Consider the following 113,201-nt stretch of genomic DNA (forward strand, 5'->3'; position numbering starts at 1 on the left):
GTCCATGGGGAGGAAGGGACATTTTCTGAGCAGTGAGCTACCAGAAGTTTATCTGTTATTATTTATTTTTCCTGACATATTTACTGCATTTACTACAGCAGCATTTCTGTATTGTACAAGGGGAAAACCAGATTTACTCATTTAATTGCACTTTTTTATTATAATCAGTTGGATTAAATATGTTAAACATCTTTACCCTGACAAAAAAAGGAGTTTTGCTTGTTCTGCATACTTAAAATCAAAGTGAGCTGTATGTAGCCCATATTGTAAAATGAGTTTTAAATCCCTGACCTAATCCATTAAAGATGCTTATTTCAAATTTGTTTATATAAAAATAATGGAAAAACTCAATCATAGATGTACTGCTGCAGGAATAAACCAGATCCTGCAAATTAAATGTGGAACAAAGAGTGAAAGGAGTTTAATAAATATATTTTATTTGATTAAGACCTTCCATACCCCTGCAATAATCAAATACAGTGAGCATAAAGGGAAGCTAAAGTTCAGTAACCCAGTCATTCCAGTAACAAAAACTGCTGTTGCTGGTTTTTCTAATAGCCATTTGGTTTCCTCAACCTCAACCTCAGTCTGCGACTGGGGAGAGTGCCCGCCCTATGGAAGACATCCTGCATCGTCCCGGTCCCCAAAAAGAACCGGCCCAATGAGCTGAAGGACTTCCGACCGGTGGCACTGACGTCACATCTTATGAAGACTCTAGAGCGGCTCTTCCTCAACTTCCTCCGACCACAGGTACAACATGCCCAGGACCCACTACAGTTTGCATACAAGGCGGGTGTCGGAGTGGAGGATGCCATCCTGTACCTCCTACACAGAGCCCACTCACACCTGGATGGGGGAAAAGGCACGGTCAGGATACTGTTTCTTGACTTTTCCAGTGCCTTTAATACCATCCGGCCCTGTATGCTTCAGGAAAAACTGAACAGGATGGAGGTGGACCCCTGCCTGGTGGCTTGGATCTCCGACTACCTCACCGACAGACCACAGTACGTCAGGCTGAAGGACATCACGTCTGACACTGTGGTCAGCAGCACAGGAGCACCACAGGGAACTGTGCTGTCCCCTCTTCTCTTCACCCTGTACACCTCTGACTTCTGCTACAACTCTGAATTATGCCATATTCAGAAGTTTGCAGATGACACGGCCATCATGGGGTGTATCTGGGATGATCAGGAAGAGGAGTACAGAAGTCTGGTGAGGAACTTTGTCGCATGGAGTCACACAAACCACCTGCAACTCAACACCTCAAAGACTAAGGAACTGGTTGTGGACTTCGGGAGGTCCAGAGAAGGTCCACTGCCGGTTCAGATAGAGGGGGAGGAGGTGGAGGTGGTCAACAAGTACAAGTACCTCGGGCTGTGGGTGGACAATAAACTGGACTGGTCATGCAACACAGAGCACCTGTATAAAAAAGCCCAAAGCCGACTGTACTTCCTCAGGAGGCTGAGGTCTTTTAACATCTGCAGGAAGCTCCTGAGGATGTTTTACCAGTCGGTGGTTGCTGGAGTACTTTTCTATGCTGTGGTGTGCTGGGGGAGCAGCACAGCAAAGAAGGACTCATCCAGGCTGGAGAAACTGATCAGGAGGGCTAGCTCTGTGGTCGGCATGAAGCTGGACACTCTGGTGACAGTGGCAGAGAAAAGGACATTAAAGAAACTGATGGACATTATGGACAATGCTGGGCATCCTCTGCACACGGCCATTAACAACCAGAAGAGTCTGTTCAGTGACAGGTTGCTTCTCCCAAAGACAAGAACTAACAGACTTAAAAACTCCTTTGTCCCACACGCCATCAAACTGTTTAACTCCTCTCTGGAGGGGAGAGGGAGGGGAAACAGGAGGACAAAGGAGGGGGGAACAACTAAGCTGTAGTGCCTCTTCACCTCACTGTACAATACCTTGTGCAATACTTTTGTTAATAGTCAACAGTGCAATAGACTCAATACTTGAAATGTGCAATTCACTTGTATTTTTATTTTTTATTCCTATTTATTCTATTTATCCCCTTTGTATATTTTATTTATATTTGTCTCTGTATTTATATATGTGTGTGTGTGTGTGTGTGTGTGTGTGTGTGTGTGTGTGTGTGTGTGTGTGTATTTATATATATATATAACAATTCTGTAACTGTAACTTCGGTCGTTGCTGTGCTTTTTGGAAGTCGAATTTCCCAGAGGAACCCACCCGAGGGATTAATAAAGTTCTATCTTATCTTATCTTATCTTATCTTATCTTATCTTTCCTCCATCAACTGGCTCATCTCTTTTTGATCCACAGGTTTCTTGCATTATTTAAGAGAAAAAACAGACAAAATGATAAGCTCAGCGAGTAATCCTCCACCAGGTTCAATCAGTTGTTAAAAGTTTATAATGTCGCTGAAGTTCCTTTTATTTGCTGCAATTTTCATCATAATTCGCAGAAAACAGCTGTTAAATTGACATTCAAAGTGTTCACTGACTCAGGACTGAAGCTCCTGCATTAAGTAACTTCAATAAAAGAAAAAAAAAAACACCCCACCTTTCAAACTGCACGTAGCTGCCGGTGTCAACATTAATGAGTACAAATAAAATGCTTTTATTTCAACCATTTTTTCATTTAGAGGAATAATTAGGAATAGTGTTGCTTTTTTCACATGGACACTTTATTTTATCCAGTGGTCACTGACCTGTATCTCACTCATCTGCTAAGGCTTTTCTTTCTTCCTGTTTGATATAAAACAGAGTAAATAAGAAATCCTCAGATATGTTTTCTTTTGATCTGCTTCCACGCTATTAAATTTACTGCATTATGCTCTTTATGGACATTCGGCACTGCTTATATCTATTTCAAATTAAAAGCCTTTAGTCTTTTACTGCACAGAAACACTTCATTTCTTAACTAGGCTCTGCATCAGGCTAGATCAACAGTTGAAAAAAAGAAGTGCCAGCATGGCTGCAAAGGCTCAACTATGTGCATGGAAGTGGGTGAACATGTGATCACACATAGCACTACATACCTGGACTTGATGTACAAAATGTGTGTGTTGTAATGAAGTGACATCTACTGAAGCAGAGCTGGAGCCAGGCTGTACTTTCATGCAATTCCACCCCGCACCACAAGATGGTGCAGTGAGATTTTTATTTTTGTATTTTTCTTAAACAGGCATGACATTATGACCATATTCGTATTTACAATAACAGCCCAGGAGCAGGAAGCATATAACTGAAAACATCTAAACACACATACTGGTAAAATTCTGCCTCCTGCTGGTGACAGCTTTAGTTACGGTCTGCAGAGAGTAATTAGAGAAAGTACCTATAATGAAATGAATGAAAATTGCCCTATGAAGTAATATCTTTTCACAGTTGCTCAGATATTGTAAAGGAAGGCGTGGAAAGAAACACAGACACATGTATTTTTTTTTAATTTTTTGAAAATATATTTATTTATTTAACAGGGGCGGTGCATGGTAATAAACATGAGTATAAAAATATAATGTAAACGTGCCAGATTGTTGCAAAATTAATTGTTTGCAGCTGTAGCCCCTGAGCAGGTCACAGAAAACTTTAAATTATTCAAGTCACAGTCTAGAAATATATAATCCAAATGCATGTATTATCAGCACACTGGGTTTTTTTCCCCTTATGCACTCGCAGACATTGTTGTTGCTGTTTAATGTTGCAGTTTTCTTCAGTCCCTATGTTGTTCTGTTTCACACCTACCTGAATAAAATACACTCACCACATATCTTCTCAAAACCCTCACTCCAGAATCTCCGTATCTCTCTGAGCACCAGTTCCCCGACTCCTGGATTTTCCCTCAAAACAATTTAAACATTCACTCTTTTCTGGGGCCCGGCCAGAGTACAGGTTGGAAGAAATTCAAGCAAACAGAGGGCTGCATACTTTCCTGCACAACTCTTTGCCTAGCAGAGAGAGCGGCCTTGTTGAGGGGGCCCGTTTCAAAGGAGACATTTGGCAAGGAGTCCCTGCTCCGGCTCCCGGCCTCAACTGTTTTCTGTCACTTTTTAAAAAAAAAGAAACATCAGTATTTTTGTTGTCTCCCATCCATCGTCTCTGGAACAAATATTATCCAGGAAGCCAGAGCATAAGCAGCCCGGACTATAATTTTTCTGGTTACACCTACAGTATGTTTTCTCTTCTTTATTAATGAAACAGTTGCAAGTGTCACTGATGCAATAGTTCCATAGATTGTGTCATTTCAGGTCATTTTAATTTCAACTAAAATTCATAGAAAAAAAAGAGAGAAGCAGCATGTTTGCTGAGCTGAAATGAAACCCTCGGCACCTTCTTGTGACTTGGAAGCCCTCTGGCATGTTTGTTGGTTTCAGCCCCTTATCAGATCTGCACGATCACTCCCTCCCTGCACTGAGAAGCAGTCGATATCGCCCCAGGCGCCCCATCCCACCTCTCACATACGTCTTACTCCCCTCTCTCCCTCCTGCTCTTCTTCATCACTCACATCTCTCAGTATTTCAGAGTTTAAAAGATGTCCTGGACGTATGCAACCCTCTTGGCTCTCCTCACTGTGCTTTTTGCACTTTCATGTGAGTATGATGCAGGAGTGAGATTTTTTACCAAAAAAAATTGTCTTATTAGTTGGTTGCAGGCATGAGAAAAACTGGAGTCCTTTTGAATTTAGACCTTTCATGTTTTGTGCTTCGACACAGGGTCTCCGGAGGCCAGCTCTGCAGCTGTGCCCGGTAGCACAGGCAGCACCAAAGATCCTCAAGGTCAGGGGCTGCATCAGCTGCGTTTCTTTCCCTGCGTATCGCCCTGTGTATCACTTTACACTGTGAACTAAACTCCCTCCCGCTTCCACTGCAGGTCCACTGAAAAGGGTCTTCATGAAGCAGGCCGATGCCTCAAACTTCTTCAGAAGACGCAGCAGACGTGGTGTGAAGTCCCAGGATGAGCTGGACGGTGAGTTCACTTTGAGTCAGTTTGCAGTCATTTGGAGTCTGACATGGTCAGCCAGACTGTGTTTGCACGGTGAAGTCTGTTTGTGGTCAATTCTGGCATAAAATGCTAGAAAATGCTAGCTTTTACCTGTAAAAACAAGAAAAAATTACTTCTGCTAATGTTCTGCTAAATGTGCTTTAGGGCTGTACCTTTAATACCCACACACAATTCAAGATGTGACAGAAATAAGCTACAGTGTCATATGCTGTAATCAGATCTAAGAGGACGTGGACAGACAAATTACCGGCATCAACAGGTCCTTAAAGACTCTCAGAAGAGCTGTTTATGTGTTATGTCATGATTTAAAATCACGTTGGAACTTCTCAGAGAAGTTTAAATCTAGATGTGAGGGACCAAGCAGTGAAGGCATAGAGGACACAGGAAATACAACCTGAAGGTGGGTTCTATTTTATTTTACCCCAATAAAAGAGCTAAACTAAATATGATTCTACTCAAAAAATGACTTACAGAAAATTCACTAGGCAAAAAAAGTATACACAACTTAAACACAAAGACACAAGAGGGTAACTTGGATAGTGGTTTGGCCAAACCGTTAACATACAATAAGGGAAACAGAAATAAACACTAACTAAGCACAAAATAACCTAACTAGCCCTAAAACACCCCCTTGCTGACACGCACATAGTTGGTCCTGCTGAGCTGGCGTTGTACTTTCAAAGTCATGCCTTTTGCTTAGGCAGGAAACAGCCAAACCAGGTTGAACAAAAGAAAGAGAACCATGATATAATATACATTTAATTTGACAAAATACATTTTAGAAACCACACAGCGCTACTATGTGCGGACTTCATAATATCACTGTTAGGTTTAAGTGAAGAAATGAATGAATGACATTACTGAAATACATTTTTAACTGCAAAACCAAACCAATGAGGTGAGTGGACTGGTTTTTTACCAATGTGTGGCTGAGGCCATCACACCAGGTGTGACTGTAGTTGGTTATAAACAGAAAAATGAGCCTAGAAATGGGCTTTTTGTAAAGCTTTGAATATCTGATTGTTTAAAAGATGGTTTAATTGTCAAAAAGACAGCATGGGTGAAGTACAGGAACATGCAGAAGACTAAAAAGAGCAGGAGGAAATCTTCACTGTTACTTGAAGATTTATTTATTTATTTTTGGCACTGAAAGAAAGCCTGATACGTCAGGCAGATAAAATATCTCTGAGATCCACAAGCCTCAACATTCATCATGTGCAGAAGTGAAAAATGTAGTGGTGCCGAGGCAAAGATAATAACGTTTTACACATTTGTCATCCTCATCCTGAACATAAAGATGTTTGATACTGTGATGGGAACAAGTGTCAGAGTAAGATAAGATAAGATAAGATAAGATAACCTTTATTAGTCCCACACGTGGGAAATTTGTTTTGTCACAGCAGGAAGTGGACAGTGCAAAAGTTATGAGGCAAAAATTAGAATACAATAAGAATAAATACAGTACACAACTGTACAGAATAGAATAAAATAAAATACTATGTACAGTAGAATAAAATAAAATAAATATACAATAAGATAAAAATAGAATACAAATACAAATACTATATACAACTGAGTAAAAATACAACGATGACAGAAAGGATTATTGCACTTAGTATTATTGCATATGTATGGATGTGTGTGCTTGATCAGTTAAAGTCTTTATTATGGAGTCTGACAGCAGTGGGGAGGAAAGAGTATTGCTGAACCCCAGTGATGAATGTATTGAAATAGTTTTATTGTATTACTTGTTTTATTAAAAATGCACTTCTGGTGTCTGTATTAATGATGAGATGACTCATAGAGATGCAGCCCTTTTGTTTCCTGACTCTGCTGTGAGGGAACATGTTTATGGCAGCCTGAAAGATTTTATAGTCATGGCAGCCAGCAGCTGTTAACCTTATTGTGGACCTGGCATGAACTTAGACCATCCCAGACCTCAGTTTCCTGTCCTGGCGCTGCAGCAGGACACACGGGGCGGGACACACCAGTTTGCTCCTGTCAACGTATTCGCATTTCTGAACAATGTGTGGCATTCTTGAGCGTTTTACCGCCGGCTGTTATGCACAGTTTTACCAGCAGGAAGGTGAGAGCGCACAACAATGCTGCTGTTCTGAACTGCAGTTGCATAATGTGCCGTACGTGTGATAACAGCGAGACACTTTGTGCAAAAAACCCCAGAAAAAACAGGAGGAATAAAATGAGCACAAAGCAGAGAACAGACTGAAAAGACAGAGATGGATGAGTGAGTGGGTGAGTGGTTGTGAGTTGAATGTGGAATGTGCCAACACACAGGCAGAAAGGGGTCAGAGGGGAAAAAAGCAAGTACCAAGTGAGAAAAACAAGCTGCTCACTTTGAAGAGCGTCTCGTGCTGCATTAAGGCATTTACCTGTCCTGCAGTTGGATGAAATTTTGAAGGGAAGTATTTGATAGAGGCAGCTGTTTCAGCTGGCAGATATGATGACATATAGTTTCTAGTCAGAGTTTTAATATCCAAAGATGGACATCGCAGTCCAACAAATGATGCTGTTTGGCTTTTGTGGGAGTAGGTCAGCAGTAATGTGCAGGGTGGATAAAATGATGGATGATTAGCTCTGCTGTGCAATTTCAATGGGGCGATCGTGGCTCAAGAGTTGGCAGTTCGTCTTCTAATCGGAAGGTTGCCGGTTTGAGCCCCGGCTTGGTCAGCAGAGATGGGCAGTAACGCGTTACTGTAATCTGATTACTTTTTTCAGGTAACGAGTAAAGTAAGGGATTACTATTGCAAAAACGGTAATTAGATTACCGTTACTTTCCCGTAGGAACGCTGCATTACTGCGTTACTAAAACCGTGATTTTTTTTGCGAGAATGTTTCATGACAGTGACGTAAGCGAGTGCGCCGTTAGTGACAACAGCTGTGTGCAGATCAACAATGGATCACATATCGATTGTGGGAGAGAGTATGAGCGTGCAGCGTTTAAAGCGTGGAAGTACTGACCTTACTTTGAGTTTGATTCCATAAAAAGTGACAAAAACATTAGCGTCCGTTGTGCGTGGGAAGAAAACTTCTTTTTACAGCGAAAAAAACCCTAAACAAGCACCGAGTGCGCAACGACGTAATGGAAAACTCACAGAGAAACTTGTGGATTCTTCCACTGACCGCTGCGGCACACCTGCACCAGGGTAAACCTCCGCCTACCGTAGTCCTGCTTTACAGGTGAAAATAGAGCAACAGGACCGCTGAGTCTTTGACTTTATTTATTTTCTGCTGTGTTTTACTTGCATCTATTTGAAAGACTGAGTGTAAACACAAAAATATTTTATGTGCTGGAATGTGCAGAAAATAGGTTTAAATATTAAACAAATTTCTTCCAGTCAGAGAATGTTGCATATAATTAAATTTTTGCTTGATGCATAAAATTAAAAGGTTAAAACTAATAAAACAAGTTTAAAAAATTTGAATTTGATTACATTTTGTATGATGGATTATGCAGAAAAAGTAGAATTGGGCTGAAAGATCTATTGCTTTATTACCTAAGGTTGTAAATCGTGTTTTTAAAAAGTAACTAAGTAACTAAGTAATTAATTACTTTTGAAAATAAGTAATCAGTAAAGTAACGGGATTACTTTTTTAGGGAAGTAATTGGTAATTAGTTACTGATTACTTTTTTCAAGTAACTTGACCAACACTGTTGGTCAGTCTCGGTTGTTGTGTCCTTGGGCAAGACACTTCACCCATTGCCTACTGGTGGTGGTCAGAGGGCCCTGTGGCGCCAGTGTCCGGCAGCCTCGCCTCTGTCAGTGCGCCCCATGGTGGCTGTGGCTACAACGTAGCTTGCCATCACCAGTGTGTGAATGGGTGGATGACTGGATGTATAAAGCGCTTTGAGGTCCTTAGGGACTAGTAAAAGCACTATACAAATACAGGCCATTTACCATTCTGAAAGAGATAAAATATAAAACTAAAGTCAGATGACCTCAGTACTAACTGTGCTGAATAAACTTTCACATGCTGGTGACAGATACTGCTCTGTAAGTTAATCTCTAAATCTTTTTCAGTTTGGTAATTTACAACTTGAATTCCAAGCAGCCGCACGTGTGCATGCCAACTTAAGCTGGGAATTCTGATGAAAGGTGAAAGGCTGTTCAACTTTTCCAGTGTGAGTGGTTCGTCTTTGCTGAAATTGTGGTTAGGGTGTGGTCATTTGTTTGTTGTCTGTCTACTTGCAGCGAGCAGACAGCTGTCGATGGAAACGGCGTACAAAGTATGCGGTATAACCGGTCTGACAATAGACGTCACAGCTAACTCTGCTGTCACCCCTTGTGGTTCAAAGTGGTATTACATGCAGGTCAGGCCATAGTTCTACTTCAGCTGATACCTCTTTAACACAATACCTAGATATTTTTGGACATAACGTCTTATTACAGCTCGCTTATCAACCAATCAGCTTTCAGCCAACACACAGTATCATCCACGTCCAGCAACATGCAGTTGTGATTGTGCAGGACTGCACAGAAATATGTCTGCGTTGGGTGAAAACCCTCCTCCTCTCTGAAGCCTTGCTTTGAGTGCTCAAGCAGGGCAGAAAAGCACTATAAAAGAAAGAACCAGTCCATTTACACTGTCTGCAGGAAAATACATACAATATGTCAACAGACACAGTCGTGGTATAAAATCCACATTACTTGCCCTACAGGAGTGTTTTCTTCATTGTCTACCTGCTGATCAAGGATCCAAGGAGGATCTCTTTGTATACTATTAGGAGACGTCAGTGAAAGTTTTAATTCTTCTAACTATCCATCTATTGTCTTCGACTTATACAATTCATACACAGTGTTTGCCTCACACCCCATACGGAAAAGAAATAGTAAAAACTTATATGTGATTACTCATGAAAGTGGCCACTTTCATGAGTAAATCATATAAGGCTTACATGATTTACTCATGAAAGTGGCCACTTTCATGAGTAAATCATATAAGGCTTACATGATTTACTCATGAAAGTGGCCACTTTCATGAGTAAATCATATAAGGCTTACATGATTTACTCATGAAAGTGGCCACTTTCGCATTACTTTCATACATTGTTTTAGTAAGTATCCAAAACATACAAGTTTCATTATATAATTTTTCAAGGGATCTTATATCTGTTTTCACTCTTATATGCTTTTCATACAAGTTTCACACAAGACAGATACAAACTTTATAAGATTTATATATATCTTTTCCATATGGGACTTCACAGGTCCTAGCTTCAAACACAGGCGTTTGACCTTTTCTGTGTGGACTTTGCATTTTCTCTTTCTTGTGCTTGATTTCTCCTGTTTGTCCTTCCATTAAAACACAATAGGTTAAAGGTACTTATTAGGTAATTATACTTGTCAGAATTTCAAGCGGTTCTTTTGTGGTTACGCATTTGTCTAACAAGTGGAAGATCCTTGTTTAGTCCCAAAAGGAGACACATATCTCTTTAGGGCATGCACAATCACACTGGATGGAAGGCCATCCAGTGTAAAAAATCCACCAAAGCAAACATGTGGAGCTATCTGCTGTGACAACCCTTGTAAATAAGGGAGCAGTTGAAAGTAACATTCAGTACTTGGCAGAATTTCACTAAAACATTTACCAGTAGGGGGCAGCATTTTACCCACAAAAGGGGTGTTTTGTTTTGTTTTCTTCTGATATGCACTGATATATATTTTTTTTATTATTCTCATTTATTTTCTGATTTGTTTTAGCTACACCTAGGGTGCTTTCTGAAGGTAACTCCTATCTCCTATTCCTAACCTCTTTTCCTTGACTTGACTATAAACATCATCGAGATCAAGGGAAAGTGGGTAAGAGAACTGCTAAGGACTTAGGAAAAGAGAAACACCGTGAGAATTGGAACACTCTCACACTCGTCTCTCCTAACAATATGACATTGTGTTAAAACTACAATGTACAGAAGATGAACTACAAAACCCGCATCATATTTTGCCACAGTGTGTTCAAACGCTGTTGTTTTATGGGCGTCATATAAACGAGGACAGCCTGTGAAAAACAGGAGTGTTTTTGTGGTCTGCCTTATGGAATACGTATTTGTAAGAGGAGGAGAGAATATTCTCCTCATCACTTTCAGGAGGAGAATATTCAAATGTGTCACGCAAACGTGTCTGTGGCACACAATTTCTTGCAAATTGCACGCTGAAAAAAAATCCTGTCTTATGCCTGTTGTGGTTGTGATAGCTGCTACTAGGAGAGTTCATTTTTAGGAGGGCGAGATGTTATCAGAAGGAGTGTGTAATCGGCACTTTGCATGGATGGCTCAAAGCTCTTATCGCAGTGCCAAAATTTTGTCTCTGTCCTAAAACTCTTCACGCAGTCGTCACGCTGAGTGTTTAGAGGTGAACGCCACATATTGTGCCTCATGCAAATGCGCCTCATGCAAATGTACTGTTTATAAGATTGAGGAAACCTGCAGTCAGCTGAGACTGAATCACTTGGATGAGTGACAAAACGTTTTTCCCACGTAAAACGCTACGTCCAGATGAACAGAATCAACTTTTGGGGATTTACTTACCTGGATGATTGAGCATGCATCAAGACATATTGTGCTTCAGTCACATGGGATTTTACTGAAACTGAGCAGAAAATAGGTTCTTTTTCTTAGCACTGCACACACAGCGAACAAATTTCCTCTGCTGCATCTGTAAAGAATGAAAGTGTTAGTGTATTAGATTATTGTTTGAGGAATCAGTCAATGACACACCTGCACCATCTTGTGGTTCTAAGTGGTATTACGTGAAAGTACAGTAAGGCCACAGTTTTCCTTCAGTTGACATCTCTTCAGCACAGTACCTAGATCTTTGTGGACATAAAGTCTTGGGTGATGGTTTGCTCACGTTAAACTGATAGCTTATATAATTTTGGCTTGCTTGAAAAGATTTGCTGGTTAAACAAAGGTTAAAAATGATGATTTATATGCCCAAGTAGGTTAAAATGTAAAACTGAATCGCTGCCACAAATCTTCATCCCCTGGATGAAGGAACAGCCCATTCCTCAAGTGATGCCAGTGTGAGAGCAGGCGATCGCATTTCACAGTCTTTGTTACAGAAATCAAACACAGCAGTTACATTCCAAGTCTTATTATTATTATGAAATTTCCTCTTTGTGCTTTTTTTTCAAAGCTCAGCAGTGCAATGCAAACGCTTTCTTCCTCTTCTTCTTCTTCATCTTTCTTTTTTGGAACATTGTAATGTGTGAATAGCGAGTCAGCGTGAGACTTTTAGAAGTCAGTTGGGGGCCTGAAATACAATACAGAAGTCTTCTGTCTCCTCTTCAGTGCTTTAGGCGTCTATAGCTCGTCCGTGTTTTCAAAGTGTCCCTGGACGCAGTGATTCAGTTCTGTGGATTTGTTTGAGGGAGCAGTTTTGTGATGTTTAACAGCTTGTGTGAGTGCGTGTAAAAGTATGTGAGCATTAAATTTAAACTGGTTCTCTTTTGTAGCTGCTGTATTTTTCTGCACTTGTACGCAGTGTACAACTTCATGCCTCTACTCTTCTACTTCCTAGCAGCTCCATCTTTCCAGCTGATAGGAAGGCATTAGTGACTCAAATCACCACTTGTTACAACAAAGGTATGCAGAAGAACATCTCTGAACACACACTACACTGTAACTTGAAGCAGGTTACAAGCTACAGCAGCACAAGACCAAACCGAGTCTACAATTTACACATACTCATCAAAATTGGACAAAAGAAAATTGGAAAAAAAAATGTTCAGTCTTGATTTCTGCTGTGATGTTCATCAAACAACATGAAGACAGCCTACATGAGTGTGGCTGTTGACTGCCTCCATCCTTTTATGACCCAGTTTGGGCCGACTTTTGTTTTTGTTCTTTAATATCACAATAATCGTCTCACTAACCTGCAGATTCATTTCTTTATCCAACTAGATGACTGGTGAGACACAACTGGACTAAAGTACCTAAATAAAACCAGCTCAAACCTCGACAAACGACATCATGCATCAACTGGGATTATTGACTCTTCTCAAGAATAAATACTTGTCCTTCTGACATTTTTGTACTTTGAAGTCACGCATTAAATGCAGCTCGTATTTCAAAGGAAACAGTCCAGATAGTCACACTGAAAACTGGACTCAAGTAAATGAGTGCTTCAGTAATTTTCCTACCAATTAATCATTTCCTTTTACATCACCTTAAACAAGATTTTGGTGTTCGTGCTTCTTACGCCTTGAAAACCTGACCATTTCATACTTGCTGTGCTTGCAGCTGAGCAGAGGCAGATTTTGGCTGCAGATGAGCGGAAGAGAGAGTTTCACGAGGAGAAGCGGAACGAGTTTGAGAGCTACGCTGAGGAGGAACATGACGGTACGTGGAGCATTTTCATCGGACGCAGGTGAAAAAGAAGAGTTCGTTCACTGAAATTCTCCTCCTCTACTTTCAGAGCAAAACGAGAGGAGCAGAGAGAGCACCGAGCAGTGGAGGGAGTTCCACTATGACGGGATGCATCCTGCCTACGAGTACAACCGTCACTCCACCTAAGAGTGATAAGAGGAGACGTGCGACTGCTACATAGCGATGCTTTTCCACACAAAATGTGACCGCTAACATAGTAAAGGCAACGACTATGCAATGTATTTTTCATTTTTAACTAGATTAATTATTAATCGATTAATCACGTGGTGTAGAAAATGTTAGAGAAGTGTTTAAAAATGGTCTGACAAAGTGGACAATGAAAACCAGCATAACAAGTTAACATCAATCGAAATGAAGAGCTTTTGGAAACTCATTTACCCCAATTTACAGCTGAGATCTCCTAGATCAGGGATGTCCAACTCATTCTACATCTAACCCTAACCCTGAGTAGGCTGCACAAACTAAACTCCCTTTTCTGTCACTGTAAAAAAGTTTAACTACCATTTAATCCTCAAGATTTCTTAACACAGGAAAGAAAGGTGTGTGATCTCAACAGTGCATCTTAGTTTTTCTACATGATAAAGACATGCTCTTTTAGTAAACTAAAGAAATCTGTCATTGGGCTAAAATTGTAAGAAATAAATAAAATCCAGTTAAAAGCCCAAATGTTTATTCTTTACTTCGCATTTCCCAGACCTGTCCCATGGGCCACATTCCTACAGCCCTATTCTGGCCCCTGTGCCTTATGTTTGACACCCCTGTTTTACATAAATAAAATAAATGTGCTGTACTGTGAAGAAATGTGAAGTGTTTTATTCAAAGTGTTCAACTTTTCTGGATGCCCCGGACTCCTGGATTATAGATAATGCAGTTGGGGGGGGGGGGTATTTGCAGTATGCAATATAAACTGTACAGGCAATGGGTACAAAATCTAACTTAAAGAAAAATGACAACCACCACACATGCAAACAAGCTTCTTTTTAATGCACAAATCTCTACAACTCCAAAGCACATTTCAGTAATAATATGTAATACATGCATACTGAGGGACTTCCAGTGCTTTATAATTTGCTTTCTTTTGCCGATCCAGGAGAGGTGGTGGGAAATATAGGGAAGACCAAAATAAACACAACCCAAAGCTTGTTGAGATTTGTATTTACAGTAAGTAAAAGCTCAAAGTCCATTTTGATATTCACCACATTTTCTTCTCTTTTTTGGGGATAATTCAAGATTGCAAAACCCTCAAAACTGGAGATGCCGTCGTGAAGGGTTTCTTTCTTTTCTCCTTTCATATTGAGCTGGTAAAAATCCAGTGGTTATCACAGAGAAAAATACAAAGACAGATGCCTTCACTGCTCTGTGTGAAAGTCTGCAGAGAGCGAGCGGTAAGGGAGAGAAGGAGAAAGAGTCTTTCTGCTAAATTCAACAGGCTGGTATGAAAGCACAGTGATTAAACACAGAGTGAGTGAGCCGTTTTCAGACCAGCCACTTCACGAGCGGAAGCAGAGCACGATATTTCAACTACTCAACTGGACACCACTGATTGGATTGGTCTCGACTCCTGAATACATTCGCATTCATTTGTAATTTTTTTCATTTTTTTTAAAAACTACAGACATAAATTCACACGTCACTGGTCAACACTTTCTTTACATCCAAATATGATTCCAGGTTTTTAAAGGGAGAAAAAAAAAAAAAAACTATTTAGCAAGACTGCTTTAAAAGAAAGGAAACATCTCTGGCACATCAGAACAATATGCAGTATTTTAAAGGAATAACCTCACCATGTTCACCGAAACAGCAGAGCTTGATCACTTGGAGTTTGGTCAGCTTCACCTTCACGTCCCTGCAGATCCCTGAGAACTGGTCACAGAGCAACAACGTGTGGTCGCCCTCGTGTGGTTAAAGAGGACTTCACAGTCACGTCAATCAAGTCATCAAATAAAACAGCAATTACAAACTAACAACTAGTAGATACTGTATCGTACAATTCGGCAACTTCAGTTTGATTTAATAACACATTTACATGATTCTGCGACTGGTATTCTTACAAAAATTCATAACGTATTATAAGAAAATAAATATTCCAATACATTAGTGCAACGCAGTAGTCCCCTCAGCGATCGCCGCCATGATTGAAAACACACCGTCCTGCTTCACGTCCACTCACTGAAAAGCTAAAAAGGAACAACATCACTACCGTCAGGAGTTTACGATGCCGTGAGCCAGAAAAAAAACGAGAAAGTTCAGAGTGCAGATGATGTCACAATTAGTAACCACAGCTTGAAGCTTATATTTCACTTGCATAACACAACTCCACTCAGCAGCTCCAGGCAGGACATCGACACAAGGCATACAGTGGAAGGTCCCGTCCCAAAACAACAGAAAAGACAGCAGCTTCAATAAAGAGTTTCCTTTAGTGTGGCACTTCGAGACCAGACACTCTTTTATCTGCCAGGCAGCCCTGATCCAGGCTGAGCACGGCCTCCACACAGTAACACCTTCGGTCGAGAGGCTCCCTTCACCCCACCTCTGTGCTTCCAGGTCTAAATGACAATGTGAAGGGAAGCAGAGGGGGAAGCTGTGCTGATCCAAATGGAGCTGAGCCAGCGCTCCTTAAATTCCTCCCGTTTCTTGTTTTTCGTTTTGGCAGAAACTGATGGGAGGTGGCGGGACGGGCAAACTGGGTAACGACACTGAATCACGAGGCCTGGGATGGGTTTTTTTTCTTTCTTCTTTACCCACCCAAGTCTCAAAGCTCCGTGGTCTCCCAGCTCACCTCCCGCGGAACCTGGCGTCATTTAGTCCCCGTGTGGATGACGGTAACAGTGGAGGGTCGTGGCCTGGGTGGCTCGGCCGACGCTGGTGGCTCCTCTCGAGTGGGAGAGGGGGCATCTGAGTCCTGATGGTACGCTTTAGCAGCACATGGCAGAGGCTCTATAGGGTGACCTGTGGGAGAAAAAGATTTCCTTCAGCAATGAATCACATGCCATTAACTCTAAGATAAAGAAAGTTGCCAACAAATAATAATGAGCACGACCACAACTGCTTGCTAGATCTCCTGTAACAATTGAACCCTGTAGTTGTAAGTTAAACGAATAAATACTAAAATATTGTAAATACTGGATTATTTAGTCATCTATACATGTTAATCACAACCCACAGTGCAGCTGATTTTTGCGTAAACAGCCCTTGAAAAACAGATCTACAGATGCTTCAGAGAAACAGTGTTTGTGAGCCTCTCTGTACGCCAATAAGAACCCATCATTTTATTCAGCTTCTGCCTTTTTATGGCTACTTGAGCCTTTATTTGATCCTGGATCACATAAATGGTAAAACCATTGATAACACTTTCATGTTGTGCATTACAGCAGAGTGATTCAACTGACAGCGTTCCTGCTGGTTATTTTTATTAGCTTTTAATTTAAAAAATAAAATAAAATCCTCACATTTGAGAAGCCGCATTGATTTTTTTCCCCTTTGTCAAAGATGTGTTTTTGTAAAAGTGGATCATTTTTATAATAACATGCAAAAGTCTTAAGACAATCTGGATTTCTCTATAATTTTCTACTTTTGGTAGCCATCAGCCAGCTGGTGGTACAAGCTGGCTGGACGCTGAACCACTCTTCTTTGCACAATTTAGATCATTTAAATGGGTTGGTTTCCTTAGTCCACAAATTTTCAATATGATTGAGGTCGAGGATTCAGGAAAGCCATTCTAGAAGGTAAACATTAGCTGTCTTTATGCATTACTACACTAGTTTTGATGCGTGTTTAGGCTCATTGTCCTGTTGGAACACCCAGTTGTGTCTAAGTTTCAAATAACTAGCTGGTGATTTGAGGTGAAGTTGAAGAATTTGGAGGAACCATACTGTTGTACCTCTAATTACTGATGACCATTTGAACCAAAAATTTTAAATTTGGATTAATCTGACCTGTTGCCACTGATTTTCAGTCCAGTACTTGTATAATGTGGAATACATCAGCCTTTTCTGTCCGTTTCCCTCCCTTAGATATGGTTTCTTAACAGTCACTCTTCTACTGAGACCATTTCTGATGCTTCAGCGAGCACTGGGCTGATCAACCGAAGCTTTGGTGGATTTTTTTTTCAGTTTCTTAAGAACGTGCCTTTCAGACTGAGTAAAGAGCAGCCAATGTCCAAATAAAAACTCTGAAAGGCTTTCAGAAAGCCTGGAGAGCTAATGCTCACGACCACTTTCAAAATCACTCCTTGTTAGGAAAATAGAAAGAAATAGGGGGGTGGTGGCTCAAGACTTTTGCACAGTGTTGTAAGCGCTGACATCAAACTAAATTCAACAAAAAATTAAATTAGGACCACATTTCACATGTTAAACTCCATTTAGACTGTTTAATTTGAAAAAACTCACAGCTCGAGAGCTTGTTAAACAGTTGTCATTTAGCTTAATGAAGTGGGCAGGAGAGTGAAAAGGCTGCGCTGAGCGTGGCGCTAAAACTGAGACGTGGTCGTGTGTGAAATGTCACTCACAGTCCTTCAGGGAGAGCGGGGCGCAGTCCACAGACTGGCTCTTGGCTGGACCTCGGCTCTGAGAGCTGGACACGGAGCTGGAGCTGGAGATGCTGCTGCCAAAGCTGGTGCCCAGCTGCAGGCGTCTCATGTGGCGGATCACAGCGGTGGCGTTAAAGGCTTGCTGTGAAGAGATGTTGTAAACAGACAAGAGTAACCAAGACAGAGAAAATATTAGAATATAGTGTTTTTTTCTTTTGTGATATTGAACAACTGAGAAAAACGAAGTCTCACCCTCCATTTGCTTTTGGCAAAGTTTTTCCTCATCTGTCGACTCACTGACTCGTGTATGTTCTTACACAGAGCAGTGTCTCCAGCAATCCTGAAAACAAAACAAAAAAACAGATCAAATATAAAAGACAATACACACAAACCAAAACAGCATTACCCAGAGGACTTATATTTGTATGTGTAAAATCCTCATGCTGTTTTCCAATTTGCTGCCGTGATTTTTTTCCCCATTCAGCGAAAACGTCTTTGATTGATGGGGCGATGTTTCAGCAGGTGCTCGCACACCGTATCACGTTCTGCCTCATTCATCACAATATCTCGGCACGAAATATCGTCAATGAAAGTCATTTCTCTCAGTTACGACACCTGTTACCGGTGTCACAAGCCACATATTTATATCAGAGGGACCACCTGCCCGAAACCTCGAAAATATGCATCGCTGGCTAAAGGACTTATTGGCCACCTCAGCTGGAGACAGCAGCCCACGCCATTTTTCTCGTTAAGCTCTGATGCAGGCCTGGGAAGACATCCCAATTGTTCATCAGAGTCCACATTCTTCGAGGATCCTTCACGACACCAGCCACTAATTGGCAGCCATTTATTCAGCAGATTTCTCTCCGAGGGCCGGCGATGCAGAGCAGAGGTGGACTCGCGGCTCGAAGCCATGGTGACAGATGACAGTGGGAGGACGAGCACTCCGTGATAAATGCGTAAGCCCGGCAATCTGCGTAACACTGCTGTGTAATCGCACCGAGATGTGTGGTTCCCTGTGATTGTCTGGATGGGACGCAGTGTGGCGACGGTCAGTTTCTCACCAGGGGTGCTGAAGGGCCTGATCGCAAGTAAATCTCTTCTCTGGATCCTTCTCCATTAGGCAGCTGATGAAGTCTTTGGCTGAGGAGGGAATTAAAAAACAAAAAGTCAAAAGTTCATCCAGATGAGAAAAAAAACTATATCATTCAGTAACAGGCTCCCACTCCTCCTGCGACCCTGAACTGGATAAGTGAATTTATATGATATTAATACAATTCTAGACAAAACGCATGTAATTAAATAGATAAAGAGAAACCAAAACTGCACAATAAATTCAGAGTTGAAGTCTCCAATTAAGTATTATTATTAGTCGACAACCATTAGAGTATTAATAGCGAATTGGTCCCAAGCCTGCATTCTTTCTAATGCCCAGCAGGTGGCAGTGAAAAGAAGTCTAAATATATGGAGGTCTATAGGAAAAATGAACTTCTGTCTCACTTGGTTTATGACCTCAGTAAACACTACCCTCATCAGTCTATGGTCTCATTCAGTAGTTTTAAGTTTTACTGAACTCAACGTGATGTTCATTTAGTAAATAATGACCCACATTAGAGTCAAAAGAGATGATGATGCAAAGTATGCTTTAAGCCGGGCCGGCATGAACATGCAGTGTCTTTAGGTTTCTTAGTGATTTCTGCCCTTTGCTCAGCAGCCTCCTTTTTTTTCCTCATGATTTAAGCCCTCATTAAACGCTTTCCTAATGAGTCTCTTGTCTCAATCCCTACTTTCATGCCGTCCATAGAATCAGAATCAGAATCAGAATCAGAATGGGTTTATTGCCAGATGTTGAGGTTTACAACATTAGGAAATTGCTGCGGTGCTTCAGTGCAGACAATAAGAATTAAAGTGCTATGTAGAAAGAAAGATATGTGCATGAGATATACATGAGATATATACATGAGAATAAGAATTATGAGTGCTACGTAGAAAGATATATACATGAGTGCAGGTGGTGATCAGTGCCAAACATGAAATGATGCAGTGACACAGCGTAGGGTCATGTGTTAGTGGCGGGGACAATCATGTGGTTATTGTTCATGTGTCCAACAGCAGAGGGGAAGAAACTGTTCTTGTGGCGAGAGGTTCTGGTGCGAATGGACCGGAGCCTCCTGCCTGAGGGGAGCAGGTCAAACAGACTGTGTCCAGGGTGAGAAGGGTCAGCTGAGATCCGGGCTGCACGCCGCAGTGTCCTGGAGGTGTACAGGTCCTGCAAAGATGGGAGTCTGCAGCCAATCACCTTCTCAGCAGAGCGCACAACACGCTGCAGTCTCTGTTTGTCCCTGATAGTGGCTCCAGCGTACCACACGGTGATGGAGGAGGTGAGGATGGACTCGATGATTGCAGTGTAGAATTGCATCATCGTCCGTGTTGGCAGGTTGAATTTCTTCAGCTGCCTCAGGAAGTACATCCTCTGCTGATCATTTATGTCCCATTTAGAGTAAAATAAAGTAAACAATAACAAGCAGGGTATTCTTTATTATCTGGCTACCCAGATGGCTACCCCGTGGCTAACATGCTGCGACCATACGAGTGTGCAGCAATGTGGGTGTCTCTGTCAGATCCACATATTGCTTGTTCAGAGATAAGATGCAATAAGGTATGCAAGGGAAGCATTTCCAAAATTATGTGCCGTGGCCCCCTGGAGAGCTGTGAAGTTACTGCAAGGTGGCTGCAAGAAGTCACTTAATGACAAAAAGCTTTTAATTTGTTTTATACGTCTTCTCTATAGAGGAAGTAAAGCTTCTACAAATTTACAATGTACATGTACAAAGCAAAGTGTCTGTAGATTAAAGTGAATCAATGAAAACACAAAGATGGAGATCCTTCATAGTCTCACATGATGATCAGAGCTGGTATTATAGGTTTGGACAGATGGCAGAAGATTTTGAGAGATTTCAGTTCGGGAATGGGCCCATGAAAGTACAGTTCTTAGAGTAGATTCCTTTTTGTTCTAAGGCTGTCGCTAGCATCCCAGCTGATTTCACAAATACACCTTGGCAAGGAAACTAGCCAGCTTGTGCTAACATTAGCTAACAAGCTCAACACACCTTTCAAATTATCATTACACCCAGTTTCAACAGACAAAAATATCAAAACTGAAAACTCTGGACTTCAAAACACACACAGAACCTAAAGGTGGCCAATTTTGATACATACACTTAGTGGCCACTTTCTTAGGTATCTGGTTGGACGCCCTTTTGCCTTCAGAATTGCTTTAAGTCTTTGCAGCACAGATTCATCAAGGTGCTGGAGACATCTCTCAGAGATTTTGATTCATATTGACATGATAGCATCACACAGCTGCTCCAGATTGGTCAGCTGTACATCTATGATGTGAATCTATTCCACTGCACCCCAAACGTCCTCTGCTGCACATATATACAGTGACTGTGAAGACCGTTTGAGTACAGTGAACTCACTGTACTGTGCTTTGAGGGAAGGAAACAGCAACTGAAATGACCCGTTGTTACAACCAAGGTGCGCACAAGAGCATCTCTGAACTGAGCATCTTGTAGCAGATGAGCTACAGCAGCAGTAGACCACAGCAGTCAGCTAAGAACAGGAAACTGAGGTGATGCTATCATTTCTTCTATTTAGTGACACAATTTACATTTTTGGATTTGGCTAACCATGGTCTAGTTATTTCTTCTACATAAAATTTCTAAGTACAGAATTCATGAAATAGAAATGTTACCATATTTCCCTCCAACACAAAGACTGACAGCTAAAACTCACCAGAGTCAGATATGTCGTCCCAATACGGCGCGTCAAACTCATAGTCTGCCTTGAGGATCTGCTCAAACAGCTTCGAATCGTTCTCATCGTAGAAAGGAGGATAACCACAAAGCCTGAAAAGATGAAGAGGGTGCGATTACACAACGACGGCCAGTGTGAAAGCCATCATCAAACTTTAACCCAAATCTAAAAGGATTTGCTGTGGTCCAATCTCATTTACAAGCAGTTTGATTTTTCGCATAGCACGCAACAAGAGGCGCCTCCGAGGGATTATGGCGAGCACATGAATACAGAGAGAGAACAGTCAGAGGCACAGACGGTGCGGGCATTCAAATTACACATGTGCAACATGATTGGGAATTTTTGCATTATTATTATTATTATTATTACTAAACTTTTTTCTACAGCAAACATCAGGCAGAAGTGTCTTTTGTTAACATCAGAAACACTTAATGACCTTAAAATTCGCTGCACTTAAGGAAAAGATCATTACACCAGGGATCGACACCACTTTGCATAATTAGGTTGGCGGCTTTGTGTAACACTTTCTACTGAAAGCCTTCCAGGCTTTGAATTATAGGAAGAGCAGCTGTTTAGACTGCTTTTATATACTGCACTTTATTACTTTTCTTAAGATATGAAATCCTAATTGTCCCCAATTGCACTTATTTTATAATTTTATATACACAAGGTCAAGAAATGGCACCAATAGTCAGCCTGCAACCACTTCAGAGATCCGGGCAGTACAGGGGTGATTCCTAATAACTTAGTTGAATCACTTAACCGCTTTTCATCTTTGTCCAATTCTTGATCTGCTCAAAAATACCGGCTTCCTAGCATTTAGCTCGTAGCATTACTGCGCACAGTACATCCTAATAGATCAGCTGACTGCATGACTAGAGAGACCGCCGTTTATCTTTCATTTTCAATCTTATTATCCATTTCATTGTGTTTGCTCACTAATATATCTCCCTTTCTTAATCAGGACACTTTGAGCAAAGAGGTTTTTAATCTCACTGAGGTTTTCCGCTCAGTTTCTGATCTGAATAAAGAGTTTCTGTTTAAATGGGGGCCTATTATGCTTATTTACAGCTCAAAGCTTCTTCTTCTTTTTAATTTAGGAACTTCACTAGAGGGGCTTTGTTTGCAAAAATCCCTACAGATTTTATGCTGGCAGTAAATAATCATTTTTAGCCATTTCGTCCCATTCACTCCTAATTGTCAAGGAATCCCCATGAGCACACTTTAGGGGAGATGCAGCTGGTTTTGGTGTTGTGGTCCATAAATAGGCTCTGTCTACTTGCTGGGTATCCCATGACTGTTGCAGATTTCCCTACATAAAAATGATAAATAAATAAATTTTAAAAAGTAGGAAGTAGAAAAACAACAAAGCTGTGAATCACAAGCTGATTCACTTTCTCATACTTTTACCTCTTTATTTGGAAGTTTGACCGTCTGTATAATAGGACAGAAACAAAGGAAAAGCATGCTCCCTGTATGAGAACTAAGGCAGAATTTTAAAATGATTACTCACAGAATATAAGCGATGACCCCAATAGACCAGCAGTCCACAGCTTTACTGTAAGGTTTCTGTGCTAAAACTTCAGGAGCTGCAACAACAAAATGTTCTTTTTTAAAAACATCATATATATTTATGCAGTAAAGCAATGCTAGCAGTTTTCTGCATGCACGATGCCACAGAGGCTGGAGGACAATGTGAATATTTGGTGGAGTGCCTGAAGCAGATGGCTAAGGTTAACCTGCAGCTACTGGCAGATTAAATTAGGTCACGTTCAGCCAGCGAGACCATCTAATTGTCTCTGAGTAAGTTTTCAGCAAAGCCAGGGCGTCAGAGGGCATCCTCACCGACGTATCCTGGCGTCCCACAGGCGGTGGCCATCACGCCACCTGTTCCCTCCATCTTTGACAGGCCAAAGTCACTGATCATGATCTTTGAATCGTCGTGAGGACTGAAATACAGCAAGTTCTCAGGCTGAAAGCATAAAAGAAGACAAAAGCTGAAACCTATGCATTTGCATGTCTGTCTGCGTTTAGTTAGAAGTCATGTCATGTGTGCGCTGGCAGCAGTTGTGGCAGTTCTTTGTCTACATTTTGCTACGAAAGACATTACTTAAGCTATTTTTAACAACTTTTTACACAGTCTCTAATTGGATTAAATCATAAAGCCGCAACATTTTACATCTAAAAGGTCAAGTCTGGACACACATGGCTGTAAACGTTAACTTGAGTGGTTGGTGGAAGGCAGCCACCAGATGATAATCAGATTCTTCCGATTAGACTGATGTTAGTCACCAAGACATTAAGATGTCAGGCAAAATGTGACATCCAGGAAGCTCTGACGGTTTTTCAGAAAAGGAAAATCCCTGACATTTAACCTTTGCGGGTCATGAGTACTGAGTATAATGGCACTCGCACAGGTTGAACAGCGGGGATTTCCTCCTTACAGGGTGACTGAAGAGGTTTCCTGGTTAAGCACTAAAAGTGCAGTCAGCTCATCAACACCAACAAAAAAAGAAGTTTGACTATGAATATCAAATACCGCAGTACCTTTAGATCTCTGTGTACTATGCCCATGGAGTGCAAATAGTTGACTGCGTCCAAAACTTGCCGAATAAGCCGACTGGCATCCATCTCTGTGTAGAAGCCCTTTTCTACAATGCGGTCAAACAGCTCGCCTCCAGACACCCTGTCAGTCCACGCACACAACAGCAGAGGGAAAGGTTACATAAAACTGTATTTGCAGTGCTTTACAAAAAGCAGGCGTAAGGCAAAGAAAGATTAAACGCATTACTGTTTTTCATTTTATGTATCACTGTTTGCTCTTTCTAATTTGATATTTCATTTTAACACCACAAATTCTTGCCTGCTTGCATTTTCCCCTTGAAGCTGCTGCACGCCTTACATGCAGCAGTGAATGAAAGGGCCCTTGCACAGGAAAAGTGTGGGCTTCTTTACTTATTTGTACCTGCACGAAAATCTCCAAACCAACACTCCGGATCGCTCAAACAGCCTTCCTGTTGAAGTTCATCCTCAGGGATTTCCTCTAAATCTCTACTGAAGCTCCTTGCATGCATTTCTATAGTTTAGTCACTTCTTGTATAATCCAATTTATGCCTGCAGTTTAAATTTGTTTAGCTTTTAGTCACTTCCCAATGTAATAGTTTTTTTATTTGATTAAAATAAACAACTTATAAAACACAACAACCTGTAAGAAGGAAGGAAAGGAAGCTAAAAATAGGCATCTTCTTGTTTGCTTCATCTGTATGAAATGATCTACTTTGCGGCTATGAAATATTGCTAAAGCTCTAAAATACCTTCTTTTTTAATTCCATCTATGATGACTCATTATGCAGCAGTCGTTTATTATTGTTTGAAACTGATGAACCAGCTATTTTCAATGACTTTAAACTGCAGCTACAAAAGACAAAACTCCCACCAAAAACACTGACTCATATTAAGTTAAGAATATGCGCTTTCATATAGTGCTACCAATAAGATTTACGTAAGTGAGACTTCGGAAACACTAAGCACCTTTGAGAGATACAAAGAGGCCGGGTAATGGATGGCTAAATTGCTGGTGCATCACTCACAAATGCTGTGAAATTATCCGGGGAGGGAAAAAGGTGTCAGAAATCATGAAGACGTGCAGTTTGCAGGAAAACGGCATAATGGCAAAGAAGAATTTCTGCAGAGTGCCTTTTATCCCACAACTTCACTCCACAGACAGCTATGCATGTGCTCCTCATTGTTGCTATAAGGATAAATTGATCATCTTTCTTGTAGACAATTGGATAAGAAGACTGATACCATCCTCCCATCTGTCCCCTAAAAGTGATTCTTAGCTGCACAGTGAGCTTAAACAACCGTGGAAACAGCCATACCCGACAATAAACACGAAAAATCTTATTAAGTAATTCATTCATGACAACAACGTGGAAAAATGGAAAAAAAAGTGCAGCTTAAAGGTCTGAGAAGTGATGGCAGAAGTGCCTTAAACCTGCTATTTTTTTGAGGAGGCTAGCAGTTAGCAACTTCTTTGGTTAGAAGTCTGCATAAATGTCTATGAGAAAATAAGCCTACTGTTCATTTGATCTACAGCCCCAGTAAACCTTTTCCTGGTGAGTCTGGCATCTCAGTAGCAAGTTTCACATGTTCATTCTGAAAATTACTTGTCCCTGTTACTCCTTGTCCCTGTTAGAGACAAGGAGGACAATATAGCAGGCTGTGCTACAATGTAAACATGAGTTATCCCTTGTTTGTTATACCCTCAGAAGCTACTGCTAAAATGCCCGAAACTTCACTTGAGGCTGGATCCAAAAGTCAAGTCAGTGGGCCCAGTTTTGGTGAATAAAACAGTAATAGCTTATCAGTCCACTACTTAGCATTTGTTAGCAAGTATCTCCTGCTGTGAGATGCACCCACCAAACCTGCTTCCCTTACTTCAGGGGTGTCCAACTCCAGGCCTCAAGAGCAGGTGTCCTGCAGGTTTTAGAGGTGTCCTTAATCCAACAAAGCTGATTTAAATGGCTAAATTACCTCCTCAACATGTCCTGCAGTTCTCCAGAGGCCTGTTAATGCAATAATCATTTGAGTCAGGTGTGCTGACCCAGGTTGATATCTAAAGCCTGCAGCACACTGGTCCTTGAGGCCTGGAGTTGGAGACCCCTGCCTTACATGATACCGCTGCACTCTCATTCAAATATCGTATCGTTTAGCTCCAAAATAAATAAATCAATAGCCCGCAAGTATCCCATATGGCAATGCTGATGTTACAAAACAGTGACTATGTCCATCTTTTATATACAGTCTATAGCCACCATCCGATTTCAAAAACACTAATATGGCAACAAGGTCGATCCTCAGCACAAGGTCTGAAAAAGGCACTTCACTGACCAGCAGATCAGCTGTCACTGTGGTTACGTCCATCTTTTATATATAGCCTGTGGATCTATGCACATCTATCACATTATCTGTGATATTTGTTTCTTTCTTAAAAATAAAATTCAGTAGTGTCCATTATAAGCATGTAGCTCCTTGTAAAATCTTTGTAAAAGCTCATGCTTTTTTTTTGCCTCTAAAGTTAAGCCAAGCTAGCTGTTCCCAAGTGTTTCCAGTCTTTATGCCAAGCCAAGATAACTCGTGGGCTCAGCTTCATGTTTACTGAACATATAAGGGAATGTCAACAATATACTGATTATTATCTCTGCAAGAAACACAAATGTGACCTAAAGTACTGCATGGAAACATACTCGTTAGTTGTTGTTGTTTTTTTTTAAATTGCACTACTCTTACAAAAATGGACTCCTGTCTCTTTAAAGCATTGCTGCATTTACTTCAGCAAAGATGTCTCAAGGATATTAAAGACACTTACTCAAGCAAAAAAAAACAAAGCAACAAAAAAACCACATTATCAAAATGACAAGCCAAATGGGAAGCAAAGAGCTGACCAGTGGTGGCTTGATGTACTTACAGCTGCATTATGAGGTACAGGTGGTTTGAGCTCTCATAGATGTCCTCCAGAGCCACTATATTCTCATGCTTTATCCTGCAGAAGGAGAAAAGAAAATTCACTTTTCTTGCTGTCAGCTTCTGTTCATTTCAGCACAGGCTACAAATGAGGTCTAATTAGACTTTTCTTTGGTTAAAATGATGCCCTGTCGACTGAAAGCCCTTTTTGCTTTCCATTATAGAATGTGTGCACGTCCACAGTTACGAAAAATGAACCTAGTGTAATGTATTGTTCATACAGGGTGGGGGAAATTAAAAAAAACCTTTTGTAAATGGCAGCGAGTGTGGGGATTCTTAGATGACACGGAGCGATGAGTCATGAACGGCAACCCCTGTTAGCAGGAGCACCTGAAGAAAATAACACAGATGCTGGGAGAGCCTGTGTCCAGGTAACCAAGATAGGGGAAAAAAAAGTGTGCAAAGGCAAGGTGATACACAGATGACAGAGCATCTTCAGAAGGGCCAGTGTGGGGGTGGAAAAAGAGGAGGCGGGGAGAGTCTCAAAGGACCAAACAATCTTCACAACTTCTCTCCTTTTCAAAGTCCAGAATGAAAATGAGGTTTCGGTTTGAGGCCTGTTAGACTAACACAGACGAGTAAAGGGTAAGAGGACGAGAAGGAAAATGGATGCGTAACCATGACAGGGAGGGGGGGGGGGAAAAGAGAGGAAGTCAAAGGATAGCAACTGTAACCAGGCACTCACTTCAAGAGTGAGTGATAACTGAGCTTCTTGCAGCAATTACCCATCAGGCCCTGGAGGAGGATGGAGTGTCACCTGGTGTCAGAGCAATCCTATCATACCCTGTAGGTGTGTGGGTGTGTGTCTATGTGTGTACACGCAAAATAAATCGATAGATGGGATTAGGTGAGGAAGTCACTTAAGCCCGACAATGACTGTTAAATAAACTGAGACTAAATAAACCAGCTCAGGGTTGCAGAGAAAGAGAAACAAGTTTCCCCAGAGGATGACACGAACCTTGCTAAACAACCCTGCAGCTGGGTCAACAAAGTTCCTCGAAAGGCCACTTGAGTCTCGCTTCATCATTCAGTGAAGTTAAAATACCAAACTTTAAATCAGAGATAAACATGGCACAGTAAAAACAATTTAACAGAGATTCTGCCAGGCTTCACTGACTTGGAGTTCAGCAATGTTAGCTTGAGATAAAAGGGTTTTTGTTTATTAAGGGCACCATCTGTCAAATATTTTTTTGTGTGTGGATTGTAAGCATAGACTGTATATAAAAGATGACCACAGTCATAATTAAATTACCCACTGGTGACTGCTTAACATTTTATGAACACCATCTTGGTGTTTTGAAACTTGATGGCATTAGCGCGAGGCGGCTCTAGCTGAGATTTTTATGGGGACAGAGCAAGTTCGTAGAGGGCCGTGAAGACCTGGTTTGGTAGCCCCTACTGTTCATTCAGCTGAATTCTATTATTATGCTTGCACTAAGCAATGCAGTTCGGTAATAATGAAAAACTTAAACATCCATCGCCTGATAAGTTACTGCAGTGCAAGTTTAATTTAATTATTTGGTTAACAGTAGCAATGTGCAGCAATCATGGTAACAAGCATGACGGAGCTGATGGGCCTGTGCAGCTCCAGCTTCTACAGCTACTTTTAAACCGCTGAAAATTGCAAAACAAATTAAATGTGTTGAGGACGTTGTGCGCTCACAGTCAGCTGTTCTAGTGTGTGGTGAGCTCATTAATTCACTTCTGCACCTAAACAACATCTCTCTCCTGTTCGCCCCCTGCTTTGCCTCTGCAATCTAGAAGATATTTTTGCACTTTTATGACTGCTACATTTCTTTATGAGTCCACTGAGCGTGTATGGTTGTAATTATGTTTAGCATGTCTGAATGGAAGTGCATTTTTCAGCTTTGTGGAATAGCAAAGTGTCTTGAGTCAAATGTCCCCCCCTGTCATAGCTAGCTGTTCGCCCTCTGTATACGCTCTGCTCCCAACCCTGAACCCAAGTCTGCTGTCTTTTTTATACAGTCTCAGTGATTGCACTGTCCTGAGGTCTGTGCTCCAGTTCTGGTGCATGAAATTCTACTTTATGAGTCAGGTTCTTTTCCAGATTAGCAAGTCTCTGTATCTGTGCAATGTGCAGTCTTCTCACGAGCTTGGAAGCATTAGCTGATAACTAGGGCACCGCATCATCCAAATAGGGTCACTTCTGGCATTTTACATGCAGCCTATGTGAGGTACCTACTTCCTTAGGACGGCAATTTCGTTTTCAATGCTCGTCTCCTTCCCCTTGAGCGCTTTTTTCGGGATACACTTGATTGCAACCATCTTCCCCGTGGCCTTCTCCCGCGCCATCACCACTTCAGAAAACGCACCGCTGGAAGAAAGCAAGACAGAAAAAGAGAAAGAGTCCTGCTTTATATGCGCTCAGACAATATTGACACATCATCAGTGAGTAGATAGGGGGCACTCAGAGGCACACAGGCCAGAGTACACAAACGGCATATTGGGAATATTTACTGAGAACTGGCCAAGTCCCCGACTATGGCCAGCAGCCTTCTGTGCTGGCGTACGCTTGACGCTTGCGCGCAGCCAAAAGCACAGCAAACACTTTTAAAACCTCGAAAAACACCCATTTAGGATGGCAGATAGCGTGTCTTCCTCTGCCATCTGCTTCCATACGTGAGCGCCTTTAAAAACAAATACCAAATTAGGGGAATATTTGCTCAAGCAATCTGTATCTGTTGCCATGATACCACATAGATAATAAAGCTTGCTGAGCAGGAAGCGTGGTGACTTTTTTCCTTGTTTTTATTGCACACCTTCAGGATGGTTCGATGTCAAGCTCTTAAAGATTTACTGGGTCACGTGAGCTGGGCTTATTATGATCTAAAAGGCAGATTATTGATTAGCACACAGTCTTACAACTCTAATGTCTTTCATTAGGATTAAAGGATAACACAGAGGAATTATTATTCAAAAAGGTGGTGCTATAATATATCATGTAATTATTATAAGAAGACTCCTTATGACAAAATTACTGAGTTTCTTTTACTCAAGTTGCAAAATCAACCATCACATTTAAGCCCAAAATAGTTTGAAATATTTAGGTTACTTTCTGTATGTTCCTTTTACATCTGAAGGAGCAGACATTAGGGCTTCCTCTTGCAAGTATATCTATATTATCCACTTTTCCGGTTTCTACGTGCTTTTACATGTTGTTCTTATTGTAATGTTAGAGTATTGGTCGGTTCTCGGTTGGTGAGAACGGGTCTCCACCGGAAGATTCTGGCAGCAGATCCAGAGCACAGTAAAGACCACAGACACCAGCTGCAATTCAAGATAAAGGAACTGGAGTCTGTGCAACCTGCAGGATGAGCTCCTTCCTGGAGAGGCATCTGAATGATAAATGACTACTACTAAAGTACCACGGCCAGTAGGGCTGTGCCACATCATGTTACTGAATTTCCCGGAGGAACCCACCCGAGGGATTAATAAAGTTTCATCTATGTTGTCTGCAACAATACCAAGTTTAGCAACAAAATCCATCTACATGCAGGCTATAACGAAACAAGCCCAGGCATGTCTGAGACGGAGAGTCCATGTCCGCCTGACAACAGTTTAGTTCTTCAAGTACTAAATTGTTGTCACAGCTGCTCCAACAAAGCATAGTATGTTTCAAAATATGCAAGAAAACAGTTCCAGCTAAAGATGGAAACAAAAAAATGCTTCACAGAAAGAAAAATATCCACATCATTTATTACAACCAGGCTACCGAGGAAGAGCTGCTACAGCTGGCGACGCGTCACCCCAGGAAATAAATGTTTCTCTCGTGCATAGATGATGAGTATAGGCAGTAGGTTAAACTCCCTTCAACCCAACGCCATAACCTGATGTGCACCTCTCAAGAAAAGTAACTGCACATCGGGTTATGTGGACACAGCACGCTGAAGTGGTTTAGATTTCCCGCTGAAGCATATTTTTTTTCAGTTTTATTAGGTGACAGTACTGACAAGTTTTTTTAACTATTGTCAAAACTGGAAACTTGTTTCAATAGATTCACACTACTAATTGGGAAGTACGTGATATTAATGGCAGCTCATTGGAAAAGAAGGAAAATGCCCTTCGTTTATTACATTACTGGATCAAAATTAAAGTCTATGTGTGGCTATACAGAAAGTGAAGATCTACAGTGTTCCTAAACCCAGTGCGACTAACATCAAAGGCTCCATTATGTTTTCATAGTGTAATCACCACCTCCCAACAGGCTGTAAACTCAGCGCCACTGGCTGCAGTAAGTCCCACCATGGCCATCAAATCCACGCTAATCCCCCATCCCTCCCTCTTACAGAGGGGGGAGGGTCAGTCAGTATCGTGGTACACAAACAGAGGCCTGTGTGGGCAAACGCACACTACTTTGTTGCAAAGCCATGCTCCAGGTGTGATGAGGTGGAGTGCACTCACCGCAAACAGAACGGTGAAGGCTGGAAGCGTGCGCCCTTCTGACTTGACCTCATTCTGACATATGATGTGGGACCATATGCAAATTCAAGGGCTTGTGCAGGTGAATGAGTTGGTGCACTACTTGCTGGCCTGTTACAGCACTATCTTCCCACCACAGCTGCTGCTGCCATTAAGGCAATGGGCGTCATTCTTATTCAGCACACGCCACCAATTTCCACAGCTGTACGGACATTCGAAGTGCAAAATTCCTCCGCCATCAGCACGCGCCGCCTGACAAGCAACTCTCGAGCGTGGTTTTTCAGAGCATGTGTTCTGCTTTCTGCAGCAAAGGAAACACAATGAAGAAAACCACAGGAAGCCTATGAACTCACTGAGAGAGCATGGTTAAGGGTGTATAACACGGTTTCGGTCCCCCTTGCTCACTAGACTGACAGGCAGCAACATCACTTCCTGTGAATGACAACTTACAATGTCAATGCATGAAGCATGACAAACTGTGCTGCAAGCTCTGACTCAATTAATTCTATTAGTTCATCATTCACAGGAAATAATACGTGTGATCTCTGCTAGAAGCATGCATATGGCAATGCTGCTGCCCACACACTGCGTGTGCACATGCATACACATGGATGCAGTTATGCAAGAATTAAACTGATCAGACAAAAACTAAGTTTGCCAAGTAAAAAACTATTAAAGCAAAAGTGATGAATATTTTCAAGCTCCATGTTTCAGATTTGAGAATTGACCTACTCCAATCTAGCAAGTGGAATTAGTTTAGTATTTTATAAGCTGCATAATTAACTGAGGAGTGACAATAATCATTAGCGAAAGTGCAACTTAACTAAACAGCCATTTGGGAGCAGCACTAAGTGATGAGAGAAAGAGTCATCGAAATTGGACCCTTTATTGAACCTTATCTCAATATATTACGCACAATGAAAATGACTGTATGCCTGCAAACTGTTCCTGACCCAGTGTCAAAGACTGCACAATCAAGTCAGCACACTGACTCAATAATGTCTGAATTTTAAGTTCCTCCCAGAGCCACAGAGCTCCCCGTTTCGCTGCTCTTGGATGACAGAACGAGCTGTGTGTGACAGTCTGCAGTCACACAACACCACCATGTGCAGATATCCAACTCAAACTGGCTGACTAATGCGAAATGTGGGCTGCTCTCTGTATGAAACCAGAGGCTGATGCTGCAGATGCAGATGCAAAGCGAGCCTCCTATCTCTCATCTAGAAGAAAAAATAAATAAATTCTAGGCCACGACCTCAGCTGGTTGTTCTTGGCGATTATAAAAATGCGGGGCAATTTTGACGGCGTAAGTACGTTCATGGAGGAGGTGGCGGGCTTTGACAACAGAGCCTTGCTTACTGATATTCACAGACGGTGCCTGCATTGTGTTACTGCGGGGTAATCACACTGATTCATCTTGTGTAAGATGCATTAGAGCGGGCAGTTACGCAACATATGGGATGGAAGAGTCGGAAGTCGATAATCCAGGTAAGGTAATACCTAAAGTCATTCCTGAAAAGTGAGGCGACACCTTTAAATCAGACACAGAAGCGATGATGAAACCTGAGTCGAGTTCGAAATCAGTTCAGGGAAACCTTGTGGGCTCCCTCATTAAGACTGGAAACCAAAATCTAAAGTCAGGCTTGTAGGATACAACATTTTCTCGCAGAAGGCTAAACTGCTACGATGGTGGCTTAATTTTACAAATTTTCAGCCACGATCCCTCAAAATCTGCTATCATCAGTGTGCAGTCTTTTATTGTCTATGTGGAACACATAAAGTAGTGCCCTTCAGCCATAAATGAAACCATAGAAAGTCTGGTGATTACGCTTCTCCACAAAGATGAGTCAGGCCTTGAGCACACAAACTTTCACAGGACCTGAAAATGCATTACAGAGAATGAACACACTACACAAGAATTTCTAAAGCCTAAATTGTTCATCAGTCCACAATAAGGCAACGTGTCCACAATGGAAATTCAGGAGTGTTACTCCTCTCCCTAGGAGTGGGTGTCCTGCAAAGCTCGCACCAAGAGAACAGCGTGTAATCCTGAACGAGGTGATAAAGAACCCGAAGTAACAGCTAAGCACCTGCAAAAATCTCTACAACTTGTTAAAAATCCCATTATTAGGGGGAAAAATAAAATTCTGAATAGAAATGATGTTAATGGAAGGACATGAATGTTCCACCAAACTTCTGGGATGTTCTGCAGGCAAGGTGAGTTAGAAGCTGAATATGGCACACTATGTTTGAAGCTTAGTTGAGGGAACAATGAAAAAGCAAGAACTTTTAGAGGAAAGTGCGATGTGAGGAGAGGTTGGCAGATGCAGATATGACAAAAATGACCTGAAGCAAACCACTGAACGGTCAAAAGAAAAAGACAAAGATTCAACATCATTGCCCTGATGTTAACCAATATGGGATGCTGTGACAAGACCTGAAATAAGAGAAATTTTGATGATATCTGACTGTTGTCCAAGTCTCGTCAGCAGCTGTAGGACTCATCTAATGGAGGTTGGTGCTACTAATGGAGCATAAGCTGCATCTGTGAGCTTGCAAAATACATCCAGTCCCTTTAAAACTTCAAACTTCTGGGACTGATCTGGTCAGTTAAGCAGAGGGGTTTGTTAATCAGTTTCAGCTGCTTTGGTGTTATTAGGTAGTTCGGCTCCACCCGGATGGCATATCAATATGTGCCATCGCCAGAAGGTCTGCTGTGTCTCTCAGCACAGTCTCAAGAGCATGCAGGAGATTTCAGGAGAGGTAGTTACTCCAGGAGAGCTGAAAAGGGCCGAAGGTACTTAACCCATCACCAGGAACGGTATTTACTCGGTTATGGAAAGAGAAACTGGATCAGTACTGCCAGAGAACTACAAAATGACCTCCAGCAGGCCACTGATGTCAGAAACAGAGTTCATGAGGGTTGTCTGAAGGCCGACGTCCACCACTGTGGAACCCAACTGGCATTTACCATAGATTACCACAACTGGCAGGTCGACCTGTGAATAAACTAGAAATTAACAGTTTTTCAACAAAAATGAATCTGGCTGAATCAACTGACAGAAGAGTTTGCCACTTACTGAATGAAGAGATTTAGCACTTTAGTAATAGAAAAGAAAAATGCAAAATATTGTCTGTAGTAGAGTAGGCTGAATATTTTAATGTTGGGTTCTGGTTTAAGAAATGCCAGTTTGCAGAAAAATAAATCAAACATTCCCTGCAGGAGGGGGATTTCTCTCCAACCAGCCAAAAATGGCTTTCTGCCTGTTAAACGAACTCGACTAATACATCCAGTGAAATCCAGCAGCTGTTAAGGTCCCTACAAGTGGAGCTGGGAGCCATTATTCTAATACCCTGTGGACCTCAGGCTACTTTCCAGTAATGTGCAATTTGAGGTCACTGGACTGATGATGAAAAAGAGAGCGATGGTCAGTTTACAGGCTGTTAAGAGCTACTGGTGCCCACAAAGAGCTGAAAAAAAAAAGGTTTCTGCCAAATATTTCCCAAGAGCACAAGATAATCTTCTCTGAAACCACAGATCAGTCTGTCAGATAGCAGCTGAATTATTTTAATAAGTGCAATTACATTTCCTGTGCTCTGATACAGGGCAGCTTTGTATCCTTCCAACTCTCCGAGTACACTGGATAACACAACATGGCTGTGCAGGCATTCACTGCGGTCAGAGGTGCCACGGATGCAAATGGAAATGTCTGTGCACAGTCAGTGTAGATGGAGAACAGCAGTGATGGTGGGAAGTGGTAAACAGTCTTCTTCAGGCAGAGCAACCAAGGTCCTCTATCATCCTAGTTGCCTAGCTTCCACTTTCACGGCATTCATGCAGCTTTCAAGGACCCAACTTGTTTCAGAGAATTATCAATGCACAGAGGCAACAACAGTCACTTCAAAACCAACAAGTGGGGCTCTGTGAGAGGACAGCTCAGTTTAATATTGGTATTTATTTATGAATGTCAAACTTAGAGAAAAAAAGATAATTTTCCTAAACTGGAAGCTAAGTGAGGACAACTTTGACACTGCAATTTCAGAATGTGGGATGTAGAACACATCACAAAACACTCAAAGCAGATGTAGTTGGAAAGCATTTTGGACTGCATTTGAGCCACAAAATGTAGGGAAATAAATAATGTTTTAGAAGATTTGCTTTAGTGAAGTACAGGTGTGCAGTGCTCTATGCAGTCCTGTGAAAGTGCTAGGCACACCATTACTGCTTCCACGGGAACTGATAGGGTAAGTAGCAGCCAAGAGCTGATAATCAAATACACTTGATTAACTGATCATCAGCAAGCGGGAGAACCTCTATAAAAGGAGAAGTTCTGGCAGTTTGCTGATCTGGAGCATTAAGGTGTGCATTAACACAATCCAAAGTCTTCCCAGGAGTGGACGTCCCAGCAAATTCACCCAAAAATCAGACCATGCAATGCTCAAAAAACTGCAAAAAAGCCAAATATCTGCAGGTCTCAGTTAGCATGGAAAATGTTAAAGTTTATGACAATATGATTACAAAAAGACAGAACAAGTCTGGCTTGACAGGACAAAGCTTCTTCTCTCAGAAGAACCTGGTAACACAAGTTAGCTTAGCAAAGTTACATCTGAACCAATCACTTCTGCAACAACGTCCTTTGGACAGATGAGACCAAACAGGAGATCTTTGCTCATAATGAAGATCAAAGCAAAGCATATCAGCACAAACACCTCATATGAACTGTCAAACACGGTGGTGGAGGGGTGATGATTTGGGTTTCTTTTACAAACACAGGACCAGAGGCATGTACGACAAAGCAGAATTATATCTTATCCAGCTAACTTTGTGGTTACCGGGGTTTTCTGTACTTACAAAGAACAATCATTTCTTACTAGGGTGCATCCCCCATAGTAACTTATTCTGCAAACCTAGCCTGCTCAAGGAGTTGAAAATCAACAGGTATGAAATCACCGACTATTGACCAATCAATTCTCTGGAAATCAGCATCACTAATCAGCAGCAAGATCGATTTTTATTAGTGTCTAAAGTTTTTGTGTTTCCCAAATGAACATCAGTAATAAATACAGATTCTTAGATGCTGTTTTCTTTCTTGACTTTTTCAACTTTTTTTTTTTTTTTTTTTACCAATAGGCTGTAAACAGTCTTGCTATTCAATATGCATCAATAGATGAATCAAGTCACCTATTTGTTCCTTTGGACTTTATATCAATCACAGGTAGACTAAGCCTACATTTGAATTCTGTTTTTGTATTTACATGCCATTAGAACATTAAACATCATTGGGGCTTTCGATGAAAGAATAAAAACTAATGGTCCAATGAGATCATAATCCATCAGATTTTCCCACAGTTGGCAAACAGAATAAATTTTATTAATATAAAAGTTCTTTTCCACTTTTACTGACCACAAAAGGAGATCGATCAAAACAAATAAATGTGATTGGTCAGATGATGCCAGCACCACCCCTTTCATGTGAACTTGCTCGTATCTAGATCAGGACAACCAGGGTTAACATAGCGAGTTGATAACACTGGCTTCACACAAAGCTGGTTAAGGTAAGTGGATCCAGGTAACTGGAAAAATACCCTCTGCATGTCGGGTTTTCCTTCATTGTACCTGGGCACGTTGCAGTCACCGAGTTAACCATGAACTCATCTGCATCCTAAAGTACTGTAAAGTGAAATGTGAAGCCATGTTTTCAAAGCTTGACTGAAAAACTGCTGAAAACAAAAAGAATCAAGGTGGTGCAATGGTCCAGTCCAAGCCCAGACCTCAAGCCCATTGAAATGCAGTGACAGGACATTAAGATAGCTGTGCATAAATAAATGCCAACAAACCTCAATGAACTGAAGCAGACAAGGGGGACAAAACTCCAAAATTCCTGCACAATGATCTGAGAAGCTGATGACGCCCCATGGAAAACAACCACTAGTGTGTGAATGTGTGTGTGAATGGGTGGATGACAGGTTGTGTAAAGCGCTTTGGGGTCCTTAGGGACTAGAAAAGCGCTATACAAATACAGGCCATTTAAACATGCAAGCTCTAAGGAGCCTGAAAAGAAAGTGACTGGACTAATTTAAATTTCTTGAAGACATTTCATCTTTTATCCAAGAGACTTTTTCCAGTTCTAAAACCAAACGCTGGAGAGTCCCAGGTATTTAAACCTTATCGGCATTTAAGAACCTGTTCCTTAGACCACCATGACCTGGATGACTGAGAACCTACAGATTTACTAAACATGCAGTTTTTATATCCCATTGACCTCCGACAGCTATGGTTCACCCCTATTCATTTAGAAAGGGGTCCTCAAATAACTCCTAATAAGCATTACCAAAATGGCTTGCTTTAAAAGAACGGGTTCATTCTCAAGTCTCTCATAAAGTCGGGAGGAAGCTGCTGGTGGAGACCAAAACAGAACAATTAAACTGGGGTTAATATTAAGCCTCTGTTCATCAAGTGGACACAAACGTAACTCAACCTGAAGAGAAATGTGGCCAGTGTGTTAACAGTAAGTTCAAAATTTTAAGCTTTAAAGATAATAAACTATGTAACAGACACATTATCTATATCAAACTCATCTGTGGCATTAAATACAATCCAATTATCGGGTTGCTGAAGTGTCTCACCTCACTGCATCTTACATAAGACTCACTTATACAAGAAATCTTGCATAATGGACTTAAAATGTTTACACAATGGGGAAAATAGCGTGCTGACAGTCAGACTCTAGTATGTTAGTAATATCTCAGTCAAATACTTCAAAATCTCACAACTCTTCGCCCACTGGGATGTCTGAAGCTGCACTCGGGTAACGTCAGCTTACTTAACTTGCTCCAACAGGCTATCAAGCAGCTTAGGGGCCTAAAATTAGGCCAAAGTCGAGCAGAGCTGAAGTGATGAGGACTACCTTTCAGTGGTGAAGATCTCATTAAATCAACAACAACAAAAGAGCTGGGAGAGAAGAGCGGCCAAGACCATTATAGTGTCACGGCCACAAGCTTCCTGTTCTAAAAGTCCTATCAGTTTCTGATCAGCCGCTCTGGCCTCCAGCTACTGTTCGGATCTCATCTCTTTGTTCTCGTCTTGTTCGCACCGATGTGAACTTTCTTTGCAAGAGGGCATCCAAGCATCTCAGAAACAATGCGGGCAGTCGTTGCAAAGAAACATTCACCTCCTTTATCTCAGGAGGTGTGATCATGTGCGTTTGAGAAAGGATCAGTTGACAAAGAGCGAGCGAGTGAATTCGACAAAGTCGAAAGCTGACGGCAGCTCGCGGCCCTTGCTGTCGAGGTAGGGCTTCATGTGTGACAGACAGTAGTCTGCCTGCTCTTTAGTCAGGTTCTGGTAGAGCTCCTCTTTAGTGACGTAGGGTTTGTTTTCAGCGCTGAGGGCTCGGAAGGCGCTCTCGATCTCCTCACTAGACTTGACGTTCTCAGTTTGAGAACGATAACACATTCAGAGCGTTTCGAAGAATAAAGGTGACAAGGTTAAAATGCAAAGATCCACTCCAAGCATGAAATGCATGATTAAAGATCAGTAAAATTAACTTTAACAGGCAGAATAGCCATTAGTCCAATGTTACTATGCATCAGGTTCTTAGGTTTGCCATTGTAACATAAGAAGGAAACACTTGTGAAAAGCACATCAGAACAAGAGCACAGTAAATTTTTTAATGAGCTTTCCATGTTTTCTTTGGCAGCAGGACACTTCCAGAGGGATGATCCCTCTCGGACAGCGATTTGGAAGCCTGACAACTGAACCAACAGTTGAAAGGTGGAGCAAGAGGAGGAAGAGGAAGACAATCTGTCCCCTCCTTCGACCAGCAGCACTTCCTCTTCCATTTTAATCCCCAGCGAAAGCTGCGAGCTCGCTGGGCTTTTGTGCCCCAGGTGGCCTGTTGTGAACCCGGGAGTGCAACAACAAGCCACTTCCTGATTAAGACGCGTAGGAACAAGTAAAAATGGCCCTCACTCGAATTCAGCCAGCCAGGCAAGAGGAGTACACGCTGTACGGTGTGTGCCATTACAACCGAGTGCTGACGAACCAGCCCCGCAGATGTGTGCTGGGTCGTGGGCGGAGGGTTGTGTGTTCCTCCAACCTGGCCATTGTGTGGACAGTAAGTCTCAGTGAAGATGATGATGATGATGATGATGATTCACTGGTCTTATTCAGAGGCTCGTCACACACAAATGAAAGCCTTGCGGGGGGGGGGGGGGGGGGGGTGAAAAAAAACAGAAAAATCAGAATTGCCTCTAGGCAGGAATGTCTGACTGTTTAGTCCAGCAGCTGAAGTGTTGAGTGCGCTTTATGAATCACCAATCTCAGAGAATTTTATGATGCTGCTAGAAAAAAACCAAAAACAAAAGAAAGCACAGCAGATCTGCAGTCACGCTGAACAGCTCAAGTTTCCCCCAAAATGAGAGGATGATGATAGGATACAGACTAATCAAAGTTTACACAAGGGGACGATGCTCCGAAGAACAAGCCACATAACCATAGTGACCAGAGACCTGTCTTTTTGTTTTTTTTACTGTGCTTCACACCAGTTTCAGCTAAATTAAAGAAAACAAACACGTTTCCTTGGGGAGACTCCATCCCTCAGCATCTCATAACAACATCAACACCACAATGACTACTTCTCAGGAAAGAGGAGGGGGAAACCATCTCTCTGGGGGGGGGGGAGCAGAGCAGCGAGAACTGCACTCTGTTAAACGTGTGATAACACCTAGCAGTCTATCACAAGGCTGCTTGGATCGTGTGAGCACGACCTGCTCTGGCTGTCTCCTGTCGCTCATTCACTCAGGCTCTTCTGTCTGTGCTGCATGACTTATTCAAAGAAGAAAAAGGCATGAAGTCAGGCAGCACTAACAGCAGACCAAAATAAACTGTGGAATTCGCCTGCTCTGTGGTCCAAGGGCAAGGGACTAAGTTCAGCCAAAGATGAGGGGAGTGGAGGAGTGGAGGGTGGGGAGGGGAGGTTTCCCTAAAAACAAGTCCACACAAACCAGAGCACAGCAGTTTACTGTACAAACAAGAATCTGCCACAGTGACACAGATCCATAAAACCCCAGACGTGATCTTTCTCAGCTCAAATACATCCCTCTGTTTGGAGAAGAGAGTCAAGAAGCCGACAGAACAAGGCACAACACCCACTAAAGTCCTCACAGATGGCCCCCTTAATTTGGGGGAGCTGATTTCTTCATCATCATCATCATCATGTAATGCAAAAGAGGCCCCCGCTGTCTTTGTCACAGTTGTGCCGATAAATAAATGTCAGCCTTAACAAAGCTCTGGATACACGCGTCAGTCCTGGGAAAAAACATAAAAGCAGAAACATGCCGCAGTAGTTTCTGAATGAACCATGACATAACGGGGAGGGGGGGCATCACGCGAGTCTGACTTCACACATGATTAAGATCCCCTTCTCCCCCCCCCCCACACACACACACACACACACTGAACAATAAACTCATCAGGCTCCAGGTCTGGGTTTAAAACGCCTCTATCAGCGGGCTGTAAGTTTCTGCCTGCGTCTGTCACCGTCAACCAGTTAATTCAGCACACATTCAACAGCTGTCAGTCAGCGCTCATTTCCGCCAAAACCGCTACACTGTGGCATTGTTGTCTTGACACCAATTTGCACAAGTGGACACAAAGTTGTTGGTTTTCTGTTGTTGTTTTTATCCGCCCGCAAAGCCTGCGTGTATCGCGTTACTCACGTCCCAAGGACTTCCTTGAAGTCAAAGATTTTCTTGATGTCATCGACATGCTTTTTCCAAGATCCATCGCTGGACTCGCCGTTTTCTTTCGCCATTTCGCGCAGGGGTGGGGGGAGGAGAAGAAGAAGAGAGAGAGACAGAGAGAAAGAGGCTGCCGGAGGATCACCAGTCGTCTCACCCAACCCAGGAAAAAAAAAGAAAAGAAAAGTAATGCACTTCTCTATTTCGCCAAGGGCTTCCTGGCTTTCTGTCAGCACAGTCTATCTTGCCTCCTGAGCCCTTGCATGCAGTCAGGCAAACCCAAAGGGGGTGTGGGGGGAGGTATGTCCTACTCCGAGAGGTTATTTCACTAATCTGTTTGACGTAGCGGATCCCAAGCCTGAGCTTCCCCGGTGCTCAGATCACTGTGACGGGGGAAACACAGGCTCTCCCCCTCCTCCTACCCCGGGCGGGATTCAGTCAGTGTTCATGCGGCGATGCTTTGAGCAGAGGACGGGCTACTTGCAGGAGGATGACACTTGGCAGTCGCATCCGAGCTGCTGTGCCATCGAGTCACACCGACCGCCCTGTGGTTGTTATAGCAATAGGAGGAGTGGGAGGTTGCTGCTCCCGCCTATCTATCTGACAGCGCAGGCAGCGATTTAAGTGTTCGCATTGCAGCAAATCACCGGCCCGCTGGAAAGTCCTGGAGTCATCGGTGTCAGCGTCCGTCTGTGCGGCAAAAATAGATTGTCACAGTTAACACAAGTCTGTGTTTCTGCGTCTGGGTGTTGCACATGTGCGTTGGATTTAGAGGCAGGTGCGTAGCTAGGAGCAATAAGGGTTCATGAGCAGCAGGGGATCCTTGTTTCCACCCACACCCCCATTTCGATTTTCTGCAGGGTTTTGTTTTTTTTTTGTCTTAACTTTTTTAAAAACCTAAACTCTTTTATAATGTCAATTGTTGGTGTCTCTACTGAAAGTAATTTACAACTTTTTTTGTATTCTTAATTGTTGAGGAAAGGTTGAAATAGTCGTCTGCAAGCAGAACTGCACCATGGAAAGATAAATATTTATGCTGTTTCCAAGTACACTAGCAGTCCAATCAGATCGTCTTTTACAAAGCAGGAAATGTCCTTTCTGTGTGGACTTTGCATGTTCTCCCTGTGTTTGTGTGGGTATTCCAGCTTCTTCCCAAAGTCCAAAGACATGCATTTAGTGGAGTTATGTTAATTAATTATTCTAAATTACCCATAGCTGTGAATGTGAGTGTGAAAGGCTGCCTGTCTCTCTGTGTTGGCCCCGTGACAAGCTGGTGACCTGTCCAAGGTGTACCCTGCCTCTTGTCTTATGGTCACTGGGATAGGCTCCAAACAGCCAGAAGACATTTTTAAACCATTTAACTTTTATCTGTAAATTCTATTACAGGTGTTGCCTCTTTGCCCCCGACATCAGCTTTATAACCTGCAATGCAATGGGCTCAGTGTCTGGATTAGTTGGCTCAGAAGGATAAGAATTAAACTCCAGAGCAAGAGGTCAGGAGTTTGAGAAGTGTCTCCTTCTTTGGGCCAGTATGATTTGTGTTTACAAATCAACAATTTTACAAACACAAAAGTAGTAGTTAACTAGGGCTGAGCTAAGACCAAAATAACAAACACCTCGACAACAGAGCTAGCCTAACCAAAAGCTTCCCCCCCCCATCTTCCAAAACAAAAGGCATCTCAGCTCTACTTACTCCTTCAACCATGCACACAATTATAATTGATGTTACAAAAAATACTGGATTTGGAAAACAAACAAGTGAATGATCCTCTCTACAGACCGTGGCTATCTTGACTCCTTATGTAAGGTGTGGTCACCAGCCTCGAGCCAATCGTGTTTGAGCTGCACCTCCACATTTCAGCATATTCTACCTCTTCATAGAGGAAGGAACACAGCAGTTGCACACAATGACACAAAAATAACACAGCAGTCATAACAGTTCTAATCAATAAGACCATAATATAGATGAATTCTTGAAATTCAAGAAAGTCCTATAAGGATGTCCGGGCAACAGCGAGGTTACGTCTCTGATATCGGCACAGCTTTAATGTCGGAACTATTAGCACAACTTTTGGAACTATTGAACCAAGACATGAAGAAAAGAAGGTCAGCTGACGGTTAATCAATTTCTAAATGTTCGCCTGGTGGCCTGACATTGGCCTGTTGTTGTACATTTCCTGTTGTCAAGACAACCGTTCTCATTTGGCTCAACATAAGCACCATCTAACGCCATCCCTCAATTCAGACAAAGAAAAATATTTTTTTAAAATAACACTGACCTTTTATTTAAGTAAAGTAAAGTTTGGATCTTCAGTCATTAATTAATGATTTAGGAAAAAATAAATAAATACAAAAAATTTCTGGCTTTTGAAGTAGAGCATGCTCCACATCAGCAATCATTGTGGCCTTTTTTCATCTTCACTAAACACAGAAACAGAGTTTCAAAATGACAGTTTACAACAACAGTCATCTTTGGACTCTCTACATTGAAGGGTGGGGATCTTAAAGTGTAATAGAGAGAACCTGGAGAATCCTCTGTGAACAAGAAAACAAAAAAGGGAAATCGTCCAGCAGAACCAGGCTCAGACAGGGTCAGCTTTCTCCCATGACCAGCTGGGGGTGAGAGGAAAAAGAAGAAAGAAAAGTGAAGCATAGAGAAAGAAGACAAAAAACAAAACTACAGGAGGAAAAAAGTTAAAAGCAAAAGCTGCATATAAAGACATCAGAAGTGAAAGAGAGGACAGTGGGGGAAACACCTCAGGGCATTGTGGGAAGTCCCCCAGCAGTCTGACCCTCTGCTAAGTGATGTTTCACGCTCGACTGATCCTGCCCTAACTACACAGCAAATTCCAAAGTGTTAAATTTTTTTGGTGTTAATAGTCTCCTTGCAAAAATAGAGTTAATTTTACTCTAAGTAGAGTCACATTCTTTTAATGTAACTCTGAGGTGTAAAATGATAGTAGTTAAAATAGAGTGTTAAAAATGAGTGTTTCTCTGTCAAATCTGGAGGTGTTACAATGGAAACATTAACTCCTGACCTCTTAACTCTGAACTCTTAGAGGAGCTATGACACCAATAGAGTAAATTCACAGACTCCGTCCCCAGCACGGCTCCAATCGAAGCTGAAGTGAAGCCGTTTCAGAACATTTTGCTCTACATATTTGAGTTGTTTGCCATGCTTGGTAAGTTATTTTTTCAAAGATTGTTTCAATTATTATTATGAGCTTTTACTTCTGTGGCTCTTTGGAGTTGAGACAAAGCTGTGTGAAAGGCATTAGCCGTGTTGCTCGGTGATAGCATAATAATTTGTTTTAGCTAGCTGAAAGGTATTGTTTGCGGGCAAATACCACAGCCTTGGAAAAAAAGCTTGCATGTGAATTTTCAGTCAAACTTTTGGTCAAATACACCTAAAACAATGTCTAGAATGTGAAATGTTGGTATAATGGTGCTACTTGAAGCCTGAAAACGATCGCCCATAAAAAAAAAACGAGCAAACAGCAATAACTGACGTCCTGACTGGATTCTACGTTAGCATAGATCCCTTCAGAGATTTGTGCACACGGTTTAGGTAAAAATGAAAAAGGTTGAGGTTTTACATTTAGTTCAGTATTACCTGTTGCCTGTGTCTTTGTCTTTTGGGAAAATACTTTACACAAGTAATGGCTCAAAGAGGATTCCTTTTTTTTTACTGTGCTGCAATTGTTTACTGGATTATTTGTGCCGTTAATTAGTGTCAACTAATTTTTATTCAATCTCTGCACAGGATATGCTTGTGAAGATGGAATATGGGGGAGAGCAGAAGTGCGCTGAAGTTCCACAAAGTGATGAATGAAGGACATGCATATTGTATTGAAGAAATAAGTGATGAGAATGCTGTTATTTGCATTTACCATGTCAGACCTTTTGATAAACAAAATTCTAATGAAAGTGAGAACATGTACACTGTTACATCTTTCAGAAAATGTTTTGAAATTGTGGTGCACAGTTCAGAATAAAAGTTTTTCAAAAACCATTGCATCTTTTTAGTAAATGTTTATTTCCAAAAGAAATTTCTAGAAGTTCAGAACAGTAAAATTCCTGCTTTTTAGAATGAATTAGAAGATAACTCTTACGTAGTTAAACTAAAATACTCTTTGAGAGTTAATATATAAACTCTTAACACCAAGTGTTAAATTATCAACTCCAGACAGATTTGGTGTTTAACTCTGATTTAGTGTTAAATGTACCAACTCTCCAAAAAGAGTTAAATTAACACTCTCTGGTGTGGACCCATATAGACACTTTAATAGTGTTGAAATCAAATCCGACAGTGTTAATTTGGACATGCTGGATTTGCTGTGTATAAGCATGAAATCACAAGCTTAAAAAAACCTTCCTTTAATGATGTCACACCCTCTATCACATTGCATCATATCCTGTCTATCTGGTAGTGTGTGTTAGTGTGTGCCACCCTTCTGGTCTGTGTGACAAAACCATTTAATCTTTCACTTACTGTATGTGATCAAGATTTCTTGTAAAGAAACATTTCATGATCATCTGAACGTGTATTAATTATGTTAGATTCTTGCATCCTTTCACCTTCAACACAATAAAAAAAACCAAAAAAAACCCCCACCAAATTATGTCATCCTGGTTTATTTAATCCTGAACCCAAAATGGGAGATTGGCGGCCAGGACAGGGTACTGATAGCTGAAGGCTCCGCCTCCCATTCTAGTTTTGAAACCCCAAAATGCCTTTTGTTAGGATAACATTGTACTATGAGGTATTTAAGATCGATGGGGCATTGATGGAGTTTGTGTGTAGAGAGAAGGATTTGATTCTGGATTTGACAGGAAGCTAATAAGAAGTTGAAGTGGGAGAAATATGATTTTATGGCTCCTATTAATGCTCTTGCTGTTGTATTTTGGATCAAATGAAGGTTTTTCAGGAAGTTATTCGGAAAACCCGATGACATGGATTTACAATAATCCAGCCTAGAATTTATTCTGGAATAGCCAGACCTAATATACCTCCATTATGAAGTTTTTCAGATATACTGTAGCTTAGTCACTGAGAACTTTGTATGGGAAGAAAATCACTTTAAATTGTTCCCTGTTTTCAGTTGAACTGTTGAATACTGTAATTTTTTTTGAAGGATTCCTCCTCTGATCAATTGCGTAACTTGTTTGGGAGGACATTGTCGTTTTATTTAACTGAATGAACAATCAAGCAGAATAAACACAACTAATTAAATCAAGGTCATGACTTAAAGCTAATTTTCCTCATTGCTTTACACAGAGGTGTTGTTCCTTCAGTCTGCAGAAAAATCATCCACCCACTTTGTTTTTGGATTTTTGAATCCAGCCTCCAAAAGTATCGATTATCTCATGTCTTTCTTTAACTGGAAAACAGCCATTTAAGAGTGCGTCAGCCTTTATTGAAATCTCATGTAAAAAATACGAGAAAAATATGAATGCAGGACCCAACAACTCTGGGTCCACTCTAACAATATCCTGTCTTAAGCTGAAGTATGGTTACGCAACTGTAAAATGGTAAATGGCCTGTATTTGTGTAGCGCTTTACTAGTCCCTAAGGACCCCAAAGCGCTTTACACATCCAGTCATCCACCCATTCACACACACATTCACACACTGGTGATGGCAGCTACATTGTAGCCACAGCCACCCTGGGGCGCACTGACAGAGGCGAGGCTGCCGGACACTGGCGCCACCGGGCTCTCTGACCACCGCACCACTGACAGAGGCGCCCCAGGGTGGCTGTGGGTAAAGGGATCTATTATACTCCTTTACAACTGTGCATTTTTACTGTTGCTGAGCATTATCATGCTGAGCCTTGGTGATGCCCCTCAGTTGAACCTCTGTCTGAAAAAATCTGCTTCACTTCTTTTCCCTTTAAGCCAGCTTTCATCTAATTTGCTCTCCGTCACATAATGGTTAGAACCTGTGTGCCAGATATGACCACATAAGTAATATTCACTGTCAATGACATCATACAGAAATAAGAGAAGGAAAAAAAATGGACATTTGTGAAGCCTAAAGTTACTGGCTCACAGTAATTCCCTGTACATATGTTAATTTATTTGAAACTATGCCTGCAGATGAAGTTCATCAGACCAAAGATATGTTGGAGTTATCTGGCTTCACTCACCAGAACATCATCAGGTTACAGGAAGGTGGTTATAAACTTGGTAAGTCAATCACAGGATTTCCCCAGTCTTATTACAAGCCATTCTCATTAGAGGGGTAACACTGACCAATCACAAACAGCAGTATTTGAAGCAAGGAAGGACAGGGTGTTTACACTGTGAGGATTATTTGACATCACCGTCACAGCTTTATCAGTAAGAAACTGGAGAACCACATAGATTACAAGTGTTATCCTTTTAATGTTTAGTTAATGTGCATAAAGACAGTTCATCCTTCCATCCGTTTGCTTGCACTTATCCACTTCAGGGTAGCAGGGGAGCTGTAGTCCCTGCAAGGAAGCGGGATTACCTGGTGAGAACCCATGCAGACTCAGGACCTGCTGCGAGGTAACGGTGTTAACCAGCATGCCCCCTGCATAAGGACAGTTTTAGTTTTTATTCCTTCCAGCTGCAGTCTTGGTGGCGTTTGCAACCAAGAGGGAAAAAGATATCCAGAAATAGGGCTGCATTATTAAGTTCTCTTTGATATTTGGTCTGATTGGGACCTGATGAATGTAAAAACAAAAAAATACCTGATTTTTTTTAACCTAAATTTTGTTTCTAAGAAAAATCAGAGCCATATATGAGGATATTCATTTTCGATACAAATTTCAATAGAACAGTAGCAGTAGAGTGTCCTCGTAAGTGGATATTAGGCCCCTGTAGAGCAAGATTTAGTATTTTGGTCTAAATAACCCAAAATGTGATGTCCACATATGTGGATGCCAGGTCCTAGGAGGTTAAAGAATCTGTATTTCTCACAGATGGTGAGGGGGAAAAAACCCTGTAGACCAGGGGTGGGCAACACCAGGCCTCGAGGGTCGGTGTCCTGCAGGTTTTAGATGTTTCCTTGATCCAACACAGCTGATTCAAATGGCTAAATGACCTCCTCAACATGTCCTGAGGTTCTCCAGAGGCCTGGTAAAGAATTCATCATGTGATTCAGGTGTGTTGACCCAGGGTGAGATCTAAAACCTGCAGGACACCGGCCCTCGAGGCCTGGAGCTACCCACCCCTGCTGTAGACCCTCCTTCTACCTGCTCACAGAGATCCGAGGTATCTTCCACAAATGTGTGGCTGTAGCTCAGGAGGTAGAGCAGGTCATTGACACGCTAAAGTATCCTTGGGCAAGATATTTACCCCTAGCTGCTCACCAGTGCATCCACCAGAGTGTGAATGTTAGACAGAAAGCACCTAAGCATAGAACAAAGTGCTTGTATGAATGGGTGAATGAGGCAAGTTGTATAAAGCACTTTGAGTAGAGTAGAAAAGCACTAAAGAAGATTCAGTTCAGTCCATATGGTGACACCATTTCCCAGAAAACTGATTGGTCAGTAGGTGGTGATTTCATACCTGTTGATCTCTAATCTAAGACTAATCTAACCTGCTGTAATCTGGAGCAGGTTATGTCTGCTGCACAGCCCAGTAACAAGTGAAGCTGCCCTTTTAAAAATAAAAAAATAAAATCCAGAGTTAAACTGGAAGTTAGTGGAATAAGCACGAATCCTGCTTCGTGCTACAAACTTCAGGAGCGACTACTCTTATAGAACGAAGCACGTTATTGGTCAAAAAGAAATAGACACACTTACATGAAAACAGATTTATTTTAAAATATACTCTTTAATGCCAATATTCTGATTTGAAGCTTCAGTTTGGTAAAATGGTTAAAACAATTAACTTTAGTTCATATTTGTAAGATAAGAAATGAAACTGGTCTGATAAACATTCAACAGTTTCAATGGTAACTTCCTCCTGGTGATCACGACAGACTTTCAAATCTTCAAGTGTAATGCTAGTTTAGCACTCACATTCTTACATGTTTCAAGGTTAATGCACAAATACACTCCCACTACTTTATGATGTAAACAGTAACTCATGCAGCCTGTGTGCACGAGACAAATAAGCAGTTCCGATTCCTGAAACATGGAATCTGTAGATTTCCCCCTGACAGGCGTCCATCACAGTCACCTTGTAAATGCCGTCTGTAAGGCTTCGTGCCTCCATCCTTAAATACAGGCATGCTGAATGACAGGAGGGAACAGAAGTAGGCTTTTCATTAAAAACAAACACTTAAGAACTACAAGAGAACAAATAAAATCATTAACACTATCCTCTTTCACACATTTCTCTGATTTGATCTTCATTACTGAACAATTTGTTTAAAAACAGCCCATCCACGCCACGTAAGGGTCCCGCGTATCTGTAGTGCAGCAGATGCAGCATGTAGTGTTGTACCGATGCCTGCAAACTTGATATGTTTTGGTTTGCAGCCTTGTTTAAGTCTTAGGAGAAAGTAGCAGTGAGGATGGCCTCTTGCTGCTGATGATGAAGGGTCCCGATGCCGACAGCAGGGGCGGGCAGAGCGGGCCGGCTCACTAACCGGAGCTGACAAGGACAGAGGAGGAAGTCAATTCGAGTAATATAATTCACTGAGGTTCACAGTGTAGACAGAATTGTTTCAAACTGTGCTCACCTTGCAGGCCAGCTGCTTCTCAAACCTGGGAGCTACAAAAGACCAGGGCCCCATGTTCTGAGGCTCCTCCTGGCTCCAAATGAACTCTGCAAGAGGATTTTAAAAATGTGATTATAACCTACAGTGATACAGGATTTATGTAGGTTAGCACTTTGGTTGAAGTTCCTCTCTTGCAGTTCAGTGAAATTTCAGCTCAGTGTGAAACCAGTTTGCTATAGAGTATTTGGTGAGAACGATAGTACAGCAAACTGAAGTGAAACCTGAGCTTTGTTTCTCATCCACACACACAAAAATGACCATTCAGAACAACTGCCAATCTAAATTATGTCTCTCCGTTTTAATTAAAAAAACCCCACAAACATACATGTAAAAAAATAAAAAAATAAATAAACATGTAGTCATTCGCTAAAGAAAATGTGCCATCTTTCATTTCTAACAGGATTGAATGAAATGTCACGTGGTCTTTATCGGGTCTTGAAATTATTTAAATATAACTTTGGCTGAGTGGTAGTAATAATTTGATTTCTTTTCTTTTCCAGTCTTTTTTGTTGTAGATCTGTTGCTCTGCTTGGGATCGTTGTCTTGTTGCTCGACCCAATTTCAGTCAAACTTTAGCCGTCACACAAACGGCCTCACATTTGACTCTAGGATACTTTGGTATACAGAGAAGTTCACGGTTGACTCGATGACCTTAAACTACCCAGCTGCTGTGGCTGCAAAACAAAACCAAATCATCACTCCTTCACCACCGTGCTCGACACTTGGTATGACATGTGTGTGCTCATATCTAATTGCGATGCTGTGCATTAAGGTCACACATTTCCTTATCTGTCTCATCTGTCTAAAGGACACTGTCGCTAAAGTCTGGTGGTTTGCTCAGACGCAGCTTTGCAAACGTGCCATGTTTTTTTTGTTTCTGGTTTTTCGAGAGAAGACACTTTCTCCTGGTCACACACCAAATAAGCCATATTTCTTAAATCTTTTTTTCTACTGTCATGAAGTTTAGTATGTTAAATGTTAAATGTTGAGGCCTGCAGAATCTGACATGTAGCTCTTGGTTTTTTGCAGTTTCTTTGAGCATTGCACAGTCTGACCTCAGGGTAAATTTGTTGGGATGTCCACCCCTAGAAAGACCGGTTACCGTCTTGAATGTCGCTCACTTGTAAATAATAATAGTGAAAAACATTAGATGTAGAATGATAGGCTTCAAATTGTTTGGAAATGGTCTTTAACCCTTCCTGGATTGATGGGCAGCAGCAATTCTTTCTTTAAGGTCACTGCTGATGTCATTCTTCCTTGCCGTTGCTTTAACACACACCTGAACCAGCAAACTCACAGAACTCCTGCTTTTATGGGCACGATGCATTTGATTGTCAGCTATCAGCTCTTGGCTACTACTTATAGTTTAACTCCTCTCTGGAGGGGAGAGGGAGGGGAAACAGGAGGACAAAGGAGGGGGGAACAACTAAGCTGTAGTGCCTCTTCACCTCACTGTACAATACCTTGTGCAATACTTTTTGTAAATAGTCAACAGTGCAATAGACTCAATACTTGAAATGTGCAATTCACTTGTATTTTTTATTCCTATTTATTCTATTTATCCCCTTCATATATTTTATTTATATTGTCTCTGTATTTTTATTTTTATATATATATATATATATATATATATATATATATATATAAATATAAATAATATTCTGTAACTCTGTAACTTCTGTCGGTGCTGTGCTTTTTTGGAAATCGAATTTCCCAGAGGAACCCACCCGAGGGATTAATAAAGTTCTATCTAATCTAATCTAATCTAATACTCACAATTCTTGTAGAAGAAGGGTATAGTTAGTTTAAGGGCACGGCACACAGACATAACGTGCCATGTGTCATAATTTGAGCAGTTTGGTCAAAAAGCTCCTCGTCATATACCTCAGTTACCATCTGAAGACCATTATCTGAATCATCAATTTTTCTTTTAAAAAAACAGAACAAATATTTCTGACTGTCCTTTGCTGTATTACTGTTAAATAATAATCAGGATCTTTGTAAGACCAGAACCTATGATTTATACCCCAAAATGTGAAGATATTTTCAGCCCCGTGTTTGAAGTCTTCTTATCCTCACAAGCTGCATTTAGCTTTAAAACAAAAGCTGTCTGTGCCTAAAAAGTAAAAAGAGGAACCTAAAAAAAGTATGCAAATCACTCACCGCTTTGAAGGTTCAAAGGCTGTGAGCACAGGGTAATAACAGAGGCCAGCTCAGAAAAGCAATTCAAGATTTTGATCTACTCTGAGTCCTCAGCTAAACTTTGCCAGTTGAACACACACGTAGTATTTGTACTGCTGTTTACATAAATGCATTCTTGTGAAACTAAACAAGTAAGGATGGTGTGAATAAGCAAAAAAAGACAATGTTGGCAAGGAAATTTTCTCGTGTATGGAAAGCATGTCCATCACGCCTTGAATGACGCTCACAGGGACAGTAAAGGATAAAGTGAGAGAAACCTGTGAGACAACAGCTGTGCAGTAGGTAAGAGTTTGTCAGATACTTGATGATCTGGCATTTCAACTAAACGGTCGAATGTCGTTTCTGCTTTCAGCTGGATCACATTTAAATTACTCTGACTCAGACTTCAGCAGCGCGCTTTTGTAACCCTCTTCTGTCTGGCAAAAAGTCATCCTTCTAAAGTTTTTGACAGATTGCTAAATTGTATCCGTTTTCTTGATTTTATGACAGGTGGTCTGTTAAATGTAATAATAATTTAAAAAAAAACCAAACAAAAAAAAAAACAAACCCCAGTAGTTTGTTAAATAGATTTTATAGACCAACCCTTAAAGGTTAACCCCAACACTAACGTTTATAACTTATACAGAAGACACTTCATATGAGGTATGACCTCTCCTGGATGTGATGCAAGCCGTCACCTGTCTGGATCGGAATTACTCTCCATTCCTGAATGAGTGCAGCTGACAGCTGGCTATGCAATGGTCACTGGTTGTAGCTGCCTCTGATGAACGCATCCACCCAGGCATGTTCAGCAAGAAACACGTCAGGACTAAAGGAAAAGGCCAAGGAAGTGTCTGAGTACTCTCCTGATCCAGAAAGGCCTGCACTATTCTGGCGGTGTGGGAACCGGCACCGTCCCACTCAAGCAGCCACCACAGGCCTGGCACGATTACTCATCTCTGTTCCATGAGATTTCCACCAAGCTCAATCAGATGAGAGACTTTCTCTGATGGACATGCGAGGCTGCAGCAGCAGCAGCTCAGAACATCGGTCAGCCACATGGTGGCACTGATGAAAAAAACCGTTCATACACCATTTTTGTGTATACTGAAACCTCTGGATTGCAAATGTAGTAAATTGAACTTATTCTGAGTTTTTTTTCTACAAATAATCTGACTGAAACCAATCAACTACAACCAATATCTACTCACAGAACACGTTTGGATTTTCTAAAAGATTGATTTAAAATAATTTACAGAGAAATGGATTTCAAGCAGAGACTGGAAAAAGATTTCACGACAGAAAACTTGTGATTCTTATTCTGACTCATTAATAAAGTACCGTTGTAATTAAGTGGAAAAAAAGATATTTAGATTTGAGAACTTAAGTGTTTGTAATGTTTAAATGTATTATTGCACTGCTCTGAAAGGACAAACACCACCCGCACCACCCTAACACTAAAACTAATAAAACAAAACATTTTTAAACAACACAAACTAAAATGAAACAAACAAATCTACTCTGAAAAACGAAACAAAACTCATAAACTGATCTGATTAAACTTCAACTACGACTCAAAGCAAACTACTAGTGCACCTTCATCTATAAAGCCGGTGTGTAGCCGGTGTAGGCATGTAGGTGGGAAAACAGAGATTAGTGAGCGGTCACGCTACCTTTGGCTTTGGGGTATTTTTTGAGCTCCTGCTGCAGGGCATCCAGAGGGAACGGACACAGCTCCTCCACGCGGATGAGCGCTGTGTTCTGGTTGGCTGCTGATGTCTCCCTCTGTTTCAGCAGAGCATAGTAGTGCTTCCCAGAGCACAGCACCACCTTCTGGACACTGTGTGGAAAGAAAAAACACTGGATTGGGCTCAGGGTTTGGGCTACTTACATATGTGTTTTTATGGTTCTTTCAAAAATCTGAGCTCCTGCAGTTTCATTTAAACACACAGAAACAATCACACACCCACACTGCAGATTTAATATAACGTCTTCTCTACCTTTCTGCTGACACAGAAGTATCACCCAGCACTGGCCTAAAAGACGTTCCTGGTGCCATCTCAGTCAGACTGGACACGGCCCCCTGGGAAAACAGAATATGTCCTTCAAGCATCGAGATGGAAGCATCTCTGAGGAGCTGGATGTGTCAAATCTGTCCTAGAGACCGATTGGTGACTTCCTGGCAACCACTGGTCGCTAGGGAAAAAAAAAATTATATTCCTGAACTGGTTGGCAAGTGGTTACTGGAGGCTGCTGGCTGTTGCTAGGTAAAATTGATTGCAAAGAGGGTGCTGCACAAAAACCCTCCTTGCGATTGCTTTGGTAGTTTCATGGAAGACTGCGAAGACTTAGCAAGTACTCGCCGAGCAGTAGTGAAAGTCTGCTGCAGCCAACACCATTCAAAAGGTCCAGCTTTTACTTTGAAAAGTGCACGCAGAGTTTTGGTTTTGGGTGTTTTTTGGTGCAGCACCATATACCTGTTTGTGACCAACTTCATTTTGCATCTTGGTGTGATTGGAGCTTTAATAGTCGATTTCACTGCAACGGCCAGCAACCTTCAAATACCACCCGCAAAAACAGTCACAGAAATTTTCGCATTTTTCCCTAGCGACCGCTGTTTTCGAGGCATTTAAGCCCGGCTGAGCGCGGCCTAAAGTACTCACGGAAAATCTCAGCAGAGTCTTGGGTCCCACAACAACGAGAGGTTTGCGGAAGTTTCGAACCATCTGCCTCCGAAGCAGATGGAAGTACTGAGCGGAGGTGGTGGGGTTGACCACTGACATGTTCACAGTATCGCCGTCCACACCCTCCTCCTTACTGTCGCACATCTGCGAGACAAAAAGAGGAAAAGTTAGCATTCATTTATATTTCAGGTAATGTGTAACTAAACATTAGCTTGAGTAGCTTCCACTCTTGTAAAGCTGTAACATGAATATGAATGATTTTTTTTTATACCTCACCTACCAAAGATGACACAAAGTAAGTGTTAAGTATGCAAAATTTCAATTTGGTGTTCAATAAATTGCGCCTATTATCGAGGAAATGATTTTAGAAGCAGCCTCAATCCGATGCAATTTGTCTGCTGATTGCTTGCAGCCCATTAAGAAACATTATCGGTGATGATTTGCCATTGATCAAATCTGTACATAATGTGCTCCTGACTACACAGCCTTCCTCTGCACCGAAGAAACCATCTGTAACTTCACACAACAAGCTTTTCATTTAGATCCTACGGGCTATATTAATGTTTAAAATCTCACTTATAGAACCTTTAATTCTCATTACGTGGTTACCATTGTGTCTATTTAAATTATGGTATTATTCACGTATAAAGCTCTCTGCGTGACACTGCATTTGTTATTACAGTTCAACTCTACAAAGGCATGAGTGAAAAGATAATCTGTTTCCTGGCAGAGGTAAAAGATTAAACCTCCATGGAAACTATTCAGGTGTTTTTTTAATGTGTTGTCAAGCAACTGATGAATCTGCAGGATCTGAAATGATAGTCATGTCGTGACTGTTTCAGAACCAAAAGAGAGAAGTGGGATGTCTTTCTCCCATGTCTTTGACTTTAGCAGAGTTTAAGATTTTTTTATTACTGCAAAAGTTGTGTAATGGTTAGAGAATACTATGTGGTGAAATCTTTGCCCTATATCCGACTAACTTTGCTTTTCTCTGCAGCTGTTCGTTTGATTCATTTCAAACTTGGTGGGGTAAGTACAGTGCTGAAAACAAATAGTTATTACACAAAGATACCTGAACAACTACACACTACACTGAAGCACTTCTACCATTTTGGTAGTCACAAAAAAACTGTAACCCACAATCTGCTCATTACACACACACACACACACACACACACACACACACGATATTATTATTGCCCTCGTTTCAAATCATCTTGCTTGCCCGTATACGACACATTTAAGGGATGTTTAAACTGTAGCTTTAACAAAATGGTTTCATAATCTCTGTGAACAGGCTCTGCACTAGTATGATACACTGACAGAGCACTTGTTTATCACAGTATAACACAAAGTCTGTTAAGCTTCAGGGATATCACTGTGCTGTTATGAATCATAAACCATTCTGAATCCATTTCAGCTGCTTTGGTGCAAACTGAAGTGATAACACTGTCCTCTCTTCATCCCTCCGGAGTGATGGCTACAGGCAAAATGGATTCACGATAGTTTATGCTGACTTTGTTTTTACTGTTAGGATCAAGTGTTTCTTTAATTTTGTTGGTGCAGTGCATAAGGAATTGGTTGCACATCGGTGTTATTCCTGATAGGAATTGTCAGGAAAAACGTGTTCTGTGTGTAGACAAATGAAAGAGTGGTTGGAATAATGTAATGAAGAGCACAGACATTCAGCCTGAATAAAAGGCTTCACCTGGGCCCTCATATGGCTAGTCCATCAAATCTGAGCTTAAGTAGCTTTAAGACTGTCATGTCTTTCTGTAATATTAAGTAGCAGGTTAAATAAACAATAGTGAAATTAAGTGATTGACACTGATATGACACGATTGCAGATTAGAAATACCGACACAGTCCTGACTCACTGACCTGGAGGAAGCGCTCCATACGGCAGGAGGAGTGTTCAGGTCCAGCGCCATCGTATCCATGAGGCAGCAGGATCACCATCCCACACTGCAGCAGCCACTTGGCTTCACCTGGAAACACGACAGTTTCACCTCTGATGAAATAATCTTTCTTTTTTTCTTTTTTTTTGACCAAGTTTATTAGAAAATGCGGCAGAGGGGTGAGAAGCTCACCTCCCGAGATGAAGGTGTCAAAGACAATCTGCGCTCCGTTAAAGAAATCTCCAAACTGAGCCTCCCAGATGGGCAGAAGCTTCGGCTGCGCGATGCTCATGCCGTATTCAAATCCGAGCACGGCCTCTTCAGACAGCGGGCTGTTACACACCTAAACACAAGACACCACAATTTGTTGTGTTTTTCATGTTGACACTGATGGTTTTATCTGCTTTGCGAGGGCATTACCTCCAGGAAACCTGTCTGCTCGGGGCTGATGTGATTCAGAGGGATGTACATGTCGTTAGTGTCCTGGCACACAACCATGGCATGCCGCTGACTGAATGTACCTCTTCCAACGTCCTGTCCACTGATACGGATATTAAAACCTGCAGTGACAATAGCTCGAGTTTAAAGGAAACCCCAGGAATTCCCAAACTGGAAATGAGTCATTTTTACTCACTGCTAAAAACACCAGACAAAACGTGACAAACCTTGGCAGAGGAGAGAGCCGAAAGCGAGGGCCTCTGCTGTCGACCAGTCTAGTTTGGTTCCCTCTTCCAGTTTCTGCAGCCGGGCCTGAGTTTACAAAAGCAAAATAATTTAACTGCTGTGATGTTTGGACAAGGCAACGCGGCAGAAAGATTAGAAGCAAAAGATCCCGGTACCTGTACGTGGGTTTTTCCGAGGTGGCTGTGCAGCTGGATTTGCTCAGGGATATCCACAGATTTCACTCCCACAAACTGCAGCAGAGGAATGGGGACACCAGTGTCCCAGGTGGTGACTCTAGCCTGGGGTTCAACAAGATCCCCCCAGCGGCCCTGCAGGTTGGTGGGTGGAGGGCTGTACAGGGTCATGTTGGACAGCTTGTCGTTGAGCATGCTGTAGTATTTGGTTTTGATCTCGTCACGCTCAACTTCTGTCATCAGACCCTCTGAAATCAGCTGGTCTGAGTAGGCGTCTGGGATGCTCTTTCGAGACCTGCAAGGAGCAAACAGGAGATGATCTGATTATTACCCTGTATTCTTTTAAATCAGACGCCCGAGATGGGACCGGGTGCAGACTCGAGCTTTAATTCAAGGGGTTCGACAAAAGCATTGCATTAACTGTTTGGGTATTACAGCCACCTTCAGATGCTCAAAACGAACTGGGCAGTTGACTAAGATGTTTATTTGTCCAGGTTAGGCCTGTTTATTAGTTCATAACAAAGTAAATAAATAAAAATCTGAAAGTGATTCAAAGTATACAAATTGCATTTGTAAATTTTTCACTTGACTTATTATGATGTTAAAGGAGGTTCAAGGAGATGCTGATGTAAGTGAATTATTATTATCATTACGGGCTGAAAAATTCAAATAAACCAATGAGAGAGATCGCAAAAACCTTTGGAGTGATCAAATCAAAATCCTGGTTTGTTCTTAACAAGAATGGCTATGCTGGCCAGCTCAGAAACACTAAAAGCTCTGAAGACAACTAAAGTGGATGGAGACATAATTCTTTCCTTGGTTAAGAAGCAGCCCTCTGCAGCACAGAGCCGAGTCAAGAACACTCACACGGAGGTAGGCGTATAATTGTCAAGGTCTAGCCTTGATGAATGTAATTACAGAGGGTTTACAACAAGGTGAAAAAACACTCGTTACAAACACAACAAGGCCTGATTAGACTTTGCCAGAAAACATCTAAAAGAAGATCGCACTGATGGGAAAAAAAAAACTTTTTTTGGACCTTTAAGTGATGGGAAGAGGAAATTATGAAGGAGGAGGGACAGATACAGAGATGATGTAATGGTATGGGGATGTATGATCGCCAGCGAACAGGACCGTTTCTGTGTATTAAGTAGCAGGATGAATTATGTATTGTACACAGCTGTACTGTCTGCTTTAACCACATGCTGCAAAACTGATGAGACAGAACTCCACAGTGCAAATAGATAATAACACAAAGAATACTGCAAAAGAAAGCAAGAGCTTCTCAAGACAAAGAAATGGGATATGCTTAAAAAGCCAAGTCGGTCACCTGATCTCAGCACAAACCGCATGTTTTCCAGTTACTGAAGACAAAACTGAAGGCAGAGACCCACAAACAACAGCAACTGAAGGCAGCTGCAGTGAAGGCCTAGCTGAGCATCTCAGTGACGGAAACACATCACCTCATGCCCAAGGATTTTAATCCCAGTAGTTCAATATGATGTTTATTTGTCCAATTAACTGTGAGCTTCTCAAAATTGGGACTTGTCCATTATAATGCAATTCCTAAACTGTTAAACCCCTTGAATTAAATCACATATCGACCGATTTAAAATGTATTGAGGTGGTGTACAGAGGCAAAATTAAAACAAAATGCATAAAAGAACTGACCCAAGAACTGCATCTTTAAAAAAACAAAACAAACCTAGCACCTTTTTTTCACTCCCCATGTGATTAAACAACACTCTTGCATTCACTTTAATCTCTCTCTGGCAGTTAATGATTTCTCCTCTTTGTTGTTCTTCATCCATCTTCTCTTCCCCCTCATCCTCCTAACCAGTCACAGTGTATTGCTTCCCACTCCCTGGTCATGCTGGAGGTCGCTTCCTATTAAGAGAGTTCTTTCTCGCCACGGTCGCCAATTGCTTGCTTTTAGAGGCTCGGCTAATTGTTGCAGTTCTCTCTTTAATGTTGCAGGGTCTTTAACATCCAAAGCAACATACTAAAGTGACTGCTGTTGTGAGTTTTTATAGTTTCAAAGCACTGTAGTGGTTTAATAGTTGAAACACTACAATTCAAGTTATGCTTGCCTTTCACACAGAAATAAAAATTCCACAATTACCCAAATACACCATTAAACATCAGCCATTGCTACACGAGTAGACCCATCATGTAAATGCATCAGTGCACCTACAAGAATAATTCAAATCAAACTATCAAATCAAATCAAAGTAAAAGCGATAGCTTTAACTAACCGGATGATCTTGTACATTGCCGGATTGGTGAAAAAAGGCTCGTCCAGCTCATTGTGGCCCCACTGACGGTAACAGATCAGGTCCAGGATGACATCTTTCCTGAAGTGCCGCTGGTAGTCGACAGCCAGGCGAGCGGCTCGCAGCACCTCCTCGGCATCATCTCCGTTTACATGGATCACGGCAGAGTTCACCATCTTACCTGTAGAAGAAATCGCCCATTACACACATGATGAAGGTACCACTTTACAAAGTAAAACTGCACTAACCCTGGCTAATTTAAAAGACCTCTCAGATATCCTATTTCACCGTGTGTATCATATTAGACGCATACATGAAAATAATCCATATTCGAAACCCTCATGAAACTGTTTGACTTAGGCCTCAGGCTGCATGCTACACTCATTTTTAGCCCCATTACTTTGGATTTTTGCATAGAAACAAATGAAGCATCGTGTAATGTGAAGTGTTTTTTTAAACATTACTTTTTGGGCATTTTTGCCTTTATTGGATAGCGGAGCAGTGAAGACAGGCAGGTAGTTGCAAAGAGAGCAGAGGGCAGCAAAAGGCCACAGGTCACTCTCAAATACGGGCTGCTGAATTCTGTGGCCATGTGGTCACCCACTCGCCCACTGAGCTAAAGCAGCACCCCACTGATTCTTTTTCCTTCTCACCATTCATCTTATATGAAAACGTCAGGAGAAAAAAGGCTTTACTGGAAAGATTGCCTGACTAAAGCCTGCTATTTGATTAAGTTGAAGCACAGTAGACACAATGTCAGGTCACAGGACATTTTGACATTCGCTGTACTAGGGCTGGGCGATATGACCCAAAATTCATATCTCGATATTTTTTAGCTGGATGGCGATATAAGATATATATCTCGATTTTTTTTTTTAAAGCCATAAGTTAAGAACAAAAACAGAGTTCTTAGTCACACTGTGTCCCAGATGTCACACGGGCACTTTTATTTACATACAGCGTAGATGTACATGAAGAAATTACTCAAAAATAAATTATCAGCATTTATTAAATAATCATGGTCCATAAATAAAAGAAAACAATGTTGTTTTTGTGCATAACAAAAAGCTCACAATTGTGCAGTCAAAATGTAAACTAATAGACGCTGAGCATAATAACAAAGAGACAGATTTCACAGCTGCACCACGTCTCTGAACAGGTGCCATTTGTGGTCCTTATACACACACAGTACGTATCACTCCACGAGGCTCCTCTTCGGTAGCCGTAATCCTCCGACAATCCATCAAGCGGTGCAGCTCCGTAGCTTAGCAAAGTCATATTAAAACATTTTTTGACAGATTGCCGAGCGCTGTGTACCACATAAAATCGGTTCGCGGTCAGTAAGCACAACCAGAATTCATACATAAGGCGCACTGTCGATTTTTGAGAAAATGAAAGGATTTTAGGCCGTGCAGCCCCTCCTGGCTGCATGTCGTTAGCGCGGTTAGCTCGCTAACACGTTGACGCCGTCCAGCCCCACGCACGGGGCGATCCGCGGTAACTCGCTAACGGAGATTTTCCGCTTTCATCTTGTCATTGCCTGCAGGTGAAGCTATGGGGGAGGGGGAGTTGTGTTCAGTGAAGGAGAGGCGAGGCCGAGTAACGTTGCGTAGAGACAAAAGTGGACGAAAGAGAGGCAAACCTGCTGCTCCACAAGTATAATTATAACGTAACATAGACTATATCGATATAAACGATATTGTCACATCTTATATCTCGTATGAAAATATATCGATATTTTTAAAAAACTCGATATATCGCCCAGCCCTACGCTGTACCTCTAACTGACACTGGTCTTGGAAACACTGGGTTTAAATACTTTAGAATGAGCTCCAAAAACTTTGAAGCTGTGACATTTTAAAAGTTTATATTTAGTTAATCTGCAACTCTCCTCACACGCTTTTTATCTCATGTCTGCCTATTCTCAAAGTCTTTTTTTATACACACAAAGCGCTTTCAAATAAATGACTTGCTAATAACGTATTCTCTCTGTACACGGGAATACTGATGAGAAGCTTTCACTGACCAACATCACTGCAGTACAAAGACGATCGTCCTCTTTCCGACGGGGTGGTGTAGCCCACTTGGTTATTCACGATGAGGTGGATGCTCCCACCCACTCTGTAGTGAGGAAGATTTGAAAGGGTCAGAGTTTCAGGAACGATGCCTTGACCAGTGAACGAGCCGTCGCCGTGAATCTGTGAAGAAGGAAGAAAGAAGAAGTTATCTCATCGTACAAACGAACATCATCTAACAAATCCTGCTTTTTTTATACTGACCTGATTAGCTATGATTCTTTGGTGTGGTGTGTGTAGTCAACATGCAGAAAGTACAATTATAAAGTTTTAAAATATGTCATATTTGACCTCTGACCTCTCCTTCAAGGTCAACATAATGATCTGAAGGTCAAATTGATAGCAATGCTATACAGAGCTATTTAAAACTATTATTCTTACCACCAGTGTTTGTGTTGACAATAGAGCTGGGCGATATGAGATTTTTTCATATCACGATATGTTTTTTTCATTTCAGGCGATAACGATATCTATCACGATATAAGCCAAATAACTATATTTGTAAGATTTAAATGTGCCGTTGCTCACAAGTAAAATGTGAAATAATCAGCAGCTTGTTTTTATTTAAATATTTATTTCCCATAATAAGTTCAACAGGGTAGATGTACTTAAGGAACATGAGACTTTTTCAGATAGATAAAGGCAAATATTGCAAACTACACAAAAGGCAGCCGCTAAAGCGTTTAAGTTTCAAAATAGAACAAACGAAACAGACTAAATTGTCAATTCCACTTAGAAACAAAATATTAATTCTAAAAATAAATCTTAGTTTGTTTACAGAAGAACAGACAAAACTGACTAACTTTTGTCAATATCAAATAAACTGAGAACTAAAAGGAAATTCTCAATCTCTCCTTGTTGTATAGCTGAGCTTTTCAAACAGTTTTAACAGTTACTTTAGTCTGACAAAAGCCGAATGACGAATTAGCGCTTCCAGTCAGAGACTGAGGCTACGTCCACGGGTACACGGGTATTTTTGAAAACGGAGATTTTCTGTTTTCGTTTTAAAAAATAATCCCGTCCACACATAAAGGCAGAAATGAAGGAAAACGCTGCTATGAACATGCCAAAGCAGCAGGTGGCGCTAGATTCCTAACCGTGCCGAAATGTTGGCCAATCAGAAGTCTAGAAGCCTCGGTGGGAAAAAGTAAACAAAGCTGGGGCATAGAAGCAGAACCGAGTCGTATGTGTGGAGGGACAGTAACTGTGTGTATATGTAAGCATTTAAACACTGCAGAGAGTACAATTAACAGTAACAGTATTGTAGAAATTCATTTCACCGAAACAATAACGTGGCGCAGTGTGACGCATGCACCAGTTTATTGTATTTCCAGACTTGCTTTCGGCACAATTTACAGTGCACGCTACTCTGTTTTTTGTCAGACTTGAAATAGCCGAAATACCTTCACACTACAGAGCTTCTATGGCTCTTCCGTTCGACAATCTCTCCGGCATTGGAACCATCATCTGTTTTCTCTTCGGTCACGCTCGGTTGATTTTTCTAGTCGGCACACTCATTTCCTCCATTACCCGCTGGCTGCCTCCCAAACAAACACACGTGCGGCTTGGCACTTGTGCTGTACGTAACAAGTCACGCGACGTGACGCTGCGGCTGTGATTGGTTCGGCTCTGCGCTACTTAGTTTGGATTGGCTGTTCTTTTTATTTTTTATTTTTTATTTTATTTTAAGAGGACAAGAGCGGCGAGGTCTATCGCGATAGCTTAATTTCTCTATCGAGTAAAAGTTATATCGCGATACATATTGTTATCGTTCTATCGCCCAGCTCTAGTTGACAACATATAGGCATTTATGGAAAGGGGATATGGGGATTCTAAATATTGCATTATAGTTATAGCAACCAAATATCATGTCCCATTTGACCTCTGACCTCCCTTTTACATTTCACATCTGTCTTTCTTTCAAGGTGACCCCAAAAAGCACTTTACCTTCAAAGAAAATGTTTTGAAGAGGAAGAGAATGAGCTTCCTGGTTGGTTAGTTAGTATAACATTATATAATAAGCACAAGTTAAAGTTGTGATGTCTGTAAGTCACAATATTAACATGAGGTAGAGCGAATAAATGTAAAATTGTCAAATTAAAAGTAATAATTGTTCTTCATTAATTCATTAAAGCATACAGTGATTTCTTAAGCATTTTGGAAGGGAGAGGGAATCTTTTTCAGCACACAGAAGTAAAACACTTTTTTATTTGTTCCAATAGAGCTATTTGTGTTCGTTTATGAAATTCCACACTAACAGACTCATCACTTTTTCTAGCAAGTTCTAAAATATGTCCTCATGCGTGCATGCAGCTGTGATACCTGCAGACAGATGACTTGGTCCCCAGGTTGGGCGTCGTCTTCGGGCGAGTAGTCCCCTTCTTTCCGGAGCTGCTGCCTGGCTCTGGTTTTGCCCTGAGCCACGGGGTTGATGGCCTCAAGGTGAGATGGGTTGGGCAGCATGGTGACATGAAGGGGGTGTTTAGCTCTGAAATCTAACTCCACCGAAGAGGTGAGGTGGGAGAGGACGTCACCGATGGCCGGCGAGGTGTCGGGGAACTCGCTGAGGCCGCGCATCTTACGGAACATAAGCTGGAGAGAAAAATGAGGGAAGCACAGCGTTATCCGAGACCGTCTTGCTTTTGTTTGTCGTGGCGAACAAAAGCTGTTCAGTGATGTTAAAGAAAATAAAAGATAATCTTGAATACCGTGACTAAAATGCAGTATACGGGTCAGATTAAATATCCAAACCTCAGGTGGGAACTTGAGCAGGCCTGTCAGGAGGTTGAGTCGGCCTCGGTGAGGCATGCCGATCACAATGTCAGTGACTCCACTGTGGGCAGACCGGTGGAAGAGCTCAAAGAAAAACCCCATCATGCTCTCTGCTCCCTCTCCTCCATAACGCTTCACAGTAGCAAACTTGGTGGCCAGAAAGTGGTCGAATTCCTGCAGGTCGAAAGAGGAATATTATGAAGTGGATGTCATTGAGATCACGTGCTACAATTCTTTTTTATTACTCTTCTGAAACCTGCCTGCGACTCTAGCATGATCTTGGCCAGCTGCCTTCTCTCCTCTGGAGAGAAATTCTCTCTCTTAAGCTCCTCGAAGCGGTCAGCGAACCACTCCCTCTCATCCAGACTGCTCAGCTGGCCGGGCTCCACTGACAGGTGGCCACAGTAGGCTTCTTCCAGGTAGGCCTGAACCTCTTCCACAGAAGCCTGCGCTTTCCCAAAGTGCCGCAAACCTGCAGAATCACATGTAACGAGTAAAGTAAGCAACACCTACCTGTGAATTGTAAGGGTGGGGGAGGGTCACAGAACAAAAACAGCCCTAATATGTATTTTTTTAGTGTTCTGTATTCACAGATGAATAAACACTGTATATTTCACAAATGATATGAAGCTAGATAACATGCTAGAAAGCAATGAGAACTAGGGCTGGGCTATATCATACCGTTCACTGGTGTAATTTTGGGCAACGATAGGAAAATGAAATATCGCGATAGAATATCGGTAAAACGCGCATGCGCAGTGCCTATATTTACATACGCACATGATGGCGACGCAGAATGAGGAGAGCGAAAGTGGATTCTTGAATGACACAGATGAACCAGAATTGGTTTGTAAAAATGCTGCAACTTCAGTGGTGTGGCACTGGTTTAGCTTTCGTCCGTCAGATACACAACAAAGCACTATTTTTGGTACAGCATGCTAGCAGGCCGTCGTTATTACCGTGTTGTTTGGAAACACTTAAAATCAATCCTTTGATTTTTCTGAAAATCGACAGTGCCCCTTATAATCCCGTGTGCCTTATGTATGAATTCTGGTTGTGTTTACTGACCTCCAAACGATTTTATGTCGTACACGGCGCTCGAAAATCTGTCCAATGTTTTAGTACGACTTTGCTAAACTACGAAGCCGCACCGCTTGATGGATTGTAGGAGCATTAGGGCTATCGTGGGCCTCGCGGAGTGATACGTACTGTGCTTCAACATAATATACACACACAATAGGTAATAACCTCTTTTTAAGTTTTGTGGATATTATACATGGTTATGCTGAGGACATGTCGGCCAATTTCCACTGGAAATGCCGTTTGGTTAAACTGTCAGCAAGGAATTTGCACTGTTACATTTTTATATAACTTTAATGCACATAAAAAACAGCTGCTTGTTTAAGTGAAAATACATTGATGGGGTTTTTTGCACTAATAAAGTTGTGGAGTTGTAAAGCATTTTGTCTAGTGTCAATTATATCGTCAGTTATATCGTTATCGCAAATTTTCAAATGTATATTGTGATAAATATTTTTGGTCATATCGCCCTGCTCTAATGAGAACAAACTACATTTTAATAATAAAACTTGCATACTTTAAAATTTTACAGGGTTTTTTTCCAGGACTTTAACCTGCAATCATTTTACTCTGACTTTACACTTTTAAACCAAGAATCGAAATTCTCAAATGTTGCATAAAATGTAAATAAAACAGAATGCACCTGTTTACAAATCGAATCCTAAGACTTAACGAGGTAACGACAAGCTGCTGTTACCGTGAATTACTGCGACTAGTCTGATCCATTGACACGCATCACTAGCACATAAGAACATGGGTGATGATTGAGTGCAGTGGGTCACATGGTCACGTTCCCTCCCTGTAAGCCTGTGATCAGATGGGGTCTGTCCAGTCCAGCGCTTGTTGTTGTAACCAGTTCAGATCTAGACCTTTCAGCATGTGGCTCTAATAATATGGTTATCCTGGATGAAGAGGACGGTCCTTCAAGTAAGCAACACAAGACAGTTAAGGAAGCTGAATGTGTAAGTAAAAGTGGAACTATGTCTGCTGTAACGGTTTCCTTTAGGGATTTGATTTTTTAACGGTTATATACACTCACACGCCGCTTTAACAGGTACAGCCAAGGTTTTTATCGTTAACGAAAACTAACGAAATAACGAAAACTAGAAGTGAAAAAACATTTTCGTTAACGGAAATAAAAATAAAAACAAAAAAAGGAAAACTAACTAAAACTGTAATGAGTGTTCACAAAACTAAAAATTAACTGAATTTATAGCAAAAATGTGTTTAGTTTTCATTGATGTGTGCGTGTCATACAATAGTCAAGGGTGAAAATGAAGTTTAGTTTCCAGATTTTTTGCTTGCTGTCTCATTATGCCAGCAGGTGGCCAGTACGTTAGTCGAGTCGTCTGTGTTGCTGCTCCATCCACGCGCAGAATCATGTCAGGAAAAGTCGGGAGAAAGCACCAGAGTCCAATAGAGATTGAAAATGTGACGTCGCTCAGGGGTAAAATCGCAAAGAATTCTGGGAACTCGTGGCAAGAGGTACTAGCGCACGCAGGCTTTCAATTGAAATCAGTTATACAGCGATAAAAAGAAACACAAAAAATGGCAAGAAGCTGTTGTATTACAGTTTTTCTCAAATGTTAAAACACAAAAGCCAATCCTGTAACCCAAATGACCAGTAGTCTAAACACATTTACTAAATGTAGCCACCATATTCCAGTACCATAAACACATGTCACATGAAGACACAATTCACAAAACACAACCCTCTGTACTCATAAATCTAAACACATTTTTCCTTGCTAAAACACATGTTGCAAAACAACTCTGCTCATATTCTCAAATGAAAGCCCATGTGATGCAAAATGCTTGCCACAGTCACCAATCTTTGAACACAGGGAACACACCTGGCGTCAGTCACTACACACAACGACTCAAAATTGAAGACACCTGTTGCTAATGATGTGACCCCACCTATAAAAGCATAGTTTGGTGAAGATGCCAAACAATCACAATGGATGAAGGCATTCGAGCGTGCGGAAGGAGAAGAGCTGCAGGCCAAAGAGGAAGAGGGGTTGAGATCAGAGGAGGAAGAGGTGAAGGCCTAAGAAGAAGAAGAGTTCGGAGTAGAGGAGGAAGAGAAGGAGGCCAACAAGAGAGAGGAGAAGGTCCAGGTGGGAGAAGAAGACAACCTCGCACCATCATAACAGATGATATGCGAGCAACAGTAATTGATCATGTCATTGTCCATGGCATGACAATGGCTGAAGCGGGACGAAGAGTACATCCAAACCTGAGTAGGTTCACCGTGGCCACCATTATCAAGGCATTTAGACAACACAACAGGTGTAGTACGCTATTGCTTTCTTTGTCACACTACAGTTTTACAGGCCTGTGAAAGTGGTCTGTTACTTTACATGTAGTTTTACATATAAATCAGTCAATTGACAACACATGTTTCTTTCTTTAGAGCTGAAAGAATGCCACATAGAGGTGGGAGGGTTGCCATATTCACAGCGGCACAAGAAACCCTCATTGCAGATATGGTCCGTGAGAACAACTGCATTAGACTCCGAGAGATCAGAGACAAAGTCATTGCAGATAATGTAAACTTTGAGAACATTGATGCTGTCAGCGTGTCCACAATAGACCGAGTTCTCAGGCGCCAACAGATGAGGATGAAACAGGTCTACAGGGTTCCCTTTGAGCGCAACTCTGCGCGACACATAGAACAACGTTACGAGTATGTGCAAGTACGTATACATCCATGTCCACAGTACAGTTAGTGGACATACTGTGTTGCTTAGTGGCCTACATTACTTCTGGACAATACTGTGCTACCTGATTGACCGTTCTGAACACCTGTACGCTTTTCCATGTTCACAGAGGATAATGCAGTTGGACGCGATGGCCAGACCCCATGAGTACCTCTTCCTGGATGAGGCTGGCTTCAACCTCCAGAAACGAAGGCGAAGAGGCCGTAACATCATTGGCCAAAGAGCCATCACTGAGGTTCCTGGCCAATGGGGGGGTAATATTACTCTTTGTGAAGCTATGGGTACGGAGGGGCTTGTCCACCGGCATGCTGTCCTTGGGTCTTACAACACCCAACGTCTCCTCACCTTCCTAGAGGAGCTAAAAGACATCCTCCTGGACCGTCAACAACACCATCCTAGGCTAGCACATCACATGTATGTGATCATTTGGGACAACGCCCGCTTCCACAAAACACACCAAATCAGAGAGTGGTTCACCACCAACAGTGACCACTTTTTAAACGTCTGTCTGCCACCCTTCTCCCCTTTCCTGAACCCTATAGAGGAGTTCTTCTCATCATGGAGATGGAAGGTGTATGACAGACAGCCATACACAAGAGAGAACCTCGTACGGGCAATGGAGCTGGCCTGTGCTGACATCCCAGTGGAGGCCTTCCAGGGATGGATTCGCCATTCCAGGGCGTTTTTCCCGCGGTGCCTAGCAAGGGACAATATAGCCTGTGATGTGGATGAGGTGATGTGGCCCAATGCAGCTCGGCGACATGATGCCGCACAGTGACTGTGTGTAATACTGTAAAAAGACCGTGTAGACAATAAAAAAGACTTCACACCCTGATCATTTTTCCGAGAGTACTGTTGTGTGCGATAGATTCTGTTTTTGCATTGAGTTGTGTTACAGTAGTGTACGTACATGCAGGATGTTTTTATAGATTTATAGTCTTCATGTGAAACTCACAAATCTAAATGCCTAATCCTCTGCAGGGTTCTATGACGATCCGTTACTGTACAGTTTATAAAAATATGCATTGGCAGTTATGAACCAAAGAACCTTCTCACAAATTGAGCATTGTGTTTTCAATTGTTTTGCTGTAGTGTGTAATGCTGTGTATAGTGTTTACAGTTTTGACAGCTTCGAGCTGCTCTCTTGGTGTGGGAGTTTGAGTTTTGCAGTGGGAAGGTGTGGTTGTGTTTATGTAGCCTTAGAGAAGGGTGTTGTGTTTGGACATTGGGGGACCTGGTGGTAACGTTTGTGACATGTGTTTTAGCATTTGAGAAAAACTGTATTAACTGCAATAGCCGGTCGCATGACAGCCACAGGAAGCCGACGAGTAAAGAGATCGGTTGTTATCGGATTACGTCGTTGAAGAGAAATTGTTCGAGCCATGTTTCCGAAGTAACAAAGAGGCGACGGGTGGCCTGGATTGCAGCCATTCAAAGACCAAATATAACGTCCCAGAACACTCCAGCTCACAGGTTAGTCTGCTCCAAGCATTTCCACAAAGGTCAGTCTGCTGTTGTAGTTAATGCGTCATTTTTCTTAACATAATTGGTGATATAGGTTACAAGCAAGTCTGGCGCTGAACAGAAATTGTCGCGCTATGCTCCTTTATTTATTGTGCATAAATAGTGAATTGTCCTGACACAATATTGTGTTTCGCTTCTGTTATTATGGTACATTGACAAAAACATATACTTTTATTCACAGGATAAAACAGTTGTTTTGTATCACTAATTGCCCAGTACGATTACAGCATACAATATTATTGTCACTGCTACATTTCTGTGATGCGTATCAGAAATTATTTCTACTACTAATTAATTACCATTGAGCTCAAAGGTCCTATTAATAAACTGTTAACGAATGTGTATTTATGAAGACGATTTGTGAGACTGGTAAACTTATGATATGTACGATGGTCTTTACTTTCTACACGGTGCATTTCAAGGTCCTGCACCCATCCGTCGGTAAACTGTACCTGGGCTTGTTGCAGTGACCTGAAGTTACTAAACTTCATGAGTGTATGCACTCACTCCAAGAACCGTATAATTATAAATATGAGCGTGGTGAAAGTTGGGCAGCACGCTAACGTATTTTGTCCCTCTGTGTGCTCGTAAGGGTCTAACCCTTTCACTGGTTTGATTTTTTTCCTCGTATCTTTTCTTTGACTTTTCATTAAGTCTGTCTTTGTACGGACCGGCATTGTTCTCCTTCGTTTTGTACATACCTTTTTGGGGGGCAAAGAAAAAGCAAGAATTTATTGGAACCGAAGAATGAACGTTTTGCGGTGCTGCAAATGCTTGCATTTGATGCAGGTACTTGGATTGTTTTGCCACGAGTTACCGGCATGCAATGCGCAAAAGTCACGTGGTCTGTCAATCTCTATTTGGGATTACTTTGAATATGACTGTGTTTTGAATAAAGCAAGTGTCTTGTAGTGGAAAGAGACAAATTATGAGGGACATTTCTAAAGGGAAAAAATCCCACAAACCTTAAAGTGCACTTGAAAAGCTCACACAAGAAGGCTAACCTAGCTTACCTTGAGAAGGTAAGGGAGCACACTCAACCCTCATCCCCAGAAAACAGAAGCTAACCCCAGGGAAGGCAGCGTGATGCATCCCGAGACAACAGGACTGGGGTATCTACATAACTGTTTAAGTAAATTGCCTTCAAAAAGTTTATCAATTCACTTGAACCAAAATTACGAACACCCAGTGCTGCGAGAGTTAATAGTCTCATTGGGGCCAAGATATACATTTTATAGTTGCCTGGTATCAATGGTTGTTCATCTGCCTTCATTTATTTATTTAAAGAACCCATAGGTGTAGCCCTGCGACAGACAGGCGACCTGTGCAGGGTATGGTAGCTGGAATAGCAACATACCCAAGGATAAGCAGAAGAGAATGACTGATATGATGAAACTGGGATTTTGTTACACTTAATTATTGCAAACACAACTAAAACTATAACTGAAACTAATCAAAACTAAACTGAAACTAAGGATTTTCAAAAAAATAAAAAACTAAACTAGCAAACAATTGGTAAAAACTAATTAAAACTGATATAAAATTGAAAATCTGAAGTCAAAACTAAATAAAAAATAAAAACTAATGAAAATTGCAAAACTATTAAAACCCTGGGTACAGCTGCTTGTTAATGAAAATATTTAACAGGCCAGTGACATCACAGCAAGATGACCAGCTCAGGTGTAAACAGCCTGGAATAAAGAGCCATCCTGCCTTGCCCAAGTATTAGTGCTGACCACGTCCTTTTATGAGCGCCGTGTAGACGTCTTCTGATGGCTCGTTGTGACTGGACAGCACACCATGTCAAAGTTAAAAAAACAAAACAAAAAACGTTTTGTGTTCAATGGATCAAATTTTGCTTCTTTACATAAGCCTGTAGAGAACTTTTAATTTTTAACCTCATAATTAGGCGTAATAATGGTGCAGTAACAGATGCAACCACTCAAATTTTGCATAACAAAACATAAAAACAACTTTATGTGCATGAACCTTAAAGAGTTCATGCTTTAGCATTAAGTCATGGATAAAATGGTGTGTGTCGTTTTGTTTTCTCCCCTACAGCCATTTTTGGACTCCTCACTTTCAGAGACAACTGATGATCAACCAGGTGTTGCGCAAGAATGGCACATGCTAACAAGTAAGTACAAGTTGTGTTGAACACAGAGTCCTCAGTTAAACATCAAAACTGGAGTGCAGCAAATACTGGGATGGGCAGGATTTCATAATGAAAGGCAAACGCCATATAAGTTTAACACTTTTTAAACAGCAAAAAGTAGAGAGTTGGACGTGATTAACACTTAAAAACTCAGAGTGAAATGACATTGTGGGTGTTATTTTTTCCCCCTCATAGTTTAAAAAAGGTAAACAAGTGTGAGTATGCTAACTTCAGGTGCATGCTTTCTGCAGGATTCCTTTACCTGAGGTGTTGAGTTGTCCACTCATGGTGCCAGTCAGCATGCTAATCTCCGGGACACTGTCAACAACAGGCTTTTGGGGTAGCAAAGGGTTAATTTTAGCAGCCTTGTGTCCGTGAGCTCTGTATGCCTCCACCAGTCTAGCTAGAGCATGATCTGAACACAAGAGAAGAGAACAACGCGTGACAGCGAGCTCACATTAAATAAATGACGCGTTCACTGCACAGCAGTTAACAGCTACAACAGCTTCCAGAGTCAACGATAGGCCACCTAAACAGAATATCATTCAAACTCGTATAAAAATACCGCGGAATAAAATAACCCCACAAACAAGCGTTAATGCAACTGTCTTTGCGGAGCCTCTATGTTAAACGACGGTAACTTAAGGGGACCGTACTGCAATTTAACTCCATACTGACCTTGATTTAGTGCAGCCACCCGCTCGCTCTGCCACTTCTGGTCCCGCTCGGTGCTCTTGGGTCGGTACCCGTAAACACCTCTCTCGGTGTGATAACTGCAGCCGACAACCTGCCGAGCGACGCTCTGCGGCAGTCTGCTCAGCGAGCTTTTCAGCAAAATCAAGGCCGACATGTTTCCAGGTCTTTAGTCTCGCATGAGATAGCGGCACACATCTGAGAACAGGCTACAGGACGGCAGCCATACTGCCCGGAGGAGGGACACGTTAATGGGAGGAGATGTCGCATCGGCAGGCGATTGGCTGAAGCTTATCTGGTCGATATTTAAGTCGAGTAAATGGTATTTAATTTTACTTAAACACAAGGTTTGAATCTGTAGGGCACGAGGTTACATTTTTACATTTCGGGCCAGCGCTATGTTGTCTTTAAGATGGCTAAAAATCTCAGAAGCAAGTGAAGTAGCGCAACAGGTGTCCAAGCGACGACGATGTGCTGAGTTCAGGGACTTCTTAAAACATCGTAATTACCACTGGAGAGCAAGATTATTATAATTAACTGAAACTGAACTTAAAATTTATAAAAGCATGCATTTAAGGTATGAAAAACACTTTGAAATAACTAAAAAGAAAGAAAGAAAATAGGTGTGGGGAAAAAAATCAACAAAAACGTTTTATTTTTTTTTAAATAAATTTTTTTTTTGATTTTTTTTTTTCGCTTTTGCGGGAAAAATACTTACAAAACGACTTAAAACAAAATATAGAAGACTTGCTGGGTTTTTTCAGTCGAATTTGTCACCACACCACGTGAAAAAAAAGTTGTTTCATATATTTACAGACTGGAAAGTCTATAATGTTCTAACTCAGAAAAAATAAAAAGTGCATTTTTAAATCGCTGTTCTAACCTTCTTAAATATCCCATGACAAATATTTAACCATAAAATTATTTAAAAACACCAACACTAAAACTAAAAATATTAACTGGTAAAATCAAACTGTTGCTACATTTTATTTTTTTAAATATGCTGAGGCTGTTCTGAGGTCAAATGAATGAAAATGGTGGTTTTGGGGAATTGGGGGATTTTGAAACGGTGAGACAGTATGCCATGTCTGTGTGTTTTAAGGGCCAGTGGTGACAGAGATCAAGGTGAGCCTTGACGCTGTAACAATAGATGCCTGTGCTCCCACCATATGCCCAGACTCCCACACCTGCTGGTCTTTCATGGATCATGTAGGAATCTCCAAACAATGAAACAGCACCCGAACTCCCATTTCAGTGAGTGCATGAAACACATGCACAAGTCCCACACACAGGTTTCCTGCACCGAGCAGTTTGTAACAGGCAACTTTTGATGTTTTGTGTTAATTAATGTTAAATTAATAATGGCTAATAAGGACTGATCAACCATTCATTAGTCCAGGACACAAACTTCAGGATCTTCCACATAAACTGTGATCAGATTTAAAGATCCCAGAGCTCTGGAGTTTAATAACAGTGCATTTTATACACAGCCTAAATTTTTCACCAGCACTATCAGATTATTCGAACAGCTCATAGACCTGGTTTACTTTACAACAGAAGAACCAACATTTTCTGATAGCTGAAGCGCAACCAAAGCACGATTGAAAATGTAAAGTTTAATTGCAAAGTGTTAAGCTTATTAAATTTTCCCTTATGTTCTGTATTAATCCAAAATGCCAAAGCATCTTTATGTATCGTCTCACTGCCTGCCATTTTCTGCAGAGGGATCTCCACCACTGGGTGGCGCTATTGTACTACCTTAAGTTCCACTTTTAAACTCCTCAGAAGTTCATGGTTAAATAGAAAAGACCTTTGCTACACTGTACAGAAAGTGCTTTCCTAAGTCACATAACGTCTCAGCACTGTGACGTGTCACATCCTACTTCCTTACATCCTGTGTGTTTGATGACTGAGAACATGGAAACGCCTGTACATGGGAAAAGATGCCAGTTTCTCCTCTCACACCATTTTCGCAACAGAACAAGTTGGATCTTGAGGTTCTTTGTATGCCTTTAGACTGCTAATGTAATCCTGCTAAATCCACTCCCTAACACTCTGGGAAATAAACGTGTCCTGTTACTAAAGGAGGATTTAAGATGTAACCTTTTATAGATTTGGGGGAAATCTTAGAGATGACTTTTTAAGAAACAATAGCTTTGGTCTGTGGTCAATTCTTGTTTATATTTACTAAAAGGAGATACATTCTAGAAAAAAGTCAGTATGTTTTAACTTAGCCTCAGGTATTTGTCTTCTCAACTACCAGAACATACCAGGAAACAGGAAAATTCCATGGGTTCATCTTCAAATTGGATATTTTGTCCAATAGAACACCAAATCACATACTATTGTTGGTCACTTGATTAGGGACACCTTGCCACTACCAGGCTGGACCCCCATTTGATTTCGGAGCAGTCTCAGTACAACAATAGACTTGACTTAAGTTGCTGGAAACATTCCTCAGAGATTTTGGTCCATGTTAGCACCACATTGTGCAGCTGCTGAACTTTCATGATGCCAAGCACCTGTTCCATGACATCAAAAAGGAGTTGTACCAGAATGAGATCTGGAATCTGTAGAGGTTATTTAAGCACAGTGAACATCAGCAAAAAATAAATAAATAAGGTCTGAAGTGTGCCAAGAAAATATTCCCTACATAATTACACCAACTGTAGCAGCAGCCTGAATTGTTCATAAGAGGGGAAGAAGACATTATGCTTTTAAATGTTTATGTTAAGTTCCGACCCTACCATCTGAATGTTGCAGCAGAAATTAAGACTCATACCAGGCAACATTTTTTCCAGTCTTTTATTGTCCATTTCTGGACAATCAGCTTCTGTTCTTAGCTAACAGGACTGGGCCTTGGTAGGGTCTTCTGTAGCAGCCCCATCTGCTTTAAGGTTTGACGTGTTGTGCATTCAGAGATGCTCTTCTGCATACCTTTGTTCTAACAGGCGGGTGAACTACAGTTGCCTTCCCTTCATTGCAGTCTGGAAATTCTCCAATGCAGTTTCACCCAGGGAACTGCCTCTCAATGGATAGTCTATTTTTGTGGACCACTCTTGGTAAACACTGGACATGTTTGTGTGGCGAGAAAGTATATTCATTTCAAATCAATATAAAAGCAGAGCAGCAAATAACCCTCTTTGGAGAACCTGTAAAAGAGGGGACAAAACTAGATTTGCATTTATCTCAGGCAAACTGCTTCAGATCTTTGCTTTTAAGAACTGAGCTCATTGATGTTCTGCAATTGTGCATTTTTAAAAATTATAATAAAACAATCAGTTTAACGGGACTTGCTCATTCTTTATACCACAACATCTGAGTTTGAACTGATGTTTTGTGCAAATGCAACTAAAGTGCCTGCATTTCTTTGGCTCTTGGGTGCAGGGTCACAGATCAGTAGTACTTTTACCGATAAAACCCAATACAATACGGCTCGTCCTGCCCACCCCACCTGTTACAGCTCAGGTAAAAGCAGAAAGAAGCGCAACAAAGAGAACAAGTTAGTGAGACATGACACACTGGGGAAGGGTGGGTGGAGGTTTGTACAATGCCTTTACAACACTGGACAAGCACAACACACAAAGACACACAGTCCATATTAGGGGAAATGGTTTAATTCGGAGACAGAGGCAAAGAAACACACCACACAAACAAACATCGACCCAAAAAAAAGAAAAAAAACAGAACAGTCTTTCAGCTACGCACTCCACTATGGGAAAGAACAAAACTACACACAGGTAAAAAGCAAGGCTCAAATTAAACAGTTACCTTTTCAACTAAGACAATTATCCACACAAGTTGTCAAAAATCCTGATGACCATTAAAGTATGTGGACAGCACAAATATACTAACATGAAACTTACCACAATTTAGAGGATCCTAACCCCACCCCCTCCCCTGAAACTGATTCATGAAGTGAGGGACACAGAGATCCAAGGGGGATAAAGAAGATCAAAAATCAGGCATCATTTAGTGGCAAAAGCAAGAGAGAAGAAGAAGAAAAAAAAATTGCTTGACACCAGCAAGAGGCCAGACTCAAGACCTGGTCAAGGCAAGGCCACATTGATAGGCCAGACAATTTTTTATTTTTTTTCCCCTCCCCCAATATAGATTTTTTTTTTCCTTTAATTTCCAATATAAAAAGCTTCACGGGTACAAAATACATATGAACCACCAGTTGTAGAAATTGGACAGCCTGTGTATGTCTTTTTTTGTCTTTTGTCTTTTTCAAATCCCACCCAGTTTCAAAAATTTGTAATTGAACAGAACGAAAAATATATATTTATATATAACTGTACTGTGTGTATAATACAGATTACATCAAGATGCACTCACTTTGGCTTTCATCAAGACAAGACAAAAAACATCTATTAAATTATTGGTGGAACATGAACAGAGTCCTACCGATTATCAGACAAGAAAAATAACAAAGTTTTTCTCTACTCTTTTTCTTATAGATCAAGACGATATCTATAGAGATGCAAAGCTACCACACTGTCAAAAAAAAAAAAAAAAAAAAAAAAAAAAAAAAGCACTTCAGAATATGAAAACCAACAGAAGAAACCGTGATTGTTAGAGCTTAATCAGGATTTGTGATGGAAGCCCCTGAAGTGAGTAGAGTTCCTGTTGGGACTGCTGTGGACTATACATTGTGCTTTATTCCCCCCCTTTAAGTGTTTTAAACTATATTCACTCATAGTAACACTTCACCATGCACTGCATCACCACAGACCTGCAGTCATTTCAGTGGCCGACACATGGCACCCACACTGACTCTTCTGCACTGTACCTCTGTTTTATTAAATTCAAAAATATCCCACCACCACCAAAACACGCGTGATCCCCCACGGTTTGTATCGCCAAGTGTCACACGCGCTCGCACTCACTAAGAAAGACGTTTAACCTTCAAATGTATAGGGAAGTTTATTGTTTATCTACAAGGTTTTAAACCAACTGTTCAAATTGAGTACATCACAATACACATTTACCAATAACTCAACACAGTAAAGGCAAAGGGGAGACATTAGCAGGTGACAAGAGCTTTCATGACACTGGCATAAATAGACCCAAAAGAAAAAACAAACCCAAAACAAAATAGAAAGGCGAACTGCAGCAATCTCTAAACCAAGGCCTAATAATGTGTAGGCAGTTTCTAGACGTATATATGGCACTTTGAATATTGTATTGCATTTGGATAGAAAACAAAACAAAAATACTGTAAAAAGCACATGCCCATATTAAAAGAGAAATCAGTGGTACCTTGGAAAAATTTGGGATTGTAACCACACATACACACGACATTCTGCAAAAGTGATTAGCTCCCACAATTGTGCTTAACATCTCCTTACAAAACTATAACACCCCCTCCCCCCGCACCGGTTCAAATTTGGTACCTTCCTTTTGTTTAGGAATATTTAAGTTTAGAGTAAAAGGGGAAAAATCCCAACTGAAAAGAAAGTCAAATGGTGGTTAACAGTGCATTTTGTGTGGTAATCCTGCGTCAGTGTCTAGTTTCCCCCCCCCACAAGCACACACACACCAAAAAAAAAAAAAAAAAAAAAAAAAAAAAAGAAAAGAAACAAAGAGCCCTGAGCTGACAACTCTTTAGCGCCATCAGGTACGCAGTTTTAGGGAACCCTTTCTTTGGGGGAAGGGGAGGGTGAAGTGGTAGTTTTACCAGGGTCGTCACACAAAAATGCCACCCTGATAAAAAAGTGTAAACTTTCGTGCTGAGAAAAATGGAATGTTATTTGTAAACCAACACTACTGTGGTGGATTAAGTCGATTTAATGTGCTGTGTGACTTCTTGAGCATCACACGAGTGCATGTTTTTAAAAGAAAGAGGAAAGAAAAACAAAACGTGCAGAGACCCACAGGTTGCGTGTTGTGTCCGAGTTCTCTCCTCTTCAGGGGCTCCCACATTTGCAACCACGAAAGAGTGTTTGTGTGTGTTTGCATGTGTTGCAGCGTGTGTGTGTGTGTGTGTGTGTGTGTGTGTGTACAGACAAACTAGGTAATATTACAGCAAACAAAGTGGTGAGTTTTAAAAAAAAAAAAAAAAAAAAAGCACAAGAAATATTTGACACATGGGCACTTCAACAACAAAATCCAACAGAACAACATTGTCTGGCATCTGTATGATTAACAGACATTGTAAATCATCTCTCAACGAGGCATCCAAACAAAAGCAAAGTGAAAAATTCATTAATTAAATTAGCAAAGAGAAATTCACAGAAAGTTGACAAGATGTACGTACCATGGAAGTTTAGCAGGGATATAAAAAAAAAAAAAAAAAAAAAAAAAAAAAAAAAAAAGGGGGGGGGGGAAGGCTCAAAATATGACCCTTAAAAAAGAAAAAGAAAAAAGAAAAAAAGAATTTAAACCAGAAAACAAAATTACAATTAAAGCAGAGGAATTTTGAACTTTTTAATTTACTAGAAATGACCCTCAAATGGTCATGCTGATCAAACAGATTTTTAGTCCTCTTTAAAAATGTAGTACACTGAAGACCCTCCCGCCCCTGCCCCCCCTCCCTGCCCAAACACAGATGACATTACAACGTAATCTACAAAAAACCCAACGTTTGCCTGGGTTCTGTTAGTTAAACTTCTATAGATTCAATGGTATAAAATATAGTTAATCTAAGTGTGCATTTAAACCACAGATTGTCTATTTGTGAATCAGTTCTAAAAAAGTTGACTCATGTAGGTAGTCATTTCTCTCAACAGAGCAATGTACCTTTTATTGTGCCATCAATAGTTCAAAAACAAAAAACCCAAAAAGAAATCAAAGAAAAAGAAAAACACTGGATATTTTTATAAATGAATTTTTCTTTTTCTTTTTTTAAATAGCCTTGGTGTAAGTCTTCACGCTGCCTGCAAAATGTAGAGATCATTACAGAGCACTGAGAGGGATTTTAATGGTCAGACTTTCAAAAGTGTTGGAAAGTGGTCTGTAGCATTTTTTTTAAGAAGCCAACATATTGCTAATGGCACCAAATAGCACAGCTGTGTGCCAATCCCTGTAATCAACTTTCAAGTGAGCTTTACTGAGAGAGGTAAAAAGAAAAAACATTAAAAAAAAAAAAAAAGTCCCACAAAGCTAAATTAAAAGTAAGAAATCCCACAGGTTTTTTCTTTTTAAAACATTCGCAAAAAACCAAAAACAAAAAACAGGTCACTCAAATGAACTTAACCTAGGTAAAGTTTTCACATTGATTTTGCTTGACCTCTCTCCCACCCGTCACATTTCTATACAGAAAAAGCAAACGAAAACAAAAATGAATATACATGCAGAAAAATCAGGTTGAGCTAAGGTCAAGGTCAGTGGGTGGCCAGGTATTGGGGTCAGGCGAGCTTAGAGAGACATCACAGACAATGGTGGGATGATGTGGGCCAGGAGTTTGGCTTGTCTTTCAACATCATGAAGACATGCTAGGCTAATGATGAGCAAACAGGCATGGAGATTTGTTCTAAAAAGGAACAAAAACACAAAAGGAAGAGAGGAGAGAGAGAAAGAGAGGACAAAGAGGAGAGAAGAGAAAGTTAGGGGCACAGCACAAGAATCATTTAGCCATGAGGCACAAAAAAACAAAAATAATGCCAGTCACCACATATACAGTAAGGACAACAGGGGGGGACGGGCAACCCCCCCTCCTCTCCCAACGCACAAAAAACAAAACAATAATACACAGATTTAAGGAAGTGACACCACCAGGACATATGGCAGAGACTCCAACATGCACAAACTGTATACTTGGCACCCAAAGAGATCCATCTAGAGCCAGTCCCTTGTGGGAGACTTGGAGGATGGATGGAATGACTGGAAGAGGTTGTTAATAAAAGACGCAGAGAGGTAGCCTAGCTCAACATGGCTTAGATAATGAAAGATGACAGAGAGAGAAACAGAGGGGAGGGGGTAGAAGAGAGGTGTGGTGAAGACTGGAAAATCTAGCGTAGAAAAGAGTTTCACATTGACAATGATACGGATGAGACAAACTGCACGTAAACAGCCAAACACAGGGTAAAGCTCTGGGCTCGGGGGTCCTTGTGACCTAGCTTCAGAAACAACAACTGATCCTTAGTCAACCTGTCTAGCTTGACCTGAAGGCAATGAAATGGCATGGAAACATCTGATGCTCTCCACTAAATACAGTGACACAAAATACCTCCAGCGAACACTGACTCCAGTGATAGTCATAAATAATCATATACATTAAAATACTAAATCAGACTCAAATTACATGACAAAACCGCAGGAATGAAATACAGCAAAAATGTGGAAAGATCATTGCAAACATTTTTTTTTCCTTTTTTAAGGAATAGGCCGAGTCTCCCTCCTGTGATGGGCTTCTGTCCCCTTGCCCCACTGAGTCTCTGCTGTGGTGACCTTGGCTGGAGGGTGAACTTACCCTAGCAGTGCTAGCTTTAGAGCTGGGGAGGGGGAAGGCCCCGGGGCTAGGATCAGTAGGGTTTGCTGTCGTTCTTGGAGCGTTTCAGCTGAACCTTCAGCCTCTTCATGCCAATCTGGAAACCATTCATGGCCTGGATGGCAGCTTGTGCAGACACAGGATTGTCATAGCTGACGAACCCTGAGAAAAAAGAAAAACTAAACTGAATACATTACAAAACAGCAACTTAATGCCAACATTTCATTTCCATATCACCAGGCTGACCATCACCCCCTCTCCTTGGCATCTGCCTTCCTGTAGCCAGACAGACTCCATCTTCACCATCATGGATTGCACATGGTGAATGTAGTTCTTTTTCTGCTCTAGAAATCCACTAAAAGTTTAAGAGCCACTAACCAGAACCTCCAGCAGGTGGAGTACTGGTTCACGTGCCTCTATATCAAACGGACAGCAGAGCAAAACAAGGACTGCAGTCACTACCTGCAGTTCACAACAGGAAAGCTGGAGCCCATCCACAGGATGAGGAAGTGACTGGAGAGGTTGCAATCTTTCCCTTTAAAAGCACAAACCATGAAATAACTACCAGAAAAATCTAATTTTAGCTAAACTGAGTGTTTAGTGAACCTTCTGACAAAATGTACAAAATAATTTCCATATCAAAGTTTAAATGTGAATCATATTTGCTGCATTGGGTGTTTTCGTAATTTATACCTCAAAAGTGTATTGTGTAATTTATTTTGGTTTTAAGGGGAAATTAAACAAGATGACTCATCAGTTTTACACATATTTGGACACCATGTGGCTGGACAGGCTGCAGAGGAAAGCCACATGGTGTTTTATTTTTCTCTCTGCCAGTTAATGTCAGAGAGAAGGGTCACAACTATAAATACTGCCTTGTGAATCTGAGATTTAGAGGGCAGGAAGAGCAGCATGTCCAACAGACTGCTGTCTCAAACCTGCTCTGACAGAGAGACTGACGACCTTCTGTCCCCAAGGCCATAAAACTATTCAGCTTCCCTCAACTACAGTCAGAGTTACCTTTATTCTAGCACTTTGATAGTGAACTGCGACTTAGCCATGTTAACGTAATGCACAAAAGCATGTGCATTATTACATACTCCTCTTCAATTTTTGCACCATTTTCACTCACTGCTTTAAATTTGCATTTGAGGTGGTGTTACATCACAATACTGGTGTACTGCTTGCACTCAGTAAAACACAAATGCAAATGATATTTAATACCACCTCCGGTCAGACATACATGCATGCATCTAATCCATTTACATAGAAAATACAAGTATCAACATGTTCATCTTTACAGAGCACTTAGACTCCATTTAAACTTTAAATCTGCAGTGAAACAAAGCTGCTATGCCATTAACTGATGTAACCAGGGAAACGCCAGCAGTGTCACCACACTTACCAAAGCACTTGCTCAGATTGGTCTGTTTGTCAATGAAAACTTTGGCGGAGACCACATTTCCAAAAGGCATGAACATCTGCAGAAGATCCTGGTCCCCACACTCCTGGGGCAGGTGATAGATGAACAGGTTGGCGCCCTCTGGCCCTACTCCATTTGGTAAGAAATTCAGATACTCTAGTTAGACGTGAATTCAAATGCACACAAAACATTTACTGTAAACATAAAAGTTCATTGCATTTAGGAAGAAACTTCTGAAAATTCTTATTGAGTGATGTGTGCCAGGGATCTTCTCACCTTCCTTCTGACTGCCAGCCACACTCTGCTGAAGGAGAGACTGGCTGTAGAGGGCGGGCAGGGCAGACGCTGTGTACTGCTGCATCCCTGAGTAGGCCTGGGTTAGGGCATCCATAGAGCTGACTGCTGACCCGTTGGCCATGGAGGCTCCCAGACCCCCGTTCATGGCCCCCATACCTGTAAGAAGCAAAAGTTTAATAGTACCCATTGAGCATGGCGACCCAACATCAACATGCATCTTCCTTTTTTTGGCTTGTATCCAGTTTTTAAATAAGGAGATTCTCACCACTGACGCTGCTGGTGAGAGCGTTAAGGTTGTTGAGGCCCACAGAGGTCCCAGTGAGACCTTGCAGAGTCCCCAGAGATGCCAAGGGGTTCACGGCAGCGGCAGCACTGGACCCTGCTGTTGACCCAACTGTTGACAAATGACAAAAAAAAAAAAGAAAAGAAAGAAAAAAAAGATATTCTTAAAACCTTACATCTGCCTCACATTGTTATGGTTATAGAGGAGGACATGGCAGTTAAAAATCTGTCTCACAGAGAGGAGCGGTCATTAGTAAAGCAGCCATATGTTAAACTTAGACAGATGGAGCCAATGTATATTTACACAGATTGAAGGGAAATGGGGGCTCTCATAAAATTTTTATATGTGGGTGATTAACTCCCATAAAGTAAATGAGGAATGGCTGAGGGCTGTTAGGCAAATAGTAGATGAGGGAGATTTGCAGAGGAGAAGTGGCCCGACTGTGGACATGCACTGTACACCTCAATCAGCGAGAGAGTGAATCTTTATACTTTAGTTAATATATTATACATGAATTAGTACACAAAGAGCAGAGGTGGCGACTCAAGCAATTACAGCCAGGCCATGCCAAAACACACCCCTAACAAAACTAACTAGTCATGATGCTGCCATGGGGCTCGACTCACAGAACTGTTGTATGTATTGTACAGGCAGCATTCAAAATTCATCTCATGTTTGTGTTTAATTACCTGGACTGGCAAGAGCTCCCAGGGCACCGCTGCTGGTAGACAGAGCGCTGGTGGAAGTTGGGCTGGCAGAACTCTGAGCTGCAGCTGCAGCGGCAGCTAATGTGGCCAGGTTCTGCAGCTGAAGTGGATTCACACCCGCTGAGAGTACAAAGACACGCGAATTATCAAAGACTGAATTTTTCTGCATACAGCATAAATTTGAAAGTAGTCATGGAAGAAATACATAGATTTTAAAAGCAAAAGAACAAACAATGAATTTTTAAAGTTTAAAATAGGATGTGCTGCCATTCATTTAAAAGCTTTCCTCTATATTAAACTGCTTGGATATTGGGAAATTTACCATCACCAAATCACATTCTCAGATCTCAGAGAATGCAAGATGGACACGGCTGTAAAACCTCATATTTTTCTTCCATTTACCATTTTGGAGATTTAAAACCAGGATGGCTCTGACTTAGTGACAAATGTCATCCTCATACAGTGGCTACTTGTCAATTACAGGGTAGGGCCACATTAAAAAAAAACAACAAAAAAAACAAAAAACAAAACGCCTTGCTTTTTGAATGCTGGCACAATAAATTGACAAGAGAAGTCGCCCCCCACTGGTCATGAGGGAGAGTGCAAATTCAAGCCACTTAAACCTGGATCGGGAAGCTATTTTAACATTTTAAATACAGTATATTACTTTAGCATGACCAACAAAAGAAGCAGACTTGATCTATCAAATCCATCTAATATGAATTCCAACTTGAAGATTTATCATTCGTTTTAGCACCCCATCTGTAGTTTTCAAGCTCTTCACATTGGCTTTTAATATGACCAAGGCAGAGGGATGAGCAGTTTGTCTTCAAGCAGCCGGAATAGGCTGAAAATAGCATTATTGGTAATTAGCGTGCCACTGATCTGAAAAGAGTAATGTAATTTAAGGTACTTAAAAGCATGTGGGCGAAGCGCAGCGAGACAGAGGGCTGGTGACATGAGCAGCACAGCTTGTAGGGGTGGGCGATAGAAACGATATAAATTTGGCCAACAATAGAGATTTTGACTATATCGCTCTATCACGATTGCGCATGTTGATGTCATCAAGCTGCGCCTGTTTTGGTTGAAAGCATCGCAGCGGCTACAACCATTATCATCTGCACGTCATAGACACCTCACCTCCACTACTGGAACTTCAACATTATGCACTCCATACTGTATAGTAATGCCACTGTTTTGCACATGTCTCAACTCTGTATATTTTTATATATTTTATTTATTGACTATTTAATTTGTAAAATATGTGTACACACACACACACACACACACACACACACACACACACACACACACACACAGAAAAACATTTAGTATATACACATCCAGAATTTTTTTTTTTTTGGCATATACTATTATATATTGTACATATATTTATTAGTTTCAGATTTAGCCATTCGTATACTTTGCCTGTTTATGTTATTGTATTTTGCACAACTCTGTTGCTTGTGAAGCTCGCACACAAGAATTTCACTCGCATGTGCTGTACCAATGTACCTGCACATGTGATATGACAATAAAAAAGTGATTTGAGTGATTTGATTCAAATTATGCCCGGCGACAGTCATAGCAAAGAGATGAAGCACTTTTGAAATATGGGGAAAGCCAAAAACTGCGCTTCCTCCACTTCCATAACATTGATTCATTAATGTTGAATTCTCTCGCAGCTGTTCTATTCCCATGTTGTTGCAGTATATTAATAACTAACCTTGTATTGTGGATGAATAATCTTAATTGTTCTCCTGACTGAAGTTTGGCCCCTGTATAGCATCCCGCTATGCGATTGCATTTGTCTCTAACCACCAGAATCCCTCACGTTAACTTTTATCAAGTGGAAAAAAAGTTGGCGTTCATCCTCCAGCTTCACTGTGCTAATGTTATGCTAACATAGCTGTGTCGCTAGCAATCACATAGCACAACATTATATACCAGGTAGTCCAACTTCAGTAACCCTGCAAACGCCACTCCTGTTTAGTTTTCTGTCTTCATTTATGTTGGAAGTGGTAGCAGAGCTGTACGTTTTAATTAGTTTAAAAAAAAATCTCTCAGTCAGAACATGGCATGTCATGTTTACGTGGAAACTAGCGAGCTAACTTCCTGCTAACTTCTAACTCTGTTAAAATTAATAAATTCTGTTTTCATGGATGCCTGGATGTTAAACTTAATTGTTACACCCGATAAAGCAGCAACGCTGATGATTTAATTAAAGATGAAAGAATTTAGACTGTTTTTAACTCAATGTTCGTTTGACTTTGGGACCTGAAGGGATGGAGTTTTGGACCCAGATTACGCCGCAAAGCTCCTCACTACGGCAGCCATAATGCTCTGACAATCCATCAAGCCGTGCAGCTTGCCAAAGTTGTACTAAAACATTTTTTAACATAACGCCAAAATCGGTTCGAGGTGAGTAAGCACAACCAGAATTCATACATAAGGCACACTCTCGATTTTTGAGAAAATTAAAGGATTTTAAGTGTGCCTTATACTGTGGAAAATACGTTATACAGAAGAATAGAATATCGTGATATATATCTCGTTACCGCACGTGCTTCAAATTATATCGCGATATGAATTTTAGGCCATATCGCCCAGCCCTAACAGCTTGTTCTTTTTGCATTCCTACGACTCGTAAACTGATCTTCTGAAACTCACCTCCTAGCCTTTGAATACCATTGAGACTGCCTTGGTTACTGAGAGAAGTGGCCTGCTGGAGCAGCTGTCAAGATATGAAAGAAAACAAAAGTCAAATCTAGAAAACAAAATTAGATCAGACATGATAATTAATATTATTTTTTCCTAACATTATTAAATCCTCTTTAAATTTGGGGACTAAACTATTCATCCATCCATCCATCTTCATCCGCTTTATCCGAGGCCGGGTCGCGGGGGCAGCAGCCCAAGCAAAGAGGCCCAGACCTCCCTCTCCCCAGCCACCTCCTCCAGCTTATCCGGGGGAATACCAAGGCGTTCCCAGGCCAGCCGAGAGATATAATCTCTCCAGCGTGTCCTGGGTCTGCCCCGGGGCCTCCTCCCGGTGGGACATGCCTGGAACACCTCACCCAGGAGGCGCCCAGGGGGCATCCTTGTCAGATGCCCGAACCACCTCAGCTGGCTCCTTTCGATGTGGAGCAGCAGCTGCTCTACTCTGAGCCCCTCCCGGATGGCTGAACTTCTCACCCTATCTCTAAGGGAGAGGCCAGCCACCCTTCGGAGGAAGCTCATTTCTGCCGCTTGTATCCGCGATCTCGTTCTTTCGGTCACTACCCACAGCTCGTGGCCATAGGTGAGGGTAGGGACGTAGATCGACCGGTAAATTGAGAGCTTCGCTTTTACACTCGGCTCCCTCTTCACCACGACGGACCGGTGCAGCGTCTGCATTACTGCAGCCGCAATCCGTCTGTCGATCTCCGGCTCCCTTCTCCCATCACTCGCGAACAAGACCCCGAGATACTTGAACTCCTCCACTTGGGGCAGGAACTCATCCCCAACCCGGAGTGGCCACTCCACCCTTTTCCGGCTGAGAACCATGGCCTCAGATTTGGAGGTGCTGATCCTCATTCCCGCTGCTTCACACTCGGCTGCGAACCGTTCCAGTGCGAGCTGGAGGCCCTCACCCGATGAAGCCAACAGAACCACATCATCCGCAAAAATCAGAGATGAGATTCTGAGGCCACCAAAGCGAAAGCCCTCCGCCACTTGGCTGCGCCTAGAAATCCTGTCCATAAAAATTATGAACAGAACCGGAGACAAAGGGCAGCCCTGGCGGAGCCCATCACCCACCGGGAACGAGTCCAACTTATTGCCGGCAATACGAACCAAGCTCTTGCAACGGTTGTATAGGGATCGAATGGCCCGTAGCAAACTATTCACTGTTTGTCTAATCTGTGGAAAATTATCTGATGCACAGGAACAACTCGGGACCAAGATTTATACTCCATGTCATTATTTTGACAATGTTAGCAAGAGGCAACACATTTTGACCAGAAGGCAAAAAGTTATGTGAGGTTTAAATTAAATAAACGGCACGACAGCTTTTACAGCTTCATGCAACAGGCTCAATGTCTCATTTTTGTCCCAGAAACATAAAACGCCTCAGCTGTTGCCATCTAAGTCACATGTTCTTTGGCTCTGAATTAGAGAAGGCATATGCAAGTCACATGTCAGTGTCCTTTAGCCAGAAAACAGTTCGAGGAGGAAGATTATTCTACTCTGAGCCAAGTTTCAGTTTGTACTTTTGGTCAAAGTATTGTGCAATATTCAGCTTACACAATGACCTAATACATTTTCAGCTTGCAACAGATTATTTTATTACTTAGAACAATGTGGTTGGATATGTCATACACAAAATGGCAGCTGTGTTTCCAGCTAGAACAGTCATTACCAAAACTTAACAAAAAAGGGATCACCTGACCTTAATATCCTAACACAGGAACACATTCATAAAGCTTGGTGATAAAATTCTTACATGCACGCTCACGCACCCACTCACCCACCCACGGGATAGATTGATAATTATCAGGTGGTTCAGTGCTCTCTACCAAGTGTATTCTGTACACTCAATATATTTAAACAGATAAACTATAAAGGTTTTAGTACATTAAGGCTAATCTGTGTGTTCTTTAATAAAACTCACAGCCAGGTACTGCGGTGAAAGAGTCCCCAGCCCAGCCAGGTTTCCCCAGGTGGAGGCGCTGTTGAGCTGCTGAATCTGCTGTACTAGCTGCTGCTGCAGGCGTCGCTGCTCCTTATCTCTCTGTGTGTCAGCAAACTTCACCACCAGAGGTGAGGAACAGCCCTGGAGCGGTGAAGAGTTAAGAGATGTTAGACCGGTTCAAAAGCACACCAAGTTTATTTACCCATGCAAGGACAGTCACTGCATAGGGATTTTTTTGAATTCGTTTTTTTTTTTTTTTTTTTTTTTTTTAAAGGGGGGAGTGGGGTGGGTTTGGTTCCTCTATGCCTCAAGATAGTTGTATGCCTGTTGCATTCATATCAAAGCTAAAAGAGAGGACATGTGCCATGCATAGCTAAACCAGGCCACATTCCAAATAAATAAAAGCACAGGACAATGGTGCAGACGGTGAATCATTTAAGCACGTTAAAGAGTTTAATCGAGTCCACAAATAGGCAGACAACAGATGGACAACATTAACAATAAATAACATTCAAACAGGGATATGTCAGACATTAAGAAAAATGCATTACAATACGGAGACTCTCGCAAACAGACAGTCACATGTTCAGACAGACGCATGGACAAGGCATGCGGTGCAAAAGTATTTTAAGAGTTGAGAGCCAGATGGGGACCAGGCTGGTTAGGGAAAATGGCTTCTGCACCAGCAGCAACTCCCACAGCAGCTGAGAATCGGGGAGTACGTGATTGTGGGGGCAGAATAGGTGGCACTGCTACTGCCCCCCCCCCCCCCCCCAGAGTTTAATCTGGTAGGAGGAGTGTTATGTTTGGTTGGACTCCTAATTAGACTTGGTCTGATGCTTCACTGGGGAGCCTCTGACCTGCTAGCTGTCAAATTACCACTGCTCTACTTCCACAAAGACTCCATTGGCTATATGAGTACACAGACCCACTTTTTAAGAAGTCTAAAAGGGGAGCTGTTTCAGTCTAATTTTTTTTCCTGATAACCTATATTTGATAGTGTGGATTCTTTTCCCCTGTAGTCCAAAATACAGACTAATATAATGGCACACTAATGGGTAGGCTCTGTTATCAGAATCAATAAGTGAAATGCATTTAGTTCAGCCCAAAATAAAAGATGACAGCACTTTTTGTGTCCTGTTAGTTCTGAACTCAGCAGCTATGTAAAAGGCAATGTTTCGAGTTTTATTCAATTATTCTGCAGATGACAATGTAATTTTGTAATTAGCAAGAGTGGTTTTGGAAATGACTCATGCTTTGTGATGAATGGATGCCATCTGCTTGGACAGGTTCCTCATCTTTCAACACAAGGGGGCAGCAAAATGTATGGGGGACGGGGGGGGGGAGGGAAATGAGAAATAGGTGCTAAGGGGTACAGTACCTCCATAGTTTGAGAGTGATGCATGGTTTTGATTGCATTCTGTGCCATTGCCCTGGTAGCAAATGTGACAAACGCACAGCCTGTAGGGGGGAAACAATAGGAGAGGGGGAGGGGGGGAGGGACAAGAAGAAACAAAAACAAGACAAAAGGTTTGGACAACTCGTTATGAACCCCAAAAAAAGACATTACAGTACAGAGAATGGCAACTCCCAAGCACACAGAACCACCCTCACTGGTTAGCACATGAAGAAAGAACAACAAGGAGAACAGTAACACGTGTCAGATGAGCGGTGATCGACAGATTAAATTGCCACCCAGAGAGGCTTGACTACGTGATGTCATGGTGAGACAGTCAACGTGATTATATACACAGAAAATGCACACATAAATACACACTGAAGGGCTTTGATTTACTAAAATATGCAAGGCCTGCAAACATCAAAGGCTAATAGGGCCCGTTTCAAATTGTAGGAACACTGCGTACGTATACTAGAAAAAGAGCAGAAATTCATAGCTAGCTGTGTCTTCTGTGGGATTTAATCGTATATAAGCATCGACGCTAGAGCCTCGTGCTGCCTGCTATCTGAGGCTTTATTCAGCAGAGTGCTATGTAGGAGATGCGATGACAGGCTAATTCCAGCCTTTGTAGAGTGTGATGAAGGAGGCGGTAAAGGAGGAGCTGAGCTGAGCCGCCTGCCAGCTGAGCCTACGAACACCGGCAGCCAGCGGTTGCCTAGGCGACGGGCCATTGTGGCGGACAGCAAGTGCAGTGGCCCTTCACTGCGAGTTGTGGAGGCAGAGTGTCACAGTAATGGGAGGATACACTATGTGGACAGAAAAAGTGCCACTGGAGGTGAATAGCACTTGATCTGAGGGTGCCGGGGTTGCAATGAAGAATCAGGGAGGGGCCCTGCATAAATACTTGATGAGAATATGTACTCTGGTGTGCTGAACATGGCGGATGCGCGGTGCTGAACATCATGTCCACACCGAAGGCACGCTTACCTCTGCTCTGACCATCCGGTCCCCGAAGTATTCGGCACTCTTCGATCTGTCCGAAAGACGAGAACATCATTCTGACCTCGTTCTCACCGTATTTCTTTGAAACCATGCCGACAAAGAGTTTTCTGTCTTCTACCGCTGCAGGAAGACGAAAACAGGAAGGCTATTTAGTGAAACCCAAACAATTATGGCGCTGTGAAAGCAGCACTTACATCAGGTGCGAAAATCTTGCACCCCTCTCTTTCTTGTTCAAGCAAGCGCTCTCTCTTTGTCATGCTGCCACATTTTCTGCCTCTCACTCAGAGTGCCAGCCTTTTGCACAAATCTCTGCGACTTGCCGCTTTGTTTTCCTTCTGTCTACTTCTCTAGACACAGAAGTATATCATCCTGTACCAGCTCTGCTCTTAAACCACTGCACTATATAGATGCTGTGTACTGCTGTCAATTTTACCCTTTTCAAATCTCACACCCCATTTGCCTTTACCTAATCCTTCTCCTTACAGGTTTTCCTCAACATCTCCATCTCATGGCTTACGTCATCCTGCATGAATCCACTTACCACTTGTTTTCTCACTGTCAGCGGGTTTCATCTGGATAGGATGATGCATCTAGGGGGAAAAAAAAAGAAAATGTAGGGAAACCATTCACATCTGTCACCATTATAAACTCTGTTATCTCTCATCATAAAGGCCTCATGTCTTCACTCATCCTTCCATCTTCGAGCATTTCTCCCCATCTCTTGTTTTGTTCTTTTGCTGTAAGACCATCATCCCTCACCGCCGCCAGATTCAGGAGGAAGTGTCTAAGAGTTGCTGGTAAGGGATCAAATTCTCCGGTATCCAATTTCACTTCTCACTGTAATGTAGACTTGCGATTGAACTTATCGATTGCTACTGACAACATCCCTCATCTTCTATAGAAGAACTCTGTTTGACAAGCAAGCTTCTTTGGTATTGCTTTCGAAATGTACAGTGAGCTTCAGGTTTTGTTTCTTTTTTCCCTTCCTCCAGATACAAGTCTGTCAACACCCAATACACTATTGGATCACATACAAATAGAACAAGGTGTGGCAAATCTGAGCTGTGAAAAATCTCATTTCAGTCAGCATAACATCTCTGAACATGACGCTTGTTCTCAAGCTTGTTATGTGAAAAAGTGGAGGCAGAGCAAATGCTGTCATTTCATGCCACTTAATGAACAATTTTCTCCAAGAAGACTGAACTTCAAGTGACTACATCTATAGCACACTGCATGCCATGTGACGTGAAAGAAGAAATAAATCTAGCCATGAGATGTCTGAGCAGGTTGTACTTATGAAAAGTGGTGGGTTTGTTTTTGACAAGCACTAAGGAGAAGCAGACAGATGGCCTGCTCAGTGTGGGGACTGGCTAGCGTCACTGACCAAGTAGAGAGAGGCACAGAAGGGAGAGAAAACAAACAGGGAAACAAGCTTTTCCTCTATCACGCAAATCAAAAATCAGTCAACTGCAGTCAATGCCAGTAACAGTAGGACTCAGGAATGGGATTTGAGAGCTGAGCCGTTAGACCACACTTTGTTTGAAATGTCTGCCTGATTGATAGTCTTCCAGAGAAGAGAGCTAGGACATTATTCTCAGCCTGTGAGACTCATTTATCAGCTCGGTTCAATATTTACCTGCAAGCGCACTGACAGTAGCTCTTTTTACTGAAAGACTGGACTATTGGTTTCATCGACAGCTGGGGTTGTTGGGTATAGATTAAATTGATTGGAAAGCTGGCAATACAGAATGACGTATAGACAAGACAGTTTTGTGGATGTTTAACAAGCCACTGCACTTATTCCAGTTGGCTGGACTTTAATCTCACTAGAAGATCGGGTTAAGTATTAGGGGACCACATTCTGTCTCACCGGGCTGCATTGTTAAAACGGGGGGAGAGAGGGAGAAAAAAAAAAAAAAAAAAAAAAAAGGACGAAAAGAAAGCCTTCAACTTGCCTTCAGCTCCTTTCCTGCTTCTAATTTTGGGGAATAAAAATGTAGATGTGCATCAATAATTCATGAATACAAGCATTAATAATTTGTTCCACTTTGTGGCAATCGGGTCCTGTGTCTCAGTGAATAACCTGCAGCCTGGTCAAGCAGGCTTTACCCGATACCTGCACGCTTAGCAATTCAGTGTGCCGAGGTTCAGGCCGGTCCTAAGTGTCGCGTAAGTGATAGTGGGGGTTGAGACATTTCTCAGGCTAGACAGGCGTTCAGTGAACCGAGAGCTCATTATCGGCCAGCGTACAGCTCACAGCCTGCATAGGGGATGTAGTGGGGCTCAAGCAGCTAAAAGCAGCCCATGCTGTGCCTACTCACCCCACTTAAGGTCTTTATGTTGTGCAGTGCATTCTGGGCCTCCAGTGCAGCTTTTCTTGTATAAAAAGTTACAAAACAGCATCCTGCAGAGTGAAAAGAAAAAATAAAAAAAAAATAAAAAAAATAGGGACAAACAATGGGTGGAGGGAGGGAGGAGACAAAACTGCATTAAAAACACAGCACACAGACATTAAATGTAATACCATGACTGCTGCAGAACAGGAAAGATGCTAAATGGATGAAAGTACTTTCACCACATATCATATTTTAGAAGCACGTGACAGGATATTCTTAGCGCCAACTGTTAGATGGTGCACATACACCATGTAGGAGCTGGCAGCGAGGACAAAGGAGTAATGAGACAGCTGAAGGCTGTGACACAGCCAGAGAGAGTACCACAGGGTTAGACGGCTGTCAGGAGGCACTGATGTGCAGTCGGCAGGTCAACTCAGCCCAGGCCAACACATTACATTGAGTATATTGCTGCATTACATAAGAATCCAGTCCCATACATGTGTGCATACATATAAACATGAGGCATGAAAACAGCACAAAGAAACAAGAGGGAGTGGGAGAGAGCAAGGAAGAGAAACCATGGGAGGAGAGAGTTTGTGGGGGAGGGGAATGAAGAAAAGAGCGTTAGGAGGGGAGGAGAGGGGGAAAAAAAAAAAAAAAAAAAAAAAAAAAAAAAAAAAAAAGCCTCTCATCCTTCCGTCCCAGTAGACCGCCAGTGGCGTTCCAGCCTGTCAGTTTCACTGGGCTGGGGAAGTGGAGCACTGCAGCGTCTCTGACCTACATAGTGTGTATTATGCTGTTAATGGAGCTCCCAGGCCACGGGGAGGGCTGTTGAACTCTAATATGCATCAAGCTGCACTCTCCTATCCCTCCCTCTCTCTCCTTCTCTCTCACAACCAGCTGAGCTCTCCCTTTCTCTACTGCTAAGCCCGTTCTCTGATATACTGGAGCTAAATAAACCATCCGGAGAGGCGTGATAGTCATCAGATGATTTTTTCATGACCTGCAGTAGGCATGACCTAAAAAAATTAAAAAAAAAAAAAATAGTGCAAATCTGGTGATTTGTCAATTGATCTGCACCAAAGTAAACAAGCAAAAATGGAAGTAGGATTACAGCACTTTCAACAAATAAATTAAACAAAAGCAACATGATTATATAAGAGTTGGTTGGAGAGTGGCATTGTGTGGCATGCAAATAAACAACAGCCAGACTATCAGTAGGTCATTGATGAAACTGCAGTAGGAAACAAAACTACTGTGAAAGGAGGCCTACAGTGAAACTGAGTGTAGAGGTGTTGTTGCAAAACACATTCAACTTCACTTGGCTGGGTGAAAAACCTCCTGTGATCAGGCCTGATTATCTAATAGAATACATTAACATGTCCATAGGCCATCACAGCTGACACTGCATAGAGCAGGGGAGGGGTGCTGCTTAAACAATAAGGAGCTTTGAACTCTTCAGCCTCCCAAATGAACTGCACAGCGTTGTGTGTATATTTACACACACACACACACACACACACACACACACACACACACACACACACACACACACACAGCATTATAAGAACCCTGGGGACTTTCTGGTACACCTGTAAACACTCGTAGAATTATTTAGTGGTGTTACATGTGTGTACATCTGTTCCAAGGCCCTTATCATGGGAATTCAAATGCTCTCCTGGTGGCATGCTGTCCAGCAGTTTTGGCCTTGACACAATAAAGTCAGGGTTTGAAACTCGCTTTAGTCAATGGGCCACGTACAGCCCAATTTGATCTCAAGTGAGCCAGACCAATATAACCACCCTTTCTGTTAATTTAAATAGTATTTATATTTTAAGGTAAGACATCTATTCAAAAAATAAATAAATTAAAAATTAACACAAACAGATAAAGTGATAAGTGCAATTTCTAACATGTAGAAAGTTACACATTTCACTGCAGTTGTTGCCAGTCAAAAGATATCCATGTCAGGTCACATGTTTGATACTCAAGGCTCTTTCAGAACAAATGGTGAAATTGTGATATGTCTGAATTTAGTGCAGATCTAATAAATGCCATGTCACAAGTTTATTTTCATCTATTTAGCATCTTTCCTGCTCTGCAAGCTTATTTTGTTATATTGCTCTGAACCCAGAAAAAACACAAGACAGGATAAGTTACACACATTAAAAAACCCACTTCTGCAACGAATTGAGACAGAATGTCTGCACATTACAAGATAATATAACCTTTTTGTTTTTAAATTACAGTTGTGCAGCCGATGTTTACAAGAATACTAGAAAAGGAGATCCCAGAAAGACATTTATCTCTCCAGACGGTGCAACTGTTGTCAACCTGTCTTTGGCTTGTTAACAGCAACACACACACGATCAGCGAGGTAGTGTCAGTGATTCATAACAAACACCTCACAACAACTACATCTGGCCTGGATTGCCAGGGCGGTGTCTGGTAGCACAAATATGGTTCCTTTTAGACTCAAGCTTAGCATCAAGTATATTCCCACCACATTAAAAGCCAAGAGTGGTTTAGCGCCTTTAGCTACAGCGAATCATCCAACCATCAAGGGAACTGAGATTTGGGTGACCAGGACAGTTACATCAAGGAAACTGTCGTTACTTTATTCACCTGCAGTTAGTTACGGGAGACTGAGCACTTCCAGTGGCACTTTGCAGCTCTCTGCAGACAGCAGGCTTCCACTTCACCGTCTCCTCTAATTGCAGCCTAAACTGAATCGCTCAACTCGAGCACCATTTCTAAGGTGAGCGCATCGATGGATGTCTTAATGGAAAATTGCAGTCAAGTAACACTCCCTTTGTACAATGCTGCTTCTAAAGCTGCATTGTACAAAGAGGAAATTTAGAATATATGAATATTTAAAAAAAGATATTATTTAACCCTGAAACAAAAGACTGCTTGCATATGAGGTGATCTAACACAAACACAGCTGCACTGCATGTGCAGACAGGCAGTGCATTGCCTAAGTGCTAAAATCTGAAAGCAGATGAGGAGAGAAGGGGGTTTGCACCAACTAAGAGACCAAGTTGTTTTTATCTATGAGCAATGAAGGTTTTCCAGAAAGTTTCACACCTAATTAGTGTCCATCTCTTATTAGAGATGGTATATAGAGTGAAAGTGAACAATAGAGAAACTGAAAGTATCATCTGAGCTTTTCAGTTGTGTCACTTCATTTAAACAGATTGCAATGCACGCCTCAAATACCTGCAGACTGCTGTTAGCATGCTAGATGCTATACTAGTTTTCCCCACTAGCAACTGGTGCACTCCTCACATATGGCAAAACAAACAAAACAGGTTTTTAAGATAATCTGGATGGATACATAATCCAATGTTTTCAATTAAAATAAAATTATTATATGCCAGATCGTTTATATTGAAATCTAAATCACTAAGGAGAAATTTTGCCTGCAAGGTAGTAGAACAAATTATTCCTGAAAGTGAACCTTTCACCCAGACTGTACCTTTGCTCTGAGGAGGATTCTGAGTGCGATCACGAAGAATGTTTATCTGGTGCACGGCTCCAAAGGGCTCAAATAGCTCTTTAAGTTCTGTTTCTGACCAGGAGCGGGGGATCTGTCCAACAAACATCTTGATGGAGTCAGGGTCTGGCTGGTCCAAGTGCTCCAGCGACCCGTTCATCTTGCTGCTGCTGCCGTTGCTAAGAAGAAAAAGAAAGAGAAAAGAGAGAAAGAAATGAAAAACAATTTTTGTAATGTGTATGCCAGAGGTTAAACAAATTTAATATCATAACCATACTGCTTCAGTAGGTCACGAAAAGTAAAGGAACAATTACCATTATCTGGTTTAGAACTACTTGCACTCACATCTAAGTACTGTCCGGTTTGGCAGCTAACAATTTCATTTCATTTTCATGCTTAGCTTAAAGGAATGAGTCACATAATGATAAATGGGGATGGGAATTAAGAACAGGTTCTTGCAGAAAACCGGTTCCTAGTAGTCCCATTTCTTGGAATTGTGTGTTCTTCCCATGGATCCCCCTTATCTGCTCTCACACTCACTACAACCAGCTGATTTCTGTTTGCAAGCAATAGTGACACTGTCTAGAGCAGAGGTTCCCAAAGTGTGGGGCCCGCCCCCTGGGGGGGGGGGGGGGGGGGCAGTAAGAAAAAACTAAAATGAACCCTTGGACACTGCTAGCATCATTGACAGGTTTTTGACAGGGCTCCCACACAAATGGAAAGCTGGAGATGAAGCATCGCCAAATATGTTTCCAAACCAACTTACTTCCAAGCCAAATGCTAGAAAATGTGATGAAGCACATCTTCCCTTTGGCTTCACCTACACAAGTGCCAAGGTAGGTCTCTGTGACAGAATTAGTTTCCCTTGCGTCGGGAGCACGCGCTGGGCTCTTCAAATCACGGACAAACAGTATCCCACATTCTTGATTTTTAGTTCACAAACACTTCTTGTAAAGACTAACTACTCCTGACATTTTGGAGATGTGAGCTCTTTATACAGTAAAGTTAGTGGGATCCAAATAATATCAGGCTGATCCTGCCACGATTTGTTCCCCCAGTTCAAATCACAGACTAACAGTATCCCACAGTTGTTTATGTTTTTGAACCCATTTTGCACAGAGAGGCATTTGAGAAATGTATTGATAGCAATGTTGAATATTATTACACAGGGGAAAAAAAAAAAAAAAAAAAAAACCAAAACCCACGAACATTTTTCGTGTAAAACAAGGGGGGGGGGAGGGGGGGCAGCAAAAAAGGTTGGGAACCACTGGTCTAGAGGATGGATATGCACCTTTTTTTTTTTTTTTTTTTTTTTTTTTTTAAATTGCACGAAAGGACAAGAAATGGTGGACAAATGTATGCAGGACTGAAATAACTGCATAATACTGCTAACACAACTTTGGTTCTTTGCAAGCATCTGCCAAAACAGCATGCTATTGCTAAGCTAGCCAAGAACCCATAGTGAAAGCCGAGTGAATACCTACCCCAGCTGCCAGACCCTTAGCTTCAACAGGCAACAAGCACATGAGCAGCCTCCCTTTCTACCCGTTCACGTTTCTAAAGCAGAATCACTTTGTATTCTATTAAGAGAAAAATCTTAGAGATGTGCCCTCATTACAGATTTGTATTGGTGTTTGGGGTTGTAGCCTCAGGTTTGTATTGTTAAATGGTGATTATGAAACATTAAAATAGCTGAAATGCACTGAGTAACATGAAAGTAATGTAATCAGTTGTATAACAAATTACTCTCGGGAGTAATTAAGTAATGTACTGCATTACTTTTAAGAAAAGTGTTCTGTGTAATATGTGTAACAATGACGTTTTTGAGTAAAGACTCCAACACTGATTACAAAGAGGAAATACCTCTTTGAACATTTGACCCACATCATGTAATCAAGGCTACGTTCACACTGCAGGCGAAAGCGCATCAAATCCGATTTTTTTGACCCTATGCGACCCATATCCGATCATGCTATGACAGTGTGAACGGCGCAAATCCGATATTTTCAAATCCGATCTGGGTCACTTTCGTATGTGGTACTGAATCCGATACATATCCGATGTTTTAGAAAGCGACTGCTGTTTGAACGGTCATGTCGCATTAAATCCGCCTTTTACGTCACCGACACAAGACTGAAGCCAATTATCAGCGCCCGAGAAGATATCGCGAACGCTTCCTAGCCATCCAGTGTAGATGTCAGTGAAACTGTTGGGAAGACAACGTAAACATTTTATTTGTACTGTATAATCTGCAGATTCTGACAGAAATCTGCAGCTATCCTTTGAAGCACCGCTCCTCTCTTAAACAGCAATAAGGATCATTATTAGGTTATTTACATTATTATGTAAATAACAAAATAACTTAAAGCAAAAATTGGGAAACGTAAAGTCCGAAGTCTTTATATTAACGGCCATCAGTCAAACAATACTGTTTGTTCTTGGTCTAAACAGAGCGCGTTGTGTGTGACATCTTCTTTTGCGCATGCGGGCCGCTTTGAGCGTTCACACTAGAGCGCGTTTGCTGTCGCATTTTATTTGTAGTGTGAACGAGGAGACAAAAAAAAATCGGATTTGATCAAAAAATCGGAATTGAGCATTAAGACCTGCAGTGTGAACGTAGCCTAAGTTGCATGAATGTAATTTCTTTATTGCTGCTTAAGCAACGGTTTTCACTCTCAAAACTAAGCCAAAGAGAACCTGATGACAATCGATAAGGAATCTAATTAGTGATATCGATAGTGGAATTGCTAAATTCTTATCAATTCCCATCCCTACAATAAATATCTAATGCAAATTTTAGAGTGGCACAGAAAGGGCCTGAGCAAATGATCAGCTTCAATGAGTTATTCTTCCAGCAAAAAGGCAATGTCACAATAGTGCCAGTAGTTCAGGCAGATTTAAACAGCCATAATGCTGCTTTCTTCTAGAGGCTGAAGTTTAGAAAGTCACTAAGGTCATTTAATTTAGAAGCACGTGACAGGATATTCTTGGCGCCAACTGTTAGATGGTGCATATACACCATGTATGTATATCTGTTTATAGTTTTTTTTTTCTTTTTTAAAAGAAGAAAAAAGTTACACCATCTCTTTTATTTTTTTAACATTCACCTAAACATACTGAGACAAAACCAAGATTTAATAAATAGGTTACACTGTGTTTTTAGTATTATAAATAAAAAAAAATTTAAAAAAAAAGTGTGTATTGCATTTTCAGAATTCCTACCAAAAAGTCAAATGATTTTGCAGTGTGACCGTTTAAACACACGTTTACTCAAGTGCAAGCTGAAACAATATATCATTTACAAATTATTGCCAGCTTCCTCTGGGGAAAGCTTTGGGGACAGAGAATCAATACCCACCAGTGTACCTGTGACTACAGCATCTTTGTCTCACTCTCACACAGAATCAAACACACAAACTGTTCCTGACAGGGGTAGAGGCGCTGGAAATTATGAATGAGGGTGAAGTAACAGCCCTTCACAGGAAAAGAAATAACTTGCAACAGGTTAAGACTTCCAACGCACACTACAGATATGTAATATTTCAAACAAAGGGGGGGGGGGGGGGACAACACGGACAACACCGTGGTACTAATCTCACAAAAAAGTATATGAATGTTTGCACATTTAAAATAACTATTTTGCACACAAACCTCTGAACACGAGTCATCCATCTCTTGCAAAATGAACCCAGCCGTTCAGCAGAAACACCAAACTCCTTGAGGGACTTAAATGACATGCTAACAAATCACACTTCTGCTCGTGTTCCTCCCGAAATCCAACTCCACACCTCCAAATTAGCCCTTGCCCCTTCCCTCTGAAGGCTTTCAATACATTTGAATGATGACAAACAATTTTCCCAGAGGGAAAAAACAAACAAAAAAAACAAACAAAAAAAAAAAAAAAAACAAAAAAAACAAAAAACAAAAGGAACTACTGTGAAACAAAAACCTCTTCTCCAAAAGAGGGGATAGTGGCCCCTCCCACTAGCATGTAACAGCTACTCAAAAACAGCACCGCAAAGCTCTAAACTTCCAAGAATCGGTGGTTAGCAGGCCGAGATTTTGCAGTGCATCTCCTCCTCAGGCGCTTTGGCGATGGTACAGAGAGTAACCTACAGCTTCTTTGCCACAGCAGGGGAACAATCACATATTGTTCCCCCATGCCGGAGAACACTATTCACCGTTCCTCTGCGGCACAATGGACCAAGTCATACAGACGCACTGGAACACGTCGAAGGCTACGTCTGCTAAGGCCACAGTACTGGTGTGTGACACCATTTGTCCATTTCTGCCAGTGGCATTCCGACGCCATTTTGCCATAGGCACTTTGCTCAGATCTCACAGCACAGAGAAAACCTCACTTGAAAATACTGGATCTGTGTCAGAATTCAAAAACATGAAGGCTGCATATGACACCGTCTCCTTTACATTCATTAAACTCTCAAAGCCACTGCAGCTGTGCATAGCTCTTCTGCTATGCGACTGTGAGAATACATTCTTCAGGCATGATTCTGCTGCATTTTTAGTATACACATTAGGACATTATTCAAGGAAGTAAAATTCAAGTAAACAAAATCTATTATGAAACTGTCTGCTTCAAGATGATGTTGCATCATACAGCATAACCGAGCTGACAACTGTACAGTCACCTATGAATATTACAAAGGTGACTGCTGCGAACTAAGTATTTACATTTGCACGTATAAACCAGTTTAAAGTGATGTCATATGCTGCAGAGCTGTTTTGCAAAACAAAAACCTGTTGGTATAAAACCCAAATAAACATGTAGCTGATATCCATTCACCGTGGGTCCAATAAGGTCAGAAGAACTGGGGCATTAAGTAAAGACATACCACTGTTGGCATTTTTTTCCTAAATGTTTTTTTTAAAAACAAATACATATTCAAATTTCATCAACTTTACTGTAGTCGGAGCAACACCAGAAAAATCAAGACATTCAGACAGACTTTGTAACTTTAATTACTGCTATCGGTATGACAGGCACAGCAACATTGTTTATACCATGCTAATTAAGGTTGCTTGATTATGGCAAAAATTAAAATCATGATTATTTAACACAATTATGCTATCAGAAAAAAAATAGCATAATTTTTTCCATTTAAATAGTCATTCAGACAATTTGGGCCCTGGGAGCAGCAAAAAGTGGGGCACTTGAAGACCAAACAAGACCATACTTGTTAAACCGAATGTGACAATAGGCATTTTAATCCCAATTACCTTGTTTTAATACTGACTGAAAGCCAAACAAAACAGTAACTGGAGTTAAAATTTGATTCATTGGGCAGCTACAGCGTCAAAAATAAAAACGTTTTTAAATGTAGATTTTACAAGGATGTGCCATTTTACAACTTACAAATGGTAAATAGCTCTGAATTTGTCAGAGCACCCAGAAGAAGCTCATCTATCTTAAGCTGCTCTTTAACCATGTTGTGGACAGAGACAGGTGCAGACACAGATGAGTGGTTATTCCGGTTATACTCCTTTAAGTCCACAAGAAATATGGATGAAGGGTAAACGCAAAGTTGATGCAATGCCACGTACAAAGAGCAAGAGCCACGCGCTCACCTTATGATGACAAAATCTACAGCAAACACCATTATCTACAGCATATCTACATAAGCAGCTGTGTTTTCCCACTTATTGATCACATCATCCAGCCTGCTTTAGATTACAAAGTGTCAACCTGAACACTGACCACCCCTAGATCAAAAGTTTCTCAGGCTCATTGTACATTTTGATTTGTGTGAATTGCCAAAACTCAAGTTTTTTCAAAGCTACTGCAATTTGGGTGGTGCAGCTGTCAGCCTGCTGCAAAGCTTTTGACAGTTTTGAAGATTTTGGCAAATTAAACAACTTGTTTAACATGCACTGTTGCCACACAGTTTTAAAACAAGTTGGTTGTTGATAGAAGGGGAAAAAAAAAACCAACATTTTTTCCCACTTCTGATTGTGTTGCACAGCTTTAGATTGTGAAAACGGGAAACAATCTTTGTTTGCCGTCTCAAGGTTGCAGCTCAAGTGTAAATTGCACCTATGACGCCATCATCTTTGCTGTTATCTGTGTGTTTGTTGAGACAAGCAGAGGCTGAGCTGAATTTCACTAAAATTTATCAAGTTCAAAACATGCAATATAAGACAACGTTGTGGGTGTTGTTGACTTTGTCATGTAGTGATCCCAAGCCTCAGCAGGTGGACCACCTCAGGTATGTTGTGTGGAAAAATTTAATCAAACTGGGACAAGACTAAATTCAAAGTCCTTCACTGTATATATTCATTTTATTTAATTTACCAAGTACAAAGTTTTATTTTTCTTCTCAGAGTCAAGTTTCTATTTTGATGCCTTTTCAGACATGGTTTCGGTTTTTGGCTGTAACTATAATAAGCTAGTTATGTCAGACACTTAAACATTGTATTAAACTATTAGACCTACACAAAATGTCGATACTTTACTCCAAGTGTACCGGTTAAAATAAATACTGCAATTGATTCTGTCAGTACCGCCCAGCTCCGCTCCCAGCACCACCTGCCAGAGTATTCCCAGACGGCAGTGATGAAGTCTTTTGCTGAGCTTCCACAAACAGCCCTGCGTTGTGGCAGCTCGTCGCGCTCCAAGACACCCTGCAGCAGCTGACGAGCCATCCAGAGCCACGGCAGTTGCATGCCCACTGCTGCGCCACCCATAAAAACAGGTGATTTATCTAGACCATGTGTCTGTCCTGTTGGTGAGCTCTGACCGCGCAAGTATGCCAGCGACACCTTTTCCTGTGCCCATAATAGAAGGCCAGCCAATTTGCCTGGTTATACTCGTGGTTGTGGACATTACTCATTCCGAAACCCTCAGGAGGGTCACAGCAACACCAAATGTCACATGATGTAGAGTTTTTTCCCCCCCACCATTGCTGATGGAAACCAATCTCACTACCTGCTATTATCAATCATTAAAAATAAATACCAGCTAGCATTTTATCATTACTAGAAAATCACTAACGTGGTACATTCAATGTCAAACTATCACAATGTTGCTTTAATAAAAATATTGATCAAGTCTTACTAAAGACATGTTACAAATTGCCATGAGTCTCTTCCCGTTTAAATGACAGACCAAACTCATTTCATCACCTGGTAATCAGCAGCATGTCACTTTAATACTTTATTGGGGATAAAATAAAGTCAAGGTTCACACAAAGAACATGCTGCTTCAAAGAAAAGAGAGAAATCAGTCGACTGAAACAGCTGTTTGCTAGTAATACCCTTAAAGAAAAAAAAAAATCGTGAGCCGTTTTTTCCTTTTAGGAAACCAGTGGCCTTATAAGCTGATTCAATGAGACACAGAATGCCTCTAATGCCTCAGTAATATCTCTGACAGCTGTCAAGTAGAACAAAGTCTCTCTCTCTCTCACTTAACTCCATTTATTTTCCCTAACACTAGAAAAAAAAAAAAAGAAAAAAAAAATGCAGAATATTCTTTGATAGCTTCAATAAAGTATAATGAGCCTGGGGGAAAAAAATAAAAACTCCTGACAGCTTGAAGATGCAACTTAAAAGACTGGCCACAGACAACAGGATTTACAGAATAACTGTTGTTATCAAAAATCAATACAACTCCTTGTTTTTGGTCCCAAACAAACAAAAAATTGTTTTACAACTTCAAGGCAGAAACAGGAGAACTGTGTGTCATTTGATTTCCATACCAAGTGGCTGACCTAATCAGCACACTGTGGTTCTGATGAGAAAATTATTGAAATCTTTTTTTTCCTCCTGGCATTAACTCCAATTCATCTCAAAATGGCCTAATTTCATTGTTGCATTTGCCCTGATGAAGACGGACGTGTTCAATCAGCCTCTGAGTGGGCTGCGTGTTAACAGACGGCCAGCATCTGATGACAAGGCCCGCCCCATTAGCTACATAATCACACCAAGAGTCCCCAGCGGTTATAGATGGCGATGCTAAAGTAAAGCTTGCATGAACAGTCAAAACGAGCAACTACAAACTCTCCTCAGTTAGTGTCAGACAGAGCATCAGCAATTAGTCTCAAGTGAAGAGACCAACAGCCAACTAAATGCAGCAATCAAGCACAATCAGTTTGCCTGAATGTGGTGACTTACTCTGACATTCATTACACTAACCTGTAACAGAAAACAGAACAGCTTTGATTGAGATAAAACTCGTTTTAATTATCCAACCTGTTCTTTTTTTTTTTTAAATTATCATCATCATCAAAATAGAGCATAGAAGGTCGAACACAAATGCACTGCTACTACTGATGTTCCTGCTTACGTGGGATGGGGAATTACCCGTTCAGGGTTCTTCCTTGTTCAAAATGGGCCTCTGAGGAGGAGCATGTAAGCTCAACCGTTCCACATATAGATAAGGCATTGTTACCTTTGCTGGGACAAGACTATCTTCCTGTTATTTCTAGCTATCTGATAAACAGTTACCAAAAGCCCATAACTGAAATGTGTGTACATCAAAAGCACACATGTCAGATTAGTTACAGAATATAGTCACATCAATTTCAGTGGTTAGATCAGGTCACTGACAGTCCGAGTACAACTGCTCATTTTTTAAATTAAAATACTGCTAAAGCTTGGGAGAAAGGTGCCAGCGTTTGTCAGGGCTGTCCCGAGATGTCGGAACATGTCTGAAATAACAGATATTTGCCTTGGTACCAGAAATGCTAGTCTGCTTAACTCAGCTTTAGCTTATTTATGTACAAACTAGCCAGACGTCTTTTTGTCCCACACTTTAATAAGTCCTCCTTTTGGTTTTAAGAAATTTAGTCAGTGTGATAAGATAAGATAACCTTTATTAGTCCCACACGTGGGAAATTTGTTTTGTCACAGCAGGAAGTGGACAGTGCAAAAGTTATGAAGCAAAAATTAGAATACAATAAGAATAAATACAGTACACACACAACTGTACAGAATAGAATAAAATACTATATACAGTAGAATAAAATATACAATAAGATAAAAATAGAATACAAATGCTATATACAACTGAGTAAAAATACAACGATGCCAGAAAAGATTATTGCACTTAGTGTTATTGCAATAATTGCGATATTTTCCACCAAAAATAGTTCCACACTAAAAGCTGATCAGATAAATCCATTATTTTTCAATGCTTTACTTTTTCTTTTTTTTCACTGCAACAATAACTGGAGCAACTACTGTACCATTGTGGCCCATACCTTGGTTTGGGGATGGGTGAATACGGCTTTTTTGTGTGTTCTCATGAACTAAAAAACAAAAACAAACCCACACACGCCATTAATGTAAACATTTCCACTTCAGTAATTGTGGAAATGATCTTGGAAAAAAAAAAAAAAAAAAAAAAAAAAAAAAATATCACAGCTTTCACTAGTATGGTTTAACTAATATTAATAGCACTATCGTTGTACAATATTGCAGACGTGTTTCCGTTTCAGTCTCAGTTTCACCCCTACAGGCTCCAATGGAGAGTTTGCAGAAAATACTGCACATTGAAGAAACAATACTTTAAAACAAGGCTTCCAATTATGCACAAAATTCAAACTTGCACTGTGATCACTGATAGATCAATCATTAGCTTATAATTTATCTAAAGCACAGATACTCAATGCTATGCAAAAGATGAGGGTTGTACCAAATGAGGGTTGTAATTCTCAAATGCCTTTAATCTAATCCATTACTCTAACTAATCCCATAGTTTTCTGCTTAAACAGACCTCTTACCTCTTTGTTAATCACTTCAGAGCCAACTACTGATAGAGTCATGGACATAGTGGGTGACTGTGGTCTTATGCAACTCACTCTGTGCCTCAACGTCTTTTGTTTGCAAAGCTTGCAGAAGAATTTGCTCAACCTTCGATCACACCACCCCACAGTGGAGATAGAGGATCTCACTGAGTGTTTTGTGGCTCCAGGACAGACAGGCTTGCAGTTACTGTCATGCTAAGGCAAGCAGCAACAGCAGCAGTAGCAAAAAAAAAAAAGAAAAAAAAAAAGGAAAAGTAACAATCCAGATCAGAGTGGTCCTTCTTTTGGCCTTTAACATCTGGCTACAAGGGCATTCATCCACCAGCACCCTGACAGCAAGGAGAGTGAACAATTGGCCCGAGCAGCCATCCAACTCAGCGCCAAGATCCGAGACTTCACACAGATCAACAACTCCCTGACCGCAACAAAAAGGGATCACTGTGACACTTAGCTAACTGACATAGCACTATGGCAGTGTCGGCTGCCAAAGGATCATGCTTAAGCCCCGAAAGCCATTCTCGCTGTCAACAATTAGACAAAAATCAGTCAAGATGCAGTCAACATAGTCACAAAAGACAAACAAAAAGAAGAAGAAAAAAAAAAAAGAAAAAAAAAAAAAAGGCTGAACTGGTTATTTCTTATCATATCCCTGGTCATTTTCCTTTGGCACAAGCCCAGAATGGATGGAGGGAAATTTATTTAGTGGGGGAAAACCCCTTACAATATTCACACATTATTTTACACAAGAAAACAGGATATCAAAAAGGTGGAACTACAACGATCACTGTCACATAAATGGCCATTGATCCTCAGTATATCAGTTTAGTTTATATAACACACAAAGCCACAAATGTAAATATTTGCAGTTTACTGGCACGTTTAAAAAGTTTCTAAAAGCTTAAAAGGCCACTTAATATGAAGCGTTTTACAACCCAATCAGCAAATCATTTAGAAATAGTGCAACATTTTAGACTAGAAGCAAAAATATTTTCTTGTTTAATCTTTTTAATTTATAGTTTACTCTAGAGCAAAAAACAAAAAGCACAACAAGCAAAGGATAACGTGATTAAAACATTTAAAGAATCCTTGTTCAGCTGTTGAGTTTCCTCATTTGTGAGACCATGCAATAACAGCCATTTTGTTGCAAACTACAGAGAGCATTGCTGGAATTGCAAACATTTAAATGTTAAACAGTGTCGTAAAGCAGGCGGTGATTTTGGAAATGTTTTTGTCAAACAGGATTAGCTGACTTTGTGTCGATACTACCTTCGGGGTGGGGAGTTATATATGGACCTCTGTACTTTATAAATACCTTTCCTCCCACTTGTTTACATGCCCCGTCACAAGATTTCCATTAATGGCTCAATAATGTAGCAAACCACGTGTTTTCTATCGTTAAGTCAGCACTCTATAACCAACATGGACGGGAGGAGGGGGGTACAAATGCATGTGAGCTGCAGCTAACCATGTTAGCAGGCTCGGCTGCTAGCAAGAGACACAGGGAGGGACCGGGAGTAAGTGTGCCGTATCCTGCCTGCAAACAGGCTCACGCACGCTGCTGGACTTTAGAAACTGAAGTCACATTAGTAACGGCTTGGCAACGACATATAGTGTTATGGAACTTTAAAGCAACTTCTCACACTTCGTCTGCTAAAAGCGCTTGTTTTCAAAGCCCGACAATTGATCGTCTAAACATCCACCGTTTGTTTCGATCGACCGCACTTCAAATGAGAATTTGATCAGCTGTAACGAAGTAACCCGAAGTCAGAGCAAAAACAAACAACCAAAAAATATGTCTGTGCCATTAATGCAACGTAAAGGGCACAAAATGGGCATCATGTTTATTTATTTGCATATTTTTTTAAAGCTACGTGGTTTCTTTTTCTGGACTGATACTGAACGTGTGATCTCCGGAAGCACATGTCACTTGACTATTGTAGCGCGCCCAAGCGTCGGGTACCGCTGTTAGCAAACTGCGTTTCCACTCAAAGTGACGAGATAAGAGATTAGCAGCAGGGCCACACTTTACTTAACTACAATTTATTGTGGTCACATGCCTGTATTACCCAAGTTAAGCTAGCAACTTAAACTCCAGGTGAGCGTATCCTCACCGCTTGCGTGATTAGCAACGTTAGCATCCCAGTTTGCTCGTTTAGCTAGCGTTAGCTAACTCAACTAGCCCTCAACTGTTTTGTTCGCCTCGCCTGCTTAAAAAATAAATAAAAATGCCAGTCTGTGTTTACGATGTTGAAGAGGCGAGGCGAGAACTCGGCACATGTCTTTAGCTGATTTACTTACATTGTGTCGCTCGAAGTCATTAACCGACTTTCGGTGAGAGGGAGGAAATCCAGGTTGTACGCCGAAGTCATGCTCCAAAAAAAAAAAAAAAAAAGAACAACACACACAGCGTCTAAACAACGAAAAGCGACGTCCACTCAACTCCTGTGAGACGGCGAGAAGACGAAGCAGAGCAGGTGCTGGGAGGGGGCGTCTTCTTTAAAACTGCAGAGAGGGAGGGAGGGAGATATATAGAGAGAGCGCGAGGGCACCGGTATCCGCCTTATTCCTTCCTTCTTGTTTCTCTCTCTCTCTCGCTGTCTCCGAGCGAAATAAATTCAGGCGAGCCGCCGTCAACACTGCACACCGAGCTGCAGCAAAGCAGAGGCGTGGCCTCGTCAACAAAAGTCCGAAAGACACGCTGCGTGTTGCTCAACAATCTAAATACCCCTATCTAAATGACTGCAATGTCCCTTTAGAGACCACACGTGGTGCCCTATGGAGAGTTTACTAACCTGTTTTCTAGTTTACGATCTTTTATCTGCTCTAGCATCGCCATTGCATTCCAATAATGACCCACATTCTGCAACCCTTTTACAAAAAACAAAAAAACGTATTAATCAGATCATGTCGAGCCTTATTGTGAAATGACTCTATCTGAGAATGAATCAGTGATCTAATAATCACAATTGGTGAGCGATTTAAAATGTTTAAATATAGTATCCAGGCTATTACTATCAATCACACTAATGCCACTCCTGTTTCCATATCTTCCCAGCACTCTAAATTAGGCAACCGGGCCTTTTGTTTTTATTGGATTACTTAAATAAATAAGATTATTTCCAGGTTGTTTATTGCCTTGCACTGCAGATCGGTCCATAAATCAATTCCCAGTCAAAAAGTTAGATGGGTAAAAATGTAGCTGTTCTTGTCTGCCTTCATCCATTCTTCCCTTCAGGGTCATAGGTCATATTCCCCCTTTGTGCTGGACTGTTATCTCCTAGAAGGTGGGGAGAGGGGGGAGGGGGAGCCTATCTTCCTTTGTTGTGCCGGACTTACAAGGTGAGGCCTCTACACGTGGAGGGAAAGGTAAACGGGCCGGGGGGGGGGGTGGACTGTTGTCAAGTGCTGTTTGAGAGACGAGTTGGGGGGCTAGCCTAATTATCAAACCACTCATTACTGCTTCAGCAGCTGCACAGTCCTAAAATATTCTTCATAGTGAGCATTAAGAAACATCCTATTTATGAAATCCTACTTAATCCCTGTATCCATAGCAATTTCAAGGCAACCTGGCACCAGTGTCGGGTCTGCTCTATTAAACAGTGCCTGAAAGAGGCTTGTGTGCATAATGTGATAATGCAAACTCTTTTTCCATAAGTGCGGACGAGCCCACTGTGCAACATGCATCACCTTTAGCTTAAGGGGCTGATATCAAAAGGTACGCTAAACCTCTCTGAAGATTCGGGTTTCATTAAGACGGAGGCATCTGCAGCATCCAACACATTTCAGCTGTGTTGGTATGTACTATTTGTTTTTTCTAAAAAGATGTTTAATAGATTGGATTTTACATGCCTAGTGTCATGTCTAGTTGCTGGCACCTTCTAATACTAGACTGTCTTTCTTAATCTCAGATGATTACTACTCTAATCCTATCATAATCCTCCACATGTGCCATCCTTTTGTTGTTTACATCAAATGTTTTCTCCCTCATGCAGTGGGAGCTGAAGAGCCCACTCACCCAGCATTTAAATGTGCACCTTTTCGTGATAAAAAAAAAAAAAGTACAAGGTGTAAAAATAGGCCAGCTTCAACTAAAAACAAAAAAGAGGCCACATCGTGTGTTTTTAAGCAGGACGCCTTTAACTTGAAAGTGCACTTATTCTTAGCTCTGCCTTTCATGAAATCATTTGTCGAATGGCCGACCAGCTGAAGTGCTCTCAAAATGGAGAGAGTGAACTTCATCTTATCTTTCCTTTGCAGAGGAAATCAACTGTTTCAGGATGTACTAAATAAATATAGCGCTGCCTTATCAGTGTAAAGTTCCACTGAATGTATGCAAATGCACATGTAAATGTTTCCTTTTCTTGCATTTAAAGATAATTGATATCTTCAGTTGTGTTTGACTGGCTCAGCACAGTGAGGCCTGGGCAGCTTTCAGCAGACATCCAGTCACTCGTACTGCTCTTCTTCAGTGGGCCGTGCAGTTCGAAGACAAACACCTACATCACTGACACCTCCACCTTTTTTTTAAACATTTATATTTCATGCAAATCTACAATTCCTTGAGGAAGTTTGAAAAAATAAAGAAGGGAGGTACATTTTTATTCAATTTTAGTGATACATCTTTCTTGGGAAGTTGAGGAGACATAAACTATAAAATGCGTTCGATTTAAACATGGCTTCTAGATTCCTGTTTAAAAAGAAAACCATATAGGCGCACCAGAGGAACACTACCCTGCCCACAGGCACACTCTCACAGCATGGGAGAACGACTCAGCTGGAAACAATACATCCTATGACAATATCCAGCCCAGACAAAGAGGCAGTCCAAATACGGGCTGCTCCACAAAAGCTAGCCCAAATTTGAATGAGGGGCCAACCCAACGTACCTCATAGGCAGGTCCTCATTCCTGACTGAGATCCCGGCCGCAGAGGGGGGACAGCGCATGCTGTTGGCATACAGACTCTGCACCAGGGCCAGCTCAGAAGAGTGTTCCAACATCGGTGCTCTGGAAAAATCCACCCGGTGTAACGGACACTTTCTTCTCTTTCCCTCTTTCCTCGGTGTGTCTCTCTCCCTTTCTGTGTCTCCCGCCCACTCTTTCTCCTTGGTTTAGTGCAGCAGAGCGGTGCCCACCCCCTTCGCTGGCTGTGGTGGCTGAAATAATCCTCTCTGACAGCTCATCGTGCGCTAATGCATTGTGCTGCCTGCGGCAGCGCAGTTTGCAGGCTGTAAAGCTGTGTCCACAGCACTCTTCGACTAATTGACACCCATATTAGGGAAACTTCAGAAAATTGGACATGAATGATTTATTCCCATTGTCACACTAGAGGAAATTAGATGAAACATCAACACAGTTGACACAGAATTTCATTCTGTTCCAGTCCTGATTTTGTAGCATGTTTTTTCCCCTTATTTTTTTGGATTTTGCCATGTAGTTCAGTCAGTGAACTGCTCTAAATAAAAGCCTAAACAAGGCCAACTGGTTGATCAAGCCTAGCATCCTACACCTGCGCCCACCACAACTCATTTTATCAATAAATGCTCTGTCTGAGCACCTGCAGATACTAGAGATAAACAGTATAACCACTCTCCAGGCAGTGAGAGCATGTGCATATCACACTATGCATGAGTTGTCTGGTTACCGACCTGTTTGTGACAGCGAGAGCGCTTTCTATGACAGCCTGACATCATTACTATAATTGAGTAGATAGAGATAAAGATAGGCTGCCAGAATATAAGCAAACACTTAAGTAAGTGTGGGTACTTGTGAAATAAGGACAGATGACATTACTCCCCTTATTGTCCACTCCAGGTACTGGAGTGTACCTCCAGTACCTGGAGTGTTTGAAGTTCACTGAGCAGCCCAAAACTGTGGTCCTACTGTGTTTTAGATTATAACGCAAACACCGATGCACAAATGACATGTGCCGGTATGTAATTCTACAAAACAAAGGTTCTCCACAGTCGATTTAAAAACCAGAAACCCCAACCATGAGAATTAAGAGCATGTTGAAAAGACCCAGCAGCTTTTTATCAAAAGTGTGTAGTTTTATCATTTGCATGGCACAAAGTTCACTCCACTCTGCTGGGAGCCATCTAGATAGGAAAATGAAGAAGTCAAGGCAGCTTTTTTTTTAAGCTCCTGCACACATTCTCTCGTACTCTCTCAGCCAATGTTTGTGCTGCCATGGACCAATCAGGTGAAATATCTGAAACTAATTTACTGCAATATTCTTTTCACCAAAACCCAGGAGGAACTCAATCTAGGTCTTCCCCTCCCGTAGGTGTTGTGTCCCGCTTGGGTAATATGACATTAAGTAGGAAAGTCATCTGAAACAGGGTCATGC

At 41.4% G+C, this 113,201-nt stretch overlaps 5 protein-coding genes and 1 long non-coding RNA gene across 8 annotated transcripts; 3 read left to right on the forward strand and 3 right to left on the reverse strand.

Moving 5' to 3' along the window:
- Window positions 1-4,438: 4,438 nt before the first annotated feature.
- On the forward strand, window positions 4,439-14,162 carry ucmab (upper zone of growth plate and cartilage matrix associated b). Its single transcript, XM_085282610.1, has 5 exons — window positions 4,439-4,564; window positions 4,688-4,750; window positions 4,845-4,940; window positions 13,234-13,332; window positions 13,409-14,162. The coding sequence occupies exons 1-5, from the start codon at window positions 4,507-4,509 to the stop codon at window positions 13,504-13,506; spliced, it is 414 nt and encodes a 137-aa protein (XP_085138736.1). The 5' UTR covers window positions 4,439-4,506; the 3' UTR covers window positions 13,507-14,162.
- A 181-nt stretch (window positions 14,163-14,343) lies between these two features.
- Window positions 14,344-42,142, reverse strand: camk1db (calcium/calmodulin-dependent protein kinase 1Db). Its single transcript, XM_085282611.1, has 11 exons — window positions 41,414-42,142; window positions 29,457-29,588; window positions 27,198-27,272; window positions 24,275-24,413; window positions 23,573-23,699; window positions 23,241-23,316; window positions 21,707-21,819; window positions 18,973-19,051; window positions 18,161-18,248; window positions 17,888-18,050; window positions 14,344-16,329 (listed from the first exon to the last, which is right to left on the reverse strand). The coding sequence occupies exons 1-11, from the start codon at window positions 41,506-41,508 to the stop codon at window positions 16,178-16,180; spliced, it is 1,239 nt and encodes a 412-aa protein (XP_085138737.1). The 5' UTR covers window positions 41,509-42,142; the 3' UTR covers window positions 14,344-16,177.
- Window positions 42,143-44,534: 2,392 nt separating this feature from the next.
- On the forward strand, window positions 44,535-45,446 carry LOC146569927 (uncharacterized). The gene is made up of 2 exons (XR_014893183.1): window positions 44,535-44,616; window positions 45,198-45,446. It is a non-coding gene; the product is annotated as an uncharacterized LOC146569927 (long non-coding RNA).
- Window positions 45,447-49,217: 3,771 nt separating this feature from the next.
- Window positions 49,218-73,465, reverse strand: dhtkd1 (dehydrogenase E1 and transketolase domain containing 1). Its single transcript, XM_085282612.1, has 17 exons — window positions 73,032-73,465; window positions 72,616-72,768; window positions 65,132-65,343; window positions 64,851-65,045; window positions 64,422-64,691; window positions 62,051-62,222; window positions 60,007-60,205; window positions 57,734-58,046; window positions 57,560-57,644; window positions 57,315-57,454; window positions 57,087-57,237; window positions 56,878-56,984; window positions 54,976-55,140; window positions 54,313-54,395; window positions 53,986-54,152; window positions 50,093-50,178; window positions 49,218-50,004 (listed from the first exon to the last, which is right to left on the reverse strand). Exons 1-17 carry the CDS (start codon window positions 73,201-73,203, stop codon window positions 49,903-49,905), a joined length of 2,772 nt encoding a protein of 923 aa, XP_085138738.1. The 5' UTR covers window positions 73,204-73,465; the 3' UTR covers window positions 49,218-49,902.
- Window positions 67,522-69,452, forward strand: LOC146569929 (uncharacterized). The gene is made up of 3 exons (XM_085281250.1): window positions 67,522-68,243; window positions 68,368-68,650; window positions 68,784-69,452. Exons 1-3 carry the CDS (start codon window positions 67,912-67,914, stop codon window positions 69,450-69,452), a joined length of 1,284 nt encoding a protein of 427 aa, XP_085137376.1. The 5' UTR covers window positions 67,522-67,911.
- A 7,920-nt stretch (window positions 73,466-81,385) lies between the features above and the next one.
- LOC146569930 (CUGBP Elav-like family member 2) lies at window positions 81,386-112,062 on the reverse strand. 3 transcript variants are annotated; one of them, XM_085282615.1, is made up of 13 exons: window positions 111,740-112,062; window positions 97,075-97,271; window positions 93,582-93,664; window positions 91,802-91,850; window positions 91,246-91,380; window positions 90,241-90,320; window positions 88,839-89,000; window positions 86,858-86,921; window positions 84,170-84,307; window positions 83,463-83,591; window positions 83,177-83,353; window positions 82,883-83,026; window positions 81,386-81,639 (listed from the first exon to the last, which is right to left on the reverse strand). In XM_085282615.1, the coding sequence occupies exons 1-13, from the start codon at window positions 111,850-111,852 to the stop codon at window positions 81,512-81,514; spliced, it is 1,599 nt and encodes a 532-aa protein (XP_085138741.1). In that variant the 5' UTR covers window positions 111,853-112,062; the 3' UTR covers window positions 81,386-81,511. The 3 variants fall into 3 exon arrangements, with proteins under 3 accessions (XP_085138741.1, XP_085138739.1, XP_085138742.1); XM_085282613.1 differs by having other exon boundaries at window positions 82,883-83,029; XM_085282616.1 differs by lacking the exon at window positions 111,740-112,062 and adding an exon at window positions 109,152-109,759 and having other exon boundaries at window positions 82,883-83,029.
- Window positions 112,063-113,201: the final 1,139 nt, after the last annotated feature.

Source organism: Mchenga conophoros, linkage group LG7 (genome assembly GCF_057382185.1).
Source record: "Mchenga conophoros isolate Kocher_MC1m ecotype Shallow Benthic linkage group LG7, M_conophoros_male_GT1.1, whole genome shotgun sequence".
NCBI classification, from domain to species: Eukaryota; Metazoa; Chordata; class Actinopteri; order Cichliformes; family Cichlidae; genus Mchenga; species Mchenga conophoros.

Bases quoted from the DNA above. Each gene is read 5' to 3' on its own strand.
- LOC146569930 (XM_085282613.1), bottom strand. From the start codon at position 111,852: ATGTTGGAACACTCTTCTGAGCTGGCCCTGGTGCAGAGTCTGTATGCC. The intron at 91,851-93,581 runs GTGAGTAGGCAC...TTTTCCCCCTAG, and splicing joins ACATAAAGACCTTAAGTGGG to ATGCATCATCCTATCCAGAT. The intron at 83,030-83,176 runs GTGAGAAGATCC...TACCAAATGGAG, and splicing joins GGCTGGCAGTCAGAAGGAAG to TAGGGCCAGAGGGCGCCAAC.
- dhtkd1 (XM_085282612.1), bottom strand. From the start codon at position 73,203: ATGTCGGCCTTGATTTTGCTGAAAAGCTCGCTGAGCAGACTGCCGCAG. The intron at 65,046-65,131 runs GCAGGTTTCAGA...TTCGACCTGCAG, and splicing joins AGATCATGCTAGAGTCGCAG to GAATTCGACCACTTTCTGGC. The intron at 57,645-57,733 runs GTACCGGGATCT...TTGTAAACTCAG, and splicing joins TCGGAAAAACCCACGTACAG to GCCCGGCTGCAGAAACTGGA.
- LOC146569929 (XM_085281250.1), top strand. From the start codon at position 67,912: ATGGATGAAGGCATTCGAGCGTGCGGAAGGAGAAGAGCTGCAGGCCAA. The intron at 68,244-68,367 runs GTGTAGTACGCT...TTCTTTCTTTAG, and splicing joins GCATTTAGACAACACAACAG to AGCTGAAAGAATGCCACATA. The intron at 68,651-68,783 runs GTACGTATACAT...CCATGTTCACAG, and splicing joins AACGTTACGAGTATGTGCAA to AGGATAATGCAGTTGGACGC.
- camk1db (XM_085282611.1), bottom strand. From the start codon at position 41,508: ATGGCGAAAGAAAACGGCGAGTCCAGCGATGGATCTTGGAAAAAGCAT. The intron at 21,820-23,240 runs GTGAGTAATCAT...TCATCTTTTCAG, and splicing joins GGGGTCATCGCTTATATTCT to GCTTTGTGGTTATCCTCCTT. The intron at 19,052-21,706 runs GTGAGTTTTAGC...TTCCCTCCTCAG, and splicing joins GGACGACATATCTGACTCTG to CCAAAGACTTCATCAGCTGC.
- ucmab (XM_085282610.1), top strand. From the start codon at position 4,507: ATGTCCTGGACGTATGCAACCCTCTTGGCTCTCCTCACTGTGCTTTTT. The intron at 4,565-4,687 runs GTGAGTATGATG...GCTTCGACACAG, and splicing joins TGTGCTTTTTGCACTTTCAT to GGTCTCCGGAGGCCAGCTCT. The intron at 4,751-4,844 runs GTCAGGGGCTGC...CTTCCACTGCAG, and splicing joins CAGCACCAAAGATCCTCAAG to GTCCACTGAAAAGGGTCTTC.